Genomic DNA, 144,179 nt, shown 5'->3' with positions numbered 1-144,179 from the left:
TCAAAATACAACCAGGTTCCAGGAATTCTGGACATAAAGTAAAAAGTCTGCTGGCCAGACAATTCTTTATTTGATTACTTCTTGTTAAAAAAATAAATACTTAAAGAGAACATTCACATAACCCCTTGTCCATTTCAGAGTCTGTGGTTTTCTAAAATGAACTAAAAATACAATACTTGGCTAAGGGAATTCCCACTATCTGTCTTTTAAGAACAAAGAAGATTTGAAGTATGAAAATCATGAATGAATCTTTATAAGAGTCTATGACAAGGTACTTTACATTTGTAGAGAGAGAGACCATATAATCTAACACCTTTTCCATCTCTGACAGTTGTGTTTTTATGCTAACAAGCAGTGGAATACTCTTATACATGATGCAGTTTTTTCCCCTCAAAGAACAACTTCACAGTAGGTAAAGTTTATCCATCAGTATAGGCTTCCAGGCTGTGGAACCTGGTTGACCTGCTGTTGGAGGGAAGGTGTGACTTCACAACTCCTTTGTGTTTCAGAACATTGCTCTGTGTCAATGCCCCAGAGATGGTAGGGTTAAGGGTATGTGGCCACTGTATCTACAGCTTGAAGGACCACGCACCTACAAACCTTTGCATAGGAAGAGTGCAGAGATTATGGTCCCAATTCCAGCTGACTCCTCTAACAGCTGCTGTAGAGGACTTACGGAGCTTGTGATGCAACTGGATCTGCTCTATAATAATTCATGAATACTGTATGTTCACTATATGAATATGTTGACTTAGTTTAATGAGGGGCTGTAAGGAAAAGCAAGCAGGAAGGAAAAAGAATGACTTAAAATAAGACACTTCTTGGCAACCACTTGAGGGTTGTTAAGAGACAATGCCAGGAAAGGAAAAGGCCTGGGAAACAGAAGATCAAAGGGACTATAGTGGATTTAAAAGGAACTTTCTGTCAAGAGAGATGGGAGTTGTTCAGGGGAATCAGATTAAAATGCAGGCACCCACTGGGTGGGCTGAAGGAGACAGATTATCGTCAGGGTAAGATGCCTTTAGGTAATATAGACATGCATGTAGACTGTTGTTTTAAAATCCCTTTTTCTATCAAAGCTTTGTTCCCATTGCAAAATAACCAATATTTTGGTTTAAGAAGGCTGTCTGATCTCGGGTCACAGACTGCTGAAGGAAAGGACCACAGAGGTTGAACCCATTTGGACCTCTTGGATAAGCGCAGCTGATATACAGGGTGTTGTAGCCCAGAGCCCAGTCTAGGAGTGGGAGAACTACATGAGGCCTGATACCAGATGGATGCACTCAGAGAGGCCAGAAATGGGACTGAGGTGCAGCTAGTCCTGTAACCATGAGCTCTCCTACGGGTTTGGAGTGGGGGAAGAGTCCACTCCGAGGTAGTTCTCCCATGCCCTGTTCAAGCTTTGTAAGACTAGCTTTGTGGGTGGTTGGGGAAGGTGCGGGGTGAAGCAGAGTTTCACTATAACTGGAATTACAATTTGCACATTGAAATGCAGTGAAACAACCTGGGGCTTTTATTTTCCTTCATTATCTAAATCAGGGGTTCTCAAACTGAGGGTCAGGACCCCTCAGGGGGTTGCAAGGTTATTACATGGGCAGTCGCGAGCTGTCAACCTCCACCCCAAACCCCGCTTTGCCACCAGCATTTATAATGGTGTTAAATATATTAAAAAGTGGTTTTAATGTATAAGGGCGGGTTGCACTCAGAGGCTTCCTATGTGAAAGGGGTCACCAGTACAAAACTTTGAGAATCACTGATAAATGGAGTTCCACTATACCTGAGTTCATTATAAATGGGTTTCACTGTACTTACATGGTATGGCTAGGGGAAATTCCAGTCAACACTTTTAAAATCCTTCAGCTTGCCTCTGTTGGTTTTGCTTGGAGGACCAATATTATAACCCCCAGAATCAGCAGTGTGACTCTTGTTTTCTAGGTACATAAGATGTCTTTGTACCTATCTGGTAGAGAGCAGTGCTGTGAGAGGACTCAGGATGGAGGCTCTTACAGGGTGAAAGGCACATTCTGCTTTCTTTTTCATGGACATTTTACGTTCATTCACTTTTGGTTTTGTTGTTTTCCTTAATCTAAAGTAAAAGTCACATATCCAGGTTGAATGTGCTTGATTTGAATGGACAGCGTAACACATAGCCCTAAGAACTTAAAAATCTCACTGTCCTGTTCAAAAACCTTGCTGGCCAACTGGGCTCATGTTGAAAACATCCACATAGAATGTCCACTGGTGACACTGTTCATACATATAGCACCCGGCACTACTTGTTCAGTTGGGATTTTTGATCTTGGGATAAAGTGCTTCTTTCCACACTTGCCCCCCAGAAGTGAAATGCATTTAAAAACAAAACTAGTTTCTGATTAGTAACAATTTGCCCCATCAAGCAGTTGTTTTGCAAAAGCCGATGGGTGTTTCGTGATTGATGACAGGATTTGGAGATATTTATCTCTCTCTAGAGCGAGATATACATAATGAAACATTATATTCTATTCAAACACTGCTTCATGTTTACTTATACTATTAAAAATAACACTATGGAGTGAGATTTAAATAACAACATGTTTCTACTTCACAAAAATGACCAGCAGGGCTAACTTGTTTGATGCTCTCTCAGCTGGCTGCCTGTCAGTGTGAAAAACTCAGCACTTCCATCGTCTAATGCCATGTAAATTATACCACTGTGTTGTGATACATCAATTAAGTTCTTTGAATAAATTAATCAGAAAATTTTGTAAGGATGTTTCTTTGCTTTCAAAAAACATAAACACAAACACAAACCCAGGTTTTATGTCTATCTGGTGGTTTGTTTTCCTCTGGAGTTAATTCATGGGTTGAAAATCTTTCATGCATATACATTCTCATATGTAAATAAGGAATAAAAAGCTTTGCATTCTGTGTGAAAGGCCTCAAAACACTTCTCATAATTTAACTTAATAGACTTTAGCAACATGCCAGCTAAATAAAGTGCCTCACACACATTTAGATGAAGCGTCAGCTTTGCAGCTGACTGACTACTGCTCCATTATTTCTACTAATTACATATTCATCTGCCTTAAGGAGCAGTTTTACTACTGATTCAACTGGAAACTGTTTGCATAAAGCCAAATATAAAAGCAGTATTATGAAACCCAACTTTTAAGTGCAAACATGGGACCAAATTCAGCCATGGAGTAAAGGAGGTGTTGCTTCCCATGAAGTCAATGGGAGTTGTGCCTGCTTGCTCAAGGGCTGAATTTGGCCCATATGCAGTATTAAATTAGCACAATATTAGCTAGATAGCTAAGATCAGTCTAACTTACATGTACTATGGTGCTCTGTGTGTTTATAGATGTACAAACAAATGTGCTAAACAAAAGCCCATAAGGGCCAGATCCTCAACTGGTATAAATCAGCAACGCTCCACTGGGAGCTCTCCCAATTTACACCAGTTGAGGATCTGGCCCTATATTTCAAAATGAATCTAATTTTTCAAAGAGTAGTAGATTTCCCCCTCTGCCTTGGAAAGTTAAAACCCACTTAGTGCATACAGAGTGAGCTGCAAGAGAGGCTCAGTAAGAGCAATTCTTGCTTTTGCCTAAGTACATTTTTACTAGCACAGCCTCAGCGATGATACTGACCGTGGTAAAAGGCTAACACCTTCCCTATTTCAGCTTTGGTTGCTGCATTTAGATTAAATCCTATTAATTTTTAATTCCTATGGCTTTTCAGGAGAAGCTTTGACTCCTTGAATCAAAGAGTGTGATCTTTACACCCTGCTCTGAGCATCACCCTTTATGGGATGGTTTTCCTTTTCACTTTCAGATGTCACCTGCCTCCACTTATCATATTAAAGGTGGCCAAAAAGAAGAGTACACAGGCTCTCATGGGAATGGCTTGGGAAAATACACCATTTGACATTGGGAGCCTGATCCCCTGCTGGTGTAAACCAAAGTTGTTCCACTGAAGTCAATGGAGCTACATTGATTTAAATCAGCTGAGAATCTAGCCTTTTTATGGTTGTAAACACTATTAAGGTAAAGAAAATAGATCCAAAATATTCTCTAAAATTTGGAACCAAGCAACTGAGCATCACTCAAATAAAACAGGGTAAAGCGGATGTCCTGCCAGAGCTAATTTCATTTTACAGGATTTCTTGCAGTAGAGTGGGAAGCTGCATTGGGGAGCTGATTTTTTTATTTGGTTCTTCATTTGTTTTGTCTTTAGGAATGTTCCTGCTATTGGGGTTTTCTTTATCGAAGGTCTGGCAGCCCTTACATTTCTCAATCTGTGTGAAACTACATATGGATATTTTAAGGCTTCATTTTACGATATAAAACTGTTGCTAGAATCCTTGACTGCTATCTATATCAATATATATGCAGGGTGGTAAGTATTTCATATTGATCCTGAACTGAATTCTAGGAACTTACCAATTTTTCTGATGAGAATTGGTAAACTAAACAGCAGTTTAGATAATATATAAGAGCTAGATAATATCTAGCTCTTATATAGTGCTTTTCAACCATAGGTCTCAAAGCACTTTCCAAAGGAGGTCAGTATCATTCTGTAAATAAATACATATATTTCCCTTTGGAAAAATCAATGCAAAATTAATTGCCAAAATAACAAGAATGAAAGGTTCTCTCCAGCAAAACAGAGGATGGTCTGTACCACATTTTGGCAAAAAGGCATTAATGGTCTGAAACAATGTGTGTTTGAAGAAAAGGATTGCAGGAGGAGGGAGAATTGTAAATATTGCCCACAAATTATTCAATACTCCTTTCACGGTTCAGTATTAAAGACAGGCTGAATTAGCAGCTCCCCTCCCCCGTCGCAAGTCATGTCTGTTTACCCTCGGTAATGACAAAATGTAGACAACTGTCTGCTAGGACTGTGGTGACATTGGCACACACATACCAGACAAGCAGAATGTTGTGGGAAACAGAGATTGAAGCATCTTGCTATACGAGAAATAATTATCATGGGAATTGTTGTTTCGCAGTGCAACAGCTATAATAAATAGTTGCCATATGCTAAGCACAGATGCCTTCTTGAAAAGCAGCCCTGTGATGGTTGAGCCCACGTTCTCCAGAGTCTGGGGCTGTAATTAAATGATTGGCTCATTGCAATCTGAGCTACTGCCCCAAGAAAAGGTATCTCACACTGCTAAACGATTAGAGAAGAAGGGAGTCAGTAACAGCTCTGTTTATTTGATTGGTTTTGCAGGGAAAGGCAGTGCTGGACTGCTTGCTTCTTTGTGTTGGCACTGTGAGATGATTTCATTGCATTTGAGGGTTTCAGGCTCCATTTGATTTTGGGACTTGGGAGTGGGCTGATATACGGAAAAAGACCAAAGGATAGATTCACAAAGAAACTTAAGTGTGTCAACACTGATTCTCACCATGCTCAACTTTCAGGTGCCTAGAGAATCAGTGGAATTCACAAAGTCTGGGTTAGGAATTTAGGCTCTCTACACAATGAATGGAGAGAGATAGGTATCTCACAATGGGATTCACAAAAGCCAGCATGCTAAGTGGCTTCCTGCCTAGGGGCTAGTCTACACTAGAAGTGCTACAGTGTGCCACTAGAGTGCCCCATTGGCATAATAAATCCACCTTTGCGAGACATAGCGCTGTCCACACTGGTGCTTAGGTCGGTGTAACTTACGTCGCTCAGGGGGGTGGCCTATTCACACTTCTGAGTGAAGTAAGTTATACTGAAGTAAGTGATAGTGTAGACCTGGCCTAAGTTAGCCAATGGAACATGCCAAGGCAAGGGGTATATTTTATGCCCTGCCCCTTTTTCAGAGACAGGTGCCTTCTCTCTCACACACTCTGTTTGTTGCTCATCTTCTTAGATCCCCAACTCTTTGATGCAGAGACCTTATTATCCCCATGTTCATTTACATATATCCACATCCCCTATCACCTTTTGTATGATAGTGTCCATAAATCACATCAGCTGAATTGTGCCATTAGCTGTTACATCATGTACAACATTTATTAAGCTTAATAAATGTTGTACATGATGTAACATCTTATGCCAAAACGGTAATACAATTGTGAAAATACATTTTTCAAAAAGTTGCTAACCAAACTAATAAAATGTGTTAGTAAAAACACCAGTTTGGATTGCTTTCCCTTTGTCATATGGTTAATACATGACAGTGATTTTTAAGAACAAAAAGAAATTTCCTAATCAAATTATTTACATTTTCATTCAGATCATCACTTTTCACTGGAAACTTTTTCTTACCTAAATCTCAGTTGTGTCCTCTGTCATGACTCATAATAACAACTTTACTTAGTAACTTCTTTAATTACCCAAACCTCATTTAGGCAGATATTTTTGATGTTCCCCAAGATAATTTGAGATGTATTGGTAGGAAAAAGTAAGACTATTAAGATATTAAACTCTGCCAAGTGACCTCTGTGCGTCTTGTGTATGTTTTATGCATTCGTATTATATGAGACTTTCACTAGGTAAATAATAAATCTGCATCTAGAGTATGTTATTAACCAAAAAACTAGACAAAGACAGACAGTGCTGACCTGTTAGCTTTTTTCAACTCCTGTTCCATTTGCAATGACATTTGCAAGGTAGCTTCATAAGAGACAAATTCTCAAGTGTGTAAGATTCTTCTTCAGCATATTAAAATCTTATGGGCTTGATGCCTAGGAATCCTCAGAAGTTTCTCTGTCTCCAGTGTCTTTTGGGACTTTTACTGACGTCTCTCAAACACAAGAAAGAATTTTAAAAATTGATTTATTGGTCATTAATAATCAACAGCATTTATCTCACTGGTGTTTTTACTAGCCTATTAAATTTGTATCCAACAGTGACACACAGGGTCATTTTTGCAGACAGAATATGATGATGATAATAATAAATGCAATCTTTTAAAAGGGTCCATTATATGCCCCTTTTACCCTGAAAGACTTACAAACTCAAACCCCAATTCTGCATATGGCTCGACACAGACAGACACTTTCACCCACATGGAGGCTAACTAAAGTCAATAAAGTTCTGTACTGGCACAAGCATCCACTGCATGGATCCAGTTCCAAGATCGAGGCCCTCGGGCCAAATTCTGCAGTCCTTACTCAAGTCTTCCTAGGCAAAACTCCCATTGAACTCAAGGGGAGTTATGGCCTGCATACCAACTGCAGGATTTGGCCCATAAACTGGCAATCTGTATATGCTACACTCCCCATTGAGATGTGGCCATCTCTGGCAAGAATGACACAGGGTAGCAATTCAATAGCAATATTACTCAACAGTTTAGAACAGGAAGTGAAGGAAGAATTTAAACTGCTGGGGGAATATAGGGGAATAAATTCTAATGACCTAAAGTTGAAATTTGACTATGACGCCAGAGCTAACACCTTGACAGTTGTGAAAAGTGCCATGCGGTCTTTAATAACATCAAATGGTCAGGATCTTTGCTTTCCATTTCACCTGAAGAATTAGTCAGAGAGGCACATTGAGGTTCAATAATAACCATTCCTAAGCTGAAACACATGCACAGTTATCAGGGGAGAAACAGGTTATGGGAATCAAAAGTCTAGACCTCCTCTGCTTCCTAAGTAGGGTAACCAGATAGCAAATGTGAAAAATCGGGACAAGGGGTGGGAGGTAATAGGCGCCTATATAAGAAAAAGCCCCGAATATCGGTACTGTCTCTATAAAATTGGGACATCTGATCACCCTCTTCCTGAGTGCATGTGCATAGATGGGTGAGAAGGTACAGAGCACGCACTGGTTTGATGCAAGGGGCTCCCAGGAGTCCCTTGTTAAAATTCTGCCCCCCAATAAATGTTGGCCAAATTTTGGAGAAAGAGGAGCTTTTATGCACATCTGGTGGACATTAGAGGATATTGGGCTGTGGTCCATAACCGAATATCACAAGTGGTTGGATATATTTATTACCAAATCATCCTTTGGTAATCCTCCCACTGTTTCCTAATGGAAATGGTCACACAAAAGGAGATGAAGAATCAATCTCTCATCTGCTAGTAGCTGCTTGGCTATTGGTAGCCACTCTTTAGAAAAAGGAAAACAGCCTAACCATAGGTTCAAAAAATTATGGGAGGTTGTGGTTATGGAAAAATTGACACACCAATTACTTACCCAGCAAAATAGACAGCGGACGGATAGATACTTAGATATTTGGTTACCTTTTATTCAATACTCAAAGTACATTCACCTGCAACAAACTCAGCACACCTGTCCAATTTTTTAAAATAACAACATTTGAAAGACATGCCTGGTCTGTTAAATGTGTATAACGAGATTTCCCTCAATTTAATAAAATCACTAGAAATGACATAGGTGTTGTAATGATGCTTATATGGTAACGGCCTGTGAAATAGAAAGATCTGATAACTATAATCCCGTATAATATCTCTTTAAACAAAAGGTAACTGTTGTAATGATTGCTTTGTTTCTGATATTTACAGGGCAAGGATTTGTAAATTTGTTAAAACTTCCTAAATAAATAGTTGTTAAAAAAAAAAATCTGCCCCCCAGCTGAAGGGAAGGTTGGGATCATCTAGTTCTGATGATGTTCAGCCATCCTCCCAAATAATATGAAATCATCTGAGCATCAGATGAGTTACAGAGAGCCCTGTTTTGCCTATCAAATGGGCCAGATTGCACTGAATGGCAGATATTTTCAAAAAATTCCCAGGAATAGAGTATGTCTTGTCAATCCCTCCCTCCAGGGTCTTCATTCCAACCCCCTTTTTCAGATTACATAAACTGGCCACCGTGCTACACTACCAATATATCAGTATATTTTTCAGGACCAAAGCGTACACATTTTCCAGCAAAGGGCTTCATATAGTTTTGTCACCTCCTCCCCTTGATTGTGGTTATGAGAAGACATAACCAGAAGCTGGGAATGAGCGACAGGGAATGGATCACTTGATGATTACTTGTTCTGTTCATTCTCTCTGGGGCACCTGACATTGGCCACTGTCGGAAGACAGGATACTGGGCTAGATGGACCTTTGGTCTGACCCAGTATGACCGTGCTTATGTTCTTATTTGTGTTCCAATGGGAAAACAATTACTAGTACTCCCCTCTCCCCACCTGCAAGCACATGCACCTCTAGAACAAGGGGATTCTCACAGGTTGGGACCTTTCATAAGGTATTAGCAGCATATCATTGACAATGCCAGTGAGTCCCAGAAGCCAGAGTATGGGACAGCAAATGTAAATACCTTGAATGGTTGACAACCTAAGTGCAAAGTGGAATTTCCAATGTTCCTTAAATTGAAGGGCAATAAAATGTGTGTGAACAACATCAAGCACAATGGGACCCTGATCCCAGATTGGGGCCTCTAGATGCTATCACAATACAAACAAACAAACAGATAAATAAATAAAAATAATTAATAATAAATACATTAAACACAGGACTAGGAGAGACAGTTTGGCTGAGCAACTATAGTGACCTGGGGTTTTTATCTTTACCTTAGTTATTCTTTACATAGCCTCTTTTCAAAGTTAAATATCTCTGGCACTTTATCCACTTATTTTTAAACACTCAAGGCAACTCGTTTTCAGTGCCATGTTTGTATTCTCCATTGGCAGACCAAATCTCATATGCGGATGTGCAAGTCACTAGTGGCAGATGTCCTATAGCTGCTGTCCCCGTTTGGGAGCATCATGGCTGATAATCTACATAGCCACAGGTGAATACATCCCTTGGTCATTTCACTCACTGTGATTGATGGATCCAGACGGGATGGTGTTTGTCTCCGAATGTCCTTTCTTCTTTCTCTGATGACTCATCACTGATAGATTGTTCAGTCCTCTGTAAGTGTAGTTCCATCTCCTGGGCACTGGAATTATTATTAACCTGTGTGCTAGGCAGTTCTGGTCTCTGATGGCAATTGTAATTTATTTACAGGACAATCTCCTAAAGGCTGTGTCTGTATCCAGGTACAGGGGTCTTCATCTGATCACTATACTGGATTCCATGGTCCTAGTACTTTTTTGTCCTTGTCCCTGTGCTTAAGCTTTGTCCCTTTGGGTTGGTATTCCAACTAAATTATCAGTTGCAAGGCAACCACTAAGAGTTAGGTTTCAGAGTAGCAGCCGTGTTAGTCTGTATCCGCAAAAAGAACAGGAGTACTTGTGGCACCTTAGAGACTAACAAATTTATTAGAGCATAAGCTTTCGTGGGCTACAGCCCACTTCTTCGGATGCATCCGAAGAAGTGGGCTGTAGCCCACGAAAGCTTATGCTCTAATAAATTTGTTAGTCTCTAAGGTGCCACAAGTACTCCTGTTCTTTTTACTAAGAGTTAGGTGATTACTTCAAGTATTTACTTACACCTAGCAATTTCTGGGGTTCTTTTAGCTCTCCTTTCCATTGGTCTGTGTACTCAGCTTGACTAATTACCCTGGTTGTTCTGTACAAAGTGAAAAAAAGGTTATCTGAGCGTGAATTTGGAGATGGCCTATGCAGCAGGAAAAATGGAGACTAACTAGTGGTTTCCTGATTGGTGCAGTTGTAAGCATGCACTACATGGTTTAAATAGTCTCTTCAATTTGACTTTTGTTCCTCAGTCAGTGTTCATAACGTAGCTGATCGTGGTCTGCTGAATCTTTCAGATGGGTTTCCTTGCAGATGGTAGGGATTAGTACAGGAACTCCTCATCTCACTATATTCACAAAGGCCAAGATGTTAAAAAATGGGTATCTAAAAATTAGGTTCCTAAATTAATATTTAGGAATATAAATTAGTAGCCAGAAAGACAAAGATCTCGCCCTAAAGTCCATGAGAGTTCCTGAACACTTAGTATTGGACTTAAGGTCCTTACTTTAGGCACCGATTTTAAAAAAACTTGGACAAATTCTCTTGAGCAGTTGATTCTCAAATTCCCTACCCTGGTCATGATGGATCGTTTTAGAAAATCCAAAGCAAAGAATAAAGTCTCTGAATATTTTATCAGCAGCTGTTCTGCCTGTTTTACTGGTTGTTGGGTAGAGCTGTGAAAAGCTAGTGAAGTGGTCTATTTCCACTACTAAAACATATTCACAGCTCTTCCCTCTCACTTGTCTAAATGCAAGTGATCACACAGATGCATGGGAAGGGGATCCTGGTAGTAATGTTCTACAAGGGTAATTAATTTCTGAATAGTAGGTCTATTTCATTTAACACACAGACAAACACTGCTGACTGGAGCGGAAATGAAATTTCACTTAAATATGCCATTTTGTCAAAGCGGAAATGTTTCACTGAGACATATCGATTTTGACAAAATCTTCATTGCAAAGGTTCTTTTTGGTTCAGGGCTCTCTGGTCAGTTCTGATTAGTGAGGGTGTGTGTGTTATGAATAAAAAAATCTCAATTTTTTAATCTGAAAATAAATGCTTTGACACAATTCCATTTACTGAAAACATTTGAATGGTTTTGGTTTTGTTCCAAGAAACGAAAACAAATTTTGAAAGCTTGAAAGTTGCTGTGAAATCAAATGTCATCTTCCAGCTAGCTCCGTTCCTGAGAGAATGATCATTTTCTTCCTTCATTTGCAGCCAACAGAATCTCTTTTGTGCCAAATGAAATGTCCATTTGGGCCTGAAGGGAGCAAGGTGCTCATGTAATTATTGGTAAATCAATGCTTACACAAATTGTTTTTTGAATTCTACTTGTCTATAGAGGAGTCCTTCTTTATTACACTGCCCCATTCTTGTATCACCAATCTTACAACTGGAGTCTCCCTGCCATCTCTGTGTCCTACTGAGCTGTTTATTTCTGCCCTCCATCTCAAATTACTCATCTGATCCTTAGAGAGACAAGGTGGGGAGGTAATATCTTTTATTGAACCAATTTCTATTTGTGAAAGAGACAAGCTTTCAAGTTTACACAGAGCTCTTCTTCAGGTGACCTTGTTCACCTGACCCGTGTTCTTTTAGCTTCCTCTTGGCTAACAGGAGGCTGGGGTAGCATGAGGAATACCTGCCCTTTCTCTCCCATTACTGTTTGGGTACTTACTAAAGAAGGGAGCAGAATACTTTCCCCTCTGGCTAGACAACAGCACTCATTTGTACTGTGCAGGGACTGCCTGAGTGCCCCATCTTTTGCTGACGTTCTGTCTCATTTAAAGGCAGTTTCATCGTCTCAAGCAAGATCTCCTCACAGACTCTGAGACCATCCAAACATTTCCTCATTTCAGCTTGAATATTATCACTCCATTGCCTTGTCATTGCTGCCTAGAGCTGGTTGAAAGTTTTCCACTGGAAAATACAGTTTGATTGAAATCTAAACATTTCACAGGATCATGTTGATTCCGATAACATTTTTGACAGGAAAAAGTTTTATTTTATCTTTCTTGTTTCATTTTGATAAGGTAAAATGTTTTGTTTCAACATTACCATTTTGATTAATTTCAATTCAACTTTTATATTACATATAATATTAATATAAATATAATATAATATATTAATATTTTAACAATGCATTATATGTATATATTTAATATTATGTATATGCTATTTAATATTTTAATACGGTATACAAGCTGAAACAAAATTAATTGACTTTAAATGAAACATGTTGACATTATCACAATTAAATGATCTGATAGCTCAGAATGAAAGTTTTTGAGAATTTCCATTCTGCAGGAAATTTCAAAATGTCTTTTTTTTTTGGTTCCAATTCAAATTTATGGAATTTCCTGCAGAATGGAAATTCCAGTATTAGACCAGCTCTAGTATTGCCTCTAAAAATTGGCTCTGGACCAACTGAGTGATACTTCAGACCTGATGAGACTTAATCAGATTATATCCGGCTGCTGCTGATCCACCAGATGAACTAAACCTTCCACAGGGTTTATCTGGGCTCTTGTTCCTTTTATAGAGATTTTACTTTTCACTTCCTTATAAAACCTAATGATGGGCCCAAGTTTTTAAACTGCGAGGGCAAATTCAGTGTTTGGACTTGTATCAAAATCCAGATTTGGGACTACATCCTCTGATGGTGTAAGTCAGCATCGCTCTACTGAAGTCAATGAAGTGATGCTGATTTACACCAGCTGAGAATGTGGTCTCAGATCTGGATTTGGATCCAAGTCCAAACTCTCCCACAGTTTGGGGGTGTTGCAATGTGGGATTCCAGCTCAAAGCAATTCAGATCTGAATCTAAACCTGCCCAAAGTTCAGGAGAGGAGAGGGAGCACGTTTGATGGGTGCTTGTGTTTCTGTCCCATCTTTAGTTAAAAAACTAAACAAAAGCAAAACTGTCCCAAACAGCAAATGCCAAACTGCACCCTTTGTTATGCTGATTGAAAGCCCTCTGGAGCCTGGAAGGTGCTCTGTATTTTCTACAAGCAGATTCATCAACATTTTTCATGTGAACACATAATAATGCTACTGACACCACCAAAACTAAACTTTACTCTTATTAGGGAGCAAGGCAGGTAACATAACCCCCTTTATTCCCCCACGAGAACCCTCTCCCTGATGTGAAACATTTTATGGAAGTGACATATGTCTAATTGGCTGAAAGGTAATATTCAAAAGAGACACAGGCCCGCTGCTCCTCTCTGAACTCAGGGACTGCAGCTGGCAGAGTGTTAAATCAGTTAACAGTTGGGCCCATTACTGTGCTGCTGCTACTGCTACTGCTGTTATTGGGACTGTTGCTGAGTCTAGCTCAATGAGCTCTATAGTCAATGGAGAAGGCATCTCTATTGTGCACCTCAAAGCATGCTCACAGCCCCTGAAAGAGAAACAGGCCCCAAACTACTGGCGCAGATCGTATGACAGGATTACTTGCTTGTTGCTCCTCTTTTTTTTTTTTTTTTTAAAGGGACTTCTATTGGCACATAGGACGGAATTACGTGAGGGGAGACCGTATTACATCGTGACAGCTGGAAAACTGGGGACTGAAGAATGTAAAAGAGAGCTGGGTTCTTTTATGCCTCCTGCACACCTACCCAAAGTACCTTTTAATTAATTTGTGTGGTGAGGGGAGCTCCAGTATATAGGCAGTATGGGGCAAACCCTGGTTTCATTGAAGTTAGTGGTAAAATTCCCATGGACTGCAGGGAGGCCAGGATTATTCCACAAAAGCATACACAATAGCCATACTTTATAGATATTGCTTATTTGCTCTTATGCTTCTTGTGGATTAATTGTGTATTTTTTAAAGGATCCAACTATACCAGTACAGGAATTGTGTTAAAACTACATTTAAATATAGCTCCAACTAACCCAGCCTCAAAGACCCCACCTTCACTAGAGACCAGATCCTTAGCTAGTGTAAATCAGTGCTTCCCCAATGGAGCTAATACAGCAATGCTGACTTACAAAGCTAAGGATCTGGCCCCACAAGTACAAGTGTATTTTTGTAACCAGGTTGTGACACTCTCATCTGATCCAGTTAACAATGAACATCATTGATTTATGTCCACCCAGCAGCTTTATACAACCATCAGCTAAGTCTGTTTCCACACCTCCCACATCGCGTTTGTATGAGTACGTTCTGAGAAAATCTGTGCAGCTTAACCTACAGTTCTTCAGAGGGCCACCATGCCCAGAGGACATGGATAGAGAGCAACACCAGCATATGGTGGCAGTGACAACCATTTTAATGATGCTGATCAATGCAGGGAGGATAATGCCGCGCAAAGCTTTGATGCCACCCTGCATAAATTGCCAGATGCTCCCAGAAATAACCAATCAAAACAAGTTTCTGATAATCCACATATAGAGGCTTCATCTGATGTTAAGAAAGTTTTGTAGTCTCACCAAAACTTCTAATCAACAATTCCTTTAGTTCAAATGCCATTCGTTAATTCCATTCTGTGTTTTCTTTCCATGACTTTGGATAATTTAACATTTCAACCAAATGAAGAGGTCAGTACAAGTGTTTAATTTAGGTCTCGTGCAAAGAGACCTGTGTGCAAAACTCAGTGTTTTCAATTCTGTCCTGCAAATCTTTCCTTTGGATTGGATACAAGTTGATTCTCACACTAAGTTTTTATTTCATTTTTTTTTTGATCCAACTGAACCCTAACTCTCAAAGCAAAATGTTGAGTTTTGCACAATTGTGACTTGAAACCATAAACTGGCCCAAGTCTGCAAAATCTTGTATGAACCCAGGCTGAATGTAAAGTTTGTAGTGAAACAAAGCAAGTTTACTAGCACTATCTTCAAGTAGCGCAGTTAGGAAATATGCACCAAATTCAGCCTCAATATTGCAGGTATAACTCCACTGTACTTGTTTGCTGGGGCTGAATTTGACTTTCTATCTTTTGTGCCTATAGTGCTGGAAGTGGAGGAGATGGTGACGTATTAGTTTCAAGGAGAAAAATAATGAATGGAAAAGAAATCTGGTCATTAACCCCTGATTAGGTCCCTGGGTAGGAAGTAGCAGATCCTTGCATTTAGAAGAATCTGGAATAGAGTGGGATGTAAGAACATGGACTTCCTTAGGAAATTCCAGGGGCTATCAGGGGGATCTTTGTTCATGGGATCCTTTAGAGAAGTGCACTGTGGTTCTGAAAACATTTAGATAAGAGTTGCCATGTTTAAGGTGTGTAATCGCGCAACACATGTGGACAAAAATAGACACTGGGCCTGATTCTCATTTTACACTAGATCCCCTTTATACCACTCTGGCAGTGTAAAGGGGCCTTAATGTGGGCATAAAAGGCCTTAGTATAACTGAAAATCAGGCTCATTGTGTCAAAGTCTAGGAATAAAAAGTTCCTATCTATGTGCTGAAGTCTTAAATTATTATTATTACCTAGGATAATTCCAATATGCATCATATCTAATCTAATCCAATCCAACCACACACATTATCACCCTCTGAGCACACAGTATTACTATTTAATATTTAACACCATACATTTGCATGGCACTTTCCCAGGGTAAAAACGGGACAGTCCCTATCCTGAAGAATTTACAGTCCAAGGGCCCTAAGATAGACAAACACAGGGAAGGCTGAAATCATGGTCTGAGAGAGACAGAGAACTATAGCTTGAACCAGGTGGTAGAAATAAATGGAAGAGTTGAAGTTTAGAAATGTGTTACAGGAAGAAGTGACAAGATTTGGTGGGAACCTGGAAGTGAGCAGAGAAGAAAAGGTGCCCGTGAGAGTTAAGCCCAAGGTTGTGAGTACGACTGACAGGGAGGATAGTGGAGCTGTCAGCTGTGGTGGAGGAAATAGGAAGGACAGAAGTTCACCTGTAGCAATCTGTAGATTGAAAAAGCGAGGGGACATCCAAGAGGAGATAATGGAAAAACAGGAAGAGATGCAAGTCTGGACACAGGGGGAGAGGCCAGGGGTGGAGAGATACATTGAGAGGCATCAGCATAAAGGTGGTATGAGATCATGAGAGCAAATGAAGTCAGCCATAGGCAAAAGAGCAAGGGTGGAAAGGGAAGGGGCTGAAGGCCCTCAGGAACACCAACACAGAGGGTGAACTTTGAGTATCTGCTTCTCACAGAAGGCCCTGGATAGCTCAGAGATTCATGGAGTGTAAGGCCAGAAGGGACCATTAGATCATCTAGTGTGACCACTTGTATATCACAGGCCCTTAAATTTCACTCAGTTACCCATGTATTGAGCACAACAGCCATCCCACGTTAACAGCTAAGGCTCATTAATCAGACACTCATAGACTCATAGACTTTAAGGTCAGAAGGGACCATTATGATCATCTAGTCTGACCTCCCGCATGATGCAGGCCACAAAATCTGACCCACCCACTCCTCGAATATTTCTCTCCCATGACTCAGCTGTTGAAGTCCCCAAATCATGATTTAAAGACTTTAAGTCGCAGAGAATCCTCCAGCAAGCGACCCCTGCCCCATGCTGCGGAGGAAGGCGAAAAACCTCCAGGGCCTCTGCCAATCTACCCTGGAGGAAAATTCCTTCCCGACCCCAAATATGGCGATCAGCAGAACCCCGAGCATGCGGGCAAGATTCTCCAGCCAGACCCACATTGACCATTGATACTAATTACCAGCGATGGCACGTTATTGACTTATTGACTAAAATCACATTATCCCATCAAACCATCCCCTCCATAAACTTATCAAGCTTAATCTTAAAGCCAGAGAGGTCTTTCGCCCCCACCGTTTCCCTCGGAAGGCTATTCCAGAACTTCACCCCTCTGACGGTTAGAAACCGTCGTCAATTTCAAGCCTAAACTTCCCGACGGCCAGTTTATATCCATTTGTTCTCGTGTCCACATTAGTACTAAGCTGAAATAATTCCTCTCCCTCCCTGGTATTTATCCCTCTGATATATTTAAAGAGAGCAATCATATCCCCCCTCAGCCTCCTTTTGGTTAGGGTAAACAAACCGAGCTCCTCGAGTCTCCTTTCATACGACAGGTTTTCCATTCCTCGGATCATCCTAGTAGCCCTTCTCTGTACCCGTTCCAGTTTGAGTTCATCCTTCTTAAACATGGGAGACCAGAACTGCACACAGTACTCCAAATGAGGTCTCACCAGCGCCTTGTATAACGGAAGCAGCACCTCCTTATCCCTACTAGAAATACCTCGCCTAATGCGTCCCAAGACCGCATTAGCTTTTTTCACGGCCACGTTGCATTGCCGACTCATAGTCATCCTGCGATCAACCAGGACTCCGAGGTCTTTCTCCTCCTCCGTCACTTCCAACCGATGCGTCCCTAGCTTATAACTAAAATTCTTGTTAGTCATCCCTAAATGCATCACCTTACACTTCTCACTATTAAATTTCATCCTATTACTATTACTCCAGTTTACCAGGTCATCCAAGTCTCCCTGCAGGATATCCCGATCCTTCTCCGAATTGGCAATACCTCCCAACTTTGTGATATCCGCAAACTTTATCAGCCCACTTCTACATTCGGTTCCGAGGTCAGTAATAAATAGATTAAATAAAATCGGACCCAAAACTGAACCTTGAGGAACTCCACTGGTCACCTCCCTCCAACCTGACAGTTCACCTTTCAGTACGACCCGCTGCAGTCTCCCCTTTAACCAGTTCTTTATCCACCCCTGGATTTTCATATCGATCCCCATCTTTTCCAATTTAACCAATAATTCCTCATGTGGTACCGTATCAAACGCTTTACTGAAATCGAGGTATATTAGATCCACCGCATTTCCTTTATCTAAAAAATCTGTTACTTTCTCAAAGAAGGAGATCAGGTTGGTTTGGCACGATCTGCCTTTTGTAAAACCATGTTGTAATTTGTCCCAATTGCCATTGACCTCAAGGTCCTTAACCACTTTCTCCTTCAAAAATTTTTCCAAGACCTTGCCTATTACAGATGTTAAACTAACAGGCCTGTAGTTACCCGGGTCACTTTTTTTCCCCTTCTTGAAAATAGGAACCACATTAGCTATTCTCCAGTCCAACGGTACCACCCCCGAGTTTACAGATTCATTAAAAATTATCGCTAACGGGCTTGCAATTTCTCTCGCCAGTTCCTTTAATATTCTCGGATGAAGATCATCCGGTCCGCCCGATTTAGTCCCGTTAAGCTGTTCGAGTCTGGCTTCTACCTCGGGTACTGTAATGTCAACCCCCCCTCCTTTATTCCCCTCTGTCACGCTGTCTCTATTCCTAAACCCTTCATTAGCCTCATTAAAGACCGATGCAAAATATTTGTTTAAACATTGTGCCATGCCTAGATTATCCTTAATCTCCACTCCATCTACAGTCTTCAGCGGTCCCACTTCTTCTTTCTTTGTTTTCTTCCTATTTATATGGCTATAAAACCTCTTACTATTGGTTTTAATTCCCCTCGCAAGGTCCAACTCTACACGGCTTTTGGCCTTTCTCACTCCATCTCTACATGCTCTGACCTCAATAAGGTAGGTTTCTTTGCTGATCCCTCCCCTCTTCCACTCTTTGTACGCTTTCTGCTTTTTCTTAATCACCCCTCTGAGACGCTCGTTCATCCAGCTCGGTCTAAATCTCCTGCCTACGATCCGTTTTCCCTTTCTCGGGATACAGGCCTCCGACAGCTCCTGCAACTTCAACTTGAAATAATCCCAGGCGCCTTCCGCCTTTAGATCCATAAATATGTTAGTCCAATCTACTTCCCTAACTAGTCGCCTTAATTTATTAAAGTTAGCCCTTTTGAAATCGTAAACCTTAGTCTCCGATTTAATGTTGTTAATCCTTCCATTTAGTTTAAACCGAATTAGCTCATTAGCTCATGATCACTCGAGCCAAGGTTGTCCCCTACAACCATTTCCTCAATGAGGTCCTCACTACTCACACGTCTCTCTCTTCTCACAGGGACTGTCTTTTTGTTCTGTGTTTGTGCAGCGCCCAGCACAATGGATTCCAGGTCCATGCCTGAGGCTCCTAGGCACTACGGTAATACAAACATGCAATAAATAATAATAAAGTAACTACAGGACATAGTCTAATCTACGTCATTCTGTGTGTGCAACTCTTGTTGGTGACAGTGGGGGCTCCCCAGGTGAGGCGGGGGAGATGTGATCTTGTGATTTCAGCACAGGTGGGAAGCAAGGAACTTTTGGGTTCTAATCCAAGCTCTGACACTGACTCTCTCTGCAGTCATGGGCAGATGTAACCGCCTCAGTTTCTCAGCCTGTAAAATGGAAATAACACCTGCCAACCTGACGGGGAAGATGGCTGATTAATGTTTGTTGAGAGTTTTAAGGAGAGAAAGTTCTGCATAAGAGATACACTATTATTGTTACTATTGCTTGAAATCGCCATCATTCCGCAAGTGAATATAAAAAGGTAGAGATAATTAAGTTAAATAAATATTTAACTGTCCCTGAAATGTTTGTGATTGACCAGATCTTCCTTCCCCAAGATATAGTGACTACAGAAAAAATTAATCTCTTCTACAGGGAAGGCTGCCCTCTTCTAATCCTTGCCCCAATTTCAAAAATGTCCCTCTAGCTTTGTGGCACTACAACCCCACTGCCACCGTTGATAATCTGAACTCCTGCCTATGACTCGAGTGCCCATCCTTAGATCTTAGAAGCCAGCCTTTTAATTTGGACACTTTAACATGGGTATCACGCGCCCATTAACAAGGCTACAGTCTTTTACATTTGGCCTAAGATTTGTAACGTGAATTCCCACCATAACCACTTTGACCTGAAAGCTCAAAGAAAGGCTCTGGCAGCCTAACCCACACCACCCTTGGGCTGCCATTCCAGAGCACAGATAAAAGTGAAACTTGAGCAGAAAATGTTTGCGGTGCCACTGGCAATCAAGGTTTCCGTTGCCACAGTAACAGGAACACTTCATCAGCTCAGCTAACAGATGGCTAGTGAGCAACAGGCAGCATATGTTCCAATAAGCACTGACATCAGCACAGATGGAGGGTGGGCAGGAGGCTGGCCCTGAAACATAACCTGACATTTCCTTCTCATTTGGTGCTGCATTGTTATAGCTCACACAGGAAGATTAGCAGGGAAAAGTGAATAGCATTAGGGAATCTGCTCAAGAACCGATTACTAACACTTCACTGCAGTTTTAGATTTTTACTTAACCAGAGTGCAACATTGTTAACAACATTCAGTGGCACAAAGGAAAATGCAGTGGGTTTTAACGACAGGGGCTTTATTTTCATCACAGGCAGGTTTTCCCAAGAACACTAATTAACAGGGATTGCCACCTTCTAGGTGTCTAGATCTCCAGTTCTACTGATTATTTCAGCTTTAAAAAAAACAGAGTGCAACCAAAACCTGTACAGGATTAAACAAAACCCCACAAACACATTGTGAGAAGGATATAACTTTACTCACCACACAAATAAAGTTTAAAGATTGCTACAAAAGACAAAAAGCCTATAGTCACAGAAGAAAATCAGGCACATATCCCTGCTGGTGGGAGCTCAGGCAAAGCTGGGCTTCAAGTGGGACTAAAGGACTCAGGAATCAGTAAGTAAATAAGTTATAGGCAGGGATCCCATTTTATATTTATGTACTTATGCCTGGGTCAGCTGGCAGGTTGTGTGAGGATGCCCCCTTCTGCCTTCATCCTTAGCTCCCAAACACCTTTGCACGACAGATGGCAAGGTAGTGACTAGATTGTGCCTCATGAAGAGGAGAGTTTTGTATACACATGGCTAAAATGTGTACAAATAATAAATACATAAATTGATCATGCACAGAAGCCTTCTGATATGTCATAATAGCTTTAGGGCGCCCTTCTTCCACTGATGTGAGTGAGATTTTCACAGGCGCCTCCCTTTAATGCTAATAGGACTTGTCTGTACATCCATCTCTTGTGTCAGTAGGAGAATAGACCCTTCAGCACAACCATTCTCCACCTGTGGATTGCAAACCCTGAGCGGGCTGCCAAGCTGTTTTAGGGATGTCCTGTCCCCACAGCCAGTTCTCAGTTGCAGGTCTTTTGCTGAAGTATATTTGCTCAGACACTGGTAACTGTCCCCCTCAGATGCCAAGACAGCCCCAGAAACCCCAACACCAATTCCGGTGGCAGCTCCTTTGAAGCTTTACGGGAGTAAATACTTAGCACTTCTACAGCACTTTTCATCTGAGGCTCCTCCAGCCTTTTTTTCAACATTAATTAATTCTCACACCACCTCTCCGAGGTCAGAGTGACCAGACAGCAAGTGTGAAAAATCAGGACAGGGATGGGGGGGGGGGGGGTAATAGGAGCCTATATAAGAAAAAGACCCAAAAATCGGAACTGTCCCTATAAAATCGGGACATCTGGTCACCCTACTCCGAGGTAGACATTGCTGAACCCCATTTTACAGATAAGGAGGGAGCAGCTCAGGGAGTCTAAGGCCCACATTTGCAAGTGGCCTCTAATTTTGTTGTCTCAATATTTTAATCTCAGTTTTAGACAGCTATTGTTATTCTGTATATTACAGTAGCAACTAGAGGCCCAAGCTGAGAGCAGGAGCCTATTGTCCCAGGCACTGTACAAACACCTAGTGAGAGACAGTCCCTGGCCCCAAGAGCTTACAGTCTAAATAGACAAGAATGGCAAAGAGTGTGAGAGGAAGCTGAAGCCCAAGGAAGTGAGGTGACTTCCCCAAGGTCACACAGCAGGTCACTGACACAGCTGGGAATAAAACTCAGGTTTCCTGACTTCTAGTCCAGTGCCCTACTCACAAGACCACTACCCAAGCAGGGCCAGATTTACACCTTATGCGCCCCTAGGCACAGCATCTTCAGCACCCTGCCTGCCTGTAGCTGACCTTCATGTTTTCCATCAAAAATGAAACGAAAATAAATATAAACACAATTTCCCCTGGAAGGTACGAGACCCTCCACCATGCATGGCGCGCCCAGCCTGAGCCGGGGCACAGCCCACCAGCCCCAGGAAAGGCACAAAGGGGGGACTGTACCTCTCCCCACAGAGAGCTGTCCCCGGGTGTCTTCCATCCCTACCTGCGCTCCAGCTCTGCCTGGGCAAGTGAATGGGGTGCCAGCCACGCTCCTTCTTCTCCCTCCCCAGCACGGGACACAGGCAGCAGGGCAGCCGAGATTGGGAAAGGGATGCTCCCAGCACGTTCAGCAGCCGCCCCGCCCAGCCACAGCTCACAGCACCCCCAGGCTGACTTGGACGCTCACCCTGCTTCAGTCCCACAAGCTGGGCGGCCACCAACCTGCACCAGGAGCCCGGCCACCCGCAGGGCAGCTGTATGTATTAACTTTTAACCCACTTTTAACTTTTAGGCACCCCTAGAATGTCGGCGCCCCTAGGCGCGTGCCTACTGTGCCTAATTGGAAATCCAGCCCTACACCCAGGGGGCCTTATTTTTGGAGGTGTTGAGTTCCTGTAGTCCCTCTGGACTTCAAGTGGAGTTATGGGTGCTCACTGAAAACGAGACCCTAAGTGTCTCAAGTTGAGCACTGGGCCAACCCAAATCTGTGGACATTTTATAATTTTGGGGCCTTATGTGCCCAACTTTAGGCATTCAAGTTTGAAAACTTTGCCCTCTGGGACTTGTCTGAGTTAACTTCAAATCAGTGGCACCGCCTGAATCCCAGGACTCTCCCACGCCATTGCTCTAACTGCTAGACCCCACATGCAAACATTAGAATCAGGGCCAGCTCCAGGGTTTTTGCCACCCCAAGCAGCCAAAAAAAAAAAAAAAAAAAAAAAGCCGCGATCGTGATCTGCGGCGGCAATTCGGCGGAAGGTCCTTCGCTCCGAGCGGGAGTGAGGTACCGTCCACCGAATTGCCGCCAAATAGCTGGACCTGCCGCCCCTCTCCGGAGTGGCCGCCCCAAGCACCTGCTTGCCAAGCTGGTGCCTGGAGCCGGCCCTGATTAGAATGAGAGGAAAGGCTTCTGGGGACACAGCGGCGGAGGACTGGTTGAGAGTGGCTGAATTATTTGATTTATTTTGACTTAGAAAATTATGTCAATCTCTTAAAAAGTGCCCATTCCATGCTCTGGGCTTCTTTACAATTTTTAACATTGCATTCTCTTCTTCAAACATTTAGGGAACAAGAAACTATGGCCTGAACCGTTTAGGACTTGAAGGGGATGTCTACACTGCAACTGTGAGTGAGCCTTCCAGCCCGAGGAGACAGACTTGCGCTAGTTCCGCTGGAGTTGGCGTACTAAAAATAGCAGAGTGGACATTGTGGCTCGGTCGGCAGCTCAGATTCTCAGGCCCATGCAACCCCCTGGGCCTGAGCTCAGGTGGGTAGCCAGAGCCACACTGTCCACACTATTTTTAGCATCCTAGCTTGAGGAAAGCTAGCACAAGTCTGTCTACCCAGGCTAGGAGGCCCGCTCCCAGCTGCAATGTAGACACACCCTTAAAGTTAAAACCAATACCTTGAATTTTACCCAGAAACTCAAAGTGAACGTGGGGACACACGACAGGAACTGCCTCCTTCAGTGTTAATCTTTGGGGCTTTAGAATTCAAGTCTTTCCTCCAGTCATTAGAAACGTCTTACTCCTTTCCTCCAATGTCAATATAACAATCAATGAACAGTTACGAGCAAACCCTCTGTGGAAATACGCTTTCTGTACAGAACATGCATTGTAGCTGCACCAATTACGCTGATTGGTATATGCTTAAAGCTGCATCACATTAAACCCTGTGGGCCAAATTATCACCTGATGTAAATCAGTGTTGCTCCATTGCCATCAACGTAGCTGTGTTGGTAGACACCAGCTGAGGATCTGGCCCCTTTTGTTTTCAGGCATTTCAAGCTCAGCTATAACGATTTGAAATTAAAAATTGAAGGGCTGGATTACCAGAACAACAAAGTGAATTTGCCTATAAAACAGCTGCTGTGTATATGCAATAGGCATCTTTCAGTCAAACACATTTCATAGCGATGTCTACTAGGCAGACTCCTTAGCGTCCAAGAGAACTGGTCATGCTGTATAATGTACTCTGTATCTGAAAAATACCTTTTGTGTGCGTATTTGCAAAAATTTGTGTACCAAATGTTTATTTTCACAGGAGACAAGCTAGCCAACGGGACAAGCAGCGAGCCTTAAATCTGAACAGAGATGGGCTTCTTCAATAGAATCTACAGTAGGTATCTTGAAGCTGGTGCATGGTTTTCCATCAGATTATCATATCCATACTTAACAGTATTATGTGCAGTACTAATTACTTCAACTGGCCTAATTTCAATATTTCCTTCATTTTGTAGGGGGCAGAATAAATTATTCTTTCTTCTCTTTCTCTCCTTCTTTTTCTCCCCATTCCCTCCCCAGATCAGCCACGTGCTATGACCTATCCAAGCAATTTTCCTCCTCCTGTCACTTCCCTACCCCGCAAAGCCCCAGTCCTGACTTCCAGTTCCTCACTGCAAAAGCAGAAAACAAGCACATGCATCTTTGCCAAAAGCCAAAATGATTTCCCTGACCCTCTCCTCATATTAGTCACCGCTGGTTTGTTTGTTTTTGTTTTTTTACAGTCATCCCTCTGGCTCTTAGCACAAGTCACCCCATTTACAAAAATTAATCTTCTTGCCCTAGGTACACATGGATTTGGGATGTTATAAAGCAGCCTTGCAAAATGGTACTTTTATCATCATCATTCATAGTAAAGAACAGGCAAGGAGATTTGTGTCCAGACTGATACATTTTCATGACAATTTCCTAAGCTTTGTTTAAACCACAGGGGAGTTTGAAGGTTCCAATAAACATTTATCTTTTAAACACCAGCCTTCCTCACACTCCACAGCTTCATGTTCAGCCACACACATATTGCTTTCACACGGCTAGGGTTGTCAACTGTCTAATCACACAAACCCAAACACCCTTGCCCCGCCTCTGTCCTGCCCCTTCTCCGAGGCCCTGCCCCACTCATTCCATCCCCGCACTCTCACTCACTTTCACTGGGTTGGGGCAGGGGTGCGGGAGGGGGTGTGGGCTCTGGGCTGGGGCTGAGGTGTTTGGAGTGTGGGAGGGGGCTCCAGGCTGAGCGTGGGGCAGGGGTGCAGGGTGCAAACTCTGGGAGGGAGTATGGGTGCTGGAGGGGGCCCATGGCTGGGACAGAGGGTTGGGGTGCGGGCTCTGGGAGTGGGCTCAGGGCTGGAGCAGGGGATTGGGGTGTGGGAGGGGGTGAGGGGTGTGGGCTCTGGGAGGGAGATTGGGTGCAGGAGGTGGCTCCAGGCTGGGGCAGGGGGTTGGGGTGCAGGCTCTGGGAGGGAGATTGGGTGCAGGAGGGGGTTCTGGGCTGGGGCAGGGGGTTGGGGTGCAGGTGGGGTTGCGGGCTCTGGGAGGGAGTTTGGGTGCAGGACGGGGCTCAGGTTGGGGCGGGGGGGGGGTAAGGGGTGTAGGCTCTGGCCAGGCAACACTTACCTCGGGCAGCGGCTAAGGCAGACTCCCTGCCTTCCCTGGCCCCATGCCACTCCAAGAAGCAGCCAGCACATCCCTGTGGCCCCCTGGGGCGTGGCAGGGGGCTCCGTGCGCTGCCCCTGCCTGCAGGCACCACCCCTGCAGCTCCCACTGGCCGCAGTGATACTGAACTGTTTTGTATGTTAGGTCCAAGGCTGCTCACTGGGGGTATCATGAGCTACCAGGTCGGGGGGAGGGGGGAACTCTTTCCTATGGTTCCAACTCTGAGAAACTAAGATTTATCCCCCCAAAATGCAATAAGCTACTTTATGATGTGTTATGTCTGACATACAAAAATGTCAGGAAATTCAGTTATAGTTCCCACAACACTTTTTCTTGGGCCCACCTTAAGTATATATGAACTATTCATATTAGCAGAGTTTGAACGGAGCCAGTAGAGCTGGCACACCACCTTTTCCAGTTCCTTAAATCTGACCAATATTTGTACACTCCCACCAGCCGCTACTGTGCTAGAGTGTTGTGGGACATGTGATTGAGGCACCGATCCTACATTTCCCAGCACATCTATTCAGTGTGGTGCTTATAGGAAATTTTTCACAGTATTGTGGGATTAGAAGAGTGTTCTGTGAGACGCCTCTGAATATCCTAGAATCCCCGAGGAATTGCTGCCATTTTACATGACCTTGGACAGGTCACGTCACCGCTGTTCCTCAGTTTGTCCATCTGTAAAATGGGGATAACGATACTGCATTCCTTTGTAAAGCACTCCGAGATCTACTAATGAAACCAAATATCTGACTGAATCCCTGGCCTCACCGAATCAGTGAAGGAAATGGACAAAGTTCAATATGTATTAAAGGGGTGTCTGTCCCCACTGAGACTCTGGAAATAATTGAGCAGGAAACACCTCCCTCATCTGTCCCAGAGGCTATGTCTATACACCAACAGTGATGAACATCACTTCAATGATCACCTAAGCTGGAGCAGACTGGTGGTTGACTGTGCCTTGAAGCAAGATGGAGATGCCTTCTGAAGGGGAATAATCCTGCTGTTGCTTCTATCCTCTATATTATTTTGGCAGGCTGCATTCTGCACCTTTGCACAAGCAAAGTGGAAGTGTTTCATGGTAGGCAGAGTGAGTGCAGAAGGGCACATATTAGCAAACAGAAACCCTTGGGGTCCAGTATATCTGAGCTGCTGCCACTACTGGGTAAGCTAGCATTAACAGCATGCCCTCTGCTATTACTTTGCCAATGATGCAGCTGGGAATGGCAGTGCTGACAATGATGACCCCGCCAATTGATTCTGTATGCTGGCAAATAGTGCTTTGTTCACTTTTGGAGGGTTATCTCAATGATCTCATGGAAATGGATGTTGGTGACCGGGAGACACAGGCCTTGTTTGCAGAAGGATTGTAGCCAGTGCAGCTGAACTGATGTACAGACCTTATGTAGACATGATTTACATCAGACAAAACGATTTACACCAGTGCAGCTACACCTGGGGATAAAAATCCCATCACAGATACAGCCATAGTTAGCAAAGACAATTAAGGGACTTCCTGAGCATTTGCCCCCTGGGCTGCTCAGGGCCGGGGGTAGAAAACAGAGCGGGATCCTTGTTCAGAGCAGTTCCTGAAGCACGACAGGACTGAGCTGGGAGAACTCACTGCATTGGTGCAGCTGCCTTGCCTGCAGTCCCTATCACTGTTTCAGCTGCAATGGTGTTAATCAGACTCCTGTGAGTGGGGGCACTGTCAAGATGTGCTTGGAGACAGCATCTGGAGAAGTGAGCTGTAGCCCACGAAAGCTTGTGCTCAAATAAATTTGTTAGTCTCTAAGGTGCCACAAGTACTCCTGTTCTTTTTGCGGATACAGACTAACGCGGCTGCTACTCTGAAACATAATCATAACGGAACTAGTGATGCTCATGCAACGTCAGGAGCACAAGGTGGCCTTCCACCATACCAAGAGGAGGAAGCTTGACGGGGGGAGTGCTCTGCAACTGCAGGGCCTATTTCTGATCCTCCCTCAAGTTACATCTCCGGGCAGAGTTCCTCTGGGCCATGTCCACTGCTTCCCTGGACACTTTCAAGGGCAGTGGGCACTGTCCAGAATTCTCTGCTCAGTGTCCCCCTCTGAATCCCTTGACTTTATGCCTGTGACCCTCACTCCCGTCACTGTTTTTTATTTGTTGTCCCCTGAAATTATTAGGAGCACATTTGTGCATGGAGATGGAGAGTTTTATAAGCAATTGCAGGTGCCTGGCCCAGTGCTGACAACTGCTTTTTTCCCCTCTAGTGTAGGCAGGGCTTGTGAGCATGAGAGAGATTGAATGCTTTGTAATGAAGGTATATTGTAACATTTCTCTCCAGGTGGCACTTTGTTAACAACAATCAGATCCTGATTGATCTTTGAAGGGCTAATTCTTATGTGGTTTGCAAGGATCCTAGAAGAAGCAAGTGTTGAGTGGGGGTACTTTAAAAGTATCAGTGAAAAAAAGAATAGTGGCATAAGAAATTTGCAATACAATGCCTGTGTCTCCTTTGCACCCCACAGTAATTTGTTCTTATTCCTGTTATTATCCCCTCAGGCACTAATGGTCACTTTATTAATTAGTTGAAAATTGCATTCTAGGTCAAATGGTAGCCCCTCCCCCCATTGTTGCAAATTGCTGCTGGTACGGCCCAGTAAATGGCAGTGTTACTGCAAAATGGGAATGATCCTTTGCTTTTCAAAATAAAGCCCATGGGCCAGCTGCACTTTCCAGGGCTGCAAAAGGGATTTCAGAATTTCTAAGCAGAGCATTTCCCCAGGCCTGCTTTTAAGCAGTCAGAAATTAACAGGTCATTGTTAAGATTTCTAATCACAGCTGATTATGTTACTGTATGTGCTGATTTTTAAAGCCTGCTTTCTAAGGTGCACTGCTTCAACACCTCCCTGAAAACTGGGGCTGAGGTTTTCAAAAGGCACTAGTAATTTTGGGTTACTCAATTTTTGGGTGCCCAACTTGAAATGCTTTAAAGGTGCCTGATTTTCAGAGGGTAGATGCTCAGCAATTTTTAAGAAATACAGCCCCCTTTTAAGGCATCTCAGTTTAGGTACCCAAAATCACAACTCACTTCAAAAAACTTGGCTTGGTGTCACTTCAAAGATATTTATGTTGAATGTAGGAATGAAGCAACATAAGTTTCAGAAAACAAGTGTAGAAATATAGGAATCTCTCAAAAGTCTTTAGAAAGGGAAACTCCTAGGGTTGCCAATACTGTATTTAAAATATAAGGGACTCTTTTCTTAGAACTCCCACCCTACCCTCCTCCCATTATTATCATTATTAATATTAATAATAATACACAGTACTGACCTACATTTGCCAGGGGTATTTCTTGATGTTTTTTGCAGCACTCAACAACTCCCGATCTTGTTATACGGAGTCACAGGGGTGCTGGAAGAATTTTTATAGTGGGGGTGCTGAGAGCCATTGAACTCAGCTGTAAACCCTGTATATGATGAAAACCACTTCAAGCCAGGGGGTGCAGTAGCACCCCCAGTTCCAGAACCTATGTACAGAGATGAAAAAATAAGGGATGTTCCTTGTAGTAAGGGACTGTTGGCAACCCTATATGGAAGTCGTAGGTGTTTGGCCTGTGCAGGAAGTAAAGAAGCAGAGGAGGTGAACATCAGAGGTCAAGCAAAAGATTTTCCATTAATCATTTTCTGCTGCCTAGTCTGCTAGATACATTGTGTCAGGATATCTGTGGTCCAGCAGGTAGGGAACTGACTGGAAGTCAGGAGGCCTAGGTTCATTTTCCAGCTCTTCATTGCTAGTATGAAGGAAGTGGTTAACATTAAATCAGAGTTTTGCAGATAACTCCCCTACCATCATGCAAAACATATAGCTCCTGATCTCTATTTTTTATATGACCATAGCCCTATGTCCTCTCATTCCTTTTCTTGAATAACAGTTGAAACTTTTTTCAATTGATTTCTATTCAGCACGAATTTACTGAAGCTCAAGTTGCCTTTTTTCCTTTCCCAAAGGCCACTGAAGTCAACGAAAAGACTCCCTTGGGCTTTGGATGAGACTATAAAATAACAGAGAAGATGAAGATGATCACCAGATAGGGAGAGAGAAAGGTACATTGATAGCGCAGTAAAATATTCATATCTATAAATCCATGACCACAAATTGGTGAATATTTTTCTGTTCTCACTTAGCCAGTTTTATGAGACTCACGATGGCTCTAATAAGTACTTAATATTTTTTCTCTTTGATTTTTTTTTTTTAACTTACCAGAAGCAATAGTTTCACACCACCGTATCCAATGCCAAGAACTGATGCGTCACTCAATGGTGGAAAGCAATAGAAGCCTGCCTGAGTCTTGCTAAGCCTGGTGAATTTAGAGGATTTTATTTCCCTCGTGTTCTAAAAATGCTCCAATATTTTTTTTGGTTGTTTGTAGAAATCTGTAGAAATAATCAAAATGTAACTTCAGTGAAAAGTGTAAACTAAAGCAGCCACTTTAGGAAAGCAAGCAAAACTTACCAAAGGAATTAAACACATAACATCACTTAATGTGCTAGTTTTACTTGTGAAATCATATTTAATAAACCTAAGGTCAACACAGAAAGAATGATTGGAGCAAATATATTGTAAAACTTCTGATAGTCAGCAGATCTTGAAAGATTCCTGAATTATTTTTGAAATATGGAAACCTTGGTCTAAGCTTATTATTTATGTCTTAAAGTTGTATACTGCTGCTCATCACCATACTATCCGAGTGCCTTCCATATAAAATAAATACAATAACAAAGTTCCTAGTGGATTTCAAAGAGTCTCTGGCATTGCTTTATGGGGTGAAAACTCTGTGTAGGCTAGGGGGAAATTTCTGATAAGACAGGTTGGGAGTAAAAGGAGTGTTTGAATTGTAAGTGTCACTTAGGGTGGAAAGGCTTTCTCAGAGAGGAAGGCTGTGCAACATTTCCTCAAGATGGTCAGACTGTGTCGGTCTTCTTATTGTGCTCAGCAAGCTGTATAATTATATGTGATGTTTTTCTATAAAAATATACAATGTAGGTATAGTTTTAATACAGGCATACCTCAAACACTGAATAAACTTTACAAAAAATAACACCCCCCCCCCACCCCCAGAGTGGAATGTAGATCAGATGATAAAGAAAGGAATCAATGGGCAATTAAACCAGAAGGCAACAATGAATATCAAAAGACATCATCATCTACATTTAAATCCTACTAGATGAGCTGCATCTTAAACACAAATGAAAATTAAATGTCCTCAATGTAAATACAGAGCCAGCTGGGACTCTTGAATAAAAGGAGTTCGGATCTGATAAACTTAACTCCTCTGTGGTTACTTTGAGTTCAACCATCAGTGTTCAAAAGGGGATAAAGAGTAGCAACATTTCATAGCAGAGTTTTAAAAATTAGGGATGATTTTACCAAAACATTAAGATATTATGCAGTGCTGAGCCACCAATAATGTAATATCTTAAAGTCACAACTGGGGGCAACGCTGCTTTTACATTCCAGTTTTGATCTCCTAGTAAAAGAGTCAAAAGGTCAGGCAGCAGTTGGATGCTTGGTGCTGCCTCCATAGTCTTCCAGACATCCAAAAGCATTTGATCACTGGGCATTGCCAAATGGCATGTATCCAAGCTGCTTTTTGTGTTTTACATTTTTCACAAGCCAGAGGGGCGTTTCCTGTGCAACCCAGCAGAGAGAAATGGAGATCCATACATCTTAAATATCAACTTCGATAGAAGTTAAAATGGCTGGCTTGGAAATGAAACCAAATGTATTTTATATGACGATTCACACCTATTCAGTAGTAACATACTGAATCAGACTCCCTTAAAATGGTATTTTATTTGCTCTGCTCCTTTGTGAACACTAGTACTAATAGCTTTCATATAAAATCAGCCAATTAATGGCATAATGGCTAATTAGGGACAGATGGGAATAACTGACACAACAATACAAAAGAGGAAATGTACATAAAAATTGTATGTATCCCTACCCTCATCCCCTTTGATTTCCTCTTTTCTCTTTGACCTGTATGCTCTTCAGGTCAGGGACCATATCCTTCTATATGTGTACTGGCCTAGCACAGTGAGCCCCCAGCCCTGATGGCACCTTTAGGTGCTACTGCAAAACAAATATTATATGATAACAGTAAAAGAGATGAGATTTTATTGATGATGTTTATACAAAACACACCTTGCCGACTAGTGAAACGTGACTAACACCAAACCTATAGTCAGTTTAGGTTCAAGCTTTACCATCAGAGATACTCAATCCTGTACAGGGGAACACACTATCTTCCCATTTCCTGCAATGTTTGTAGCATATTGAGATAAACAAAGCATAAAACAGAAGTTGAGATTACTACAATTGAGGTCCTCTCCACACTACAACTGCAATCATGTTAGAGTACCTAGTTATAACACTGTTGAGCCCTAACCATGCTATAACACAGACTCTCGCAATGAGTTCTGTGCAGGCAGATCCCTGCACTCATGTGGAGCTCGTTGCAGGATCAGAGCAGCATCTGGTTTTACCTGTGTAAACTAGACAAAGATATATTTATTACTCATTCATTTACTTTGATGTATACACTCATTTCATAAAATGGAACCACCTGTCCTTTACTCTGGGTATTCCTTCACTCATTAAAAAATACAGTTATAAAAACAAACTACTTCAATAACAGCACTTTGCTCAATTATTTACATACAGCAAAACCCAGCAGCTGAATGCATACTGAAGATCTTTATGACCTCTCACCAGAGTCCTCATAATCCCACACAGCCAGAGAAAACAAATAGGCCTTGCAATATGCCCTGAAAGTTAGTAAGGCAGGACTATTTCACACCAGTACGGAGTGAGTTACAAAGCTCATAGAGAATGTCCTGCTAGCGGTCAATCTCTCTTATACAAGTGGGGCTCCAGCACACGTCCCCCTGCTGATCATAATTGTGGCAGTATGGTCCAGGAAGAGAGATTATCTTCTAGATAAGTAGGTTCCAGGCTGTTTAGGGCTTTATAGGTCAAAACCAAAACCTTATACGCTACCTGGGGCCTGGTCTACACTACCAACTTAGGTCAATGTAAGCTGTCTTGCATTGACCTAGTTGTGCATGTGTCTACACTTAAATTTGTCTGCCACTGATGTAAGCTCTCCACTATACTGACATAGTAACACCACTTTCCAGAGCAGCATTGAGCCACGGTTGATGTACTGAGGTCAACATTGAGGTGCGAATGTAGAAGATCCTACCTATGTCAACCTTAACAGTCCTCCAGCAGCTGTCCCACAATGCCCGACAGTGACTGTTCTGGTCACAATTGTGAATTCCACTGCCCATGGGTCATGGAGACAGGAAGCAAACCCCCATTTTAAACCCCCCTGTGTATTTTTGAAATGCTTTTTCCCGATTGTTCATGTTGGGGAGCAACCTAGCAGCTCTCCACTGTTGTGTGCAACTATGCACCTCACCATGCTGGCTACATGTTCCAGATGCTTTCCAGACTGGACGGGAGATATTGGCTCTCCTGGGCCTGTGGGGAGAAGAGGCAGTGCAAGCACAGCTATGGACCAGCCATAGCAACATAGGCATCTATGAGCAGATTGCACAGGGTATGAAGAAGAAGGGTCTGACAGGGATCAGCAGCAGTGCCGCATAAAAGCGAAGGAGGCCAGGGAGGCCAACAGTCGATCCACCGCCAAGCCTCAGACCTGCTGCTGTTACAAAGAGCTGAATACCATACTTGGCAGAGACCCCACAGACCACCATTGATACCTCTGAGGAGCCCGAGTCACAGGTCCCTGCCGTGAACAGCAAGGAGGAGGAAAAGGAGGAGGATGGGGGACATGCGACTGTGGACTGCAGCTGTGCCGTGAGCCAGGACCTGTTTGAGATTCCAGTGCAGTCCAGTCAGTCCCGGCTGTCGAGTACGGGAGAGCCTGATGCAGGGGAAGGACCCTCTGGTAAGTGCGTTATTGTATTTCCCATTACAATGATGTATTGATGATGCCTGCAGGACACTTTTCATTAATTTACTTGTACTAGAAGAAGTAGCTGTACAACAAAGACAGGTAGTGTTATTTGCTTTTCATTCCCCTGTGGAGTTAGGCAAGGGGGGGTCATATGGAGCAGTTTGTTTATGTACACAGGGATGTCCCTTGAATGCTTCTGAGAGATCTCGATGAAACTTTCATGGACGTACTCTGCAATCCCCTCCCAAAGGTTTCTATGGATGGCAGCCTTATTTCTTCCTCTGTGGTAAGACAATTTCCCCATGCCAGTCAGCAATAACGTCAGCAGGTACCATTAGAGTACACAGGCTAGCAGGATATGGGCGTGGGCAGCTTTGGTTCAGAACTCCAATCTTGTGAGTAAATCTACCAAAAGCACATTCAACTGTCATTCTGCACCTGCTCAGACTGTAGTTGACTTTTTTCTTGGTGCTGTCGAGGTGGTTGTTGTACAGCTTCATGAGCCAAGAGAACAAGGGGTAGGCTGGGTGCCCCAGGATCACTACTGGCATTTCAACATTGCCAGTGTAATCCGCCGGTTGGGAAAGAAAGTCCCTGCTTGCAGCTTTCTAAACAGTCCTGGGTTCTTAAAGATGCAAGTGTCTGCACCTCCCCTGAGCAGCACGTTCCTGCTGAGTGCTTCATAAATATAGAAAAATAGTTTTCTGTTTACGTACTCTGTGGCAAGGTGGTCTGGTGCCAAAATAGAGATATGCGTGCTATCTATTGCTCCACCATATCTTAGGAACCCCATTGCTGCAAATCTATCCATTATGTTCTGCACATTGCTGAGAGTCACAGTCCTGCATAGCAGGAGATGATTACTGGCCCTGCACACTTGCATGACAATGGCTCCTACAGTGGATTTTCCAACTCCAAAATAATCAGTAGCGATATGGTGTTGCAAGTTTCCACAGTATAATCGCCACTTGCTTTTCCACTGACAGTGAAGCAATCATTTTGTTGTCCTTGTGCTGGCGGGCTGGGGCGAGCTAAGTACACAGACCAGGAACGTGGCCTTGTGCATCCAAAAGTTCTGCATACACTGCTTGTCATCCCAACCTTGCATTACAATGCGATCCCACCACGGGCCCAGAAGCAGAGCTCTACCATTTGCAGCTGCTCCGGAAACACCAACAACTTGAATTGTTCCTCCCTATGTCCCATAGCAATCTCCATCCAGGAAATCGTCGTATTCCACGGCTCTTCTTGCAGCTCTGAACATACTATAGGATTGTGTGTCCCATGCTTGCAACGTTCATGACAATAGTGCATAGCTGTCTGGGTTCCATGCTTTTGTCAGAGATGGCAGACAGCGACAAGTCCTGCATGAGTTCATGGGATTTTAAAAATAGGTGCAAAAATTATGGGGTAGGAATGGCATTATGGGGTGGAGAAAGTTGCATGATGGGAACTTGACCTCACAGTCCCAGCACAACTCATTTCTGGCCCATCACACATTGCCAAAACTTCCAAAAAGGCAGTACGCTGGATGGTGACGAGTTGCACATTGGGATATCTATCCATGGTGCACTGCACTGTGCTTCAAAACAAGCACTACTGGTGAGTATGTGCAGCACCGAAGAGCGAAGTATACATGCGCACAAGCGACATACTAACTGTGGAGGTTTTATGCCCATGTAATTTGTGTCTGCAAAGTCTGTAGACGTGTCCTGGAAGTATGTCTATGCTACTGCAGCACAGCTACAACATTACAGCCACATTATTGTAGCATAGATCCTGGAACTAGGAGTACTGGGGGTGCAACAGCACCTCCTGGCTTGAAGTGGTTTCCATCATATACAGGATTTACTGTTTGGTTCAACAGCTTTCAGCACACCCCCCAATGTATAAATTGTTCCAGCACCCCTGTACTGTAGTGTAGATTCTTGCTACAGTGATGGAAAGCGTTTTTCCATTGCTGTAGTTAATCCACCCCCTCAAGAGGTGGTAGCTAAGGTATCGAATTCTCTGATAGACCTAGTGGTGCCTACACCAGAGCTTAGGTCGGTTTAACTACATCTCTCAGGGGGGGGAGGGAGGGGAGATTTGACATAGTTAGGTTGACCTAAGTTTTAGGTGTAGAGCAGGCCTGAGAATTAATAGGCAGCCAGTACAGATCCAAAAGCACTAGTTTAATGGTATCCCCCAAAGATGTAACCTGTAACATTTCAGTTCCTTCAGTTTCTCAATAGATTTGAAGTGTAACCCCACATAGAGTGCACTTCAGTAGCCTAATCTGGAGGTGACAAAGGTGTGGATGACAGTTGCACATTTCATATCTGAAAGAAATTAATGCAATCTCCTGGCCATACAGAGATGAAAAAAAGCTGATCTATCTGTAGCTGCTACCTGATCTTCTAATAGTAGCTGGGAGTCCAACCAATCTCTTAGATTGCACACCCGCTCCACAAATGGCAGGGGAGCTCACTCCAAACACAGGGAGTGATATTAGAGAGCAAGAGAAAAGTTTGTCTTATTCAAAGGAAGCTTGTTTATATAAAATTGAATAAATCCAAGAGTTTAGAGACAGTCATAGTTAACAGGGTCACATGCAGTGAGATTTAGATGCAATGGACCTTTTTCAGGGCCTGAGGAACAGAGCTGGATGAAGTACTAGCAGTAAGCCAGCAGCACTGGATGTATTTTTCTAAACCTAATTTTTGAAATTCGGGCTGTCAAACGATTAAAAAAAAAATCACAATTAGTTGCAAGATAAAAATAATCACGATTAATGGCCGTTTTAATCGCACTGTTAAACAATAATAGAATACCATTTATTTAAATATTTTTGGATGTTTTCTCCATTTTCAAATATATTGATTTCAATTACAACACAGAATACAAAGTGTATAGTGCTCACTGTTACTTTTTATTACAAATATTTTCATTGTAAAAAAAGATAAACAAAAGAAATAGTATTTTTCAATTCACCTCATACAAGTACTGTAGTGCAATCTCTTTATCGTGAAAGTGCATCTTACAAATGTAAAATTATTAAAAAAAATTATATAACTGCACTGAAAGAGCCTACAAGCCTACTCAGTCCTACTTCTTGTTCAGCCAATCACTAAAACAAACAAGTTTGTTTACATTTATCGGAGATAATGCTGCCCTCTTCTTATTTACGTCACCTGAAAGTGAAAACAGGTTGTAGCCGGCGTTGCAAGATATTTACATACCAGAGATACTAAACATTTGTATGTCCCTTCATGCTTCGACCACCATTCCAGAGGACATGCTTCCATGCTGATGACGGGTTCTGCTTGATAGCGATCCAAAGCAGTGCGGACTGACGCATGTTCATTTTCAACATCTGAATCAGATGCCACCATCAGAATGTTGATTTTCTTTTTTGATGGTTCAGGTTCTGTAGTTTCTGCATCGGAGTGTTGCCTTTTAAGACTTCTGATAGCATGTTTCATACCTCATCCCTCTCAGATTTTGGAAGGCACTTCAGATTCTTAAACCTTGTCAAGTGCTGTAGCTATCTTTAGAAATCTCGTATTGGTTCCTTCTTTGCGTTTTGTCAAATCTGCAGTGAAAAATGTTCTTAAATTGAACAACATGTGCTGGATCGTCATCTGAGACTGTCCTAACATGAAATACATGGCAGAATGCGGGTAAAACCACAGAGCAGGAGACATACAATTCTCCCCCAAGGAGTTCAGTCACAAATTTAATTAACATATTATTTTTTAACGAGCGTCATTAGCATAGAAGCATGTCCTTTGGAATGGTGGCTGAAGCATGAAGGGACATATGACTGTTTAGCCAGGATTGGTTACAGGCATTGTCTTTGGTGTAAGAACTAGGGTACCACTTGATCTGGGGTAAATAAACTGATCTCTCGGGACTGGAGGCAACCTGAATATTTTGTGATTTTGGGTGTAAGGGACCATTTGTCACTAACTACAGCTTGCCTGGGTAGCAAGATAGACTGGACAGTCTAAGAGAACTGTCTGTGACTCCATGGTAAGACTGTTATAGTGACCCAGGAGTTCACATTGTTACTGGCTTGGTGAAATCTAATTACGGTACATACCAACAGTTTGGGGCGTCTGACATGTTTTTGACAGTCTGCCCTGAGGTAGGCACTCACTGTCATAAGCCATTTCAGACAATTGCCTAGTCTTGGCAGGATTCACATGCCTCAGGGTCAGTTGGGTTTATACTGCATAACCCCAGAGCTGTTAACAGTATAGATTTGAAAGTGAGGGTTTTTAAGGGTTAAAGGTTAGTCCCAATGAGTGAATCACAGTCATATGAGGGTCTTGATACAAAAGCCCTGGAGCATTTGTGCTCGCACAGGGGACTATCCTTTAAAAGGCAAACCCCACATCAGGAACTGAGAGATTTGCTCATAAGCTTTGACCAAGCATCCAAAAGCCCTGCCGCCCCAGACACTGGAAGGAAACTGGCCAGACTGGAACACCTGGAAGCCTAGAAAGAATGTGAACGTGAAATAATGATGGCAGAGCTGTTGATCTGGGAACTGTGGCTGAGGAGAAAGCCAACCAATGACACATGGAACATATGGCAGCAGTCAAAGCCAAGGCTGAAATGGAGAAGAAAGCCCACAACACCAAAGATGCGTGGAACAACTAGTGGCTGAGGAGAGAACTCACGCATTGCAGCTCAAATACTGGAGCAGCAAAAGCAGCAGCCTCAACAAGTGAGTCCATCTCCACCCAGCACCAGGGAGTGGGAGAAAGCTTGCCCCATTTATCAAGAGACTGATTGTATTGTAAGAGACCTTTGAGAGACCATGTGGGGGCCACAAGATTCCAGAGGATAAGTGCATGCCAATCCTTCTGACCAGATTAACTGGGAAGGCAAGACAAGTTTTTAATTATATGGAGGAGAGTGATGCTAAGGTGTATAAGACAGTTAAAGGAAATGTATTGAAAAGGTTTAAGATTACCCCTGAGTCCTATTGATTGAAGTATAAAAATCTTAAGATGTTTGACAAAATTAGTCATGCTGAATATGTGCATAAGATGTATAATTTTATGAGTAAACGACTAATGGAGTGAGGCTGAAGGTAACTATGAAAAACTGTTTGATATGAAGGTGCAAGAACAATTGCTGTGGATAGTCACTGATGAGGTACAAGTGGCCATCTGTGACAAAAAACTTTCCACGGTTTTGGAGGCAGCAGAAATTGTTGATGAATATATACGGAGACAGCATGACAGTAGTATCTAGCTCTTCTATAGTGCTTTTCATCCATCAATCTCAAAGTGCTTTACAAAGGTGGCCAGATTCATTATCCCCATTTTACAGATGGGGAAACAGGCACCAGGAGGAAAGTGACTTGCCTAAGGTCATCCAGCAAAGTAGTGGCAGAGCCAGGAATTGAACCCAAATCTCCTGAGTCACAGCCTGGTGCCTATCTACTTTTCCCCTCACCTCCTTTTCTATGCACTCCCTATCCGTGGCCCCACAAAGTCACGGGACCTCCTGGCCCTGGCTAAAACGGCCATCTATAAAACCAGGGAGAGAAGGTTGGCCGATGGAGACTCCTGTGACTGTGGGGCCTGTTTCCGATCCTCTGTCCATTCACGTATCTGGGCAGAGTTCCTCTGGGCGGCGTCCACTGGCTCCCTTGACGCCTTCGAGGAGCAGTGGGCGCTGTCCGGGGTTCTCTGCTCGGTGTCCCCGTCAGGTTCCCTTCTTTTGACCCTCTGACCACACTCCTGTCCCTGTTATTTCATTAGTTGTCCTCCGAAATCAGTTGGTTTTCAGGTCCTGTAGATCCTCCCCTTAGGCTGGGGGGGGATCCTTTAGCAGTGGGCAGGCGGAAGCCAATAGGTACTAGGCAACACTGCCTTAAAGAAGGCGAACCTACCCAGCAAAACAAACCAGGGCTCTTATTGTGCAATTGATATAGCACTGGCGCAGCAGTTCACACACATGCTATCAGTTGCAGAATTGGGTCCTAAGTGCCTACTCTCCTTATACCTAATGGACCCAATTCACCACTGTGTTAGACCATTTTTATGCTGGTATAATTCCACCTAACTGGCATAAAAGTGGAGAAACGTTTTGGTGAATCAGGCCCAATCTATCCAATTTGCTACGCAGAGGAGTGAGAGAGAGGAGTAGGAAGCCTTACAGATCACACAATGTCCATTATGATGACAAAAAATTCTTAAACTGCTTGAAGTCAAGATGAAAAATTAATTAAAAAAATGGACCCTTCTCAATAACATGTTGCCAGGGCTGGCGTTAGACTTGCTGGCACCTGGGGCCAAAGCCAAAGCCCGAGCCCCACTGCCCGGGGCCAAAGCCCAAGAGCTTCTGACCTGGTTGCCAGGGCTCAGGTTACAGGCCCCTTGCCTGGGGCCGCCGCCCAGGGCAGTGGGGCTTGGGCTTTGGCGCCCCTCTGGCCCAGGGTAGCAGGGCTCAGGCTTCAATCCCCCCTCCTGGGGTCATGTAGTAATTTTTGTTGTCAAAAGGGGGTCACAGTACAATGAAGTTTGAGAACCCCTGACACATAAATAAACTGGGTGCCATCTGCTGGTGCTTAAGAGTGTTCAAATGCCACATAGTTTATGATGGGCAACCAACAAACAAAAGCTTTTAAAATGCTTGTATTTTGAGTGAAGGTAAATTGTGGTAACTGTTCGGTTATTTACCTCCTTAAAAGCAATAATATTAATAAGTTGAGCAACTTCAAGTTAAGATGAACTTGGTGCTGAATTGCATGACTGGGAATCAGATCTGGGTCTATTCTTAGCTCTTCTCCAGTGTGACCGTAGGCGCTTCATATCTCTGAGTGGGAGTTTCACAATTTGTAAAATGGGAATAATGCACACCTATCGGACAAGGGTGGGGTGAGGGCTAAACTCAATGTTTTACAACACTCAGATTCCAAGTAATGTAATAAAATAGAAATCACCTAGGTAAAGTGAGCGATGGCCAATGAATTCATGCCAGTCTGTCTCTCTGTCGCTATCAATGACAAGACCTCCTCTCTATTAAAGACTACACTGGTACAAGCTGACTCAGTCACTGATAATCAGTGGTATATTCTTCTCCCATTTGCCATTAAAAGGACAGCAGACATATAAGCAAACAATATCAGTGAATGATTTGTTTATTTCTTAAAATACAGCTGCATATTTTAGACTTGTTCAAGTAATTAGCAATTTAACAGTTTGTGGAATAAGAATTTTTTTCCTTGTATTTTTCTCCTCCAGAATTACACCTCTTCAATTCCAGTTCCAAACTGCTGTGTCAGGGATGGTCTAGAATAGATAATACTTAGTCTTGCATCAGTGGAGGGGACTGGATTAGATGACCTACTGAGGTCCCTTCCAGTCCTACATTCCTACAATTCTATGTCTTTCACCTGTGGTACAGCTCCTTCTTCCTCCCAAGGCATCCCAGGTGGGCAACACTGTCAGGTTACAAAATCTGTCGTCCAGGCATTGAGGGGGCCAGTCAAATGTGCATCTTCAGGAAGGCCATTTTTCTCTTGTGTGATTACCTTTTCTTGTCCACGGGCCTCACATAGCTATGACTAGCCTTGGCTAGGAGGGCAGAAACAAAGCACTCTAACACAAGCTAATCCTCTTTGGACAGGAGCACAGCACCTGCATGGAACTCCTGATCCAAACCCATGATTACTAAGGAGAAAAAAAAACTTTTGCTTAGAAGTCTGGATAATTAGCAGATTCTGGCTATGGTCCAGCATAAGAAGAAAAATGTCAACAGAGAGTGCCTTTACATCTCATTGGCAATTCTTAAAAAGTGCCCAATCTTAGCACAGCAAAAGCTCCCACTAAATTCATGTTTAATTTAACTTTTTCTGTAAAAGATGTGGCATCTGAAGAAGTGAGGTTCTTACCCACGAAAGCTTATGCTCCCAATACTTCTGTTAGTCTTAAAGGTGCCACAGGACCCTCTGTTGCTTTTTACAGATTCAGACTAACACGGCTACCCCTCTGATGTTTAATTTTAGTTTACTACCACTTCATCTCTTGAGGCCACTAGAAGTCCTGGAAGATCCTGATGTAAGAATAGCTACAAAATACTGACACACAATTAGATTTTTTTAAAAGCACCATTGCATATAATGAGGTTCCTGAAACTAGTGATCTTTGAATATGCCCACATTTCTACATTCTCCCAAAAGGTTTGAATAAATAGCAGGTAGTACATTTAAAAATAAAGTGAATAGCTGGTAGGAAAATATGGCAGGACTGCCCCACCCATAATCATATCATCCTCAGGAAGCAAATTGGACAAAAATAGTGTCATATTTAAACAAAGTGAAATCAGCATCCGTTTTTTTTTTATAGAATTAAAAATGCTGGGCTATTGTCAATTATTTATTTAGCTGCGTTGTATTTATGTCACAGTACATTTATTGTATTTCAGACAATAAAATACATATGAGAAAATCATAGTACCACATTATGTACAAATGACAGCATGTTTATGTTTAGAGAATTCAGAGATTAGATGGGAAAAACTCGATGGATAGTTGGCTCAAAAGTAGACAGCTGCACAAGACCTAAGGCATGACAGCAACAGAGCTAACTAGTACTAGAATTAACTAAAAACTAGCAACTACTAATCTGTAATCATTGTACCATAAGGATAAATCAAACTTCTACAGTGGCTATGGAATTCATTTGTTAATAATCCTTAACATTAGAAATAAACCTATTCTTTGAGATACAAGAAGAAAGTATGTTTTTCTTCATGTCAAATATTTGTACACACAGATTTAATCTACAATATACACCCACACATTCTATATGCACTACCCTTTATGTAATAGGGAAATCCATATGACAAATTGTAGGCCTGTGAGAAATTAATTTATGGTACATGATTGGTTGCCACACCTGTGCACTGTCCACTAATCTATATCTGGTTGGACCATTTTGAGCATTCTACACACATGTGGTACAATCATTTCAACTGTTGTGCTTCAAATAGCTGACAAAAAATGAATTTATATGAGAAATATTTGTTTTGTCCCCTTCCCCCCCCATTTGGAATGTCCTCCAAAACTACAGAGGCCCCAGGCCCAGGATGAGCAATATTTTCTTCTCGGTCAATGACTGGTTTAAGGTTTGATGTATAATACTGCAAAGGGCTAGAAATGGGACCATTACACAACTGAAAAGGGAAATACTAGGTTTCCCAATAGAGACACAGCATTCATTTTTGCTCTGGAAGATCTAAGAATGGAGACTTTAAAGCTGTGAACAGTTTTGTGTCTAGAAAAGACATGAGTGAGCTTAAAGGTATTTTTAAAGATTTCTAAAATGTATTAGCTATAATTTTCCTCTTCCTTTGAGCCACCTGACTTTACAGGCAGATAGATACTTTAAAAAACACATTTTTTGTATTTAAAGCTATCTTAAATACTTCTAAAATACTTTTTCTGTAAAAGATGTGGCATACATAGAATGTGTGTATATGTGGCATAAAGGTTTATCCGCACTTGGTTGGGATGACTTCTTAGGGTATGTCTACGCTGCAATTAAAAGCCCACAGCTGGCCCATGCCAGTTGATGTGGGCTTGCGAGGCTCGGGCTAAGGGCTGTTTAATAGCAGTGTAGACGTTCGGGCTTGGGCTTGAGCCTGTAAGGTGGGAGGGCCCCAGAGCTTGGGCTGCAGCCTGTGTCCATATGTCTACAGCACAGTTAAACAACCCTTAGCCCAAGCCCGAGTCAGCTGGCACAGGCCAGCTGCAGGTGTCTAATCGCAGTGTAGACATACTCTTAAGCTCACTCACATCTTTACTACTTTAGATTTCCTCTAGCTCCTTCACCACATAAAGGTGGCCTCTGTTTCTGTACACATTTCCTTTACTATTAGACTTCATAACTGTCTACCTTAGGCTTTTGTAAAGTGCCCATCACTGTGGTACTGGGAATTAAATAATTCAAAATTTGCCTCAGAACACAAACACATACTCTTATAAACATTAAATTAGTAATGAAAAAAGAAGTATCAGAGGTACAAAATTAAATGGGATTGGAAATACTGAGTGAAGTCAGGGTAATGTGTTTGTAATTAAATCCTTCCCACCACCAATTTTAAAATGTGTATTCAATTTGACATCTTTTTTTGATGGTACAATAGCAATACTGAAATGATTTTTATTATATTCAATGTATAGTATTTTATAAAAACATATCTTGTCTTCTTATCACTTTTCATTCAGTTCCAGTCAAGGACAAAGTCATCTGGGCCATCTAAAATACAAACAGCCTGTGATGGACTAAGCAAGACACAAGTATCAACATGTAAACAATTTCAAATAATAAAAATCCCTGTGAAAAGACACAGCAAACAAACTGCTCCTGTGGCCATACAAAATGAATAAAAGTGTGTTTAAAATTCCAAAGAGTATTTAGGGTAAATTTTTCAAAAATGCTTAGGAGCTTAAGGCCTGGTCTATAGAAGAAAATTAGGTTGGTTTAACTAAGTCGGTCAGGGGTATGAAAAATCCACCCCACTGAGTGGCGTTGTTAAGCCGACCTAAATCCCGGTGTAGACGGTGCTAGGTTGACTTCTTTCACCGACCTACCTATCACCTCTCTGTCAATGGGAGAATCCCTCCCGTTGGCAAAGGTAGTATCTACACTGTAGCGCTACAGTGGCACAGCTAGCTGTACCATTGTAGTGTTTTAAATGTAGACAAGCCCTTAGTCTCTTTTTCAAAAGGGTTTTGGACCCAGAATTTCAAAGGTACTTAGGTGCTTAAAGAAGCAGATAGGATTTAGAAATCCCACTAGTGCAGTGGTTCTCAACTGTGTTACCTGGGCCGCAGGTTGAAAACCACAGCACGTTCCCCTCTAACCCTCTCCTCCCCCCCACAGACCCCTATACCCAACACCTCCCACCCAGAGACCCCTCCACAGAGTTGGGCCCGGAGCAGAGCTCTGGATGGGGGACTGTGCGGCCTTTAGCACACAGCTGGGCCGTTTCCTTAAAATACAATCTACAGTATTTACAGATTAGAATGGATTAATGTAAGATTCCTTGTGGAAGTTTTTACTGACATCTATGTCTGACTATGAGTTTAATATTTTTACTCATCCTTCAATGATGACATTATATAGAGAGGTTTTCATAAAAGAAGATGACTAGGCCACATGTAATCAGAAAAGCATCTAATGGCTGATTAGCAATTACCTTGATTCTCTCAAACTGTTCTAAATAAACTATAGTATATTTGGAGAAAGGAAAAGAGAAGCATAAGTCTCTCCAATACCAACAAGCATTATATGACTAATGTAAAAGTCATGTTAGGTAATCAGTTTTATGGAATTATTGCCTGGATTTTAGTGACAGTCTACGGGACTTAAAATATAAATATTATTATTAACAACAACAACAACAAAGGATTCAGGATGTTCTATAACTTCCCAAAGATTTTTCAAACATCCATAGGAAAATGTTGCTCTCATTGTTATCGTACTTGCTGGATATTATCATTTCTTTTGCTTTAAAACAGACCAGTTGAAAGTCTCTGGGTCAAGATAAAAGGGGGAAAAAACAGGGGTGATGTCCCGGTGGGGTGTGTGTGTGTGTGTGTGTCTACCATAGACCATCAAATCAGGAGGAGGTGGCCAAGACATTTCTAGAACAAGTAACAGAAATATCCAAAACACAAGACCTGGTTGTAATGGAGGATTTTGACTAACCAGAGTTCTGTTGGAAAACATACAGCAATACACAAATTTCTTGGCATGTGCTGAGGACAACGTCATATTTTAGAAGAAGGAGGAAGTAACTGGGGGGCAGCCATTTTAGAGTTGATTCTGACTAACAGAGGAATTGGTTGAGAATCTGATGGTTGAAGGCCATTTGGCTGAAAGTGGTCATAAAACAATAGATGTTATTATTCTAAAGAAATGAAGGAATGAGAGCAGTAGAATAAGTACAATAAACTTAAAAAAAAAAAACAGTCTTTAACAAATTCAGAGAACTGGTAGGTAAGGTCCCATGGGAAGAAAATCTAAGGGGAAAAGGAGTTCAGGCAGCTTCTCAAGAGACATTATTAAAGGCACAACAGCAAACTACCCCAAAGCAAAGGAAAGATGGGAAGAAGAGGCCAATATAGCTCTATCAGGAGCTCTTTAATGACCTGAAAATGAAAAAGGAATCCTATAAAAATTGAAGACATGGACAAATTGCTAAAGATGATGACAAAAGAACAGAAAGGCTAAGGTACAAAATGAGTTACACCTGGCAAGGGACATAAAAGGCAATATGAAGAGGTTCTATAAATACATAAGGAGCAAAAAAGACAAAGGAAAGTGAAGAACCACTATTTAGTGGAAGGAGAGCTAATAACAGACAAATCCAAGGAGGTTGAGGTGATTAATGGCTATTTTGCTTCAGTGTTTACTAAAAAGGTTAATTGTGACCAGACACCTAACACAGTTAATAACAACAAAGGGGAAGGAACACAAGCCAGAACAGGGAAAGAACACGTTAGAGAATATTTTAATAAGTTAGTTGTATTCAAGTCATCAAGGTCTGACCAAATTAACACGAGGAAATTTAAGGAACTAGCTGAAGCAATCTCAGAACCAATTATCTTCAAGATCTCATGGAGGAAGGATGAGGTCCCAGAGGACTGGAGAAGGGCAAACATAGTAGCTATCTTTAAAAAGGGGAACAAAGAGATGCTAGGGAATAATAGACTAGTCAGGCCATGTCTACACTATGGGGACTATAGGGCATAGCTAGGCCAGCATAATCCTGTAGGGTAGAGGGAGCCTACAGCAATAGAAGGGGGTTTTCTGTCACGGTAGGTAAAGCCACCTCCCCAAGCGATAGTAGTAAGGTCAACGGAACCATTCTTCCATTGATCTTGCTGCATTTACACTGCGGGTTAGGTCAGCACAGCTTCAGTGCTCAGGGGTATGGATTTTTCACACCTCCTGATGCCGTAGGTATCTCAATCCAAATATTAAGTGCAGACAAGGCGTAAGACTAACTTCCATACCTGGGACGATACCGGGACAAATTATCAATCAATCAATTTGTAAGCACCTAGAGAATAATAGGGTGAAAAGCAACAGCCAACATGGATTTGTCAAGAGAAAATCATGCCAAATCACCTTAATTTCCTTCTTTGCCAGAGTTACTGGCCTAGTGGACGCAGGGGAGCAGTAGACGTGATTTATCTTGAATTTAGTAAGGCTTCTAACACAGTGCCACATGATGTTCTCAACTATGGAAATGTGGTCTAGATGAAATTACTATATAGTGAGCGCACAACTGTTTGGAAAATTCAAAGAGTAACTATCAATGGTTCGCTGTCAAACTGGGATGATGTATCTAGTGGGATCCACAGGCATCTGTCCTGTGTTTGGTACTATTCAATAGTTTCATTAAAAATAACATGGATAATGGAGTGGAGATTACGCTTCTAAAATCTGTGGATGACACCAAGCAAGGAGGGGTTGCTAGCACTTTGAAGGACAGGATTAGAATTGAAATCAACCTTAATAAATTGGAGAATTGGTCTGAAATCAACAAGACGACATTCAATAAAGACAAGTGCAAAGTACTACACTCTGGAAGAAAAAAATCAAACGAACAAATACAAAACAGGGAATAACTGACTAGGTGGTAGTACTGCTGAACAGGATCTGGGGGGCATAGTGGAGCACAAATTGAACAGGAGACAGCAATGTGGTTGTGGAAAAGGTTAGTATCATTCTGGAATGCATTAATAGGAGTGTCGCATGTAAGACAAAGGAGGTAATTCTCCTCCTCTCGGTACTGGGGAGGCCTCAGATGGAGTTCTTTGTCCAGTTTCAGGTGCTGCACTTTAGGAAGTATGTCCAGAGGAGAGCAACAAAATGATAAAAGATTTAGAAAACCTGAGCTATGAGGCATAAAAAAACTGGGTATGTTTAATCTTGAGAAAAGACGACAGAGCAGGGACCTGATAACAGTCTTCAAATATGTTAAGGGCTGTTATAAAGAGGATGGTGATCAATTGTTCTCCACGTTCACTGAAGGTAAAACAAGAAGTAATGGGCTTAATCTGCAGCAAGGGAGATTTAGGTTAGCTATTACGAAAACCTTTCTAATGATAAGGATAGTTAAATACTGGAATAGTTTACCGAGGCAGGCTGTGAAATCCCCATCATTGGAGGTTTTTAAGAACAGGTTAGACAAACACCTGACAGGGATGGTCTAGGTATACTTGATCCTGCCTCAGCTTCAGGAGGATTGACTAGATGACCTCTTGAGGTTCCTTCCAGACCTACATTTCCATGATTCTATGGCTATACCATTACTGCTTAAAGGAGAAACTGTATTTCCTCAGGGATTAGATGAATAAAGGTATGATGATATTAAGAATATCAACAGGATCGTTAGCTTTATTTAGCTTAGCAAAAAGATGAAGAGGTAACTTGATCACAGTTTATAAGTAAATACATGGAGAGATTACTGATAGTAGGGGGCTCTTTATTCTAGCAGAAAAAGGTTTAACAAGTTCTAGCTGAAACTAGACAAATTCAGACTGGGAAAAAAGCACACATTTTCAACAATGAGGATAATTAATCAGTAGAGCAATTTACCTAGGAACATGGTGAATTCTTCATCTCTTGAGGTCTTTAAATCAAGACTGGACATCATTTTAAAAAATAAAATAAAATGCCCTATCTCAGCCAGAAATTATGCTTTTAATGCAGAATGAAATTTGATGGTCTATGTTATGAAGGGGTTAGACTAAATGATCATAATGGTCACTTCTGGCCTTAAAAATTGATGTATCATTAATCCAGTTAACTATCTGTCATCCAATCCTTACCCAGGCAAAACTTCTCTTGGCTTCAGCGCCAGAGTAAATACTATAGAATCTGGTCCCTGCTTTGGGAGCTTAGGTTAACTAAACATTTATTTTTATCATCATCTGCAAAACAGATCCTGGATATAAAAACTATCTGCAAAACTATACTTAAAACAAGAAACATATATCAGATGCAGTGGCTTTGCTAGTAAAAGTAGTGTTGATGATGATAGTAAGAAAATACTGGCATCAAAGGAGATAAGAACAAGATACGTAAAAAGCTAACAGAAATTAAAGAGAAAATAATCTGGGTCCAGAGCTTTCCATACAAATGATTGACATTAAGACCCTGGTCTTGCAATTGACTCCGTGCAGGTGCAAAGGTCTGCCCATGGGGTATCCCACTGACTTCAGTGGAAGTCTGACCCTGCAAAGTCTACTTCTGGATTGGGGCCTAAAATAATACATGGAAGCTGTGGCAGTAGCTAAATATACATATGACAAAAATACAAAACTGTCAGAACTGTAAGCAAGATATTTTCATGCTGCTTCATAGAATTTGGGAAGATACCAGTGATAAACAATTTGGAAAAAATATTGTTCTTATTTCAATGCTAGATAGGGATTGAAAACAGGACAGAACCTTGAGCTATGCATTCTTGGTCTCCGAATCAATGGCTGTTTATCAAGGGTCAGGTCAAGGACTGCTGTGTTTAATAAGGTCAGTGACTAAATTATTAATTCTTATAAGACCTAAAACATAGGAAGGGAACTCCTTTGCTTGATGGATGGAAAACTTCTCAACAAAATTTGTGATATGGATCATCAAGGAATATCCAAGTAACTGCAACAGCCTCTTCATTAACGCAAAGGGAGATTACTATACATCTTAGTGTACTGAAAATGTTCCAATACAAAAATAAAGACAGAGTGGCTCCAAAATATATAAATGGAAAAGAATGATTATCAGTTAGTTTAATAAACATCCTCTTGAGCCAATTTAATCCAAAGATTATGAGAAAGCTAAGGAAAATATCAAGCAGTTGAAGATGACATGGATGAAGACAATTTTCAGATAAGTTATTGGGCTACAGACCATCAATGAGATAACCAGTTTTTAACTCTTCACCCATTTTCTATATGACCACAGTGTTGTTGACACTTAAGGCATTTTTGCTTCTGGATACAATTTGTATGCTTCATTTTTTAATGAAGAATTTTTATGGTTACTATCTAATGTTTTTCCCTGAAGGCAGCAATTAAGTAAAGTACCCCCGACTGTTTTACATGGACTGGGTAGGCAAGTGGAAAATTTAAGAAAATATGTTTATGTGAATTCCAAAACAAACATTTTCTTCCATAAATTAAAAAAAAAAAAAGCTTCAGGATAGTACTTACAATATCAGTTAACCAGTATACAACCTTATGGTGTTGGTAACACTGTTATGTGCTCCGTCATTATATATTTATTTAGTAATGACTGTAATTGCTCTATCCAAAATTAATTCATTTGGTTGTTAAAAGAAATATTTACGTAACACTGATGTCCTTGGGTGGGCCTCTGGATCTTCATGCATCAGCCTCTACTGCCTGGTCTAAAAAAACCTCAGCTGTCTTAGCCAGAGCCAGTCCTATGTGTTTTGTCACCTAGGATGGAAAATGCTTTTGGTCCTCCCTCCCTGCTCCAAAGACACAAGCAAAAAATCAAAACAAAAACAACAAACAAACTTGTCAAGCAAAAAACAAAAAATGGGGATTTGGTGCTGTCTAATGTGATGATTTGGCGCCCTGCATGTAGTTGCGCAGGGCCACCACCCAAGGGGGACAGAGTTCCACACTGAGCATGCATGGCTTACATTTCCATCACTGAAACTGTGCTGTAAAATAAAATGAAATATATCTGCATTTGCAGAGACGAAGTTCCGTCCTTCTCGGGTATGGCTGGGGAACGATAGGCAGATACTGCACCTTGCTGCAATGTGGGATTCCCCAAGGCAGTAGAGGCCGCGCTGGTGGTCATTACTCACCGAGAAGGATCACAGGCAGGAAGCGCAGGATTTGAAGTCTGGATTCCTGGGCATGGTCCAGTACCCGAATAGGGAAACCTCCCCACCCCTTGTACTCTAAAGAGACTACATCTAAACACTAAGAGATCTATAAAACGCTAAACTATAAAAACCCGTTAAAACTATTTACAAAGCTAAATCTACTTCTTATTATGGAGGACGAAGCCAAAGCTACGGACACTGGAGGTTCTGACCGGGACCATGTGGTTGTGAGAAGGAAATGGAGAGATGGTTGGTCCACCCTACCCTCTATCCCCTCGGATGGAGGCAAGAGGTGAACCAGGGCGCAAGCCCAGACCAACAGACACTACTTTCAAATTCTCTGGCTCTGTGCACATGGTGCATATGTGTAACCCTACAGTGGAATACAATAGAGGTACCATCACTCAAAGAACTCTAATTCTGAAGTTAATAAGGGCCTGGATGAGAGTTTTAGTTGTCTAGACAGAAAGAAAAGGATGATCTCAGAAATACTTAGGAAGCAGACATGATAAGATTTAGAAATAGCCTGGATGTAAAGAGGAGTTGTCCTCCTAAGCGGCAATGAAGTGCTATTGGCACTTATAAGTCAGCAATGCATTCCAGCAGGGAAGTAAGTACCAGTGTTTCACTGGTAAGTGAAGTTTAAAAAAAGTGATGTCATGTTCCAACTTTTTCAGCAGGCTACAGTAAGAAGAGTATGGCATAACCAACAGTAGCCTCCTAATTCAAGAACTGACACAGCATGTGTACTGTACACTGTTCTTAATGGGCACACTACGTTCTCGTCTGCAATGTAAAACTATATTGGGAAGATCTACTTACATTATATGAGTGCTCTAGCACTGTTAAAACTTGATTTGGACTTTCCTGTGTAAATGGGATTGTGTGTTTTTTTAACCATAATTGGATAGTGCCAAGCAGTAACCAGGTCCCCCAACACTGATTTTACAGTAGTTAGTGAAACCATTCTCCAAATAAAGTTAGCTCAATCTTAGTGTGGAAAGGACATAATGGGCTGAGCACCCACAGCTTGGGTGAAATCATTGGAAGCTGCAGGTGCTCAGCCACTCTGTAAAGCCCCTTGAATCCTGGCTTTTGTAGATAAAGATGCTATCTGTGGGAGGAATATTATCCTCTCATTCAAACTCATTGTAGACCTTCTGCAATCATTGTAGTTCTATTATTTACCGGGGAGCAAGCTGGAACCTTCTCCTCTGGCCTCGATGTCTCCTCTGGCCTCGATGTCCTCTACCTGGAGTGTGGAAGGGGAAATAAAATATTTTCCTCTTAACATTCAAGCAGGAAAATAACTTACTGATGATAGTATTTAAGAAACAACCCATTGAGGTGTATTTTGAAAAAAGAACATTTTCCCCTCTGTTGCTGCCACAACCCCTCACTATTTCTTATTCTACATCCATTTCAAAATAATTCAGTTGGTATTCAATGAAAGCCAACATTTTTTAAATTTAGGTGGCTAAAGTTAATGGTGGACTTGCTCTTCTTAAAGACACTATACCAGCTATCTGCATAAATCTTCACTTTTAATACTAATACAGCCAATTACTTGGAACTGTAGATGGACATACAGTATGGTCCGCAGACTAGGTTGTACCAGTTAAGGAAAGGACAATGTGATACTTAGGACTTATCTACAGTTTTTGTATTCCTTTAATCTACATCTCAATTTCATCCTAAATGTGAGTAATACTGACATAATAAGCACCTTTATATCAGTACAACTGCACCCACTGTAGGGGATTGTACTATTTAAACTATATAGGCTTCTGTAGGCAAAACAGTATAAAAACTGTGTGAAGACCAGCCCTTACTTCAGTAACGAAGTACAATCAGATCTCGTTGCCACTATAGTTCAAACTGTGTTAGCTGGAAGAATGTTTAAACAATTCTTGTGAGCAAGACATTACCATGGTGGTAGCCTTGGCTAGTGTTGACAAGATTTAACTATGTCATAAAACATTTTACAAAATCATGCTATAAACTAAGGACCTGCAGTACAGCTGTTGCATGTTCTGGAATGTGATTTGTTGAGTTTGCACAGGTGAGTGTCTTAACTACCAGGCTATAGACTCATTCTCACTCTCTTTCCCTGGCCCAATGACGATCCACTGCCGTTCATAGTGGCAATTCAGTCATTCACCTAGGATGTGGCAGACCCAAGTTCAAGTCCCTGCTCCAAAGACTACTTAATTATTTATAAAAAGTGGAACAGCTTCAAGAGAATGAGAAAGTTCCATGCCAGAATATCCCATAGCCCAGTGGCTAGCACACTCTCCTACAATGAGGAAAGACCCAAGTTCAAATTCCTTCTCCACAGCAGGCAAAGGGGGGAACTGTACCTGGGTCTCCCACATCCCAGGTGAGTGCTGGTTAATAACCACTGGGCTAAAGCTTATGAGGGAAGTGGGCACTTCCTCATTTTGTGATCCTTGGCTTGCTTTTGTCAAAACGTCTGACAGTCACAGCAAAATTTTTCAACATTAACAAAAAGTTTTGATGTTTTTGGTTAGGTCAAAACTATTTGACAAACTTGACACAAATTTGCAAAGAATTCCTTTGGTTGACCTGAAACTGCATTTTTCAGTGAATAAACTATTGAGGTGAAAAACGTTGCCCAGCTCTACTCTCAATTCCCTTTCCCACATCTTTGGCTCACTGAGGCAATGGCCTTTTCTATTTCTTTAGACAAGCTTCCCAATACCAGTGCAAGAGTCACTATACATAATAAAATTGTATAGTCAGGGCCAGACACAAATAAGACAGAAAACTGTAGTGAATGCATAAAAGGTCAGACTGTGTATAACCCTTGTATGAATAAAAGGAAGCTACTGAAGATTGTATATGCTGTTACCAAAGAGTTGAGTAATGGACAGATAAGTTTGATTTAGATTTTGTTAATTGTGTTTTGCACAGGGATAGAATTAAGGTTGTTTGAATAGTGGTTTGCATGCTGATCAATGAGAATTTTTCTGTTTATTAGTAAGAGTACTGAGGTTAGTGACAGAATTGTTCATGTATCCTTCGCTTGTGATTTCTATAGTTCTCAGTGTTTTGTTTATTTTTAGTGATGTGTGGAAAGGTACAGTGTGTCCTGTTTTGAATCACATTTGCAATGTTAACAATTAATGAAGTTTTGTTTGGAAATATGCCATGTGGCTCTGTCTACATGAAGCTAGAAACTCTGGTACCTAAACTGGTTTTATACATAGTTTAAAACTGGTTTAGGCTAACTTAGTTGAATGGGGTCAAACTATCTTTAAAGCAAATTTAGCAACAGCTTCAGTTTTAAACTGTGTGTTTTTAAACAGTAAACTCAACAACAACAAAACAATACAGGTAGCACAATTCCCAACCCAGAGTAGATGGAGACCATATCTAGGGTGCCCAAGATTTGTTCAACTAAATACTGCTTTGTGTACACCTTGGGAGCCTGCAGTTCACACTAAATATGTGAAAAACAGAGTAGCCTGTGGCTGACTTTAGTATGGAGGTGTGATCCACTGAGACTATTACTACCATCATGCAACATTCTCTCTTAAACTGAATGATTGCCCTGAGATCAGGATGGTGCATTGCTTGCTGGGACCCATAGTCTCCGTTAGCTACATCTCTAAATTAAAGAGGAGGGCAGTTAGCTACCTTCAGTTCAGGACTCTATGGGTATGTCTACACAGCAATTAGACACCAGCTGCTGGCCCGTGCCCGCTGACTCGGGCTTGTGACATAGGCGCCCACTCCGTGGGTGCTCTGGGGCTGGAGCACCCACGGGGAAAAATTAGTGGGTGCTCTGCACCCACCGGCAGCCAAGCTCCCCTCCCTGCCTCTGCCTCCTCCCCTGAGTGCGCCGCGTCCCCGCCTACCTCCCAGTGCTTGCCGCCGCAAAACAGCTGTTTCGTGGCGTAACAAGCTCTGGGAGGGAGGGGGGAGGAGCGGGAACGTGGCGTGCTCATGGGAGGAGGCGGGGCTGGGGTGGGGATTTGAGGAAGGGGTTGGAATAGGGGCAAGGAGGTGGCAGAGTTGGGGCGGGGACTTTGGGGAAGGGGTTGGAATGGGGGCGGGGCAGGGGTGGAGTCGGGGCGACACCGGGGACAGAGGGGGGTCAAGCACCCACCAACGCCAGCAGAAGTCGGTACCTATGGCTCATGGGGCTCAGGCTGCGGGGCTGTTTCATTGCTGTGTAGCCTTTGGGCTCAGACTGGAGCCCATGCTCTAGGACCCTTTGAGGTGGGAGGGTTCCAGAGCTCAGGCTCCAGCGCAGGCACAGAAGTCTACACAGCAATGAAACATCCCTGGAGACCGAGCCCTGTGAGCCTGAGTCAGCTGGCACAGGCCAGCTGCGGATGTTTAATTGATGTATAGACATATCCTGTGAGCTGCAATTTTAGCACCTGAATTATACTTATTGTATAACTGTATGGCCAACACAAATCTGCAAATATGGGATCTAAAACTAGACTGGACAATACAATAGAACAGGGGTAGGCAACCTATGGCACGGGTGCCGAAGGCAGTACGCGAGCTGATTTTCAGTGGCACTCACACTGCCCGGGTCCTGGTCACCGGTCCAGAGGGCTCTGCATTTTAATTTAATTTTAAAGGAAGCTTCTTAAACATTTTAAAAACCTTATTTACTTTACATACAACAGTAGTTCAGTTATATATTATAGACTTATAGAACGAGACCTTCTAAAAAGGTTAAAATGTATTACTGGCACGCAAAACCTTAAATTAGAGTGAATAAATGAAGACTTGGCACACCACTTCTGGAAGGTTGCCGACCCCTGCAATAGAACAGGTACTGCAGGGAAAACCCCTACCTGTAGGAAGAGAGACTGAATGGATTCAATAGGTATTATATAGAGGAAAGATGGTGCTGTGGTTTGGGTGCTAGCCTGTGCCTTTGGGAGACCTGGGTTCAAATCCATGCTCCATTACAGACTCTCTGTGTGACCTTGGACAAGCCACTTAGTCTCTCTGTGCCTTAGTTCATTTTACAGGTGGGATAATACAGGGGTGTTTTGAGATTAAAGACTATGAGGCACTTCTATGCTATGCTTAATAACTTTATTGACTTATTGTAGGCAGAAATGGGTCTTCAGGAGCATTTGAATGAAGAGACAATAATAGTGTATTAGCTAAAAATGGGTGTTCCATGCACAAGGGCTGTATGGAAAAAGCTACTTCCTCCATCTCCAATTTCTAATGTGATTATGTAATTAAAGACTGTACTATAATACATACACACAAGGGAGCTGAATTAAGGTTGACCAAACTGTGCATGCGCCATCCCCACAGAGCAACTGAGCATGCTTCCTCCAGCCTAGGACTGCAGGGGCAAAGCTCGACTTTCCCTGTAATAGCTGCCCTGGGCCAGGAGTGGGGCACTAGACTGAGAGTAGGGAGTCTGTCTCTCCTGTTGCCACCCAGACAGCGTGGAGAGGGAATGCAGATGATTATTCAAACTCTGAGTAGACAAAAGTCAGACGGAGGGATGGACAGGAGTAGATTGAGATAAGGAGTCTGGTGAGCCTGGGATTTGGGGGGCATGAAAGGGTGAGAACTGTGATTGTCTTAGCTAGAAGGCTGTGAGGAAAGGCTAGGAATATCAGGGGAAGGGAGACTGGGATTGATTGGGCAAGGAGACTAGGACTGGGTGTGGGGAGGAGGAAAGACTGGAAGTGAGAGGGAGATTCGGACTCAGACAGTGAGTTTGGAGAGGAAGACTCGAACTGGCTAGGCAAAAAGACAGGGAAAAGAAGCCCGAGGACTGGGACTGGGTAGGTAAGGAGAATGGGACAAGAAGCCTGGATGGGGAGGAACAGGAGCAATCTCCCCTCCCTCCAGAGCCTGGAATGGCACCCAGCATTCTTGAGTCTCACCATTTCTCTGCTGTCAGCAAATATCTGTGAAACCCACTGGCAAAATGTATATCTCATCCCCCTAGTGCTGTTCCACACAGAGGATGACAACCTGCTCTTTAAAAAAGGGAAGGAGGAGGATCCGGGGAACTGCAGACCAGTCAGCCTCACCTCAGTCCCTGGAAAAATCATGGAGCAGGTCCTCAAGGAATCAATTCTGAAGCACTTAGAGGAGAGGAAAGTGATCAGAAACAGTCAGCATGGATTCACCAAGGACAAATCATGCCTGAGTAACCTAATTGCCTTCTATGATGAGAAACCTGGCTCTGTGGATATGGGGAAAGCAGTGGACGTGATATACCTTGACTTTAGCAAAGCTTTTGATACGGTCTCCCACAGTATTCTTGCCAGGAAGTTAAAAAAGTATGGATTGGATGAATGGACTCTAAGGTGGATAGAAAGCTGGCTAGATTGTCGGGCTCAATGGGTAGTGATCAACAGCTCGATGTCTAGTTGGCAGCCGGTATCAAGCGAAGTGCCCCAAGGGTTGCCAAGAAAGCTAATGGCATTTTGGGCTGTATAAGTAGGAGCATTGCCAGCAGATTGAGGGACGTGATCATTCCTTTCTATTCAGCATTGGTGAGGCCTCATCTGGAGTACTGTGTCCAGTTTTGGGCCCCTCACTACAAGAAGGATGTGGAAAAATTGGAAAGAATCCAGCGGAGGGCAACAAAAATGATTAGGGGGCTGGAGCACATGATTTATGAGGAGAGGCTGAGGGAACTTGGATTATTTAGTCTGCAGAAGAGAAGAATGAGGGGGGATTTGATAGCTGCTTTCAACTACCTGAAAGGGGATTCCAAGGAGGATGGATCTAGACTGTTCTCAGTGGTACAAGATGACAGAAAAAGGAGTAATGGTCTCAAGTTGCAGTGGGGGAGGTTTAGGTTGGATATTAGGAAAAACTTTTTCACTAGGAGGGTGGTGAAGCACTGGAATGGGTTACCTAGGGAGGTGGTGGAATCTCCTTCCTTAGAGGTTTTTAAGGTCAGGCTTGACAAAGCCCTGGCTGGGATGATTTAGGTGGGGATTGGTCCTGCTTTGAGCAGGGGGTTGGACTAGATGACCTCCTGAGGTCCCTTCCAACCCTGATATTCTATGATTCGTCCTATCAGATATGCCATTAGCTCAAGAGGCAGAGGTGTGAGTGGTGGAACTAAAGGTTCCAACTCTGCTGATGACCCATGAGGGTGTCTATATGTTGCCACATGATGGATTTTTTGTTGTTTGCAGTTTTTTTTTAAAACTATGACATTACACACACACACACACACACTGCTAAAAAAGAACATTATCAAGTTGGAAACTGAAAAGTTAGGAAACAAGCAACCTTAATTCTGCTCCCACCCCCCACTTTTGAACATGCATTTTGAGTCTTTATTTACATAATCTCATACTATTTTTTCCACAGGACCCCTCACTCATTTCTCTAGTAAACCTATTTTACATATACATAGGAAATTTGATCACATTGGAGAATCATGTTATAATAGTCTCCTGAGAGTGTTATAACATGGTTTGGTTTCACCTCTGTAGAAAAGGCCAAACTGGGTTTTAATAACGCTACTGCATCATGTTTTTACATGACCCAGTGCTGTTATTATGGAATGCATTTTGTAATAAGATCCCTGTGTGGCTGGACCCTGAATTACATGCTTCCTAGAACAGAATCATTAAGACAGAGGGTCAGTTTTGATTCTGTTTATAACCAAATTACTCAGCAAGGTCGTATGTTTTGGCCTCATCCACACAGGCCATGCCAAACCATTTTATTTGTAAATTTATTTGAGCATAAGCTTTTGTGGGCTACAGCCCACTTCATCGGATGTAGCCCACGAAAGCTTATGCTCAAATAAATTTTAGTCTCTAAGGTGCCACAAGTACTCCTGTTCTTTTTGCAGATACAAACTAACACGGCTGCTACTCTGAAACCTGTCATTTTATTTGTGGGTTTAATAATAGGTATCACATTATTTATCCTGACCCTGACAACATTTTCCCTCCTTTTTGTAATGTCACCCCAACCTGTTTCCTACCAGGGGCATTGACCTTAGCTTCTTTTAAATGCCTCTGGTGTTCAACCAACAAGTGTTGCTGGTAAGTGATTTATGGTCAACTCTTACCAAGAAAGAGCACAGCTTGCCTTTAAATCTTAACATTAAGCATGTGCTCAAGGGCTTTTCTCGATTGTGGTATGAGTTAGGATCTGAAACAAAGGCACTAGCTAGACACTTCTATGCTATTGTGGTAATTGAAAATTACTAAAACTTTCTAAAACAATTCAACTGAGACCAAACATGAGAATTTTCAGCCCACAGAAGAACTTTTCCAAAAGTTACAAAGAGTGAAAACACTGGGTCATAACAAAATTCTATATGTAACTTGTAGGTTTAGCTTCAGCTAATACTAATACACAAATCTCATTGATGCAACGGAGTTTTGCCATTTATTACTATGGGTACAGGATCATAACCATAATGTACAAATACATGATGTAAGTTTAGGCACAGACACAGTCATATACCTTTGGCAGTGCCAATTCTATTTATTTTTATATTGATTTTTTACCTGAAGGTTGGGCCTCAGACCCATAAAAGTAAGGTTGAGGGCCTCTCCACTGGAATCCTCTGTTCTGACTATGATACGTTGGAACAAAAGAAGTTGTGTGTGCTTGCTGGAAGCTACATTCCCTTCCTCCTTCTTGCATTTCTAAGGAACAATATTTATCAGTTGATATTGATTATATACACAATTCTATGAACAAAAGATAAATCATATTCTGCATTTTTTGGAAATAACATTTTATAAGAGAAGTGCCACAATATTCATGTGTGATTTTAATTTCTCCGAACTAGTTAGCACCCTCCCTCTCACAGTTGACATAATTAACTACGGTTCTGTTCATGTGCTCATAGCTCAATTTCTATCCACACTCATCATAGTTACAAACAGTACAAGAGTGTTTAGAAACCATGCTGAAAATCTACTATGGTGGTAGTCAATAGCACAGTTTTGGTTAACACAGCTATGTCTAAAAAAAATCTTTGTCCACATTGGAGCCTTTAAATCATATTGGAAACAGTTAAACATGAATCCACAAGTCATGGTAGATGCTAATGTGGTTTGATGCGCCATTGATGAGAGGATCTTATAGGGACACCTTAATCCATTTTCATGCATCCTTTTTTGCATATCCAGTATCAGGTCTTCGAAAAGCATGTACCCCCAAATGCCAAACAATGTGGCAATGGAAAAAAGAGATGTACCGATAAAAAACCCAAAGCACCCAGTACAGAGGACTTGACATATATCTTAAGACTCCATACACTTATCAAGGTTATCAAGAAGCTTCCATCCACTTACATAAACAACACAAAACAAAGGGCGGGGAGGAAAAGAAAGGATTCTTCTTACATTTGTGTATAAATATGATCAAAAGCCTGAGACTTGATTAAATCTTTCCTCTTGTTGTGTGGATAACATATAAAATCAAGAGAACCATGCCCATTTCCATTATCTGCATTTCATCAACAAATAGGCACAAAGGATAAGTAATTGTGCAGTAACAGTATTTTAAAATGCATCAATTGTCATTAGAACTGATGCTGACTCAAGCTTTAAATTGAGAATAATTACAAAGTATTTTGAAGCATCAGCATTCACAGACTGAGCTGTGAAAAAATATAAATGTGTGTTCAAAACTCTTCAATGCTGTTAATCCTGAAGAACACTTCCTGAAAGCAGAATGGGAAATCCTGAGTCATCTAATTGCTACAGAACCAAAATAGCTTTAGTCAGTAAGTACAAGAACAGTCATTATTCTGACAGTAATCATTATTGTATTTACTGCATACATACATTTTATTAGCTGTGTAACTGGATGGAAATATTATTTCACCTAAGTTTGGGAAATCATGAAATTTTCTAAAATCAGGAAGCTTTGACTCAAATTCTTCCTTCAGTTAGTGTCAGCAAGTTCTCCCAGGATTTACTTAATTGACAAATTGCCTGGGGGAATTGTTGAAAGGTAATAGATATCATCAATATAGCGGCGTTACTGGTAAAATTAACATGATGCCAACCTGTGATAAATCCATTCCCTCGCCGTCTGCTCTGAATTGTTCTTTTCTTTACCACACAAGCCTTGCAAATGAATGACTTCAGATTCTGGAACTGCGTGTGCAAAGATCCCTGCAGACAGTGGGCTTAAATCAATGACTGTGGTAGGTTCTTTTTCTCTTTTCAAGAGTAGCACCACTATAACACCTAAACAGCAATCAAAAGAATTTGGCTAGTCCTGCCTCATAGTATCTTTTGGTTTGTCTTCTTCACAAACCAAAGCTAAAAATATTCCATAATGAAAGAGGATTCTTGGGGGGAGGGGGAGGGGGAGGAAGAGGAAGGAGGTATTTGTTTCCTCCCTTTTCTTAATAAAGTTTGCTTTTCTTGCTCCACTCATCTCTGTAAATTGCTTTGCATCCCTTGCTTTCTATTACACTGTCTTGCCTCTGCAGACAGACCTGACTAGACCTACCTAACCATTATCTTAGGCAACGATGGCTAAGGCAACTTGATAAGGACTGATGCATAGATGCCTGTGTTTATTACAGTGATGGAAACTGAATCAGTGAGAATCAAGTCTGTGCATTTTACTTCATATACCCCAAGAAACACTTGGCAGAATAACTTCAGCCATATTTTAGATATTTGTTGATTGATAGAATATAACCTAGACTAAAGATAAAAGGAGAAATATAAGTCAAAAGACTTGATTTGTTTTGATCCTATGGAATCCTGTTTTGATGGAAAAGTCCAGTTGTCCAGAGGTCAAATAGAAGTCATTTAACTAAGGTCCCAATATAGCAAGGTGCTGCATTTCCTGAACTTCCACTGATTCAAATGGGATTTTTCAAACACTAATTACCTTGACATGATCAGGTCCTAATAACTTACCCATTTTTTTTTAATTTTTGGAATGGTGGTAGTGGTTAGGAGAGAGTGCAAGGGTGGGGATTCTCTGCCTACAAGCTAGTCTGCTGATTCTCACAAACCCAAACTGATTTTCATTGGGACAACAATTCCTTCAGTAACTAAGAGGAGACCCAAATGGCTACTTGATAAGATTGAAAGGTTGACAAGATGGTCACTGACTAACTAGAGAGGTTTAACTAGCTCCTGGTGGAGTTCAACTCACCCAAAGCTTCAGTTAATTTTCCTAACAAAGTTTCTACGTTGACAAACCTGATTATCGATACAATTTTGTTCACAATTTGTAGCTTTATTTTTCTGTCAAGTTTCTATAGATAGATCCCATTAATGCTAAAATCCTCCCCAGGCATTTTTGGGAGAAGAAGCTCAGAAAGTGCTTATGAAGAAAGGAGCAATTTTTTCACCTTTTCAATAGCCGAAGATCACCCATAGAGTAATTTTCTGAATACAATGCTGTAGCTCTCAGTAGATCAGATTTATGATGCTTATGGGAAGACTGCTAAGAATAAATACTGAAAGATCTTGGCTCCCAGCACTACGTCAAGTTGTGCCAGGAAATAAGTACTAATTGTATCTATAAAGATAACTTTATAATAGCAGCAACAACCAATCACATAAGTTTGTTGGGTTGCCAATGTCCACAGCTAAACTGGCATCTCTAGGGAATGCGTCCGAATCCTTGCCTTTCAAACTGAAAAGTTGGAAAACTATTTTATTAGTCTGGGAGCTCTCTCTGCCATATATGTAGCATAACTAAAAAAAGAAAAAGATATTCAAACTACTCTAAATATTCAAGAGTATAGACTGACTATTTTTCCACAACAGAACTGTTCGCCTAGGGAATGTTTAGACTACAATAAAAGGTGTCTTTTTAAAAAAAAAAAAAACCTACTGTAGATATGTTAGTTAGTCCACCACCTGTCTGTGACCTGCCAATCTTGTGGTTTTAAATTAAATAGGAAAATATAAATGTATTTCTTTAATCTCCCCTGTTGCTGTGGGAAAGGTGCACGCAAACAACAGGAGAAACTATCAGCCTAATCCAAAACCCATTGAAATAAAAAGAAAGATTCTCATTGACTTCAATGGCCGATTTGGATAAGGCTGTGTATACCACTCCTGCAACTGACTCAGCTTGGTAAAATCCCTACGCCTGTATGGGATCATGCTTAAGACAGGAGGGGTCCACCCACATAATCAGTTCCAGGATTGGGGCCTAATTGGCTACAAAGGAAAAACAGTTAAACTGACTATACACACAATGCTGTCAAATGTACTAAGTAAGCAAACTGAAAAAGCAGTAAAATAATTTCTCTAATATCTTTATTAAGGAACCTTTATGAATTCCTCTGAAATGTTTATGGCAGAAGTTCTCAGAAACACTTTAATATCAGAAACTGCAACACATTTTGTAATTCTCATTTTTTAAGCAGATGACCAATTTTGTATTTCCTTATTGTTTTTGAAGCAGCAAAAAACTATAATAAAAGTAAAACTAACCTCTCCAATAGCCTCAACATTAATTTTACTTGTATGCGGGCCACAGGCAGAGGAGGTCAGCTAGGGAAGGGTGGGGAGGGGAAAAGGTTGAAATGAGACCAATGAAAACCTCCATTTTAAAATAAAAAATATTGATGGGTACAGTTTTTCAAGTAAGAATGTGTGACTTTTGAAAGGGATGTGTATATACTCACATTGCCCTCCAAGAGCTCCTCCAAAGAACACCCTCTGTGTGACTGCTGATATTTCTCTTGAAAAAGTTTTCCATCAAACACCTTCCAGGGCATCAAATCATCCATATTCATTGGAAAGCCACAGGCACTATTGGCCATAATCAAAGTTGTAAGCCCACGAATGAAGAGAGAACCAAGCTGTACAGCTCTGGAATCAACCTGGACAAGCTGTTGAAATTAAAAACACAGACACCAGAGGATCTAAGTGAACTTCTGAGTGATGATTCCACCATAACACAAACTATACCAAGCACAGGCCACCTCTGCACCAAACAATAAGAATGATTCTTGATGCTGGCTTTAGGCCTGGCGAACTCTGATATTTCTGTCCTCTACCCCCCACAGGTGCAAAAGAGCTTTGTAGCATCATCAAGTTTATTTGTATATTGCGGTTTTAATTCATTGAAGTAAAGGAATTTGTGAAATTTGTTTACAAGAAATAAGGAGTTCAATAACGCACTCAAGTTTAAAAAATTGATATACTTAAAACTAAAAATTGGCTCAGTGAAAGACCAAAGAAACGAGTAAAGTAAATTATAATCTCTACAATACTCCTTAAATATTAGCAGTTCACTATAGGGATTCTTTTGGTGTAATTTAAAACTTTAACTGAAATGATTAATTGATTCATAGACTTTTCATAACTGGGTCAAATGAGAAATGTTACCACACTTGATGGAGACCATACAAGCTATAAGATTTGAAGGAGCAGGGTTAATTGTGTTCAAATTGTAGAAATATGTTAAACACTGTAAGACTTCCTCTGCCAGCAGTCCAAAGGTCAAATAATTTCTCTTCAATGTGGATTTCTTCAGAAGAAATACTGGAATGGTAGCGACATCATCTAAAAAATACAAAATGAACCTAAAACCTTGCAGCTAGGCAAGGGATTTAACCGGCTGCCATGCCAGAGTACAAAAGCCATAAAAGCTCTGGAGCCAGCAAGGGGACAATTCCCCTGATGTAGGCATTGCATGGGCAGGTCGAGGCTGCCTTCTGAGCAATGCCACTTCCACAGGCCCTGGCACAGGAGTCTGCCAGGTGCAGGAGGGCTTCATGCTTGGCAATGCCACCCTTGATAGAACAGCCCATGGAGGTTGCCATAAATTAAGGCAAGTGCCCTGGCTGCATAAGTTACATCAGGGGCTGCACTGGCTCTGAGAGTAGCCCATATTAGGGAGGGCAGAAAGGTGGCTTAAAGCCTCCTTTGTCTACCCTCTATTCCATAGGGCTGTGAGTTCTCTGCTTAAGGTGCAACATAGAATCTCAGCCATTATCACTAACAATATCAGCAGCTTACAGCTTGAAGGATCCCAAAGAGATTCAGAAACTATGTATATACAGCACCTCTGAAAAGCACCTACAGAGTGAAGATAACAGTATACAGAACACTGAACCGCACTCGATTTTTACCAAGGGACAGCATAGCAAAACCAAAGAGGCATAGACTCTTTACCGGTCACTTGGAGCAAACCAGGCCTCAGATTTTAAGGTCTCATCCAAAGGATCAACACACAGTAAAGTATAAGGAACATAATGTATCTAGCTCCCTAGGGCGAAGAATTTCTAAGTAATCCCTATTGTTATTCACTAAACTGAAGGATGTTGTGTAATTCAATTAGATGAAATAGAAGTTTACCCAATTCTAATACCATATTCAAGATGAAGGGGAAAAAAACCCATACAAACCTGGATCATTTAGAACTAAAGTTGTCTCAGTGACATGCCAAGGAAATGAGTATAGCTCCTTGTAATTTTTTTGAATTATATATAATTGTACTTAATGAGATGCACCTTGTCATCTTCAAAATGAAACCTGCTTGGTTTGTGATTATGAAATAAGATTTAGTAAGAGGGAGTATAGACAGAGGAAAAACACTGATGGGAATCTTCAGGATTCCCTCTGGGGTCAACGTAATTCCTGCTGGGGGAACCTCCCAGAATTCTATCATCCTTCAACAAGCTTTTACGCCCCTTAACTACAATTATTTTGTATTACAGTAGGCTAAGTGTGAGCATAAATCAAGTTCCTAGAACCCGAGTTATAAACAGAATGGAAATATTGAACCAAATTAGCCGAATCCCAAAGGCTAACATTGTAATACACTTTACTCCAACCAACTACAATAACATTACCAAAATTTATAATGACACATGCCCTACATAGTTGTTCTATTAATTTTAGATTAATGCAAAAAAAAAAAAAAAGAAAGATACAGTATATTTCAGACAGATTCTGAAATGCCATCTTCCCTAGAAGACTTCCCAGTACTAATGTTCAGGAATTTAATTGTAGAACACAAAAATTTTCACAAAGCACAATGAAAATAGCCTTCAATACCTGTCCATGGTTCTCACTATAAACCAGCAGTTTACAATCTTAGTAATAAGAAAGTATCCTATATTAAATGTGATTTTTATTGTATGAGGATTTTACGTCTGAGATTTTCTTCGTTCGTTTTCTGAACTAAAATGGGGTACCTGCAGCATACTTATTGCTTTTCTGGTGTGATTCATTCACATCCATTGCTCTCAGAGAACTCATCTTTTCCCTTCCTAATCCAACCCTCCTATTTTGTCTGTTTTACAAACATGGAGAGGAGAATAAAATGAGAAGTTCACTAACCTGAAGACTGAGTAAATGTTCATAATGTATTTATTGCACCAGAAGCAGTGAATCATTAATTATTAATAATAATTACTACTATTAGTTATTTGTATTACCTCAGTCATGGACCAGGATCCCATTGTGGATAACTAAAAGACAGTGCTTGCCCCAAAATGCTTATAATCTAAATCTAGTGATTAGGGTAGATAGACTCAGGGACTTTAAGGTCAGAAGGGACCAGCATGATCATCTAGTCTGACCTCCTGTACATTGCAGGTCACAGAACCTCACCTACCCACTCCTGTAATAGACCCATAACCTCTGGCTGAGTTACTGAAGTCATCAAATCATGATTTAGAAACTTTACATTACACAGAATCCACCATTTATTCACATTCAAATCAGCAAGTGACCAATGCCTTATGCTGCAGAGGAAGGCAAAAAACCCCTAGGACCTCTGCCAATCTGACCTGGGGGAAAATTCCTTCTTGACCCCAAATATGGCAATCAGTTAGATCCTGAGCATGTGGGCAGGACCCACCAGCCAGACACCTGGGAAACTCAGAGCCCTCCCCAGTTAGTGTCCCATCTCTGGCCATTGGATAGATTTGCTAAGACACCGATAGGCCATATGCCACAGTAGGTAATCTCATCATACCATCCCCTCCGTAAACTTACCAAGCTTAGTCTTAAAATAAGTTAGGTTTTTTGCCCCCACTACTCCCCTTGGAAGGCTGTTCCAGAACTTCACTCCTCTGATGGCTAGAAACCTTCATCTAATTTCAAGTCTAAACTTACTGATGACCAGTTTGTATCCATTTCTTCTTGCGCCTACACTGTCCTTAACTTAAACAACTCCTTTCCCTCCCTGGTGTTTTCCCCTGTGATGTACTTACAGAAAGCAATCATCTCTCTTCTCATCCTTCATTTTGTTAGGTGAAACAAGCCAAGCTCCTTGTGTCTCCTCTCGTACGGTAGGTTCTCCATTCCTCTGATCATCCTCATAGCCCTTCTCCCGTTCCAGTTTGAATTAATCTTTCTTAAACATGGGTGGACCATAACTGCACTCAGTATTCCAAATGAGATCTCACCAGTGCCTTGTATAATGGTAATAAAACTTCCGTATCTCTACTGGAAATACCTCAGCTGATGCATCCTAAGACTGCATAAGCCTTTTACATGGCCACATCACATTGGCAGCTCACAGACATCTTGTGATCAACCAACACACTTAGATCTTTCTCCTCTTCTGTCACTTCCAACTGATACGTTCCCAGTTTATAAGAAAAATTCTTCTTGTTAGTCCCTAAGTGCATGACCTTGCACTTGGCACTATTAAATTTCATCTCATTTCTATAACTCATTTTTAAGGTTGCACAAATCTTCTTGTATAATATTCCAGTCTTTCTCCATAGTAGCAGTACCTCCCAACTTTATGCCATCCACAAATTTTATTAGCACACTCCCACTTTTTGTACCAAGATTATTAATGAAAATGTTAAATAAGACTGGTCCCAAGACTGATTCTTAAGGAATTCTACTAGTAATCTCCCTTCAGCCTGACAGTTCATCCTTCAGCATGACCCATTGTAGTCTCCCCTTTAACCAGTTCCTTACCCACCTTTCAGTTCATTTATTAATCCTCATTTTCTCCAATTTAACTAATAATTTTCCACGTGGAACTGTATCAAATTCTTTACTGAAATCCAGGTAGATTATATTGACTGCATTTCTATTTTCTATAAAATCAGTTATTGTCTCAAAGAAAGAGATCACATGGCACAAACTGCCTTTTGTAAAACCATGTTGTATTTTATCCTAATTATTGTTTACCTCTATGTCCTCAACTACTCTCTCTTTCAAAATTTGTTCTAAAACCTTGAATATAGCTGAGGTCAAATTAATGTATTCAAACTATAAGTCAAACTGTAGTTTCTTAGATCACTTCCCCTCACCCCCATTCTTAAATATAGGTACTATATTTAAAATCTTCCAGTTCAGAGGGTACAACCCTCGAGTTTATGAATTCATTCAAAATCCTTGCTATTGGGCTTGCAATTTCATGTGTCAGTTCCTTTAAGATTTTTAGATGGAGATTATCCAGGACTGTTGATTTGGTCCCATTAAGCTGTTTGAGTTTGGCTTCCACCTTGGATATGGTAATTTCTACTTCCATATCCTTCTTCCCATTAGCCACCCTACCAATGACCCCAGGCTCATCATTACCCTTCTTAACAACAGAGGCAAAGCATTCATTTAAAATGTCGGGCCAAACCTAGATTATCTTTAATCTCCATCCATCCTCAATGCTTAGCGGCCCCACTTCTTCTTTCTTTGTTTTCTTTTTATTTATATGGCTAAAGAACCTTTTACCGTTAGTTTCAATTTCCTTTGGAAGATCCAACTCTGCTTGGCTTTTGGCAATTCTCACTTTTTCCCTACACCTTCTGACCTCAAAGAGGTAGCATTCCTTGCTGATCCATCCCTTTTTGGCCTTCTCCTTTCTCTTAATAACCTGTTTGAGATGCTTGTTCATTCAGTTTGCTCTGCATACTTTCCCTACAATTCCCCACCCCCCTTCCTTGGGATGTAGGCTTCAGATTGTTTCTGCACAGATTGTAAGCACAGATGATCTTCAGTGGGATTCTATACCTCCCTAGAGGAGGAGAGTGAAGGTGAGACAAGATTATAGTGATCAACAGGTGGGTCAGGCTATGGTGCTATAAGTAGGGCTTTGGGAGGCATTCACAGACAGAGCACTGTTGTCACGGGATGGACTCCACCTGAGTGGGCAGGGAAATAGACTTCTGAGATGGAGGATGGCACAATTGATTGAAATAACTTTAAACTAGGAATTCAGGGGAGATGGCGGCGAGATTCTCAAGTAATCTCCATGCCTGATTCTAATATTGGGTGGGAGGAAAATCAAGTAAGAGAAGATACAACAATGGAGAAAGAAACAACAGAGGATAGAAGAATGGACATCAAGAGGAAAGGTAGTGCCAAAACTAATGACACTAACAGTCAGGTATGTGATAATGGCAGTAAAATGACAGTACCTAATTGGGCGAGGAATCTGGGCGAAGCCAAGTAGAATCAAAGATCTTTGTACACCAGTGTAAGGGTACCTGGAGAACAAAATGGAGGCACTAGAACTACTGGTGCAGGAAGTGAAACCAGATATTATAGGGATAACAAAAACATGGTGGAATAGTAGTCATGACTGAAATACAGATATTGAATGGTATTTGCTTTCAGGAAAGACAGAAATAAAGGTAAAGGTAAAGGTAGTGGAGTAGCACTGTATATTAATGACAAGGTTGACTGCAAATTAGAAGTGATGGAATGGATACAAGGAAATCTGTTTCAGTCAAAATCACTTCTGGGAAGAAAGGTTACAAAGGCTCCACTAGGATAGTGTTTGGGGTCTGCTACAGACCCCCACGGTCTGATTTGCCAATGGCTAAAGACCTCTTTTTAATATTTTAATGAAATAAATACTGCTGGGAATTGTGTGATTTGTGGTGGACTTTCATTTCTTAGCTATAGATTGGAAGACAACTAATCATGGTAGAGCCCAGATATTTCTGGATGTGATAGCCAATAGATGTCTTTGCCAAATAGTCACCAAACCAGCAAGAGGTGATGTCATTTTAGATTTAGTATTGGTAAACGGAAGGGACCTCATAGAATATCTGGTTGTAGAGGACAACCTTGGCTTGAGTGATCATGAGTTAATTCAGTTTAAAATAAGTGGAAGGATAAACAAAAATAGGCCTGCAACTGAAGTCCTTAATTTCAAAAGGTCAAACTTTAAGAAATTAAGGGAATTAGTTAGATAAGTGGACTGAACTGAAGAACTCAAGGATATGAATGTGACGGAAGCTTGGAATTACTTGGTTATGTTTCTGCAAGTCTTGAGGTTTCCCTTCAGCTTCCTCTCTCCTCCCCTGCTATCATCCACTCAAATCCCCTTCATAACTCAACCGTAATTTGTAGCTGCCTCTCCAAACCTTGGATCTTCTCTTCCGTCAGATCTATCAGGTGACATTTCAGACAAATGAAGTACCTGTCAGGCATCCTCTCCAGAATAATGTACATCCTGCAGCTTCCACATCCAGTGATCTTCATTGGATCTTCCATTCCCCAGGTCTCTACCACTGCTGCCTCTGTAGCTGTCATAGCCTTCCCTCCTAAGCTCCTGTTCACTGTGCCTAAGGAACAGGGGCTTGCTTCCTTCTCCTCCAACAGCTCTCCACCCAAACTCCTCTGTTTTCAGCTCTGTTTGTTGGCTCCTAGTAAAAATACTACCCATCCTTCTCAGAAGGATGTTGTGAGAATCAGTGTCTGCAAAATGCTTTGAGATCCCTGAATTCATAGTGCTGCAATATTACCTATTTGATAAAACTACAGATTGGCTTTCAATATTTAAAAGATTAATAACTAATAACTAAGAGTTTGGATCTCATAGTCAAGGTAGAAAGCAGACCCACAGATTATGTCAGGAAAAAAACCCATTGGTTTTAAATTTATTTTTCAATAGTATAAATCTTGCATGTCACTGTACGTAGAGGACAACAAGTAAAGAGACTTATTGTGTCAGCAGTTTGGGAACAGAGAACCATCATCATTACTGATAGCAGTGTTGACAGTCTCAGAGAGACAACAAGGACTGCACAAGTATCAAGTTTGCAGATGACAAAATTGGAGGAGTGGTTAACAGCAAAGAGGACAGATCACTGATACAAACCAATCTGCATTGCTTCACAAGATGGGCTCAAGCAAATCATATGAGTTTTAATATGGATACAAGTAAATGTATATATGTAGGAACAAAGAAAGTAGGCCATACTCATACAATGGGGGACTCTATCCTGGGAAGTAGGGACTGAAAAAGATTTGGGGGTCTGGTGGATAATCAGCTGGACATGAGCTTTCAGTGTGAGGCTGTGGCCAAAGGGGTTAATTCAATCTTTAGATACACAAACAGATGAATCTCAAGTTGGAGTTGAGAGGTTATTTTACCTTTGTATTTGGCACTGCTGCGACCGCTGCTGGAATACTGTGTCCAGTTCGGGTGTCCAAAACTCAAGAAGGATGTTGATAAATTGGAAAGGGTCCAGCAAAACGCCACGAGAATGATTAAAGGATTAGAAAACATGTCTTAGAGTGATAGACTTAATTAGCTCAATCTATTTAGCTTAGCAAAGAGAGAAGGTTAAGGGGTGATTTGATTACAGTCTGTAAGTACTACATGAGAAACAAATATTTAATAATGGGCTCTTCAGTCTAGCTATAACATCATACAGTGGCTGGAAGTTGAAGTTAGGCAAATTTAGACTGGAAATAAGGCACAAATTTTTAACAGTGAGAGTAATTAATCGTTGGAACAACTTACCAAGGGTGTTGGTGGATTCTCCATCACCAGCAATTTTAAAATCAAGATTGGACATTTTTCTAAAAGATCTGCTCTAGAAATTATTTTGGGGAAGTTCCATGGCTTATGTTACACAAGACGTCAGACTAGATTATCACAATGGTCCCTCCTGGCCTTGGAATCTATTAATGAGAGAACTACCTTGTAACCCAAGCTGAACCTGTCCTCACCATGGCTCAGACACACTGTTGGAAAGGTTAAAGGAAGTTCATGCTGCTGTTGATGCTGGTGGACCTGTTTTGAAGGTAGAGGACTTCACTCTCAAGGGATGTCAATCCAGCACCTTTCTTGCATGTTAAAAATAATTGTTTGGGGCTTTTTTAAAAATTACAAATATAAATCAATATTGACAAGAATGAGGACAACAGTTAGCACAGTGAGTTCTTTATTTTAATAAGCAGGAAATGCAGTCACTCAAGAGTAGAGTTTTTTTCCCCATGTCTGGAAACTAACAAATAAAACAAAAGCACAGTGAGCCTGCAACGAGTCGACACACATGGCAAACCCATGGGGATGCTCACAGCTGCTTGGTGTCAGCAATGCAAAGATGTCACAACGAGGATAAATGGAAAATTCCAAAAGAAAAGACAGGCTTGCCTTTGAGGGCATTACACCCTACAGATTACTTCTTATTGGAAATTGCATTTGTCCTTTTTGTTATTTTTATAAACACAGGACTCCCATGCATGATGTGAGACAGAGTACTAGGATTCTGCTGCTGCGCCTACCACCAACTGATAGCATTTGTAGGAAGGACAGGGGAAGTGTGTGAGAACTGCTCCTCCTGCCCCAGCTGCTTGTGCTGTACTCTTGCCACTGCTCTTACCAACAGCAGCTTCCCACCCCATAACATTTTGGGGAAAAGATTATTTTCCCAATTTACCAACATTAATTGAAGATTTAAAAGTGAACTTAGAGTTCATTCACTTTTTTTAATCACTGTAATTGAGGTTGTTGACACTGCTCTTAGGGGGCCTATTCCTAAGCCATGCTGTATATATAATCTAACTTTAAAAAGAGATACAAAAATATTATGATACCCAGGATCAGTAAGATGGAACACTCATTTGGTCAACTTGAGAAATCTGATCTCTGTCACCATCTCAGATCTTTTTCTGATCTACAGACACAAGCCTTGATCCTGCAAATTGTTGGTGTGGGCAGATACCAGTGTCCATCTGGAGCGCCACAGACTTCAGAATTGGGATCTGCATAGGAGCAGGGGTGCTCACATTGAGCAGGTTGTGGGATGAGCGCCATAGATTGTAGATCTTTCTAAAGTTATTCTAAAGATTTTTTGGCTGATTTGCCCAACCTGTTTGGGGAGGAGGGGAGAGTCTTTGATTTGGAATGTATACTTCCAATTCAAACTGTATCAGCCTATTGAATTCCTGAACCAAGTGCTAGTGTCACAGAGGTAACTACTGATAATGAGATTGTCTGGAGGATGGGACAGAAATCTGCTGATCAATGTGGAGCTCATTACTTTTCAAGTTCGAGCTCAGAAAAAATAGTCACATGTGTCGGGAAATTCATCCATACGTGACTGATATGTCTAGATCAACTCAATTAAGGAAACAAAACACAATTAGTTTATTAAATGTAGTGCAGACATAGCAATATTTTCATCCAGCCAAGTTAAAAGTAGTTTTTAGATGGTGGTCAATATTTTCTTGTTCAGATTTTGAGGATGCAAACATGGCTTTAGATTTTTGGGGCCAGATTTTCAGCTCTCAGCTTCTTCTTACATGGATATACGCAACTATATTCTGCAGGTGCAAATTCTTGCCCATGCACTTCAAAAACTGTACTATATGTGTGCATACAAGTTATAGAATATGAACTCACAAAATGCATTTACTTTAATGGGTTCTGTTGATGCAAATTCTAACGCATGCGTGTGCAGATTTTAGCATTTTTAAACTGCAAGGGCAAGTGTTTGAACATGCACAATGTGGCTGCAGGTATGATCACGTAAGTGAGGCTGGAAAGAGTCCTAGCTGAGACCAAGAAGATATGATGGGAATATTTAATTATTTTACACTCATTTACCTGACTTAATTAACTGTTTAACAGAACTTCATTGCATACATATTAATATTATGTAATTGTGCATGTTGATTGGCTACTTTAATGGGATTGTAACATTTTATTCTATTCAGGTTTATACTATACCCATCATGGTGGTATAAAAATAAATTATGGTTTATTTTCTACACTGAAACAAGCAGAGGTCTAGTATTTGATTTAGTGCATTTATCTTTTCCTTATCTTGTGTTTTCTTCCTCTTGGCTTGGTAGGGTATAGGCCACATGTTGCCTATACACTATTTTTAAAATTAAATATACATTTAAATAAACAAGAGATTACAAAATTACCTGAATAGTCTGTAGCTTTTATTCATATTTAAGGGACATGAAAGCATTGCCCATAAAGCAGCATGCTTCTGTCTATATACAAAAGAAAATTCAACAAAAGACATCATTCAAACAGATTCCAGGACAGGTTAGTACTTGCTAATTCCTGATTAAATCAATCAATACAAGAGCAGTAATTAAAACAAATGAAATCTGATCCAAGTAGCTTAAACTGCTGGAACTCAAACCAAATGATGGTGATCGGAATCTGAAGCTATCACTTTTCTAAACAAACTGGTTCTTTTAGATTAATCTGTGCTTGTCCAGTATACTATTAGAGCAGTGATTTTCAACCTGTGGTCTGCGGACCCCTGGGAATCCACAAACTATGTCCAAGATTTCTGAAGGGGTCTGAACCTCCATTCAAAAATTTTAAGAGGTCCACAAATGAAACAAGACTGAAAACCACTGTACTAGAGTTTCCGTTCTATTTTGCCACTTATGAAAGATTATCTCCTATCCTACGTTTCCAGCTCATCTCTAACATAAGTCATTCTATATTTAACTGTACTGAAAATATGCTCAGGCAACAAATACAGTGAAGTAGATTATATCTTAAAACTTGCATTAAAGAAAAGCAAAACTTAGCTTTGCTCTTCATGGAAATTGCTGGGAGGATAAATACAAATCATGTTTAAAGTACAGATAAACAAACTCTACCAACTGATACCAAGGAGACAACCCTTACTATAGTTAAAGTCTCAACACTGGAAAACACCACAGAGAACAAATTTTATGAGTGTCAATATGAAGTTAATCTTCCCCTGACAGAGGCTTTATTTGCACTTGGAATTCATCCTAGTTCCCATCAGCGCAAATCCCTAGTGTAGACTGGCATAGCTGAAATAACCAACACCTGTGGTGAGGCAACTTGCCTTGTTTTCAAGCAGAGATAAGCTACAATGGTGTGCATGGCGGTTTGCCCTATCTACACTAGGGGTTTACATCAGTGCTGTGTTACAATACTGGTTGGCAACCCAGGGCTGAAATTCCACGAAGACAGGTATGAGAGAGTCAAGTAGCCACCCTCCACCTGAAAAAATTCTACTGCAAACTGCAAATCACTTTGTAACGGAGATAAAGATGGCACAAGGGAACTTCAGATCTGAGTATCTACGGCCTTATCTACACAAGGTTGTTTATTTTATTTATTTATTTATTTTTGGTTAAGATATCCTACTGTTGTTTCCATTGCATCAGCTCCACAGTAGAAGCAGACAAGACTCCTGTGGCCACCAGAACAGTACCATGACATGTAAAGCTGGTCTGAGCAGAGTCTGATGACCCATGGCCAGGTCCTCAACTGATGAAAACTGATGTAACTCGATTGAAGTCAATGGAATGATGCCAATTTACACCATCTGAGGATCTGGCCCATGGCACTTTAAACACCAATGGCTGCCTGGAGCCTTGTCTATACCAGTGGGAGCACTGATAAAACTGAACTAGGGATAGCAATGGTGGGAAATTTTAGTGTAGACACAGCCTAGTCAAGGTGGTAACTTTAGTTGGCATCAATCAGCTTTATGCAACAGATTGTTGAAAGAGTTATATTTCACCTGCTTCCTTGGCTTGGCTGAGTGAAAAAAGCCAGTATTTTGGAAACACGCTTATGGTGTGTTCTGATAAAAGACTACAGCTTAAGCTAAGCTCTTCCTGCTTAGACAAGGTGGGTGCAAAGGCAGCGTGACTAAAAAGAGAAGGAGGTCCCTGTGCAGGCATCTGGTGGGACAGAAAACTAGAAAAACCAGTTCTTAAATGTTCCTAATACTTCCCAGTAAATATTTAACAGTAAACAGCCCAACTGTTTGGTGTTTATATTCTAAGGAAGGTTTATGTACTGGGTTTTACTGGCAGGTTGGTGTAAATGGATACTTCTGTTGAACAAAACAGCTATTTACATTAAGCCAAAAAATACAGAAGTGAACCTAAACAAAGCTTCACCTTTGGGTGTTCTATAAAAAATAAATATCAAAACAAAGCAAGAAACACACTACAAATATGGTACTGTTTATTAAAACAACCAGTTAAAATTAATTCTAGAGTTCATAAAAACTTTGCTTTTAGTTTCTGATTTCATGATCAAAAATAGGTCTTCCTCAGAGAGCTCCCTCTCAGATATACTATAAGTACTTATTATAAATAGGATTTACTGCAGTTGAAAAAGGAAGATGTTTGCTAGTACCCAGTTCAACTCTAGAAACTCAATGTGATAATATAGTTATGTAATGGACAATATCAGGGCTTTCAGAGCTTTTATCAGAAAAGATATAAATATGGGTTCTTTTCCTTTTCCACTTGTATTATAATTGTAGAATCAAATCTTGCTCAGCTCTGATCCAGAATTTGTATTGGGTTATTGATAGTACAAAACACATCTATATAATATTTGCATAAACTTTCACAGATAACTTAAATAGGCAAACCATCTGTTTAACTGTCACACACCCAGAAGCCATACCCATAAAAAAGAGCAGATTCACTCCGTATTTAATGTATTTTACACTCTCTCTCAATGGGCAATCTTCTGTACCTTCTGAAAGCTTATCATGGAACACCCTCACCCAATATACACACCTGCTTGCTAACAAAAATTACAGTTAATATTTTACTGGGGCTTTCATTATAACCTTCCCTGCCCCATGTTCTATATGTTATGATTTTTTTTCCTTTTTCAATGCTTGGTCTCAGCCCAAAGTTTGGTTCTGTTTTGTTTTGACTGCAAAAAATTCATTTGTCCCTTTCTGAGTCATGAAAACATGGGAGAAACAAAAAACACTACACCCCTTTTCCCACTATAAAAACATCCACTATCTCCTCTTTTTTTCAGCTCCAATAACGTCCTACTACATGCTTCAAAGACTAACATTCTCCCCTCAAAGTAAAGTATTTTCTTTGCTATACCTTCCAAACACAGGTATCGCACTCCTTAATTCAAACCATAACTTTCATCATAAGGCCTTGGAGACCCTGCAGTCATCTTTTATACTGAAAATTTTGTTTTCTTCAGCATCTCCCTTGTATTCAAGACCATATCTCATCACTTCTAAAACTAGAGGCTGCATGTGCCAGTATTGTATCTTGACCCTTCCTCCCCTTCTGAAATTCTTTTTCATGCCTTATTTTAACAGTTTTTGTCTTGCTCAATCATAGGCCTTGTCTACACTAGAATATTTTACCAGCAGCAGTTCTACTGGCATAGCGATTTGGATGTTCACATTTGGCTGTTTTTAATGGTACAGTATGACCTTACATCATCGTATTGGGAAAAGACAAGGCCCTGTGGGTATGCATCCCAGTGTCCCCCAGCACCACTATCTGATGCACTGAGTTGTGGGAAATTTTTGCAGTGCAGGGCCGGCTTTAGGCCGATTCCCCCGATTCCCCGGAATCGGGCCCCGCGCCAGGGCCTCGCGCCTTAGGCGCCTTTTTAATTATTTTTTTAATTCATCCGGCGGCGGTCCGCTCCGGGGGTCTTCGGCAGCATTTCGGCAGCGGGGGGTCCACTCCGGGGGTCTTCGGCAGCATTTAGGCGGCGGGGGATCCTTCGGTGCCGCCGAAGCCCCGGACCGCCGCCGGGTATTCGAATCGGGCCCCGCAGTTCATAAAGCCGGCCCTGTTGCAGTGTATAGTGAGGCTGCTGCCATGTATTGTGGGATGCCATCAGTGCTTTCAGGGAATTGTGGGAATTTGGGATTTGCTGATAAAACTTTCCAGTTTAGACCAGGTAATAATATGTAACCAAGATTGGAACCTAGCAAGCTATGGTTTCTCTCATGCCTACCTATGCTTATGATTAAGTGTCTCAACATATTACAATTCTCTTTTCTATGCTTTTAAAAATCTACTTTCTAAGGCTCCAGCACCCCCTGACTTCAAAGTGAGCTGGATCAAACACTAATTGGACATCCAGGAAGATCTACAACTCCAGAAAACTGAACCATATTGTTTTGGCAACTGGTGCTAATGTCATGTGTGTTATGAAATGGCTGATGTCTAAGATGTCAAGATGAAACTCTCCTTGCACCCAACCCGTTGTGAAGGGGATTGCATGAGGTAAAGCACCCCTTGCCTAGGATGTCAAACTTTTTCTGAAGTTTGTTTGTATTGCAAAGCACCTACACAAAAGGAGGGTTGACACCCAGGCTCACCTTTCTAGGCTACGTTGTCCAAAATTAGCAGCTTTGGGCTAGTTGATTTCCCAGAAGACATGTCCATGAGTTGAGGGAAGAAAAGGAAACTGTGTTCATGCTGTGAGATCCCAGATTCCAGGAGAGTCTAGAGGCCCAAGACAACTGCTCCTTGGGACAGGGCAGTGGTGTCTTAGATGAGGTATCTGCAAAAGGGAGTTGCCTGTGTACAGCTTTTGACCACCTCTGTTCAAGAAATCAAGACTGGTGTACATTTTGTAAATAAACAAATTACAACAGAAAACACCTGACTCCATATCACCAATTTCTCCTCCAACGGGAAACCTACTTGCAAAATCTCCTTGGCAAAGGAGCTACAGCACGTCTATGCTCTGAATTCCTGTCGCTGAATTCAATTCATAACTGCATCTTAGTTTTTATTATTTCTCCACAGTCTTGCTTCCACCTACATTGCTGACCTCATATACCACTTTCTCCTCTACTACCCCACTTCTTCAACCTTGGGCTCTACAACATCTTCTCCTCAGATGTTTTCTATAGCTAGAAGTTGTTGCCTCACTTGTGTTGCTCGTGATGAACTCTCTGCTACCCCATGATTCACTCTCTCTATGCAAATCTAGAAGTAAATATTTACTGCTTCCATTCATTCTTTTCTTCCTGGAAATAGCATGCACTATTGCTTACTTATAATACAGCCATTTTAAAATGTCACTTCTTTTTCTCTGTCTCTGTACTTATTGTCCTTTTGTGCATGTATAAATTGCTGTACCTTACTCAATACAGAGTTCACTCTCTAGTTTACTCTCAGTGTAAAATGATTCATATGTGCCTTCTACAAAAATGAATTATATTGAATGTATGATACATATGCTATACGGACCAATATTGAATGGAAAAGTAGCAAATTTAGGAATGAATACTGGTCTCTGTGTGTGTGTTTTTATATATTTTAATTAAACATCTAAAACAGGGGTCGGCAACCTTTCAAAAGTGGTGTGCCAAGTCTTCATTTATTCACTCTAACTTAAGATTTCGCGTGCCAGTAATACATTCTAACGTTTTTAGAAGGTCTCTTTCTATAAGTCTATAATATATAAGTAAACTATTGTTGTATGTAAAGTAAATAAGGTCTTTAAAATGTTTAAGAAGCTTCATTTAAAATTAAAATTAAAATGCAGAGCCCCCCGGACTGGTGGCCAGGACCTGGCAGTGAGAGTGCCACTGAAAAAATCAGCTGGCGTGCCGCCTTCGGCACGCGTGCCGCAGGTTGCCTACCCCTGATCTAAAACAACCATATTGGCGAACCCTCACCTGTTTGGGGCAAGGAACTGGAGAAAAAAAACTCCACATAGGATGTTTGGAGTAAGGAAGACTACATCAGCTCTCAGAGGAGTGACCATAAACAGAAAATGCAAGGAAATTAATGCTGTGATTTAAATATGGCTTTTTTTAATGTTCTGCAGTGTCACCAGTATGTTAGTATGAGCTGAAAATACAAGTGCAAATAGGAAAGAGGTTAACTTGGACTTCTTCCTCATTCATAATTTTAAAGACTTACCTTAACATGGACTGGTGTGGCTCTTCAAAGCAAAACCACACTGCAATGGGTGGAACTTTGAGCCAGTGTTTGGCTCCTTAGGAGCTTTGCTGAGGAAATAAGGCTATGTCCACACTATAAGCACTATAGACGCACTACTGTAGCGCTGCAGCTATACCACTCTAGCACTGTAGTGTAGACACTTGCTATAGCAACCAAAGGGGTTTTTCTGCCCCTGTAGTAAATCTACCGCTCAAGAGGCGGAAGCCAAGTTGATGGAAGAATTCTTCCGTCGCTGCAGCGGTGTCAATACTGGGGTACAGGGTTGGCTTAACTGAGTGACTTAGCTAGGTTGACTGAGGCCTGGTCTACACCTCAAATCTTAGTGTTTCACCTACATTCGAGCCTAAGGAATTGCTTGACTGATTATATACAGATGTCCTGGGGAAACTGTTATATATTTATAACATATTCTAGAAAGAATGCCTATCAACACATTAGGTGACCTTGCTATAATTTAAAAATGCATCATTATGTGGAGTGCTGAATTGTGTTCACTGTAATGATGTCAGATAAAAAAAAACAATGTCAAACTCAATTAAGCTGTTAACTGTAATGTAGATGTGGCCATGGATCGTTGGAAGAGATGACACCCACTAAAAAGGATTGCCCAGTGGTTAGAGCACTAGCCTAAGACTTGGGAGACCTAGGTTTGAATCCCTTCTCTGACACAGATTTCCTGTGTGATCTTGGACAAGTAACTTAGTCTCTCTGTGCCTCATAATAGCATTTCCCTATCTCCCGGGAGTTTTGTGGGGATAAATACATGAAAGATTGTCAGGGACTCAGATACTATGGCAAGGGGCAGGGGCATATAAGTACCTAAAATAGATAGATAATTTCAGTTTTCACCCTCATATATGGAAAGAGCCATTTTACTCTTCTTGCAAAACCAAAGTCTCATAGTACAGGCAAACATCAAATAAAACAGTCACAAAATAAAGAGGGGAAAATAGCAATGTAAAGAAAACCCCTTTTAAAGTTATTTAATATTTTATAAATACTTTGCATTTTTCAAGTCCAAAATCACATTATTATTAATTAATACCAATAAATATTTTAACCATTTCAAATGGGCCAACAGAGGAAAAGAGAAGTTAAATGACTTCCCCAAAGTCACAAATCAAGTCAGAAACAGGAAGAGAACACAAAAGTTTTGTTTCCCAGCTCTGTACTATTACCTAGTAAATAATACTCCCAACTAGCAACATATTTCACAGAGAAAAGGTGAGCAAAGATGATCATGGTTATTCTGGCTGTCTTTGACATCTTTAAGGTAACAAGTCCATGAAACACATTCCAGCACATCCTACAAAGCACTGCAACTGAATGCCTGAAGATTTATTTTATCTTTGCCATCCACCTACAAATGACTTGTTAGGATGTTACGCAAAACATTTTTGGTTCTCCTCAGCGTCACACAACCATCTGCTTTTGCAGTGAAATCCTGGGCAGATGTGAAACTAGCATTCCTGGTCATGCAAAACAATGGACATGCTGACGGGTGCAAGGAAAAGCAGATGACAGGCAGTTGCGCGTGCCACTGCTTACTTAATACAGGCTCCCTTCTCCTTCAGAGGCTCCGCCCTCTGGGCAACACGTGCCACTTAAGGACACAGGTCAGCTCTTAAACATGATGGAGTGCAGCCACACCTGAGCCAGGCAAACACATTATCTCCAACCTTCATACATTTCTCCTCTCCTTTAACAATCACCTTTCAAGACAACAAAACTCTTTCTTATTATGAACAAATGTAGACTATGATCAATATAAAACTGGCTGGATCATGTCAGTCCACACCAGAAATTAGTATTTCCCTTCCATGTTAAAAGTTACCCCTGATTCTTTTATAGTTGTATTCAGTGATGTTGTAGCCATGTTGGTGCATGATATTAGAGACACAAGCTGGGTGAAGTAATATATTTTATTGGACCAACTTTTGCTGGTATGAGAGACAAGCTTTCAAGCTGATACAGAGCTCTTCTTCTAAGACAAGAGCAGCTCTGTGTAAGCTTGAAAGCTAATCTCTCTCACCAACAGAAGTTGGTCCAATAAAAAATATTACTTCACCCACTTTGTCACTTCTACAGTTGTCAGTTTCTGTTAATCAACCTTTTGGGAGGGGTTTTATTCTCCTTTCTCTGGTGCTTTGCCAGCAGGAATCAGGAAGGCTTTTCCTATATATAATGTTCCATACTGTTACAGAGTATGGCTTGCATCCACATGAAAGTAGCAATAATGATCCTATCTAACATTTCCTGAAAGATCCTAAAAAACATTTACCAAATTATTCACAGAATGGAAATACTTCACAACTGAAATGCTGCTACTATTAGCCAGGTGAACAACCAGTAAACAAGCAGCTACACCATAGTAGAGGAAGAAAATATTTTGGCCCACGATTTCAGGGAAAATGCATTCCCCTATGAAAAATACAAAAATATATTTAAGGTCCACAAAGGGAAGACAAATCCTCACTTTTAAAGACTTGCTCCAAAAATTGGCACACTGGTACACTGAACAGAACTAAATGCATCTACCTCAAAATGATGAAGGGCTGAGTCCACTCTGCTAAGATTTGTACCTGTGCTTCCAGGGAGTATAAATATTTCAATGCTGATATCTGGACCTCTGACAGACTGGATACTGTCCATCAAGAAATTATTTTATATCTGTAAATAAATGATATAAGAATGTGTGGGGATGGCATACTCTGATTACACTAATAATTAAAGCAGAGGCATCTGACAGAAAGCAACAAGATGCAGAGAGAGAATGCTAATGTACCTTTAAAGATTAATGTATCAGATTGGGCTAACGAATATTTACATGTTAATGGGCCATTGTCAGCTGGGGAAGGTGCTGTTTGGGGAAGGCAAGTGATTGTCTATGCAACAGGATCAAAGGAGATTTTTAAATACTAGGGAGCAAAAGATAAAATCAGAAAAATGGCTACAGTTCTAGAAGGGTTTTTTCATTAAATATAGTAAACAATGGGTAATTTCAGTTCCTAAGCTATGGCACCTGTGCAAACATCATTTTATCTATGTGAGTACAACACAGGATTCCATGGCTAATAATGACATAGGGACATCATACCTGACCACTTAAAAGTCCCCAGACTACAATATAAACAAACAGTCCTGCAGTACAAAAGAGACACATGCAAGTGGGCATGCTGAATTGAGAGGCTGAAACAATGCTTGTCAGAGAGACAGAAACTGACATTATTTATATTAAATCTACCAGGCTATTAATTAGGATACCTAAAGAGAATCCTTTTAATTCTCTGGTTTTCTGTAGCGTAATGCCAAAGGTTTTGACCTACTTTGGCAAGACCAAATGCCCTCAGAACTAAATGTGTTTGATAGAATTTATTCTTCATAAATAATTTATCATTGGTTTGACTCAATTTTTTATTCTTACTTTAGATCCATTAGGACTTGGACTATTTTGGGGATAATTCACTTTGGGCCATCTCAAGAAAAGGTAAAATACATCTAAGCTTCTGAGGACATGGAGGGGCTTGACACTATCTCTTCCCATAGGGTGTTATCTCCACTTTTGGTCCAGTTAGTCCAAAGCATTGAGAAAGACTAAAGACCACAGATGAGAGAACAGGCTGAGGGGCAAGGATCACAAGACCACTAAATCCTTCCTACTCCCTCATATTTGCAGTCTTACTCACAGGTTTTAGAAGACTTTTGGCAGAACCAAACCTAGCTGGAGCATAAGAATACGCTTAAATCCCATTGCAGTCAATGCTTAAGTGCTTTACTGAATCAGGCCCTAAGTGAGCAATAGAAGCTTAACCAGGACATCTTACATTTTTATTTGCACTTTATGTTTTTTTTTATTTTGTTTGGGCTTCAGGCAAAATTTTATTAGTAACAACAAAAATCGCATAGGCACAGTCAACAAAGAGCTTTGTTTATTTTCCATGGATGGAGAGTGAATTTTTGAACAGCAATTAATTCTATTTTGAATAATGTAGCTAGTTCACAGAGACTGCTTGGAATCTGTCAGAAAAACATTATGTCTAAGAGTGTTGACAGATGAAGTTTTGACTTGCCAAATGGGTCAAAGGACTCTGCAGTTCTGGTATGTTCAGAATTAGCTATTTTTTCCTTCCTTTTCTGGTTGAATGTAAGGGGATAAATCTAGTGGCGCTCAAAAGGAGAGTATTCTGTACTCTATGGTATTTTGCCTTGCCTGATATTTGAAGCCAATCACCTAACTCAGGCCACTTTTCCCATCTACAAACACACACACTACAAGCTGTTTTAAGACATATCACTTGGTTTATGTGGATATTGGTAGGATCAACAAGGCATCTCCTAGAAATATATTCACAGAAAAAAAATGCCCTGTTTTATGTTGATTTTATGGTATTCCAAACCTATCACAAGTACACAAATTTATTTAACAGCATCCATGGCTCTGTATGGCACAGAATTCTGGGAACACTCAGGTCAATTGCGACGGTTGTTGCGATTACATTTTCTTGGTAAGAAAATATTCTCTTCCAAGAGGTGATAAAGCAATTATTTACTAAAAAAGAGTTTTTATCTGAATACCTATGGAGTTGAGCTGAAAGCAGCTTTTATAATTTCCTTTGTTGTATTTATTTTTTCAAACTTTTTAGCATAATATTCTAAAATAATTGTACCAAACTGAATTATTTCATGTCAATATGTAATTGTTTTCAACAAGAGCACTCAAAACAAAAGTATATTCAAACAAGTACATTTCAGTGTTTGACTTTCTGGTACATTCTAAATAGCCAAACTGATCATTTTAACATTGGACAAAAAAGGTATATTGTTTCAAAGCAGATTAAAAAAAAAAAGTCCCATCAAATTAACAACAGAGTTATAAAGCTCTGAAAAATATTAATGCTGGAAATGGTGCCACTATAAGTACTGGGTATTTCTACATATGCCATCCGCTCCTGTTATAAAACTTAAATTCATCCCAATTGTTGTATATTTCTGCATGAAGTCAGAGACATTGTACTAAAACAAACTTGCTCTAAAAGTGAGAAAAAAACAGAAGAGAGTGCTGAGAGTCTGTCAAATCTGATTCATACTTGCTTGCATGCAGTTCACTTTAAAACACACTCTGCACATTGTATAGGATTCAAATGTCAGCCCAAGTATATTTACTTTGAACATAGTACCAGATTTCCTCTACTGATTTTTAACCTCAACTTTAAGAAGCTTTTTGTCTCCAGTGTGAATCTTTCCCCTCCTATACTTTACAGAAATCTTACAAGAACTGCCTTTCAGCTTGAAGGGACAGTATTATAGGGTGCGCCTTTTTACAACTTATTACAGCCACCATTGTTTGGATAGTATTCTACATACATTGTGTGAAAGATAAATTATGGCTGCACTTACTGCAAAACAACTGTGAATGGCACAGTGTTAGAAAGGACACTGCAAACATGACTGTTGGTGCCTCTCTTTCTCTGCAATGCCTACAAACTTGTAATGTTGGCTCTCTGGGCTCTTTGCCAAAACCACACACCAGATTAAAATAGAAAGAATGGAAATAGGCAACCTGGGGTCCAAAATCTTAATTCTGACCTTATGTACAGCTCCATGGGAGGCCTGCGCAAAACATAATGTTTATATACCATATAAGGGGAAAGGGGGAAGCTGGAACAATCTTATGGAAAAAGAATGAATCAAAAAATCCTGTATATGAAGTGCACTTTTCAGTATTTTGAAGCCATCAATCATGAAAAATAATCAAATCAGCACTTATAAACATTCCATTAGTTCTAAGAAAGTAACAATTTAATGTGTTTGTTAGTTCCGTATCCATAGCCTGGTTACTCTCAACTTCAGACAAACTATATTTTGACTGGATTTAACTTATTTTATTCAAACGATGGATATGTTACATAAACTTATAGAGTTATTACTCTAATTAAATATTAAAAATAGATGACCTATTAGCATAATAAGCAAATTCAGGGTGGGAGTTGAGAACACATATTTACCATATCAAAGATGTAGCCTGCTTACTTACTCCTGTGCTTAACAAAGGGTTTTCTTCTACTAAAAATAATGGACTGAGACTCTTGCACAGCCTTCAGAATTGGGCCAAATGATTTTGTTCAGTCCAGAGGATACAAGTTGCTCAGAAACTAATCTCCAGGAAAATGATTTTAATAAATTAAATATATGTGATTAGTCACAAAATTTTATAGTAAAATACTGGCATCATAGATATAAATCTTTCACATATTGTACTTAGGGCTAGTCTACACTGGCAGCGCTTTAACGTGGCTTGTGTAGTCGCGGCAGAGCGCTGGGAGAGAGCTCTCCCAGCAGTCTAGAAAAAACCACCTCCACGAGGGGCGTAGATCCCAGCGCTGCTGCGCTGCTTTTTTCACAGCCCTGTGCGAGAAAGTTGCAGTGCTGTAAATTGCCAGTGTAGGCAAGCCCTAAATCAGCGGTTCTCAAACTTTAGCAACCCGAGGACCCCTGTTGATTTTAAAATTTTCCCAGATCCCCAAGCTCCCCCTCCCCGGCTCAGCGCAGGCCCCAAGCCCTGCTCCCTCCCTCCCAGCGCCTCCTGCACACTGGGGAAGATGTTCTGCATCTTTATACTGCAGTGTGCAAGAGGCGCTGGGAGGGAGGGGAAGGAGTTGATCAGCAGGGCCTGCGGGCCTCAGGGAGTACCCTCGCAGACTCCCAGGGGTCCACGGACCCCAGTTTGAGAAACACTGTACTAAATGATTCTATAGCATTCTCATAAAATTTCCTATGAGCTGAAGAAAGGAAGTTTGGCTTCAGTTCTTAGAAGGCTCTTCGTAGTGTTTTAGAGTCCATATTTAACTTTCGCTTTTCCACTGAAGTTATGTCACTATGATAAACCACTTGAACTCTGCTCCCATGGTGTATCTTGTTACCAAAACCTTAAATTCAAATTACTTCCATGTTAGACATTGTGGTATAGTCACTGCTTTTGAAACCACCACCTGATTTTAATTTATAAGATATTTAAAATTAACATATTTATTAGTGTAAAAGCTACATTAAAATGTATTGAAACTATTACATTAATATACTAGAAAAGCAACTGCAGTTACTCTCAAAGTAAAGTGCTTTAACATGAAAGTCACTTGAACTACAATTCCCAGAATGCTCATGTTACTGACAATTATGAATACTTTACAAATAATTCTAAGTTATTCTATCTATCTAGGTACGAACATGGCCTCCATCACCACAGTATTTGAGCAATTCACAAACATTAATGAGTCTATCTTCACACCAGCTTTGTACTTGTAGCCTCATTTTACAGATAGAGAATTGAGGCACAGGAAAATTAAGTGACATTCCCAAATTCACACAGGAAATTTGTGACACTCAGGAACGGAACCCAGATCACCTGAGTCACAATACATTGCACAAGACTACCCTTCTTTTCTCACATGTCAATCCATAGATTATGACTTTATGTAAGAAGTACTATTTTTAACAATTACGCTATGGCTGTAGTCCACCTGAGTGAAAAAGTATGTTATTTCATGAGTATTTTAAATGGAAGATTTAGTGAAGCAAGGCTAAGCAGTTCTGACATCTAAATACACAAAGACCAAGACCATATTCATCCAGTAAAATGCAACAAAATCATACATAATATGAGGATTTTTTCTGTAAGAGGTTTTGTGATTGATGGCAAGAGTTACAGTCTGTGAGGGGGGACGGTATTAAAGGAAAAAGGGATGGCAGGATTATCAAGGAAGGACCAGGGAGAGAGACAGAGATTTACAGCCAGCTGCTGCTGTGGTTAGAACAAGGATCTGAGACAGCAGTGGCATCACCTTGCCTCCTTTTATACCCTCACCCTCAGAACATTCAGGAACACAGAGGGCAGAGGTAGGAGGGATGAGTAAGTACTCTAACAGGCACTGCTATGAGAAGGTCACATCATTTGGGCTGCAATGGCTGGTGCATCCCACAAACAGGAATATGCAGAGCCTGAGGGTGCTAGAAGAAATGGAGGAACATTCCAGCAGCTTCCAATTTAGGAAAAGTCTAAGTCCAGCACAAGATTAGGGGAAAATGACATTGTTTTAAAATGCTACATGAGAACTATTAATTGGCTGTTAGTCTGGCAAGGATTTAAACATGCAAGGCAACATATCTGTATATGGTAGCTGCTAATAAAGGAGGACTGTATATCATTAGTGCTCAAGACTTCAGCCATTTGTCTAACAGCAAGGCTACTGGTTAAGGACTCACATATGTAGGAGAAAAATTTAATTTCAATGTCACAATGCTCAGGGCCTGTCTACACTTAAACGCTGCAGTGGCACAGCAGCACCACTGTAGCTGTACTGCTGTAGTGCTTCAGTGAAGATGCTACGGATGCTGATGGGAGGGGTTCTCCCATTGGCATAGATAATCCACCTCCCAGAGAGGCGGTAGCTAGGTTAATAGGAGAACTGTCCTGTAGATTTAGCTCTGTTTACACTGGGAGTTAGGTCAGCTTAATTGAGTCGGTCAGGGGTGTGGATTTTTCACACCCTGAGCAATGTAGTTATACTGATCTAATTTCCTAGTGTAGACCAGGCCTCAGAGTTGGCAGGGTTTTCCAGATTCTGTTCAGCTCTGCAGTTCCCAAGGGAAGAGAAAACTCTTCCATAATCAAGTTCCAGATGAAAATTCCAGACCCCTCTTATTTTGAGCAGAGGGTGCCTCTCACAGTTTGGAACAATGTTTGTAACAACAGACCACTCTCTGTATGACAGTGGTCTCAAACTATTGTACTGGTGACCCCTTTCACATAGCAAGCCTCTGAGTGCGACCCCCCCTTATAAATTAAAAACACTTGTTTATATATTTAACACCTTTATAAATACTGGAGGCAAAGTGGGGTTTGGGGTGGAGGCTGACAGCTCGCAACCCCCCATGTAAAACCTCATGACCCTCTGAGGGGTCCCAACCCCCAGTTTGAGAACCCCTGCTGTATGAAGATGGGGGAAGGGAAAGAAAAGAAAGAATTGGGACATAGTGCCGACTTGTTACTGATAAGGTATATATTTTAAGTACACTTGTAGGAGCACAAGACAATACATTTATAAACTCGCCCCATGGTCAGTCTCTGTAGGAATTAATATGGTCTCAGTCATGGCTCCAAACATCAGAATAGAACTGTGCAGCTGCACTGTGTGGTTCCATAGCAAAATGACAAAATTCTTCCCTGTGTCCTGACCACAACGGGAGCCATGTACAACATCCAAGAGCAGTATTCGTCCCAAAAGATTAAACTGCTCACACAAAGTAACATCTAATTCAGACAGAAGTAATGTGAGAGCAGTTTACAGAAGTACATAAAAGTACTCCTAAGCATCCCTATAAACATAAAAAAGTCAACACTTTATGTTCATGCTCTATTTGCTTTATGTTTTTATTGAATGACTGTGATAGATAATATTAGGCTTCAGAGCACATCAAAATTCCAAATGTTAAGTACTATACTATATGTAACAGGATTTCTACATGGGAATAAATGCTTTATTTTTGCTAGGAGCCACACTGCTTTTAACTCATTGTATGCTTTCTCTCTTATGTTATGCAGATTTAACGTTTGCTCTACAATACAACAATTCCTTGATGAACTCAGCAGAAATGAATTTTTAAAAGTTTGGATTTCAGCAGTTAGGACAGACAAATAATGACAGGATACAGGGCAAACTGAGCATTTTTGGAATTCCAACTCAAATACACCAGTGATCAATGGGCAATGACACAAGGCATACTACACACAAGTGGCTCATTTAATTTGTTATCAAGAGAAGGCGTTTTCAAAAGTGTGCCCTGGCCTGTTCAAAGTAACAAAGCATTCCACAGGGGTGTGAACAGATTATCAGGGTCTGGAATAAGGCTCCACCCACTCCCATGCCTCCTCCCCTTGCATTTTATCTGTATCCAAACCTCCTAAATAGGAAGACCCAAGACACACCCTGTTTACCTCTAAATAAAACCCAAACTCCAGAGTGATTAGAAAATAACAGACACAAATACTCTGACTGTGCCACAGGGCATGTTACAACATCAAGTACCTTTAAAATTCTTTGCAATTAGCTTTAAAGTTCTTACATTATCACATATGAAAAAGACCTGAAGAAGAGCTCTGTGTAGCTCAAATGCATGTCTCCTTCACCAACAGAAGCTGGTCCCATAAAAGATATTACCTCACCCACCTTGTATCTCACATATGAAAGAGGCATAATTCATGTTACTCCATTACAATATATCAAAGGTTAACATCTGGTAAATTGTTTTTATACATGTTGATTGAAAAATATGAGAAAAAATTAAAGTTTCCTATTTTCTTTTATAAAGAATGTCTCAGTGAATCCAGGTTACAGGTTTCATAAGTGTTATTGATTTGATTCTTAACAGCTCACTTGAGTCACCAAAACTCAGTTATTCATTAAGGTCTTTTGCCATAAATATAAGTATTAATAATACTTTGCACGTTTATATGCCTTTTACCGAAGGATCTCAAAGCACTTTACAAACATTTATTAATTAAATTTAACAATACCCATGTGAGTTAAATAAATATTGTGACAATCATTTTGCAAATAGGGAAGCTGAGGCATGGAGAGATTAAATGACTTGCACAAAATTATTATTTACTATTTCTGTTACCATAGGGTCTATAAGCCCCAGTCATGAACCAGGACACCACCATGTGCAAGATGCTGAACAAACAAAACAAAAGGATGGTCCCTGCACCAAAAAGCTTACAGTTTAAGTACAATATGAGAAACAACAGATGGACAGACAGACAGACTAGTACAAGAAAACAATGCAATAATATTGGTCAGCAAGATAAGCTGTGTTCTTAACAAACCAGCAGTCTAACTTCTGTCAATTTTTTTGTAGACATCACTGCAAAGGAGTTTAAAGGAGGGATCTGAAGGAGAACAATGAACTGCCTTTGCAGATGTTTACAGGGAGTACCCTCCCAAGCGTAAGGGACAGCATTGTAGAGAGCACAACGGTGCTTGTTTGAAAATTTAACAAGAGGGTGATAGAGGCTGGCATCACAGGCCAACTGACCAACTGGAGGCAGGTCTCAACCTTTCACTACTAAATGAGAGATGATAGGCACAGTGGGGACAGGCTATGAAGGGCCTTGAAAGTGAAGAAAAGCCATGGTTGATACGATACAGAAATGGCACAAGTAATCAGTGGCACAGCTGAGAAAGGAACCTGAAAATCCATATGTTTACCATCCAGTTCCTTGCAATATATACTGTATATGACTGACTGTTTTTCCTATGTGACCACCCTACCACAGGATATCAAACCAATATTTCAACACAGAATTCTAGACTATAATCCATACTTCATATGTTTGTAATGCTTAGCATAACAGGGCTCTGATCCTGATGGTCACCTCTATAAATATTAGGAAATCTTATCTATAGGAACTGCTATTGCTCTGCTAATAATATACAATTTGACCTCAGTACTTCATCTACCATTGGTTAAGTGTTCCATACAGACACACTCCAGGGAGGGATAGCTCAGTGGTTTGAGCATCGGCCTGCTAAACCCAGGGTTGTGAGTTCAATCCTAGAGAGGGCCATCTGGGGCAAAATCAGTACTTGGTCCTGCTAGTGAAGGCAGGGGGCTGGACTCAATGACCTTTCAGGGTCCCTTCCAGCTCTATGAGATAGGTATATCTCCATACAGTATTAGTAATTAGTACGTCTCAGGCTGATTTGAATAAAAAATCAATCATTGCAGGACATATTTTCCGTGTTATTTAGTTTATACTTTCATTCTCTCTTCCAAATTTTAACTAATAAAGTCAAACAAGTACTTTAAAGCACTTCTGTGGATTTTTCTGATTACAGTAAAACCCTTGCCTACAAATCACAAAAACAGAACTTGTGTCTAAAGGATTCCACAACACCTCAAACACTGTCCTGTTTCCCTAGATACTGCACTATTGGATCCCAAATGAGGGTCTTTACAACACTGGAAAATGTAAAACAACATGTGATTCTTTACAAGTAGGCTAACACTTCAGTACAAATGGTGTAACAACGCATTATTTTGTACTGCGTCTTTCATACAATTTGTATTCGCAAATGTGTTATAGTTCTCAGAAAAATAGACTCTCTTCTTAGACAGGAATGTGCATTCAAACATTTCCTTTAGAGATTAAAAAAATAAATTTTTAACATGGCATGTGGAATGAAACAATTTTCTGTCTAACATACTCTGAAATAGACTAGATGCTACCATCCCCAATTCAAAGTATAGAAAGAGAACTTAGTTATTTCTGACTGGAACTTATGGGAATAGTGATTTTATTTTTCATCTCAGGTATCTCATAAAAGCTCAGCTGATTTTTTTCAAAATTCCATACAAAGGCCCCCAATCCTGCAACTGACTGCACTTGTTCACCCCTCCTCTTGCACAAGTCAACCAAATTCATCTTTATATTATTTAGACCTAGCATGGAAAATTTCAACCTGAAAGGAACTTTTTTGAGAAAGCTATGAGCAATTGGAAATGTGGGACTATTACGGAAACAATTCAGTCTTAACTGCAGCACTGGCTATGATGGTACTTGGCACTTATCTAATACCTTTCATCCAATAATCTCCAACTATTTTACCATTGTTATTTAATTACAGTACCCTTGCAACATCCATGTGAAACAGATATGTATTAGCACTATCTTTTAGGCCTTGTCTACACTACAAAGTTTTTTGTCGTAAAAACAGTGGATGCGTACACACTGCAATGCGACTTTTGGCAGCAAAAATGCCTGTTTTGGCGACAAAAGAAAACTACCCCGACAAGAGACGTAAGGCTTTTTGCACAAAATTTTTGTCGACAAAGTGCCAATGTAGACACCATGCTTGATTTTATCGCTTTAATTGGCCTCCAGGTGTCCCACAATGCCACTTGTGACCACTCTGGTCAGCAGTTTGAACTCCACTGACCTGCAGCCAGGTAAACAACCATCCGCCCCTCCCCCTTAGAAGCCCCGGGAATTTTTGAAATTCCATTTCCTGTTTGCTCGGCATGGAGAAGTTTCATCGCATCTTCCCAGGTGACCATGGCAAGTTATTGGTGCAAACGCTCTCCCGCTTGGACCACTGCGGAGCTGCTCAGTATACGGGGAGAGGAGGCTGTGCAGTCCCAGCTATGCTTGAGCCGTAGGAATTTTGATACCTACAGGTAGATTTCTCGAGGCTTGTGCAAAAAGGGCTGTGACTGGGACATGCTGCAGTGCAGAGCAAAAATAAAGGAGCTAAGGCAGATGTACCATAAGGTGAGGGAGGCAAACCGTCACTCCGGTGATGCACCTAAGACCTGCCAATTTTATAAGGAGCCGGATGCTATCCTCGGTGGTGACCCCACCTCCACCGCCAAGAGCCCTGTAGATACTTTGGCAGGCCTGGAGGCAGCAGAAAAAGGACCTAATCCGGAGGATGAAGTCATTGATGAAGAGGTGGAGTTAGACGACGATGTGGAGCTCCCAGTGGGGTCACCCGGTGGGGCAGGCATCCAGGAACTGTTCACCACTCCAGAGATGTCTAGCCAGTCTCAGCAGTTGTTCTCCAGTGAGCAAGAAGCAGGAGAGGAGATGCCTGGCTGTGGTTTGTGTAGTGCGGAGGTGGGTTCAGGGTATAGAAAGGTACAAGGCTGGCTGTGTTTCTGTGTGCTGAACATTTTCCTGTGTAGCTAATCAGTACGGCAGAACAAGGTGTTGATGCACGCCAAATCTCACTGGAATCCTCCAGAGAGATCTCTAGGAAAGTTTCCTGGAGGTACTTGGTAATCCTCCGCCGAAGGTTCATTGGCAGAGCTGCCTTGTTCCTCCCCCCATTGTAAGAAACGTTCCCGCACCATTCAGCAATCACTTGTGCAGGTACCAAAGCGGCACAGAGGTGAGTAGCATAGGGACCAGAGCAGAAACAACAAGCACGTAGTAGATGTACCCTCGCTTCCCTGCTTACCTCAGAAGTGAGATATCTGCTACAATGACCCCTGCCTGTGGAAAAGTGTGGGAGAATTTTAGAATTTTTTCCCTTAGTTGGTTGTACCGCAACCCTTGCAGAGTGCTCTTTTCCCCATGTAGAGCGCCCCCCACCCCAGCCAACACTCACCATGCTTTGGCTGTTCTCAGAGATGTGTGCTTGCCAAGGCTCAGTGAGAAAGTGATTGTTATGTTACCAGAGGTGTATTTTACTGAAATGTTTCAATGCTGTGCATTAATTTAATAATCATGCTTCTGTGAATTGTTCCTTCTGCTTCGGCAGATATGGCCTTCAGGAACACCAGCCACCCCCCATACACCAGCCAAGAGTTTCCGCCAGATAAAAAAGCGCCCAAGATGGAGCAAAGAAGACATGTTCCGGGAGGTACTGCATTTCTCCAATGCAGAGAAAAGGGAATGCAAGGAGGGAGGGAAGCCGAAAGGCAGGACAGAAAAGAAAATCAGGAGTTTGTTAAAGATGCTACTGAATGGATAATTAAAATCATGGAGGAGCAAACGCAGATACCGAAATCCTTAATAATGCTGCAGACTGAGCAAATGTGTGCCCGCCCTCTCCTGCAGCACATTCAGAACTCTTTTCCATTCCTCCCACCAAACCCCGCCCACACAGTCCTTTCCGGGACTTCTCAGTTTCCCCTTCACTTCACTCCCTCGGCCAACTTTCAAAATGATAGCTGGACCTACACACAGCTCTGAAAGTCTGCCCTTCCCTGGTACCTCCTTTCCCATCGAGAGAGAGAGAGAGTGTGTGTGTGTGTGTGTGTGTGTGTGGTTTCTTGTGCAATAAAAGCAAAGTTTTTGAACAGTAACTCATCTTTATTTCCTACAAATTGAGATAGCAGGCATTACCAATATATACACAGGCAGTTTAATCATTTGCTTACTGGAATATAAGGCCCCAAATGTCACCATTGCTTCCTAGGAAAACTACATGTAATGTAACATTGCAGGACCAATCACAGTGATATACATTACTGGTTCTCATTTTCAAAGTGTTGCCTTAAAGCCTCCTGATTCGAAATACCCCCCTCTGGGTGCCCCTCTATTAGCCCTGGTATCTGGCTGCTCAAAATCAGCAGCCAAGCGGTCTGCCTCAACACTCCATCCTGAGCAAACCTTTCACCCTTAGCTTCACAAAGATTATGCAATGTACAACATGTGCCTATGACCATGGGAATATTATCCTCACTGAGGTCTAACCTGCCATAAAGGCATCTGCCAAAGGCATTTTCCACTGTCATCCAGCACCTACTCAGCCTGTTGTTGAACAGCTCCTTAGTGCTGTCCAGGTTTCCCATGTAAGGTTTCATGAGCCACGGCTATAAGGGGTATGCCGGGTTTCCCAGGATCACTATGTGCATTTCAACATCCCCCACTGTAATCTTCTGGTCTGGAAAGAAAGTCCCCGCTTGTAGCTTTCTATATAGGCCAGTGTTCCTGAAGATACGTGCATCATGCACCTTCCTGGACCATCCTGCGTTGATGTCAGTGAAACGCCTACGGTGACCCATAAGCGCCTGCAACACCATGGAGAAGTACCCCTTCCTATTGATGTATTCCTGTAACCTGCATGACGATACAATCCCACCATTCAGTGCTTGTTTCCCGAGCCCAACAGCGACGGTCCACTCTCTGCAGCTGTTCTGTGAATGCCAAAAGCAATTTAAAGTTGCTCCTATCCATATCACACAGCCTGTCAGGCAACTGGGAGTCTTCTTCAGTTAGGAACTTCGTGATTAACTGCGCTGTCATCCACGATGTCTTTATGACAGTTATCAGAGCATAGGAGAGCAGTGCAGGACCCATCCCTTCTCACAAAGATGCCAGCATGCACAGCAAAGAAAGAACGTCGAAAAACGCCATGAAAGAACGCCAGAAGCCCATGGAATGCTAAGACAGAAAGCAATGCATCATGGGACATTCAGCCCTGCCGCAAAATGCGACACGATCTGCTCCGCCTTCCCACAACACCTAGCGACAGAAGGTGTCGAGCAGGACTGTGGGATAGGTACCCACAGTGAACTGCTCACACTGTTGATGCTAGTGCCCTAAGTGTGGACGTGCTCTGCTGACAGAGGGAGTGAGTGTGAACATGCATTACCGATTTTTATTACAGCGCTTTTTGAGTGTCGATATAATTTTTGTTGACAAAACTCTGTAGTGTAGACAAGGCCTAAGATGGGTAAACTAAAAGAGGTTAAGTCATTTGCCTAAGATCACATGGCAAATCAGTGGCAGAGCTCGGAACAAAATCTAGATCTTCAGATGCCCAGTCCTGGTTTCAAATCTCTAGAAAATGCCCCCTTCTACATTTAACACTGTATGTCATTAATGAACACAAATGAACCGACAAATTATAGAAAATGAAATGCCTGTAAATGTTACACTGATGTTCAATTCCCAACCCTTGAGTGAGTAACTGTAAGACAAGAATACTCAAAAAGAAAACCACACTTTGTTTACCCTGGTTATCAGCATTATGTTAGCAGATCAGTCATGTCTTTACCTGCAAACCTGCTAGCTGAGCAGCTGACTTCCCCTGAAGGCACAGAGTGTGAGCCACAAATGCATTCAAGTCCTCCAGAGAGAAACTGTCCACCTGAAACAGAGATAAAAAAAATCTGAGCTGTGAGCTATGGAAGAAAAACCATTCTGCAAATTGGTCTTTATCACTGTGTAAACACATACACACAAAATGAGTAGGGCAGTGGTGAAGGAGTGACATTCCAACAACCAGAATTTAGATAAAGAAAAATAACACGGTACTTAATTTCACAACTCCATTTGTGTAGCTTTGTATTATCTCCACTCTCCACAACTCTACCCAAAAGCTAACTTTCACATTCTGCCTCTTCTTTTTCTTTTAGGACCTTTATAAGTAGTACCAACAGGATATCTACCAGTAACCACAATACCAAGAGTGTTCCAATAATGATGCTACTTCAGATGTATAAAATATCTTTACAGTACAAAATCACTCTACCACTAGGATCCCAAAATGAAGACTAACTGAACCAGCCATAGTTGATGGCTATGAAGATTTATCTCCAGTACAAATGCTCTACTGACCATCAGTAGAAAGATATAAAAAATTAGCTACATCTTTAAAAAATGGGTGTGTCAGTAAAAATGACAAGATAATTTAGAACAAAAAAATTCTTACTTCAAAGTAAATTTCCAGGTTAGATTAATCCTTGGTTGGTTTTTTGGTGGGGAGGGAGGGACAGGGTTGGATTTTTTGTGTGGAAGGAATTTAATTTTTTGAAGAAAATTGGGGAAAATCACCCTCTTATGAAAAACAACCCAAACAATAGAGGAAAACTCTGAGTTTCATCTAGTTGTTTTCTTCAGATGTTTCTATAAGGGAAGGAGAGGTGGGGTCTGCCCCCTCTGGAAGAAGCAGACGGTGTGACTCCCTGAAATCCATGGGTCTCTGGAATCTGACAGAGGCAAAGGGCCATCTGTGTGGAAGCCCTATGGTTTTGCACCAGCAACTGCTCCCCCACACCCCCTGTGCTCTTTCTGCAGCATGGATCCAATTAAGTTATCTCCTACTTCTCCCCCAAAAAGAATGCAGACTTAACCTGTGCATATATGTCATTGCTGAATATTTGCTGATATTGTTGAGGTTGCAATAAGGTTTTGATTATACTGTGAAGGAGATCCATGTGGTATGTACAATGTTTCACCTTATCAGCTGGAAACGGAAGGAAGTTTTTTGTGAATATATGGAACCTGCATTGTCAGTGCAAACATGCTGATTAGAAGTTCAGCTAAAGTTAAGAGGTATTCCATAATTTGGCATTTCCTTGCTTTTAAGGGTTTTCTTTGGGGGAAGGGGACGTTACACTTATCCAACCACGATCCATTTTAAACAAAGAGTTTGTTTATGGAATTAATACTGTTTTATTAAATTTCAAAGAGAAGTGCAGGAGGGGGGAAAGGGCAGATAGGTCAATGGGAAAGAACCAGGGAAGAGGAGAAACACAGAGAGAAGCCATCTACTGTAACTTCATTTACTCTTCTTAGATGATAAAAAATGTTTAATCCACCCACCCTAGATAAAAATGCACCATCATAAATCTGGAAGACTTTGCATTAGGGACTTCTGTTGAACCCTCCTTTCCCCATTAAAAACCCTCTTTCTTTGGAAGGTCTTTTAAACCTTGCACAAAGCAGGATTGGGTAATAGATATCAGAATAGTGTAACATTGCAAAGTACTCCTGCCATTCATTAACTCCACTCAAGCGTAAGTTATTGATTGGCTGCTAAAATCTGATAATAATCTTACCAACCCCAAATTCACCATCCCCTATTTTTATTTTCAGGGCAGGTGATACCTTTGTGTAAACAGCAGCAAGGGAAAATTACTAAACCTGAAAACCCTAGTATGTGCAGCCAACAAAAAGAGTGATTTTTAACTACAGAACATTTATTAATTTTGTTCTAAAAGAAGGAGCCCCCTCAATAAACCTCTCTATTTTGCTTTTTGGTGGCTGTATTTTTTATTGTGATACACACAATCAGCCAAAGAACTTAAGAGTTTATTAAAATGTCAAAATGCTAATTTCTAAGAAACACTTTATTTAGCATTTCCTCCTGATTTGATCAAGCATTTATCACACACCCAGTATCAGAGCATTTATAATTTCTTAATAGCCTCAAAACATAAGTCTGGCTTCACCTACCCCAAAGACTGTTCATGACTTAATCTCATTTGTCCTATTCAGATTTTTAAGAGTAGATTTATCACATGGATCTTTATTTTTTAACATTTTATTCTTAATTCAGAGACGTCTAATTGGTGCTCACACACAGAGGAGTGCTGCACTTTGTTTTCTAAACTGGTACTGTTGATTTAGAGAGACAAGGTGGGTCAGATAATATCTTTTATTGGGCCAACTTTTGTTGGTGAAAGAGACAAACTTTTGAGTTTACGCAGAACTCTTCTTCAGATTTGGGAAAGGTACTAGTGTCACAGCTAAATACTAGGTGGAACAGATTGTTTAGCATAATGAGTTAATACATGTTGCAATAAACCATTCAAGATGAAATGGGCGGTTAACACCTCTGCAGTCGTAGGACAAATGAGGGGGGTTAGTGGATTAGAGATTGTTGTAATGAGCCTTAAATCCAGTGTCTTTATTGAGTCCATGATTTTTAGTGTCTAGCAAAGTTATGAATTTAAATTCCCAGGCTTGTCTTTTGAAGGTGTTGTGCAGATTTTCTTTGAGGATGAGGACTGAGAGGTCAGAAAAGGAGTGAATGTTCTGAGAACCGTGTTCACCACAAGTGATATGGTGTTTTTGTCTGTGTGATAAATGAAGGGGTGGGGTTGCTCCCTTTTACAGACATCCAGCCAGCCAGCAGCTAAAATCCCTCTTAGTAGCTGTTCTCTAATTGCTCTACCTGTAAAGGATTAAAAAGTCTCTCTGCTATGCATAGGTAAAAGAAAGTGAGTGGGCACCTGGCCAAAAAAGTTAATGGGAAGGCTAGAACTTTAAAAAATTGAAACAAGACTCCCCTTTTATATGTCTGTGGTTGTTCTCCCGGGGAGAAGCGAACAGGGCAGCATCTATGTTGTAAGAAGCTTGGGGCCAGGTATCATACCTAGAAACTACTCATTTGAAACCTCAGATATGTAAGTAGATCAGGAAATGTCTAGGAAGACACAATTAGGTTTATCTCTTTTTATTTCTTTATGGCTCTGGACTCCTCCGTGCTAACCCCCGGTGCTTTTGTTTTGCTTGTAACCTTTAAGCTGGACCTCAAGAAAGCTCTTCTTGATGCTTAATCCTTGTACACCTCTAGCTCGATATAACGCTGTCCTTGGGAGCCAAAAAATCTTACCGCTTTATAGGTGAAAACGCGTTATATAGAACTTGCTTTGATCTGCCGGAGTGCGCAGCCCCCCCACCACCCTCCGGAGCACTGCTTTACTGCATTATATCAGAATTCGTGTTATATCGGGTCGCGTTATATCGGGGTAGAGGTGTAGTAGTTTGTTTTTTTTAAATCTAGAAAAAGCCTAAGTTCCCAGGTGTATTTTCTTTCCTTTTTTTAATTAATAAAATTTACCTTTTTTAAGAACAGAATTGGATTTTTGTCTCTTAAGAGGTTGGTGGACATGTTGTTTAATTTTGGTGGCACCAGCTGATTTCCTTTTTTTTTTTTTTCTTCCCTTTCTCAGCTCTTCCTCGGAGGGGGGGTGAAAGGGCTTGAGGGTACCCCACAGGAACGAATTCCCAAGTGCACCTTCCTGGGCTCTCAAAGGGGTTCTGCACTTGAGTGGTGGCAGCATCTACCCATCCAAGGTCAGCGAGAAGCTGTAACCTTGGGAATTTAATACAAGCCTGGAGTGGCCAGTATTAATTTTTAGAATCCTTGTGGACTCCCACCTTCTCCTCTTGAAGTGCCAGAGTGAAGAATCAACCTTGACAGTCTGTTATCATTTTTGTGTGTGACTTCATTTGAGAGTGTAATAGTCATCTCATTTCACCCACACTGTTGTTATTGGGGCATTAAGTGCACTGGATGACGTACACCACAAGTTGTGATAGGTATGTGCAGGACCCATGGATCTTGAAAGATATGTGGTGAGGGGTACAGATCACCATAGCAGTGGAGATAGATACAAAACCTACTGACAGTTGTTCTGGCAGGGTCTGGGCCACTTTGAGTTGGTGTGGCCTGGTCTGTGCGGAGCTTGTTTCTGATAATGACCATGTCAACATGTTAGGGGATTGTTTGAATGCCAGAAGAGGAGATATGAGAAAGATTTATTTCAGCATGTGGTGCCCATAGAGCATGAGTATTAATTGTTTAATGATACCCCATATGAGTTCCAAGGTGGGGTGGTAGGTGACAATGAGGGGTGTGCAATCGGAGGGTTCCCCCTCCCCCCAGTATTGAAGAAAGTTGTCTCGGGGTAGCTGAGTGGACCGTTACACTGTTGATTTATGCAGTGAAGTTTCAGTCTGTTTACAGATTCTTTTTGCTCTTGCTCAAAACAGCCTTCTTAAAGTTTTCATTAAATACATGAAAAATAAATATTGAGAAAGCCAGTCAGTCAATCCATATGCTGGTGCTTACAAAAGTTAAAGTTATAAGCATGAACAAAGGCACAGATGACCATAAGCAATTTCCTTCTGTTGCCTTTCTTGCTGAAGGCATTGGGGAGATACAGTTGGGAAACTGGTGTCTTTTTTTCTCTCTTTAAAATTAACTTTCAAATATAACTAAGCAGTTATATGCCTTAAAACATATAGGTCAGGGTGTTATACTGAACCCTCATGGGTGCAGATCCATCTGATCCCCAGTGGGAGCAGAAGGTGACAGTTAATGGCGAAACATTCAGTGGATGGAGATACTGGGACTGTGAAGACTATAGATCAGGGGTGGGCAAACTGCGGGCCGGATCCGGCCCATCATGGCTTTGGATCCGGCCTGCAGGATTGCCCCCAGTGGCGCTGTGAGCCCCGCGCTGCTCTCAGAAGCGGCCAGCTCCACGTCCCTGCGGCCCCCGGGCAGAGGGCTTCGTGTGTTGCCCTTGCCTCCAGGTACCACCCCCTGCAGCTCCCATTGGCTGGGAACGGGGAACCGCGGCCAATGGGAGCTTTGGGGGAGGTACCTGGAGGCGCGGCAAGGGCAGCGCACGAGGAGCCCTCCGCCCCCCCTCCCCCAGGGGCCACAGCGCTTCCTGGAGCGGCGCAGGGCCGGAGACAGGGCAGGCAGGCAGGGAGCCAGCCCCGGTGTGCGCCACTGCCACCCCGAAGCCGCTTTAGATAAGCGGCGCCGGGCCGGAGCCTGAACCCTGCCTGCACCCCGCCCCCCAACTCCCTGCCCTAAGCCCCCTGCCTGCACCTTGCACCCCCCTGCACCCCAACTCCCTGCCCTGAGCCCCCTCGTACGCGCTGCATGCCTTCTGCACTCCAACCCCCTGCCCTGAGCTCCCTCATACACCCTCCACCCCTCCTCTGCCCCAATCCCTTGCCCTGAGCCCCTTCCTGCACATCACACCTCCTCCCACATTCCCTCCCGCACCCCAACCCTCTGCCCCAGCCCTGCATACAATTTCCCCACCCAGATGTGGCCCTCTGCCCAAAAGGTTTGCCCACCCCTTCTATAGATAAATCCCACATCGTGAAACTCAATCAAATGCTTGCAAGGTGCCAAATCCAGGTAAAGGTTGCCTTCCCAGTGTAAAAGCCTTCACTCTACCTACAGCACAGAGTTCTATACAGATCCAGAAGGGCCTGGGTGTTGGCTGTAGGTGTCTTAGCAGACATTCCATTTCTCTTTTTTTTTAGGGAATGATATTTTGGATTTAAAAGCAGAAAGGATGACTCAGACCCACTCAGTTAGCTCCAAACATCCCAGGGACTGAGAGAGCCAAAATGCAAATGGAGTAGCTGACAGGGAGAAGGGGTTTGTATCCCTCCTGCCAGTATTGGAGAGGAAACACTGTGAAGATCAAGATACCTCCCCAGCATATGTAACTCAAATACCTGGGGCTGAGGAATGGGGGGGAATTGAGACAACCTCTTGCTCCAGGGGAGCAAGGAGTCCTACTGACCTCAAGGGAAACTGAGTCCTGATGCCCAGGCCAGGGAAATACGCTCTCTGCCCACCCTTATCAGCGAACCAGAGGCAGTACACAGCATGTGCAGGGTCTCCAGCCAAAAGTGAGACCACTGAGCCAGCTGCAATACACTGGCTAATCTATGACACCCATCCAGATGTGGGAAATGCCCAAGTAAAGCGTACTTGGGGGATGATGGAAGTAACTACAGCCAGGAAAAGAGGGAACCTCTCCCCTCCCTCCCCAGTCTATGACTGCCTGATGGTTTTTGAAAATGTAAATGACACTGAGCCTGGTTGGGGGGTGGGGAAGAGGAGGGGAGAAGAACTGCTGTTCACCTTGACTCAGTGTGTGGGGATCAAAAGGCCAACGCAGCTGGGTGGGGCATCAATACTCTTTCCCCTCTCCTCATAGAAGTTGTAGTCAGGCCAAAGGGATCCCCAGGTCCTGACCTCCAAGGAGGTGGGGCAGGGAACGGGGGAGGTTTGAAAAATCTCCCTTGCCTGACCCCTCAGCTGTTAAAAACAGTGCATAGTTGAGAGCTGCTTCACAGGGAGCCAGCCCTGCTTTATTTCTCCCTTCTAGCCAAAGAGTTGCTTCCTGGAATATTCCAAAGGGGGGTGGAGAACGTCCACTCACCACCACGTCACCCACCTTTGTCCCACCCTTGGGGGACAAAGGGACACCACATGCACTCCCCAGAAACCAGATAGGAGGTGGGAGTGGGAGGACCAGGTTTTGGGGTGACAGAGGTAAAAAGGTGTGTGTGAGAGTTCCACCTATAGTACAGCCCCACAGGTTCCAAAGAAAGAAAATATATGGTATGGTTGTGAAATGACTGTACAGATTTATGAATGATGTATACTGACTTGTTAGCAGAATGTTTATTATATGAATAGTTGAAAAATGAAATTAGGCAAGGTAATTGCAGAAACGCCATCCAAGGAATAAGTCCATGTGTTTCCCTAGGATGCTGGTCAAGCAGCCCTGTTACACAAACCTCTGTATAAGGGAGATGTGACAGATATTGCAAACCCAGTGGGACACAATATTATATTGAGTTTACATATTACTGTGAGTTAGGGATTGTATGTGTATGCAACTACGAGGAGAAGGTTACAACTTCTCCAGAAACCAAAAACACCGGGATGTGATTAAGACAAATCACTCAGGTTGTAACACCTCCAGAGAGATACCACCACCTGGGGAGGTTCACATATACTGATTCAAACTGAACTGCCTAGAGACCATCAGACAAAGAAAAGACTTTTGGATAAAAAGCTGGGTTAACACTGACTCAGGGCTTCTCTCTGATCCAGCAAACGGACAGGCCCTCCTAAACAAGGGCCCCCAACTCTTAGAGAAGGGTTGGAAAGACTTTGGTCTAGTAGGGCCCCATAAATGACGGATGACCTCTGATAAGCTTTTAGCGTGTGCATGGGAAAAAATATTTTTTTTTCTCTGTAATACTTTTACTTTAAGAATAAATGTGCTTGCTTCGTTAAGGTTTTTTTGATAAACTGTATATACTGTTATAGCCCCTGGAGAGAGATTAACCAGAGGTGCCACGCCTCGGTTAGACCTGGTGGGGAAACCACAGTGAGGTGCAGAGGGACTATAAGCCTAAACCTTCAGTCTGGAGGGAAGGAGACACAGGTCTCTGCCCAAAAGAGGTGAACAGCTGGGACCTGGAAACCTAAAGAGGCTGCCCTCAGAGAAGACCCAGAGGTGGGGGGGGGGGTCAAAGGTGCAGTTAATAGCAAAATTGTGACACAGGATTTCTTTTAAAAATTGTGTTTCCTGACCAAGAGGAAGGGGAGCCTAAGTTTCTTCAGAGATTATTTTGCTATCCCATCCCTTAGTCCTACCCAAAAAAAGCCCTACGGATATTAGTATGCAATGTATGAAGGGTATCCAGGATAGAGTGATACATAGTTAACACAGTCAAAATCATGTCAGCCCCAATTCAGCAAAGCACTTAAGCATGTGCCTTTGTACTTTCTCATTAAGAATCTGTGCTGCAAATGCAACCAGTTAAAGGGAGGGGGAAATGGCTATGGCACACATTTGTACAATTCCCACATGTTCTTTCCAAGTGAAGAAATCTTAGTTTGGATTAATTCATGTGGCTGAGGAGAGTACGAGAAAATTAGGAAGATCCTGTTTTCACATACAAATAAAAGCCCACTGCTAAGAAAATGAAAGTCAGAGAAAACAAATTATATTTTAATCAAAAGAGAGTTCACAGTAACAGGAAATAACAGAAAATCTAATCAAATTAGATGAAGCCAATATTTTCTTGTTGCACTAATAAAGCAAGATATATTTGTGAGTTCACTATTTTAAAAGGTGACTAAAATTGTGAAGAATGTGTTAAAAATCTCTTAGAAATAGAAACAATGAATTAATATATTCAGTTCTAAATTTCTTTTGATTTTCATTGTTTTAGGTACATAAGCAGCGAATATTTTAGAGTAACAGCAGAAATAGGTACATGACTTCTTATTACAGTCAGATAAGAATTAGTATTTGCATGTGAGAATTGCTATGGCCATTCATCCTGGCTTTGAACTGGGGGAGCTGACAAGGGTTGGTGTGAAGAAGTCATGGGAGCTGATGAGAAGGCCTAGAGTAGCCATAGGAACAGACAGTCGCTGTTAAAGTTTTTTGTTTTTTTTCTTTTCCTTTTTTCAAATATCATGACATGAAAGAAACACAAAAAGAACAGCCATAATTTGCAAATAGAGCCAGGTATAGGGGGAAAATCCTAAGATTACATTTTTAGTTAGTTATTTTTTGTTAGGATGCCCAAAGGTCTTTTGCCAGAGGCATTCAAAAATTAAGATGTATAATTTAGGAAACACAGTATTTTCTCAGACAGGATGACACGAGTTAACTGGAGTAATAAAAAATACTGTAATTTAGTACTATTAATGTAATCAACTATGCTTGAGCTAAAGATGGAGAGATAAATTGACACAAGTGTGAGCAGCAAGTGCTGGTTACATAGTAACCATTCACTTTACCTGCAGGGTAAGGTAAATCAGCAGACAGCAGACAGCCGCAACAGGTGCGTCCAGCAACTGGAATTCCTCCACCATGTCCTGAAGGTGAAAGCATGCCAGAAACATGCTATACCGTAGTGTTTGCACCTCTGGTCCTTTAGTGAGCCACAATGTTCTCAAACTAGGTGTTCCACCTACAAAAGAAATCCATTATTTTATCTTTGCAATAGGAAGATAAGACAAGCGTTGCCTATTAAATTAAACCAGTGGTTCTCAATCTATTTATCATTGTGGGACACAAATGCAGCTCTCTATGTGTTGTGTGGGCCACGTCCACACAATATATACACTAACCGTATGAAACCTGAAGATGTCACATGGGCCGCAGCTGTGTGCTGATTGTGCCGCAAGTGGCCCATGGGCTGAGAACCACTGAATTAAACATTAAGAGGTAACACTTGTTCTGCTCTTTAAGTTTGCAAGGAACAAAATGTGAAAATTAACTGAATTTACATTTGCAACAGAGTTTGGTTTGGGGGGGGGGGAAGGGGGCTGCAATCTAAACAAGTTTCATTGAAGAGAGTTACACTTTTATACCCGGGTAGTGGAGGCACCTCTGAGCCAAAGGGGATTCATCTCTTGGGACAGCAGGCTTTGTCTGCATTACTGCCCTTCCCGTAAGAGCTCCAGTGTGCAAGGAGAGGTCAGTATTAACCTGAAACAGGGGTTTGATAGGAATCAGCATGTCCCCCAGGGGGTAAATCAGTGCGTCCTTAGTAACCGTGGTCATGCCCCTCTCTGGGCCAGCACCTACTTTTAGGAATGACACTGGTATTCCCCTGGCAGAGTAGTGGTTGTAGGTAACTTCTGCCACAGCAACTCCTCTTGAGCACTCCACTACTGTCAGCCCCCTGGATTAGGTCCAGTGGCATAGTCCAGAGCTAAATCAAACCCACCAGGGCTTATTTATTCCCCCAGACTACAGTATGATAATGTCACTACTAATAAACACACATGCGTTACGAGACTAATTATGTATCACGTTATATCAATCTAGGCATTTTTAGTGGACTCTTCAGTATGGTAACAAGGGAGATCCACAAAGGCTCCTAATTCCTATTATTTTCAATGGAACTTTGGAGCTCTCCACTTACATTACATTTAATCCACTGTCAAAATAAATAATATTGTGGGTGAAATGCCAGGTGGATATCTAGACAGCTGCACCAAAAAATCCCAATTAATGATACACACCTACTGTAAAGCAATGTTGCTTTTGTTGTTGAATAAACAGAGAGGTGCTAGTTTTAAGACTGGACAGACAAAGCTACATTTGGTAACACATCTTCCTTTATGATGAGCAGCAGCTGCATTCTACAATTAGGGCCACTTGGCAACAAGCGATTAAAGTGTCAAGGTGCTGAGATCTAGATGGCTGACATGTTTATTTAGCAAAGAAAGCCATTAACCAAATGGTACTGTGCCTAGAGAAAGAGAAGTTAAAAAGCAAATCCTTAAATATTTTCCTCCCTCACTCTCCAGAATGTTTACTTTAATATTCTCAAGACTATAGTTCCCATCAACAGATGTCAATCACAGGAAAAAGAACTGTTCATGCAACCTTGACAAAGTTCTTTGCTTTTACCGTACCAAATAAATGGTGATTTTTCAGTCTTCAATCACTTTGTAGGAAAAATATGTATACTCTTCAGGAAAACATTAATAGTTTGACATTAATTAGCAAAAAGAATAATAATTTGTGCTAAAAATAAGACTAATACCACCACATACAACAGAAGTGATAGTGTCACTTTATACAGTATTGATGAGACCTAGAATATTGAGTCCAATTCTGGGAATCGCTGCATCAGAAAAAAGTCGACAAACCGGAGAGAGTTCAGAAGAGCAACCAGAGAGAGTAATTTGTGGAGGGGAAATAAAGATGAAATAGTTATGCAACTGCCCTCTGGATAGGCAGACACACTCCAAGAGTCAGTTAATAGAAAGTAATCTCTTTCATCTCTAATTTCTAAGATTTTATAAATGAATTTTATTTCAAGAGCGTAGATAATAATTTTACTATTTTCAAAACAACACTGCTTAACAACTGCAGTGATCATGGAAATCATGTTATATGAGACAGAAATGAAGATCCAAGGACTGGCACAATACATCCCTTGAACAAGTACAATGTACATGCATGCAAGTATGCTGAAAAAATCTCAGCAGAAAAATCAATACATCTTCTCTGTAAAAGATTGCTGATTCCATCATTAATTTAAAATCCACATGTGCGGTGGGAAGAAGAGGGACTTGTGAATTATGAGTTATTTGTACTTGTAAAGGAAACATAATTCTATCTTCTAATTGAACCTACCAACCAATAATAATGCTTCCATCCAAGGATCTCCAAGCATTTTACAAGTAATTAAACTCACAATGCTCTTAGGAGTTTGCTATTATATAACCCTCATTTGACAGACAAGTAAATTGAAATGCAGCAAAGTTTAATGACTTGCCTAAGGTCTCACCAACAGTTTATGGCAAAGCTAAGATTAGTACATCGAAATCCTGATTTCCAGTTCTTTGTTCTAACCACTAGACTATGCTGCTTCTCGGCTAGCTTTAACAATAACTATAATACATTCCTGAGGAAAGAGAGAGGTTTACTTGGATATGGAAGAAAAATACGTTTTTCCTTCTAATACTTCTGGATATTCTTATTAAGGGCTTATCTACACGGTGCCACAATCTGAATTACAAGAGTGTGAACTGTAGTGCACTTGAACGTACTATGCTCTAACTGCCCCATGTAGACCCTGCTAGTGTGAACTAAAAGATACCTAGTTTGTGTTGACGTAGTCCCATTTGAAAAAGGACGACATTAATGTGCACGAGGTACCTTTTAGTCTGTCCCAGCAGGATCTACATGGGGCACTTAGAGCACAACATGTTAGAAATGGGACTACAGCAACACAAACTAGGTACCTTTTAGTTTGTGCCAGCGAAATCCAGCTTGGACAGTTAGAATTCAACATATTGGAGAGCTCTACAGTTCACACTCCTGTAATTCGGACTGCAGTGCCATGTAGACAAATCCTTTGATTCACTTTTGGAAAAGTTATTTAAGAAACAAAATGGAAAAAAAATCAGAATTGCTGCTTGGGCAGTTGCTACTAGCTGGATTATTCAGGGGGAAATTAACTGATCTATCTGAGATTTAACAATTACAAGTTTATGTAATCAAAGAAAGATGCCCTATAACTCTACAAGATTTTTGTCATTTTCAGTCTTCCTTTATTATGCAATAAAATTGTGTGAAGAACTAAATTTAGGAGTACTCATGCTTATACTCCTTGTGCATTCCTAGAGTGAGAATATCATCAAGATGAGTGGCCTGGTCACCACAGGGTTATGAATTGATACTCTTCTAACAAGAAAGATACTTTTTAGTCAACATGTGAAAAGATCATTGATCAAATTAATTTTTCCTTTTAATTCATGTGCTAGAATAAATGTTGTATTTAAATGTGATCATGTATGAATAAAAAACAAGAAAACCTCACATGCATAGTAAGTCTTTATTTTGGTTGGCTGAGCTTCAATAATTGATTCATAATAAGCAAGTAATGCATTCAGACACAAACTGGTGGAATGCATTAACACCTGAGTGTCATTAAACTCTAGGTTTACATGAAGCTGCTGTATAAATTTACACCAACCTAAGTCACGTCACCACATGGTACAAGCACTGCATGTGCAATATACGAGCTGCACCGTTTAAAAGAAAAAATACAGCTTCTCAACCTGAATAAATAAATAATGAGAGTTGAGATGTGGCTTTATAGTAAAGAATGATATAAATATAATTATAAAAATATAATAAAACAAACATTTGAGCTGTTTTACATGTATATGAAGAAACAACTATAAGAAGGGATTTAGAAGACTGCTTATCAGGAATGCTTAACATTAACCTGTCAATCATCTTGGCCACTTTTAAAGGTTTACTGCTGCAAGCCAGAATACTTGTTAAATCTGAGTCTTTAAAATAAATCTTTGAATTACCCTCTTCTGAAACCAAGTATATCCATTACATATGCCTGTAGTAACCAATGATTGGAACAATGAAAGTACAGTACATCCAGGCTCCTCCAATATGAAGTGACTTATATTTAAATTCACCTACAGTATCTGAGATTTTTTGGCAACAAAATGAAAAGCAGCATCAGAATATGTTTGTGACAGTAAACTACAGACCCTGAATACATCAAATGGATCAGCTATCTTCAGGAGATAAGGATGTTTTCAAACTCATTAAACGGTACATTCCTAATACACTTCACTTCTCTGTTATCAAATCTAATCTCCGTTAGAAATGTTTTATCAGCATCTTGTTTGCTAGATTACTTCTGGAAGCCAGAACATATAGATTAAATATACATGCATTTTCCTTAAACAGATTTGTATATCCTAGGGTTGCCAACTTTCTAGTCACACAAAACTGAACACCCTTGCCCCGCCCCTGCTCTGAGGTCCCATCTCCCGCTCACTCCATCCCCCCACCCCCGTCACTCACTCTCCCCACCCTCACTCACTCATTTTCAGCAGGCTGGCTCAGGGGGCTGGGGTGCAGGAGGGGGTAATGGCTCCGGCTGGGGGTGTGGGCTCTGGGGTGGGGGATGGGGGCAGAAATGAGGAGTTCAGAGCGTGGGAAGGAGCTCCAGGCTGAGGGAGTGGGTTGGGATGTGAGAGGTAGGGTGACCAGACAGCAAGTGTGAAAAATCGGGACAGGGGGTGGGGGGTAATAGGAGCCTATATAAGAAAAAGACCCAAAAATCAGGACTGTCCCTACAAAATCGGGACATCTGGTCACCCTAGCAAGAGGAGGTGAGGGCTCCAGATGAGGGTACGGGCTCTGGGGTGGGGCGAGGGATGAGGGGTTTGGGCTGCAGGAGGGGGCTTGGGCTGAGGGGTTCGGAGGGCAGAAGGGGACTCTGGGCTGGGGCAGGGGGTTGGCGTGCGGCGGCGGTGACGGCTCTGGCTGGGGGTGCAGACTCTGGGGTGGGGCTGGGGATGAGGGGTTTGGGGTGTAGGAGGGTGCTTTGGGTTGGCAATAAGGGGTTCGGTGGGTGGGAGGGGGATCAGGGCTGGGGCAGGAGGTTGGGACGCAGGAGGGAGTCAGGGGTGCAGGCTCCAGGCAGCGCTTACCTCAAGCAGCTCCCGGAAGCAGTGGCACGTCCCCCCTCTGGCTCCTATGTGGAGGCACAGCGAGATGGCGCTGCATGCTGCCCCGTCCGCATGCACCGCCCACGCAGTTCCCATTGGCCATGGTTCCTGGCCAATGGAACTGCGGGGGTGGCACTTGGGGTAGGGGCAACGTATGGGGCCCCACGGCTGTCCCTACGCATAGGAGCCGGAGGGGGGACATGCCAGCTGCTTCCAGGGAGCCACGCGGCACAGAGGCTAGCAGGGAGACTGCCAGCCGCGCGGTGCCGCCAACTGGACAGCCAACGGCCCGGTCAGCGGTGCTGACCGGAGCCGCCAGGATCCCTTTTCGACCAGGTGTTCCGGTTGAAAACCAGACACATGGTCACCCTAGTATATCCCCATCAATAGCATGGGGGATGGACAAGATGGTCTAATAGGTCTTTTAAGTTTTTATGTCCATCTTTGCTCAACCATTAAATTAAAGAAAACAAAAGTCATCTAAGGTTTAAATTTAATTTTGGTCTGTTAGATGTGTGAGGGAGAGTAAAGGAAAATCCATACCCTAGTCATTCAAATGGAAGGGGACACGCCAAAATTTCAGATGGGACTCTTTCAGAGGGCTGGGTCATATAAGGATGTGTTTGTATACCTGCACACACACTAGATCTTAAATTATTGTTCTTGAAGCCTTAACACCAGTTATTTTATAACCTAATATTCCATCTTCTATCAGCTGTAAGATTTTCAGATTTTAACGCATCGTACTTTCTTATGTCCCATAACAAGTATATTTTAGTAGTGTTTTTCCTGTTTTTTTGAAGATTTCTGAAATCTGCAATGATCCAGATTAAAGTTTAAAATGTATGTCAAAATATAACCTTTTTCTTTAACCACTTCAACAAATTAAGAAACCTGAAAAGATACAGGTGAAAACTTATCCGTAGTGAAGTCAATAGCAAAACTCACACTGATTTCAACAGGGCCAGGATTTCATCCATAATCTCTTAGTACTCTTCTTTTAGAGAAAGTGATGAAATGTTTATATAATATAAAATTTTCCAGAAAGATACATATTTTTATCAGAATCTGCAGCAGAAAACCAAAACCAAACAAACAAAAAACCAAAACCCATCACACATATTACAAATGCCTGTGGTTCAAATAATATCTTCTATCAAGATTTCTTCTTTTTTGTTGGTCTGACTTTGATTTTCAGATTTGAATTCTAACTTCCTATAACAACATCTTTACATTTATCTCCAAATAAGATTCCCATTTGAAAACTGTGATGTGCTGCTGACATCCTTATTTGGTGAATCAGTCATGCAGTGGAAAATAAAAACTGCATGAGAGAATTTAAGTCATACAAATATGGACTGCAAAAAATTTAGAAAACTATTTGTTCTCTGAAGGAATGAAAACAGAGCACTAAAAATAAACACCAGAAGTCATCCTCCCTTTCTGTAACACTCTGCTCTGTAAGTTAGTAGTTATTAGGGATGAATAAATTTCCATTTTTAGGTTGCACATACTTTTAAAACTATATTTTGGACTTAAATTATTCATGCTTATTCTCAACACGACGGTGAATGGTATAGCCAGAGCACCTGCCATTTTATGTAAGTCCTTCCCCGACTCTACCACCTGGAAGGGAAGATTTAACCATAGTACTCAGACTGAGTGTTCAGGACAGATTTGGGTCTAAGATTTTACTCCCCCCCTGCCTTTTAAAAACAAATTTTTAAAACCAATACGTGAAGATGTGATGCTCTGTAAATGCATACTCAAAGGAAATAAAGTGAAAGCTGTATAAGACAGACCAACTGATTTTTATACCATGGCTTCATATTCTCCTAGGCATCTCCGGATCCATCTCATACCCCAGCCAGCTGCCCTCCTCCTGAATTCCCCTATCATCTGTATTTGAATGTGCAATCATTACATCACTAGATTCCTAGAGTAGGAAGGACAGTCTCCGGGACAGAATACTGGATTTGGACTCAGGAAACCTGGGTTCAGTTGATAGCTCAGCTACAAACTTCCTTTGTGACCTTGGGCAAGTCATTTAATATCCTTTGCCTCAGTTATCCACCTGTAAAATAGGGATACTTTGCTACCTCACAGGTGTGTTGTAAGAATAAAATACATTCATTATTTTGAGGTGTCCAGATACTGTGAAGAAGAAGGGCATACAAGTAGCACATGCTTTTCAAATTCTGCATGTTTAGGAGTGCAGTGGCAGCAGGGAAAATGTGGATTTGGGACTAGGGGTGCTGGAACAAATAGAAAGGTCACCAGATTTAATGGGCATCTTCTCATATCATCTTAAAAAGGACTTGAGGGATCAAGGAAGGTAGGTAGGTCTTACCAGTTATTTCCTTTACTGGATTGTTTGATAGTCAAGTAAGCTCAGAGGCACATTTCTATATACTATTTATTTTAAAAAGAACCAAAATAGAAAAAATAAACACAACCAATTACACACATGCAACCAGAAAAGTAACAGCAGTTTGTGGTGCCAAACAGCTCATGGGAGCACTTGCTAATTCCAGAAAGAGGCAAGGCAGGATAGCTATTATTAATATTCTGTGTTTTAAAATAATGATACAAATAGAAAAAAATGGCACATTAGTCAATGACTCATAATCCCCTCCTTAACTCATGATAGCTGTGCATTTTTTCCCTCCATTATGTGAACTAAGAATTAAGGACCAAATTATCCATGAGGTAAGCAGACACAACTCCCATTAAAGTCAATGGGAATTGCACCTGCTCGTTTCAGGTCCGAAACTGGACCAAAGGGCCAACTTACTAGCATTTGGTCATTTTTGTCACAGCTTTATTGTTACAACATAGGCCCCAGTCATGTAATAAGCTCTGCAGGGGTCCCTTTGTACGTAGCTCACTGGCAAAGGATTGGGGGTTGGGACCAAAGTTTGGTATTTTATTAGGGGATGCCACATTCTGAGTGAGATAAAACTGAGCTCCTGACACACTTGTTATAAGGGTAAAGGTGTTACACTAAAAATATTTTGGATAAATTTCAGCTAGGTAACTGCTTTTGGCCAATCTGAATTCCCTCTGAGAGTGCAACTGGATATGGTATTGCTCACTTCCTATCCTAAACTATTACAGTGCAGCTGTGTGCTATTAAAAAGATGTCACATTCAATCCCAGGGGTGACTGCACTGCGGTGGTAGACAGGCAATTCATATACAGTAGTGTATGAATTAGTATCTATTCAATCATGTAGTTACCAATCAAGTGTAAAACATTTGGATGAAAAATGTTTTATAAATGTAAAACGGTCCTCTTAATATTACAATCACAATGAAATAGCTGAAATGCTGGTGGTGCATGTGTCCCTTTTCTTAAAGCAAAATAAAGACAGAGAAGAAACAAAGCAGTGCAAACATCGAAAGCAGACAGTGTATGGGCCACAAATAGTAGAAAAAAAACTCTCAGGCACCACATAGGAGGTCCAATTACATTTTTTTGAAAATGGGACAATTTTTAGATTTACGTATGGTTTGGTATAACAGCCTCTTTTTGCTTCCTTGTCCTCAAATGCAATATATCTTTGAAACTCTTTAAATAATTGTTCACATCTGTTTCAAATGTCAATTTCTCAAGTACTGTGTGACATTTTAATTTAATAAAGTATAATATGAAATTCTGAGATTAAAACTGTTAAACACAGTGCAATTCCAAGCAGTTCTGGAGATACAGCACTAACATTTTAACAACTGGTCTTTCATAATCTTCTTTGACTGCACAACCAAATATCTGATGAAAGATTTTCTAAACAGATTTGTAACCAAATATTCAAATAATATCATTAATCAGTTCAGAGTTAAATATAAAGATGAGATTTTATTCTACCTGGGATGTCAAGCTGTATAGGTTGTACAAGGTCTGGTTGCTCCATTGGATTCCCAAAGTACACAAACCACTCCTTTACTATAGGATAGGCTCCACAGGTGTCTAAAGAATAGACAATTTGATCAATAAACCAAGTACAAGTGTTCACATAAGGGTTGAGAAGAGTGGTGGGAGGAGATTGCAAAGCATTAGTAAGCACCACATTACAACTGGTTGCTCATATACTTTAAAAATACAAGAAACAGTTTAGAGCATCTTTTCACAAGTGATCAGAACAAATGGCTATAGGTTTAGTTATACATTATGACAAGATTCAGCATTGGAACTGCAACTGAAAACTCAAGGCAAAATTTTGAGCTGTGCCTGTAGCAATGAGGAGGAGGGGCTAACTTAGCTTTTTGTGCCCTTCTCATCCTGGGCTGCCCTTCAGTGTAACTTAGCCAGTCTTGGGAACCTATGTTATGTCAGCCTCCCAAGGCTGCCTGATAGACCACAATGCAGCCCAGACTCTCCACTGTGCTGCATGCTCTAGCCCTGCCCCTAACATTCCCTGCCTGCTCCCAGACCTGACTCTGGCACACATGCTATGTCAGGTCTTGCAAGGGGTCATTACAGGGCAGCCTATACAGCTATCTGCACCAGGGGAATCCTCCTATAGCTAGAACCACGGCTTTTAGGGTCCCTTTATACCACTCCAGTCCTCTCACCTGGTGTAAAGGGACCAGCATGGGGGTTGAGGATCTCATCCCAAAGTATATTTTTCAAAAATGCTTGATGTAATGATTGAGGTAGCTAGCAACTGAGGCTGAGATTTTCAAAAAGGGCCTAAGGGAATTAGGGCCCCCATTTCCCATTGACTTTCATGCCCAGCTACCATTGAAATCTAATGGGAGCTGGATGCCTAACTCTCTCAGGATCCTTTGAAAATCCCAGTTTAAAGGCAAATCATTTGTGAGGAGAGGGGGGAAATGGCCATTTGTCCTTTTTGAATTATGTTGTATAAAGAAGGTCTGAAAAGTCTCCTGCCCCCCCCCAAAATAAAATAAAGGTTTTTTTCTTGCTTATTTTTTACCTTAGTAGTATTGGGCATGTCCATGCTTTCCTGATGTTGTTGGAGGTCCCAGAAGCCTCTTTTGCCCAGCACACATTCCTACATATTTGACTAGATTTGTTAGTTGTTATTACCTGGCAGGCTTGCCCTTTTTTTCTGATATGGAAATAGTTATAACCATTTTTCCCCCTAAAAGCATTTAAATGTTACATTTGCTATCTTCATGCTCTAGCTACTTGAAGCTTTTTTTTAAAACAATACAATAATTAAGTATTTTGAAAAGTATCCTAATTCTATTTGGCGTATTCAACACATCATCTTCATGGTGTAATTTGATTTATAGAAACTTTTCCGGATCACCTCCCATCATTGTGAAAAAATACTAAAATTAGTATTATTCCCCCTGTACATGGTGCTCTCCCTTTTGGTCCAGAATTTGCTTGCATCACAACCATCTCATAAAGCTCAGTGGAGCATGCCCTGAATTTTCACTTCTGTGTTCCAATATGCAATATGAAGAAAACAAATTTGTCAATCTCCAGGCAGATGCTAGAGGATAAAAAAAATCCTACATGAAAAAGATACCCTGAAATTGTATAGCAATTGAATTGCTGAACAGTCTAACATCCTGTTTTGGAATAATAATGTTTTGGAGTGATAATTTTTTATCACTAGTATTCTAATGTCAGTATTCTAGTGTCATTTTTTGGAAAGAGTTCTGAAATTTGTATTTGTCTTTTTAAAAAAAAGACTTCTGAGCAAGTCAGGATACTTTAATAAAAATTGAGATGCTGGGTTATAAAAATGTTATAATTGAGATTATAAAATGTCATTGGGTTCTAAATTTGGGTGAAATAAACTATTTTTACACTGAACATTTTTCTGGTACTTACGCTGCTCAAGCATTACATACCAAAGAGGAGAGAGTAGTCATAGTAAACCTTTATTATTATTATATTTATGTATGTGTGTGTATCTGTATATACTTGTGTGTGTATATATATATATATATTTACAAAACATCACAACATCTTGGTGATGACAATCAATCAATTATATAAATACACGATTATTCAAGTGAGGTAGTCAAACAAACAATGACTGTTAAAAGCATGATTCTATACAACTGACAACATAAAAATGCAACAAGAACAGGACAGGGCTGTGAATGCCGAATTCAGTCTCTCCCCAATACTGGAAACAAGGGTCCATCCTGGCTACAGCTCAGGTGGCATAATAAAACCTGCTGCACTAATTAGACAAACTCCTTAAATGCCACAAGACAGAAAGCCTCTGCCTGCCAACAAGACATTCGTATTACCTTTGTTCATATCTACTACATATCCTGGCAAAACACTGATGACAAATCTTTTTAAGCAGCATGGCTCCCGGGGTGCCAGGAAGTGAGCCATTCAAAGGAATATATTTTAAATTCTTTACCATTCAAAGATCAAAATGTAACACCTGAGTGACATTTGAAGGAAAAAACCCCCCTGCTGATTTCTCTTTGATCAAATAAAACATCCACTGAAATTGTGCATTAGTGCTTCTCTTTTGGGTATGATTCCAAAATACACCAAGTTAAGAATTAATAAAGAGAGATTTTCATGGAAGAACTCAATGTGAATAGTGACCTCATATTCACCTCAAATCTTATACCATAATCTAAAATGACTGCTCCTTCGATCCTGAGGGATCCCATTAAATTCCCAACTCCCTTAGAAACTTTTGATAATCCCAAACTACATTTTCAAAGTACTTCTGCACGATATATACAGAAATCACCACTGAAATCCAGACACATCTGGAGTGGAAAATGGCAGCTATTTAAAAAAAAATAAACATTTTTGTGAATGATCTGTGAATTACTGTTGTCTATTAGTATAAACAAAATTCCAAATTGGATAGGACCCGTGTGCAACATGCATAACTTTAGACTTCTATAAATTATGTTATGTTACATACACTCCTTCACATCTGTGAACACTTCAGCCCTACTGAGTGCATATTGGTGACAACAAGCACAGAATCCTCCACACAGATGTCTTTTGGCAGTGTCAAAGCGAGGGTCAGTTTGGCAGACTAAGCTTAGAACTGGGAGTAATTCCATGATCTCTAGGAGTCAGCCAAGTATTTATGATACATTACATACTTTTAAAATTAGCAATAGCAATACAGGTGCAGACATTTCCATGTAATGAGCGAATTCTAAAACATAACTGCCAGCTTTGTTCAGAATTATTACAAAAAATAATCTGTTTGGGTTATGGAGGTGAGGTTAACAGAAGCATTATCCACTATTAACTTTTTCTCTGTCTAAAATACTTTTTCCAGTAGTATTATTAAAGTATTATTAAAAGAAAGATGATAAAAGCTCAGTGCTGTATAGGTAGTATGTCTGCTAAATTATATTTAAGGAACTAATGTAGCCAAATGAAACACCTTTATTTTAAAATTTTAGCCAATACCTGCTGTCATGGGCAAGACCACAATCAAGCCCGTACTTTTTAATGAGTCTCAAAATATGGCCTCTATCTTGCAAACACGTCAGGACTTGTGTGACTGACTTTACTCATGAGCAGCCACATTAGTAAAGGTGCGCACGTGCTTAAGTGTTTGCAAGATCAGAGCCTGAGGGGGAAACGTCATGGTTTATTAAGGTGGGGATTAAAGGATCTAAAGGTAGCTAGGCCCCCAACTACTACTGAATTCTCAATTCCCTTAGGCACCTTTGAAAAACACAGCCTAAATTCTCAATCCTGAGGAGCTTCTGGGGGGGAGGAGCCCTGAGGCAGCAGTTTGTGTGACATTTTCATCTATTCTGAGCTAACTGTTTTTTCAAAAATATCTAGCGACTAAAAGAAACCAACGCATGTCAGATGACTGCAAAAAGAAAAGGCCAATTTCTATGACAGGAATGTCAACCTGATGGATTTTAAGGATTCAAAAAAATTAGTACAATATTTAATAAAAATATAATACTAGCTAAATGATTTCACTTGCTCCCTTCCCACTTCTCTTTTTAAACTGAGAGGTTTTAAGAAAAATCACGTTTACAGAACAGACCATCTGATGGCATTGTTTGAGGGAGAAATTGGTAAGTGATGAACACCAACAATCTTTCCTTAAAGTTCTAAGAATAATTTCTGAAAAAACAATGCAGTATTGTCTATAACAGGGTTCAAAAAAGAACTAGATATGTTCATGGAGGATTGGTCCATCAATGGCTATTAGCTTGGATGGACAGGGATGGTGTCCCTAGCCTCTGTTTGCCAGAAGCTGGGAATGGGCGACAGGGGATGGATCACTTGGTGATTACCTGTTCTGTTCATTCCCTCTGGGGCACCTGGCATTGGCCATTGTTGGAAGACAGGATACTGGGCTAGATGGACCTTTGGTCTGACCCAGTATGGCCGTTCTTATGTTCTTATTTTAATTATGAATTGCCACACCAACTTGTACACACTACCACTTATATCGGTAAAACTTATGTCAATAAGGGGTGTGAATAAGCCACCCCCCTGAGCAACGTAAGTTACACCGGCGACCTAAGCGCTGCTGTGGACAGTGGTATGTCGGTGGGAGATGGATTTATTACACTGGCAGGAGAACTCTCTCCCATAGACAGTCTTCACCAGACACACTGCAGCAGCATAGTGCAGCTGTGCCAATGTAGTGCTTCTAGTGTAGACTAGCCCCAAATTTGTCTTGGCTTGACACACAAAAATCTATATGATAACAGTCTGCCATTCTACAGCTGCAACTGTTAACTAAAGACACTAATCTTAGGGCTTGTCTACACTGGCAAAGTTAAAGCGCTGCGGCAGCGCTTTAATATGGCTTGTGTAGTCACGGTACAGCTCTCTCCCAGCGCTCTAAAAAAACCCACCTCCACGAGCGGCACGGTTCCCATCGCTGGTGCACTGTCTACACTGGCACTTTACAGCGCTGAAACTTGCAGCGCTCAGGGCAGTGTTTTTTCACACCCCGAGCGAGAAAGTTGCAGCGCTGTAAAGTGCCAGTGTAGACAAGCCCTTAGTTGTGTGTGTTTCTGCAGACATCACTGAAGTCCTGCTGCTCAGAGGAGTAAACAAAAGCCAACCAGGCTGTAATTGTCCTCAAAAACTGAGACACGATGGGCTGAAAAATGAAAAATGGCTGTTGCACATTATTTTTGCTGAAACCTATGTTGTTCTCTCCATGTGCCTTTTAAACTCTGAGTCACTTTTTCCTATTTTTTTCCTTTTACTGTAAGACTTCAATCTTCAGTAGACAAAGGAAGTCAGGTGCCCAATTACGTGATTTCTCAGTCTGTAATAAAAACATTAGTTTAACTGATGTCGAACTTTCATGGCTAACCATACAAAGTAAATAGTATGAGAAAACATATTACAAAACACAATAAAAGTGCAACAACAGTTTTTCATTTTCAATCCATTGTCTAAAAACCTTTGGAAGCTTGAGGCAAAAGACACGTAAAAATAGAACCGTTATGAAACAGAAGACTTAAGATCATAAATTTTCCACTCAGATCTGTACAAGTAGATTCCACATAGGCAGATCCAGTTACAGAATTGGGTCCAAATCAGTGGGGAAAGAAATAATATTTTCTCACTCACAACTGGATAAAATAAATACAATTCTCAAAAGTGCTTCCATTTATTTTTATTTATAGTTAGCTCAATAACAAGAATTGCTCAAAAACCTCCTTTTATTTGCAAACAAAAAATTAGAGTAAAATTATTAAATTTTATAACTATTTTTTTAAAGTACGTAAATGATCGTTACTTTAACCTCTGAAGAAGCCTTGTATTAAGACTTAGGACTATCGTGGAAGCAAAAGAATGTTCCCATATTTCTTAACCTATTAGAACATTTTAAACTTAAATGATTTTGCTCAGTCTTCTGATCATTAATAACTTTCACATGTATTCTTTTAACAATAAACGAAAAAACACGGAGTTATTTTTTTAACTTAAAAAACTTAAAAGGTACTAAAATTCAACAGTATATAGAAACATTACAACATTCTAATTTTCATGATTTCTGATTGATTCCTTACTAATTACATGTGTATTGCCCACAGCATTTATCCTAAATGTGATGCAGATGTGAGCCACTGAAATTGGAATTAAAGAATTTAGATTTCAAAAATAGTTTAAAATATCCTCAAAGTGTAGTTGTAGCAGTGTCGGTCCCAGGACATTAGAAAGACAAAGTGGGTGAGGTAACATCTTTTATTGGACCAACTTCTGTTGGTGGGAGAGACAAGCATTCAAACCACACAGAGGTCTTCTTCAGGTCTGGGAAAGGTATTCATAAGAACGTAAGAATATAAGAACAGCCATACTAGGTCAGACCAGTGGGTCCACCTAGCCCAGTATCCTGTCTTCCAACATTGGCCAATGCCAGGTACTTCAGAAGGAATGAACAGAGCAGGCAATCATTGAGTGATCCTCGGTCACCCACTCCCAGCTTCTGGCAATCTGAGTTTAGGGACACTCAGAGAATGAGGTTGCATCACAGTCCATCTTGATTAATAGTCATTGGTGGACCTATCCCCCATGAACTTTATTCTTTTTGAAACCCATTATAGTTTTGGCCTTCACAACATCCCCAGCAACAAGTTCCACAGGTTGACTGTACATTGTGTGAAGAAGTACTTCTTTTTTTGCTTTAAACCTGCTGCTTGTTAATTTAATTTCATTAATCAATTGGCTCCCCAATATACAAACCTCTTCATGGGCCATCCTGAAGAACTACTGCTGGACTAATGCACCACAAAACCCGAGGTACATGGATGATATTTTCATTCTCCGGACAGACGGCTTAATGTTCCTCATAGATTTCTACCACAACTTCAACAAGTACCACCTGTCCATTAAACTCTCTGTGGAACACCCCCACACTAGCATCAACTTCCTAGACACCACAATCAGCTTCAACAATGGAACCCTACAGGCAACCATACAAAAGAAATCCACAGATCACCACACCTACCTTCATAGATCCAATAATCTCCCCAAACACATCAAGAAATCTGTTATCTTCAGCCAGGCACTCACACACCACAGAATGTGCTCCAAGATGAAAGTCCGGGATATACGCCTTAACACACTCAAAACTGCCTTCACCAAACAAGGACGCTTCACTAGAGAAGTAGATCACATCATGGAATGGGCCACACAAATACCCCAAGAGAATCTCCTTCAATACAAAAATGAAACCCCCTCTGACCACAAGCCCTAGCTGTCACATACCACCCGACACTGAAACCCGTACAGAGTATCATCAAACAACTACAACCCATACTTGATGGGATCCCCATCCAGAAAGAAATCTTTCCTGAACCCCACACTTCTGGCCTTTAGACAACCCCCCAACCTCTCCAAGATCGTCATCAGAAGCAAGCTCCCCACAGACCAGGACACATCAAAGTAACACCAAACCCTGCCAGAACAAAGATGCAAAACCTGCAGACATATCTCCACTGCTACAGATCAACACCCCCCACCACACACCTTTCAAGATCCCTGGATCCTACACATGCCTATCACAACATGTGGTACACACAGTGATGAGCTGCCAAAATATTAACAATCGGTTCCCTCCTCCTCACCCCACGAGGGGGTCGTGCCCCCTCGCCCCCCGGGACTCCTGCCCCATCCAACCCCCCACGTTCCTAGACAGCCCCCCCTGGGACCCCTGCCCCATCCACCCCTCTTCTCTGTCCCCTGACTGCCCCCTGCCGCCCCATCCAACCCCTCCTCTCATTCCTGATGGCCCCCCGGGACCCCTGCCCCATCCAACCACCCCTTCTCTCTGTCCCCTGACTGCTCCCCACTGCCCCATCCAACCCCTGCTCCTTCTTGACCGCCCTCCGGGACCCTTGCCCCCATTCAATCCCCCTGTTCCCTGCCCTCTGACCGCCCCGACCCTAATCCACACACCCCAACTCCCCGGCCCTCTATCCAACACCCCCTCCCTGCTCCCTGCCCCCTTACCGCGCTGCCTGGAGGTGGGGGCCGGGCTGGGGCCGCTGGGCCGGAGCCGCTCAGCCTGGGCCGGGCCTGGGACCGGAGCCGGGGCACTCGGCCAGGGCCGGGGCCAGGCCGGAGCCAGGGCGCTCGGCCGTCCGGGATTGGGCCGGAGCCGCGCTGTCCGAGGTCGGAGCCAGGCCGGAGCCAAGCCGTGCCACCCAGGGCTGGGTCAGAGCCACGCTGCCAGCCGGCCGGCTAGAGCCGGGCCCGGGCTAGAGCCACGCCGCTCGGCCGACCGGGGGTGGGCTCGGGGGCCGGGCCGGAGCCATGCCGACCGGGGTCGGGGTCGGGCTCCGGGTCAGAGCCCGGGAAGCTGCTGCTTCCTTCTCAGCCCTCCCAGGCTTCCCGCGCAAACAGCTGATTCGCAGGAAGCCGGGGAGGTGGAGGAGAAGCCGGGGGAGCGTTCAGGGGAGGAGGCGGAGCGAGGTGAGCTGGGGCCGGGAGAAGGGCAGAGAGCTGCTGGAGCTTTTGTTAAGCGGGACAACCGGTTCTAAAAGGGCTTCTAAATTTAACAACCGGTTCCTGCGAACAGGTGGGAACCGGTTCCAGCTCACCTCTGGGTACACATCATCCAGTGCACTAAATGCCCCAATAACAACTATCACTACGCTCTCAAATGAACATACACAGGAAAATTATAAAAGACAGAAACACCCTATCATCTGTGGGTGAACACTTCTCACAAAGCAATCATGCTGTATCTGACCTATCCTCAAAGGAAATCTGCACAACATTTTCAAAAGACATGCCTGGAAGCTTAAATTCATCACTCTGCTAGACACTAAAAATCATGGACTGAACAGTGACACTAGATTTATGGCTTATTACAACAATCTGTAACCCACTAAACCGCTCTTTTTGTCCTATGACTGCAGAGGTGTTAACGGGCCACTCTACCTTGAATAGTCCCTTACAATATATGCTAACTACTTATTCTAAACATTCTATTCCGCCTTGCATTTTGCTGTGAGGCTGGGAGCACCTTTCCCAGACCTGAAGAAGAGCTCTCTGTGGCTCGAAAGCTTGTCCCTCTCACCAACAAAAGTTGGTCCAATAAAAGATATTACCTCACTCACCATGTCTCTTAAATAATTAAAGTACGTGGTCCAATCTGCATGCCCTAAGACTACTTGTCTCTGACAACGTGCAGCAAATACAGGGATAACCCTTACCTTTTCCGGATTCCAGCAGAACAGAATAAATATGTTGTCGAACTGGACGGTAGATAAGTGCCTGTCCAGGAAGTTCTGTATCAAGTTCATCTTCCAATGTATTGCTGCATTCAACCTCTCCTTTACTGAGGACATTGTACACCATATAATTTTCAGCTCTGACGTGTTGTTCTTTAGCTAGCTGTTCAAATGGGGAAGAAGTCATTTATTTTCTACTTTAAAATTTAGAAAACAAACAATGGCAAAATTAACTTATTTTTAAAATAAACATTTCCTCTGATCTTGGTGAAATGATGCCCAGGAAGGAAACAAGTGATATTTCAAAATATCAGAATCCTACATTTTGCCTTAAGGACAAGGGAAATAATATAATCTCATTGGTGTGTAATTTTTTTGTGAAGAGGAGGAGTCCCCAGGATTCCCGTCATTCTCTTCCTATTATTCCCCCACTCACCATTCTCAATGGCGATTAGTGGCAATGTCTTTGCTACCAGTAACTCCCATCAGAGAAAATCAGTGCTACTCTTTCAGTCAGCTGAGGCCTTGTCTTCACTGCTAAAAAAGGTGTATTTTTTTAAATTTGGGGTAATTAACATGTGAGCTATCCCAAGGTGAAAACACAGCCAAGACAAAACACTTTAGCTTTACTGTGGGGTAAACCAGGTGAGGTCAACCCCAGACAGGGATACAGTACTGACCTCACCTTTTTCAACAGAGAAGACAAGGCCTAAAGACTGTCACTGGAAAGCAACATACAACAAGGGGACAAGCTCATTATTTCTGCAACATTTCCAGTCTCTACCTAGGAGCTCAGGGGCCCACATTTGGAAGCAAGCTTTGCTGATGCTAGACTAGGGGACCAGCATAGCTTGTTTTACAAAAATCATTTCAGGCTTTCATGATTTCCCCCCGATTTGTACACTCAGAAAATAGCTATGTAAATTACAAGGCCATAAATGCCACAGTGAAACCTATCAATAGCAATATTTCACATTTATATAGCATCTCTCATCCCAAAGGATCCACATACCACCACTGAGATGCAGCTATCTAAAAGGAACACGCTAGCAATCAATCAGTGCACAGCACACCGCACAACAGCGGGGAGCGGGGGAGGAAAATTTTTGGATAAGCATAAAAGACATCAAAATCTTTACTGTCCAAACAAAGTAAACAGGGTTTCAGTTTACTAAATCAACTCTATATTAAGTTAATAAATGAAGGACTTGTATCAGGTTTTTTATAGCACTCATTGCTCTAGCAGTTATCTGCAGCACCCATTAGCATAGTGCTGATGGCTACTCCAGAAGAGGTGTTTATAGCTATTTTACCAATTTATATCCTCAATGAAGTAATAAATTTTATTCCAATAGCCCATTTTAGATGCTACAAAATTGGATTAGGACTTGATACAAAATATGCCACATTAATAATATACTTCATTTCATTTTATGCATATAGCTTGCATAGACGTGAGTTCACAAATTTTATGAAATTGCAAGTTTGGTTGCCACAATGTACCAGAAATCCATGATTTACAGTACACTGAAAAGTAAAAACACAAGTTGGGCTCCATACTAACCATGGATACAAGGGTAATTGACACTGCATCTTGAAAAATGTTTCTACTGTATATAAATAGGCAGACACAAGAGGTGCAAACTTTTCAAGACAAGCAGCATTGAGAGCCAGTGTATGCAAGGCTGGAATTGAGGTATATATGTAGACTTGTTTGCATTTAAGATAGCAGAGTTGTGTTCATTCCAAAATGTGAGCACTTGTATTTGCTTTGTCAATGTTTAAGCATGGAAAAACAAACCATATATCTACAAATTAGACTGTAAGTTCTTTGGGGCAGGGACTTCTTTACTTATAAAGAAACAAGTACAACAGGGCCACAATCTTAAGTGGAGCATCCAGACATTATCATTTATTAACCGATTTTATTACACTACCTCATCATCTTAGGAAACTGCATCCTTTTAGATTAAAGATCAAACCGAGGTAATGACCATGATGACATCTCAAGGTTCCTTCCAGCCCTACCCTTCTACGATTCATGATATGTTCCGTAACAGAAGGGATGTTAACTCTGGTGTCCTGGCCATATTCCAACTTAGGGCATGTCTATATGTACAGCACTACAGCGGCACAGCTGTACCGATGCAGCTGCATGGCTGCAGCGCATCTGGTGAAGACGCTCTATGCTTACCGGAGAGAGCTCTCCCGTTGGCATAAAAAAAATCACCTCCGCAAACGGGAGAAAGCTTCTCCCGCCAACACAGCGCTGTGCACATGAACGCTTATGTCGGTGTAACTTACGTCGCTCACAGGGGTGGAATATTCACACTCCTGAGCAACATAAGTGTTGTCGACATAGGCTGTAGTGTAGACATAGCTCTAGATAATTAAATTTTACCTACCTAAACTTCCTTCGCACTTTCAATCAGAAACAATATTCTTCTTCATTTTGGCCTTACCACTCTAACAGGAGTCATTACAATCAATTATATGTGGATGTGTATCTTTAAACAGTTGCTATATTTTATCTGAGTGATGGCTGCATTTTAAAAGTGGACTAAGTGAATACTGTGTAGTTTTTATTTCAGTTTGTAAGTGCTTTGGAATCTTTTGGGATGGAAATCATAATATAAATATAAAATATACTTTCAAATTATACTCAGACAGATTTTTTTTTAAGATAACTAAGAGAGGTAGACAGAGAGATCCTATCTATGTTCAAAGCCTATGGGCAGCTAACAAAATATGGCTCTTAAATTACATCCTACACACAATTTCTAAAAGGGCATTTTCTTGAAGTCTCAAAGTTTTCTCTTAATAAACTGTCATAGATTTAACATTGTCATGTCAACAAAAAGTCTCACAAAATATATTAGAGAATTAACAAATCTCTGTGTTTCTGGTTACCAAAAAAAGACTTGGTACATTCAAGGAAAAAGACTATTCTTAGCTTGATCCTGAAGTACCATTGCCTGTAAAACTCCCGACCATTTCTGGATCATCCTTAGCATTCAGTAAGGAAAAGAATATTTTGCTCGGAAAAAAAGATATATTTGAGTTCACTCATTATCACGTGTCCGTAAACGTTTACAGCAAAAGGGTGATGGCAAAGCTTTAAGAGATGAGATACCTGAAAGATCTCCTGATCTGGACATATGGCTGTTTCTTGCTTGAGAATTTGAGAATTTGATACACTGGGAGGAAGCCATGGAGACTGTTGGCCAGGCAAGAGATAGGACTCCACTCCCCTGTAAAGTAATTTCTTGTCTGATGCCAAAGGTAGCATTTCTTCCAAGTCTTTCAGGCTACCATATGAGCATGGAACTCTTGATATGTAGCTTGCTACAGCTAGAATTATGTTAGCCCTTTTGTCATAGCTCTGGCTCTTTGGAGGACATGAAGCTAGACATTTCCACCAGAAACCCTCCAAAATGTCTTCTGGAACTATATCATTCCCAAGCAGGCAAGCAAAAAGAGGGAGGTCTGTTATGTTGAGGCCCAGTGCATGACAGAGGTTCTCTCTAGAGTACATAACAGTGACCATCCTGTCCAAGCAGAGTTTATTAATAGAAAAATAGGGAGAGGTGTTATAGATGAGGTAGTCGGTATCTTGTCCAAGAATTCCCATGCAATTATTTTGCAGCCCATAAGAGGCCACCTCATAGTCTGCCTCTTGCAATGAACATATTGTTTCTTGACCAAGAGACTTTAAGGCAAAGCGTGTAAAAGTTGCCAACCCTGAAGGAATAAAGAACATCCCTCTCCCTGGTTGTTGTCTATAGGACTTGAGGAACTGAAAGATTCTGGCTATTTCTTTGTTGTTCTTCAATCTTCGTTTGACCCATTCATCTCTCTTTTTCTGCTCTACAACACCATCAAAGCAGAACACCAGCTTGATATCAACTGCCATAAAAGCTTTAATAAAATCCTGCAAATTAGCAAGGTACTCTTGCCACTGGCCACCACAGACCCAGGATTCTGGTGTGTACCAGTGTCGAATACAACCCATGGCATCTACCACAATTACAGGAGGGGAGTCAGGATGACTGATGTGATGTTTTTCTGCCATTTCCTTCAGATTTACCATTGTACATGCATCAGGGCAAGCGTTTGCCACAAACCACTGCAAACCTTTAATGCCCATAGTTGCTCTTTTTAAGCCGAATTCTCTGAGCAATCTGAAAAGGGAAACAAAAAACAAAAATGTTCTAAACCACAATATTAAGAGAGAAGCAACATTCAATGGTTAGACAAGGGAACTGGGAGTTCAACGAATGGGGTTCTGTTTCTAGTTTTGCTAATGATTCCTTGTATTATCTTAGGCCTTAACTCTCTAAACCTGTTTTTCCATCTCTAAACTGGGGGATAAAACCTATCCATCTTTGTGATGCACTTTGTCTTCCATCTTTAGTTCTCACTATATCAGCACAAAACATTATAACTATGCTAAAAGTATTAATTTGAAAAATCAAGATGAACAAAGCTCAAATAAACAGATTTATTTTTAACACAAAAACACAAAGTCTACTTTAAAAATTCAGTGTGTTTGTTTATAGGGACTCAAACAGATACTGACAGTAAAAAGTGTGTAACTTTTCCTTTGCCAAGGGGGTTTACAACATAGAGACTACTAGCTTGACTTTCAGAGGTCCTCAGCACCCACAGCTCTAACTGAAGTCAGTGGAAACAGGGGCTCAACAACTATGAAAAGCAGCCCACAGCCTTGATCCTGCAATTGGATCCACGCAGGCAAACCTCCATGCCTACTTGAAGCTTCAGTATAGTCAATGGTTCATCCTCATGAATCCAACTGCAAGACTGAGACCCATATTTCTGCATGTTGCTTCAGTTGTATTTTGATTTTAAAATCTTATGCATTTTACTATCATGTATTTTCAAGACTCAAAAGCTAAATTTCAGAACACATTTAAATAATCATGTCCCTATTTATATGTAGTAAGTTTATGATAACTTGACTGTTAAAAGGATTAACACTTTAAAGTGGTCACTATAATGCGCGTTCATTTTGAATCAATTAATCTGAACAGAAAAAAATATACATACTGACTACAATCTTAATACAAGGAAGGGATGAAATCAGATTTTTCTGTATTAAAAACTGCCAAACAATAATAGAAATATGGATTCCCCCATCATTTTCTGTGTTTAAAAACATGCAAAGGAACCCAAGTTATATATTGTGAAAATAAGTATGGGAGAAGGGTTAAAATTAAAACCTACAACCACCTCCATTTTTGTTTATAGAAATCCCTGCTCATAGTAAATGACTTACATAGCTTTAATGACAGCTGTCTTTTTCTACTAATACAAAGGCTTTTTATTTCAAAGGATTTTCTACCAAAACCTGCTGGTGACGATACTGAATTTTTTATGCAGCAAGACAAGCTCATTTTTCTTTTTACTTTGACTTTATTCAAAATTGTCCCCTCCTTTCTCACACAAACAGTGAGGAAATTCACTGCATGTTTTAATTAAGCAAGTACAAGTATTCCTGTCTTTCACACTGCTCATTTCTCACATTTTGACTTACAAACTACCTCAGGAGTGTTTAAAAAAAAAGAAATTGAATACGAAAAGTATCATGAATTTACAACTCTGAAAGGTGCCTATGAGCCTTTCTTCCTCCTCAGAGTTGTAACACCCTTCACATGCAGTTTTCAAACACCCTCTTCAGTGTGAAGTGAGATTAAATGTTTAAAGCAATCTAGAACTACACTGGATATTACCTTTTGTAACAATAGAAATATGTATCCCCATCACCACCGGAAAAGGTATATAAAGTATAGTGTTGCTTTCCCAAGCACTATTTCTAGGGCCATGTGGGTGTCCTTCAAATTCCAGCTGTGTGTGTCATAAAACAGAGGTTTTCACTCACAGCTGCACCTGTGATCACAAGAGGAGTTACACATCTCTTTAGTTTGAGTACTGGTGTATACAATTGCACCATAAAGAGTTCCTTAAAAGGAAGTTATCACATTTCCATGGAGACCCAGCAACAGTTGGATCTGTGAACTGAGAGAACCCCTCCATCACCCAGATACTGTTGTTTGCAGTTACACCAAGTGATGTGGTGAGGTCTGCCACTGGGTTTTTGAAAGGAACCCACATGGTTTCTGCAGAAATGCACTGGGTCCAAGCAACAGTTTTAGCTATGAAGATCCAGGAAAAGGAGACACTCTCCCCCCATCCAGGTGCTGAAGTAAGAAGATGCACTAAATAATCTAGAAGCAGCACTGTCTAAAGGTGATGCAAATACTCTCCAGCCTTCATGGCTATATCAATATCTGAAATATTCTCTCACATAACTAAGGCCAAGCTATACTAGGGACATTTTCAGAAAACTTCCCACTATTGCCAGTACTAGTTCAGTAATGTCAATAACAGCAATGCTGGGGAACCTAGCGTAGACAGACTGCTGGCTACCATAAGAATTTTCAGCACTGTCATTTAACCATACTCAAAGTCCAGGGTTCTCGAACTGGGGGTCGGGACCCCTCAGGGGGTCACCATGTTATTACACGGGGGGTCGCGAGCTGTCAGCCTCCACCCCAAACCCCGCTTTGCCTCCAGCATTTATAATGGTGTTAAATATATAAAAAAGTGTTTTTAATGTATAAGGGGGGGGGTCACACTCAGAGGCTTGCTGTGTGAAAGGGGCCACCAGTACAAAAATCTGAGAACCCCGGCTCAAAGCAGATGTAATCAACACAATGCTACTTTTTGTGCATTCATTTTAGTGCTGGTGAAAGATAACAGACAGTACTGGAGGTAAAAATAACAGGAGTACTTGTGGCACCTTAGAGACTAACAAATTTATTAGAGCATAAGCTTTCGTGGGCTACAACCCACTTCTTCGGATGCATATCACGTTGATGGATTTCCACTCCATACGGCTAAATGCAGTGCCTTGCATAATGACAGGTTTCAGAGTAGCAGCCGTGTTAGTCTGTATCCGCAAAAATAACAGGAGTACTTGTGGCACCTTAGAGACTAACAAATTTATTAGAGCATAAGCTTTCGTGGGCTACAACCCACTTCTTCGGATGAAGTGGGTTGTAGCCCACGAAAGCTTATGCTCTAATAAATTTGTTAGTCTCTAAGGTGCCACAAGTACTCCTGTTATTTTTGCGGATACAGACTAACACGGCTGCTACTCTGAGTACTGGAGGTTTAAGTCTTTTTAACCACAGAACAGCTACAGCCTGAGCAACAGCAGCAGTGCAAGCTTCCTGCATTGCCCCACCTCTCCAATGGGCCTTAACCATGACCTGACAGACCACCTCTAATAGGTCAGACAGTTCAGTCTCCAGGTGCATTCAGTCCTCAAACTCCCTGCTGAGACTGACAAGGGTACCAATTTGGGGTTGTCTACATCAGAGATTCTCAACCTTTTTCTTTCTGAGGCCCCCCGCAACATGCTATAAAAACTCCAGGGCCCAGTGAGAGGGGGCAGGGGGAGAGAGACCCTCTGGGCTTCAGCCACCAAAACAGGGGACTCAGCTGGGGGGAGGGGAGCCTTTAGCCAGGCGGGGCTGGGGGCTCCAGTCACCAGGGCTTCTGACCTGTAGGACACCAGGGCTTGTGGCTCTGGATTTCAGCCCCGCGGGGGGCAGTGAGGCTCAGAGTTTCTGGCTTTTAGCACCCCCGGGGGCGGGGGGGGGGAGGGGAGGAATTCCAGGGCTTGGGACTCTGGGTTTCAGCCTCGCAGCTCCAGGCTTCTGCCTCACGGAGCACCGGGGCTCATGTTTCCGAGCTTCAGCCCCACAGCTCTGGGCTTCAGCCCCACTGGGGGCGCTAGGACTCTGGGCTTCAGCCCCACGGGGGGCACCGGAGCTCAGAGTTCCAGGCTTCAGTCACGGGGCCTCACAGACCCCTGGCTGAGAACCGCTGGTCTACATAACAAAATTTGATCATGTTTGAACACAACTGTGAACAATAAAATAAGATATGATTATGACCATGACTAAGTCATCAGTGTAGACCAGGACAAATCATGCTCAGCTTCACATCAAACAACAGGATACTGAACCTGTTTTTTCCTGGGCTACCCTAAACACTAAATTATAGTCAAAATCTAACTCAATCATTTACAATCATGTTTAAATGTAACATTTTGCAATGTAGACAAAAAACTTAGTGATAAATATGATGTTTTTTTCTGAGGATTCTGGGATCTGGGCTGAGACCACTAAATTATTTTATGTAGTTCAGATAGCTCTCACTTTTAAATACTTTTTGAACATTAATGACCTAGGCTAACTTACAACTAAGAGATTAATGTTTCTATATTCTATCGCCAATCTTGTGAGCCACTAGTCCCCCTACAAAACAAGAAAACGGATCCTGAATCAGTCGGTTATTCAGGTTCAGTAGCAGATTATTACACAAGCAGACCCACTGATTGCAAGACTATTTAACCTGACTAAATGTAGCAGAATTGGGCCACAAATGCTTTGTTCTAAAATTCTGGGTAGATTTCTAACAGCCTTTCCATCTTTAACACAGAAAATACATACACAAATATCATTTGTTTACATCTAACACACAAAAAAGCTAAACATTTATTTTTAACATTATTTCCTTGGGTAACTAACAAGTTAACTGCTAACAAAATACAATTTTCAGCCTATCATGGTGTCCTGATTACCAAAATATCAAGTGTGTACACCTGCATGGAAGCTCTCCTATTCTCCAAGGAGCTATATAACCAGAACTACTTTTTGCTTCAAGTTTTGTATATAGAAACAGATGTGCGTGGCCCACCCTTATTTTGGCATGGTGGAAAATCAGTGGTCAGATATAACCTACATGTATGTCAGCACCAAACAGTTAACCTATCATTATGCAAATTTTATTAGACTCATAGCTAAAGTGCAGTCTGTCAGGAGCTGAGAAAAGCCTGCCATTCAACAACTAGACACTATTCTGCTAGGTGGCAAAAATATTTAAAATATGTATTTCCAGCCCCCATCAGACTCATCCATCCAAGGCACACAGAATGAGGCCTTGTCTACACTATGGGCACTATGGCAGCTATGCCTCTATAGCATCACAGTATAGACTCTTCTTACAGTGACGGAAGGGGGTTTTCCACCACCGTAGGTCAGTGGTTCTCAACCAGGGGTATATGTGCCCCTGGAAGTTTGCAGAGGTCTTCCAGGGGATTACATCAGCTCATCTAGATATTTCCTGGTTTTACAACAGGCTACATAAAAAGCACTAACAAACTCAGTACAAACTAAAATTTCATATAGACAATGATTTGTTTATACTGTTCTATATACTATATCAGCAGTTCTCAAACTGTGGGCAAGTTTGTTTTAATAGGGTCACCAGGCCAGTGTTAGACTCACTGGAGCCCAGGGCAGAAAGCCGAAGCCCGAGCTTTGCTGCATGGGGCTGAAGCCAAAGCCCAAGTTTTTAAGTGAAGTGAGGTATGCAAGACAAATCAGACTCCTGAAAGGGGTACAGAAAAGTTGAGAACCACTGCTATAGGTAATCCAGGTCCCTGAGTGGTCTTCAATCAACCTAGCCACATTGACACTGGGGGTTAGGTTGGGATAGCTACAGCACTTGGGAACATGAATCTTTCACCACCTCGGAGTGACACACTTATGTCATCTACATTTTAAGTGCATATCAGGCCTGAGGGAATAGGCAGCCAGTCTATACTGTCCTGCATATTGTGTGGTCATTTACACTAGCAAAAAATAGGTGTAAACCATGACCACGGCAGAATGGTAATCACTTACACTCAGTTTGCACTTAGTTAATAACGAGTCAGGTGCAGCAAAACAGAGACTCAGGCCCCAACTGTTTCTTGCTGTTCCCTGAACTCTGTGGTATCAGCAGTGCTTACACTGGCACTGGTTTCATTCAGGCGTGAGTCTGTACCTAGACAGTCTTCTTCCAGCTGAAGCCAAACCACGCTGAACCCCTGAAATGAGAGTGTCTACACACGGACCCACACCACTGTATCTAAACACACCTGTCGCCAAGCCCGCACGGCCCGGTACAGGCCTGTTCCTGGGGCTGGTCCCGGGGCACAACTGCCAGGAAACACACACCAGGTGGCGAGCGCTTCTCTGTCTTCCCCCCGAGCTGCTCCCTGCGGGCGGCGAGCGATGGGGGCAGCCGGGGGCAGTGTGGAAGCGCTGCCTGTCTGCGTTCCCCGCGGCGAGGGCACAGGCCGTAAGTGTGGGTAGGTGGGTGGGGGGTGTCCTGGCTCTGGCTGGCCCCGGGGGCGGTGGGAGACACACGCACCCCCCCGCCCCGGGACGGCTCTGCCTGCTCTGGGGGTGGGCCCCTGCCCCCTATGGCTGCAGGACGGACTCTTCCGCCGGCTGTGGAGAGGCCCGCTGGGACTGGGGGGGGGGCAGGAGGAGGAGGGACACCTGCTCCCAGGGCCCTACCTAGCGACACACCGGCGACCCTGCCGCGCACCACCCGCGCTTCCGCTTCCGCCCAAAGGGCGGGGCTGCGCACGCGCATTGCCCCCGCCGCGCAGCTTACACGTGCCTCGCCGCTGATTGACAGAGGAAAGGGCTGCGGAGGAGCACGTGACTCTCCCACCAGCCAGATGCTCGGCCCCCGCCTCCCAGAGCCGCAGATAGTCAGAGCCCTGCGGACGCGGCGCGGGGACTGGCGCGGACGGGGGCTCCCACACGCATGCGGAGAAACACCCAGACACACACTGTAAACTGCAAGGCACCTCCTCCCCCAGTGTAAATCCCACCTATTGCTGTCATGTGTTACCAATATTTATGCATATGTAGCATCATTGCACCTGGTGCTGTTCAGACATACCAGAGCACCCTGCCCTGGGGAGTTTACGGTACATCGCAGTGTCTATTATTTCATATACACATGGTACTCCGATACAGTATACCTCTTAGCTCTAATCTGTTACATCTCGCTATATCCTCCCCAATGGTATATATACTGCGTCCCACTGCCTACAGTAGGTCTATTACCCCAGATCGGTACATTACCTTCTCGTGGTAACCCTAGCATAAAGATGTATTTTATTATTTTTCTGTTGTCCCGCTGTTATCCCCAACTGTACCCCCTAAATATGCCTTACTGTTATCCCCAAATTATAAAACCCCAGTGTGCACGCCTCTCTTTCTTTTGAAAGGCAGCACTGTGTTTCAAAACAGTTCTTACTAGTGATCCTGTTTGCTTGCTCTACCCCTCACATGTGTGGGGCAGAGGGAAGGGGTAACGTTATAAAAGATGTATTTGTTTTCTTGGACATTTTAGGATTTCAGAATTTGCTGACGTGAAAAGGATTTGCTTAAATATGTCTTCTCCCTTTTCTAATACTTTAGGTTTTTTATTGGGGTCTCTTTCTCTATGTCCATTTATTGGACTTGGGCTTTAAAAAAAGCGTTTCCTAGCAGCAGAATGCAGAAGGCCCATTCATATTACAATGGGCAGAGAGGAAAGAAAGAGCCTGGTTTGTTTAAACTGCTTCTGTCTTCATTCACAGCCTGATATCCATGCGTATTGTGCTGGCTACAATGGGACTAAAGGACTCATTGTGGTCGAAAACAAATCAAAATAGAATAAGAGATGATAAGATAAAAGAGTCATGCAACAAAATTGTTCAAAAAATCTAAGTCTTACATCTGAGATTTATGTTACCTTTTGGCTGCGTGGCCTATTGACCGATGTTTATAATAATCACTAAAGTTTAATAAACAAAGCGATACATGGGAACTTTATGTGCCATTTTTAAAGGCACTGAGTAGAAATAGTGGAGGTGTTGGTTGTTTTATTTAATAATTATTGGTTTGTGCTTGCATATATTTTACATATACATTCCATATATCATTTGGTTCTATCAGGTTATTCTCCTAGCAGTGGACCACACATAATATCATCGTTATAAAAATGCCAGGGCCCTCTTTGTGTGTGCAAACAGCATACTAACACTGAAGCTCTCCTTTCTCAACTCACAAGATGCTCACATAACCTACTCCAACCCATAGGCAACAGGTGGAAGCTTAAATAACTTCACATATTTTCAGGGGAGAAGAAGGGACTTTGGGGAACCGATTTCAGGATTAGATCAGATGTTATTGCCAGTGAAAAATTAAACAGAGTAGTGCTCAAGGGAATAGAGATTAATATATTTAGTGACTCTACATACACAAAGGCTTACCATTGTGGCCACGTCTGAATGCCTGTGAATAGGATGGAACATATGCAGCCTGTCACCGCAGGTGCCCACATCTGTTCTTCTCCAGGCAGATGCTCACAGAAAAGGGGAGAGCATTTCCAAAAGCTCCGATCCGCCCCGTCCAAACCCATCCTCTTTTCACAATCACCTTCTGCAAAGTAGTTGCTCTCTCTCTCTCTCTCTCTCTCTCTCTCTCTCTCTGTGTGTGTGTGTGTGTGTGTGTGTGACACGTAGAGAGATCCACAAAGAAAATAAAAATAACCTCATAGAAACTGGAGGAAGTTTTGAAAGTGCAAAGAAAACAAACCAACCAAAAAACCCCAAAGCATTAACAACCCCAAAACATTATTACTTCCAGGTTTTGAAACTGCAGTGTAAAACTGGCTGTATTACTAGGCCATACGTATAACAGCTAAGATCAAGTGTAGTGTAGTATAGTATAGTACAGTATAGTATAGTATAAACTGCTATAATTACAGTAATAAAGAAATAATGTATGAAGTTAATATTTGGAGTTTAAAATGTTAGGGCTTATGACAGTGAATAATTAAACTTGGAACATGGAAGAGGTCACTTTCCCTATAGTAGTGAGTGAACACAGATGACATTGTTACTAAAATTTGGGCTACAGTGATGGGAATATTTAGATCCACTCTCTGAAAATTCATAACCAGTGAATAAATCATATTTTTCTAGCACATATTGAAACTAACCAGGAGCCACAATCTCTGGATTTCTTTATGTGCCAAGTAGACCGATTAGACTGAAGTAACTATGGGCTGGATTTTGCACTCTTTGCTCAAGCAAAAAACAAACAAACAACAAGAACAGAAGGTTTCCCTGACTCCCGCTCCATGGATCCAACCACTATGATAGAAAAAGAGAATGGTCTTATCTAACTAAAATGTCTAGAATCACATTCATGTACCTACTGAAGTCGATGCCACTGGACATTCAGTATCCGGTCCATAATCATGACCACTTTAGGATTTAACACATTCTGTGACTTCACACTGAGATCTATGGCAAATAAATCATTGATAGGAATCCTAACTTTGCTCCTTTTATTCACGCAGAACTCCCTTTCAAGTGAATGGGAGTGTTGCATGAGTAAGGAGAGCAAGATTAGTTCCAGTAAAGATGCTATTTCTATCAGAATTTGTTAAGTAATGATCGTGCTCATGAAGTCAAATGCGGAGCTAAAATGGAAAGGGAAAATATAAATTAAATTATTTTAATGGTTTGAGTCCACCCAAAAATAGCTCTAAAGGGATGACATTTGTAATGACCAAGTGTTTCTTGTACACTACTTGATCTATAACGAGATTTTGGTGCATACAGCCCGCCATTGGTATAATCAGAATAAAATGAGCCTATCCGCAGTTCTTCCAACAAGATGAAACCATTTTCATATTTTTTTTATTTAAAGTAAGCTTTAGAGAGTAAAATAGATGAGATGTTTAGAGTTAATTAAAAAGAAGTAGGGAGGGGGAGGAGAAACGTTTAACCCTTTCCTCCTTCTTGTATTCTCTCGAAAGAAGAATTGGAGAACTATCCAATGGATCAAACTTTAGAGTCTTTTACTTCGTCAAATAAAAAGAAAAGGCGCTAAGCAAAAACAAAACAAAACAAAAATCTAATTGAATTTCCAGAAAGAACCTGTGTCCATATTTGTCTTTCCCAGCAAAATTCTCTCTCATCTGATACTGAGTTATCATTAACAACTAAAATTGTTACTAAAATTGCATAAAATACTTGCCTCACACAAAGGAAAATGTAAGAGATGTATTCTATAAGATCATGTGTGTTTTATATAATTATGTTGGGATGCATATATAATATACACAGACGCCTTTCGGTACATTTTATATGTTATTTTTAATTTAGAAAGGCAATCTGACATCTAAGAACAATTATGAGATTCTGGAGTTTAGCCTCAGAAGATATTGAATGTGCAGCTATGCTCTCTCTCTCACACAGAGAGAGAGAGAGAGAGAGAGAGAGAGATGTTCGGAGCAGGTCACACTGGCTTCTCTTTTGGGGGGATCGATGGCAATCTGTTGGTGGGGGAGATGGTCCAGTCTATTGTCGTGCCTTTTTGTGTGTGTTTGGTTTTGTTCCTTCTATGGCCCGGAGGTATGTGTAATCCTGAGCACATCACATTTGCTAAATTTGCCCTAAGGAACCGGCAGATGTTCCCCTGGCAGACATCGGCACGCGACTGACCTCAACCCTTGCAAGAATATTCAACCAATAATCCTTGCCATTTTGAAATAACAGCAATAGCACGCACGCACACACACACAAAGACTAGTCACCAACTTTCCTCACCACAGTTTCCCACAACCAAAATAGAGTCGGACACAAGCCAACAACCAAACAAACAGCCAGAGCCAAGGAAAAAGGTTTCCCCTCATGTTCAGTCAGTAAAACATATATAGGGGCCACTTTCGGATTTTCACAGGAAAGGGCTGAAGAGCAGCTGGCTGCAGTAATCTGATCTGGAGACAAAGGAATGCCCCGTCGGTTCTAGGATCACAGGTAAACACACAACCTTTGTTATGAAAATGAGGGGCTAGGAGAGGGCTAGAGCAGATGATTTGCGATTTGAAAAAGGGGGATGGGGGAAGAGGGGGAGAAGCCACCGAGCTGCTTATCTATCATCTGGCCTCTCTGTGTGCCAGCTGAGCCACGCGACTGCCCTTTCTTATTCTAATCAGCACATGCCTTTGCAACTTTCTACAAACCTTCATGCTAAACTTCTTAATCCCCCTCACACATAAAAACATGCGAATCTCCAGCAGAAAATACAGAGCAATCATATTACCCCCATAATTGTTTTATTGTAATACATTCCCTTCTTCTCCTCCCCACCCCAGCCCCCCACCCACCCTATTTTTTACACAGGACTGGGTTACAGGAAAAGCTTACATTGCGTAACACTCAGGGGGAAAACAATCTTTTCCCACACCAGCGTTTGGTCTGCCACTTCCTAGCGAGGAGGCGGCTGAGTTTCAGTTTTCCAGATCAGAAAAGTGTAGAAGGATAGATATAATACTCATTACGTCCTGATTGCCATATCAGAAAAAGCACCATGGAAGTGCGTTGAGGCCAGTGGTTTATGTGGGACTATTTTCAATCACATCCACTTACCCTTATCTCCGTTGCCATAAAGTATGAAGACGATCTTATGTTCTATTGCATCTGCTTCACCGCATCTAACCATTCTGGACCTTCAGATGCATTATAAATATACTTGGATGTTAAATATTTCTGTGTATTAGCACGTCAGCTGATATGTAGGATACATATCATCTACACACACTTAGGTAAATAATATATACCCAATTAAAATATTATACCCAATCAGCTTCACATAACTACACACATACACGTATGCATGCATATGTCGACATGCACCATATGGCTATGCGTTATACATTTCTAGACAAATACAAGCCAATAGCGGGTGAATAAGCAGTATCCTGCAGAAACCGATGCGTGTTACTAAGCCTAATTAATAGACACCATGCAATGACTATGTCTATAATCTGGCATGGTTATAAATAAAAGATTATTTGACTGATTGGAAGTTTTCAGCTTTGTTGTTCTGTGGTTGGGCTGTAATTCTTTCAAGGGAAGAGGGAGCCTGTCATTACAGGATGCTATAAATTAAAATATACAGTTTTCAGTCCGCCTGAGACAATGCAAGATCCCAGATCTAGAGAATTGTTTAACTATAAGGCTCAACCTTTTAGTCCTACATGTTTAAACCGCGTAAATGTATTCTGTTCTCTACCTTATTGAACTCGTTTTCTAATACGTCATTCGAAAAAGCAAGATGCCTACACGAGATTCTCATGAATTACCAAAATCCCATTCGCAGGGAAATTTTCCCTTCCATCCCCATTGCCAATGTCTGGGATGTCTTCCGCTCCTTAATGAGCCCGACTTTGTACTGTACATTTGCTGAGTTATCAAAAAGTATTTAAAAGCGGGTTTCAGCATTTTCTTAACGAGGAAGGTGAGGATTTATTACCTCCCTCCAACCTCAGGACTTTGGCTGCTGTGGCCATGCCACCGATAGTCTGTTTAACATACTTCAACGTAAGCTGCCTCTGCATTTGGGGGGCTCTGGTTTGTGTATGTAAGTGTGAGAGGAGTATAGAGACATGCAGTTGGGAGTGAAAAAACGCCATTTGGTTAGGAGCAGATGGCTGGCTAGGGGGTTGATCGCGTCTAAAGGCGTGTCATCCCCCTTCAGCTCGAATCCCTAAGGGCTCCCCTTGTCTTTAAAATCAATGAAAATTAAAGTGCAGAGAAAGGATGAATAGTTAGACCTCGAGTCCCTTCTTTGTTCGTCCCAGCTACTGGTGGGCAGGAGTTAAACTACAACAGCCTCCTATAGAAACACTTAAGTTAAACAGTCTCCCCGTTAGCCCAGCATCTGAAAGAGAGAGGGAGAGGGGGGGAAAGAAGCAAAAAAGGAGCTTTCTGCTTGATTTCCCCAACACAGAATCGTGTGGCATAAATTAAGTTGGAAAAGAATAAGTGCATTGGGCAGGATTCTGATGGATTTTACGACGCCTTTCAGTTACGCTTTGCAGCAGTAATCGAGAAATCTGTGCCACGTCAATTTAACAAATACTTGATACTGAAGGGTGATGTTATAGATTTGGGGCAAGTTTTGTGTGTGTGTAGGTTTAAGCCCTTGCGCGTGTAACTTTTTATTTACAGTTTTTTAAACAGCGATGCAAATGAAAGAACTTTCTATCTCTCCCAGATTAAAAGATTTGTGGTGATATATCACTTCTAACCTCAGTCTACAGACGACCTCAACTTTAAACATATTTTCCCCTCTCACGTGCCCAGAAAACCTATATGAACCAGATTTGCTTTCCTAAGGAAAAGAGGCTGCAGCAAAGTTTCAGAAGCAGTGGCAAGCCATTAAAAAAGATGTTGACGCTAGGTGGCAAGAGTAATTTACAAGTTAAATCTAGCGCTGCTCTTCAATATCTTCTGTTAACATATCCACATGTTCCTTACTTAAAGGAGGTGAAAGTGTAGGTGGATTTTTACTCTTTAGACATGAACATGCTTAATGGGTCCGATCCGGCCGTCTTTACTCAGGCAAAATTCCCATTGGTGTTAATAGGAGACTGCAGGATGAGATCCTACGTTTAAAAATGGTTATCCCAGAAGTACCTGTAGTTTAAAAGCAAACATTCCTGTGCACATAAGATTTTATTATCGGGGAGGGAGGGAATATTTGGGTATAAATTATACTTTTGACCAAACTTATATTTAAACAAAGGAGATTTAAAAGGTGAAAGGTTGCGAATATTTTGATACTTGTTTAAGTGACACAGATACTTGGAAAGTTTTGGTGCCAGCAGAGGAAAAAAGGCTATGCTGCACTGGGAAGTATACAGTTACAGTCGTGTAATAGCCAGGATGTGCTAGGCTGAATGCATTCATTAGTGATTTTCTTTTAATTGGTATTAACCAGTGATTTTACTTTAAGAAGGGTTTGAGATTTTTTTCCAGTGCATTGTAAGATAATTTGTGATCAAGACATCTGCTTCAATGAAAGTCACATTTTGCCATGCAAATGCACGTTTCAACCCAATAAAGTAGCCATAATAAGGCTTTTAGCACGGCATACCTACAGTGAGGTTATTGTAGCCAAATCCTCTCCTTTGCACACAAGCTTAATCTGTGCTGAAATGCTGTGTTACAATTAAAATGACATTTACACAGACAGTTACACCTTGCATCCTAATGAATCCGCCTGCGCCTATCTAGGTGCTTGAAAAGGGCCCAAAACAAAGTGAAAACCCATCTCCAAGTTATATCCCAAAGTCTCCTGCAAACTTTTTATCTTCCACTTTCAGCCATAATTAAGAAATCTCGCAGTGAGAGGCCCTCCCCCCACCAGTAAACTCCTGGCCTTGTTTTTAAAATCGGAACAAAAGTTCTAGTGTCCGATGGATGTGTAAAAAAATAAGAAGTTGGCTGTTGGTGTAAAGTTGTTGTTTTTTTAATGGGGGGGGGGGGTTGCTGGACGGGATTTCTTTAAAAAAATGTGCGGACATTGTTGTAGAGGCAGTAGCGTGCGCCGAGGGGAGCTCTTTCTCTCCCTTGCATTGTGCAGGGAGCAGGTGCTGTCTACATTACCATACAGCTGAGAGCACAAAGAGCCAACTGATTCAGCCCTCACACAATAACAAACTGCCTTAATGACAGCCACGCGAACGACACACACCAAACTCACTTTTTACTAAGCTGAAGGAGGGGAAAAAAGGGAGAGAGGTTGATGAGGAGGCTGATAATAATAATATAGGGATATGGGACTCAAATGGGCTTTGCTAACTGCTTCCTTCAGCACTTCGCAAACCATTCTCAGCGAGGAGATATATATATATATATATTTAAAAGCCCAAATGTTTGCCCACCCCCCCTGAAACTTAACACATGGCTCTTCCCAGTTTTTCTTCGCTACGAAAATATCTATAGTGTATCCAGAATAATGATCAGTCCGTAAGCATCCTGCCCCTTCCAGCTTGCAAACTTTGAAACACCAGATTCTCTCCCCCTGCCCCGGCTACTCCCCAAATGTAGCCTGGTTTTAAGAAACCGGAAGGAGAACACCAAAGCCCTTCTCTGGTCCCACAAATATATTCGTGACCTTTTTTTTTTAAATGATCCAGATTATACCATGGGGAAGATGGTGTGAATTTAAAGGGATCAGATTTCTCCTGTGTGTCAAGCTGACCCTCCCCCTTTAAGCTAAAGGATATATCTGGAAATGTACATTATCACCAACAACTTACTTTTTGGGGGCACAGTGGTGCTTTACACATTTCAAGAGGTAATTATAGATCTCAATGCTTGGAGCTCGTTTTCTTGCTGGGGTGTGTTGCTCTCTCTCTTTCTGTGCATGTTGCGAGAGGGTGTTACCATCTCCCCAGAGCAGAAGGGGGATTCTTGCGGTTACCAAATTTGCAGGAATGTAAATGAGCGCGTTTGGTGAGAGCAGGAGGGGAAAGGGGTAAAGGAGGAGGAGGAGGATTGCACATTTTACAGCTCACTGACCATTTGGCGATCCATTGAGAGGACGGTTTGGAAAAGTGGCTCCTTTGTGACAGCTCTAGCCAGATTGGGGGGCTGCTCATTTGCATCTCATTAGCCATGCAGGCGGCCGGCGGGATATAAGGGAGGCAGGCGCCTGATGAGAGGCAGATCCATAGTGCTTTACATTCGGAGAGAGGCACAGCAAAGATCACACACACGCAAGGAGAGACCCAGGAGCACACACGGGCGCGCTCAGTTCGCTTCCATTAAGACATTATCTGATTACTATTATTATTGTTGGTTTTGGCTTGGATCCCTTAAAAAAAGACCACAAGAAATAACGAGACCGATCTTTGCATTTTGCGAGAAGGGGATAAGCGTCCAACGTGATCTGCAAATTGCTGCTGCTGTTTGACACTTCCCAGTCCCTGATCTGCGAGGGGCCAGCTCCACACACGCAGATAACACACAAACCCCCTCTCTCGCTCTGCTCATTTGAAGGCAACGGGAATTATCGCTTTCTCCTCCTAGTCTTCAGGGATTTCCAGATCGCTGATTTTTAATCTTCCACGGGAAGCCTTTTCTCTGCCTCCTTTGGGAATTAAGTGGCTTTTTTTCTTTTTCTTTCCGTTTTGGCTGGTGGGGGAAGAAGCTTTAGGCGAAAGGAGATAAATCGTGGCTTGGAAGAGAAAGAGAGGAAAAAGTTGTTTAGAATATCAGTCTTAAAAACAGTCTGTCCCCTTTTTTTGCCACCCAGAAGAGCTGTCAGTCCCCCGAAAGGCGTCCCTAAAAGCATCACCAGAAGAGAGAGAGAGAGAGAGAGAGACTCTTGAAAGAGGTAAACTTTAACACTAACTCCACTGGGACAAGAGGCTTCTCCTGCCCAGGCTTCTTGAGAGACACTTTTTTTTTTGCCTGTGAAAGAAAGAAAGGAAAGAAAAGGGTCAAGAAGAAAAACCCTACTCTCCAAAATGGGAGGTCAGTCCATGCTGACTCTTGCCATCCTCTCTGTGCTGCTTTGCCATTGCCAGGTAAGTGGATCTGGGGTCTGAATTCCGGGCGCTGTTCAGTGCAACTGCTAATAACAACTGCCAAGCTAACCAGTGGGGTGGGGGCCCTCTGTTGCAAAGGGAAACGCTGGGAGGGATGCTGCAAAGACTGGCAAACTGTTGAGCCTCCTCTCCGGCGGAGGCTTGTCCCCCAGCCCCAGTGGGAGCTGGCCCTGGCTCGGGGCGCGTGTCTCCTAAGGGAGCGGAGCCGGAGCGTGTGAGGTCTGCGGGCTTGCCCCAGCAGGGCAGCGGCTGCACCCGCTTTGATGCCCCCCCCCCCCGGTTGGCGGGCGCCTTTTGAATGG

The 144,179-nt window shown here is 41.6% G+C and overlaps 2 protein-coding genes across 2 annotated transcripts in view; one reads left to right on the top strand and one right to left on the bottom strand.

The window, feature by feature from the left end:
* Positions 1-51,836: 51,836 nt before the first annotated feature.
* Positions 51,837-134,019, bottom strand: FAM120B (family with sequence similarity 120 member B). Its single transcript, XM_065401454.1, has 10 exons — positions 133,980-134,019; positions 126,677-127,724; positions 123,526-123,706; positions 114,263-114,364; positions 105,191-105,363; positions 96,089-96,181; positions 63,275-63,481; positions 60,674-60,782; positions 59,160-59,300; positions 51,837-51,904 (listed from the first exon to the last, which is right to left on the bottom strand). Exons 2-10 carry the CDS (start codon positions 127,688-127,690, stop codon positions 51,837-51,839), a joined length of 2,088 nt encoding a protein of 695 aa, XP_065257526.1. The 5' UTR covers positions 127,691-127,724; positions 133,980-134,019.
* Positions 134,020-143,796: 9,777 nt separating this feature from the next.
* Positions 143,797-144,179, top strand: part of DLL1 (delta like canonical Notch ligand 1) — a 9,979-nt gene continuing 9,596 nt past the window's right edge. The window contains exon 1 of the mRNA XM_065401453.1: positions 143,797-143,856. Within this exon, the coding sequence (XP_065257525.1) occupies positions 143,797-143,856 (60 nt within the window). The remainder of the gene's footprint in view (positions 143,857-144,179) is intronic.

Source organism: Emys orbicularis, chromosome 3 (assembly GCF_028017835.1).
Source record: "Emys orbicularis isolate rEmyOrb1 chromosome 3, rEmyOrb1.hap1, whole genome shotgun sequence".
Classification (NCBI taxonomy): domain Eukaryota; kingdom Metazoa; phylum Chordata; order Testudines; family Emydidae; genus Emys; species Emys orbicularis.
The sequence above is the reverse complement of the archived record's forward strand: the minus strand, read 5'-3'. Positions and strand labels throughout refer to the sequence as shown.

Excerpts from the sequence above, each read along its gene's own strand:
- FAM120B (XM_065401454.1), bottom strand. The coding sequence starts at position 127,690 with ATGGGCATTAAAGGTTTGCAGTGGTTTGTGGCAAACGCTTGCCCTGAT. Across the intron at positions 59,301-60,673 it reads AGGGAATGGATTTATCACAG|AAATGCAAGAAGGAGGAAGG; the intron begins GTTGGCATCATG and ends ATTGTTCCTTAG. Across the intron at positions 51,905-59,159 it reads GTCTGAGGCCCAACCTTCAG|GTAGAGGACATCGAGGCCAG; the intron begins GTAAAAAATCAA and ends TCCACACTCCAG.